Source organism: Sorex fumeus, unplaced genomic scaffold (assembly GCF_029834395.1).
Source record: "Sorex fumeus unplaced genomic scaffold, SorFum_2.1 ptg000026l, whole genome shotgun sequence".
Taxonomy (NCBI): domain Eukaryota; kingdom Metazoa; phylum Chordata; class Mammalia; order Eulipotyphla; family Soricidae; genus Sorex; species Sorex fumeus.
In genome coordinates, this window is record NW_026606083.1 from 12522222 (window position 1) to 12663898 (window position 141677).

At 52.6% G+C, this 141677-nt stretch overlaps 4 protein-coding genes across 4 annotated transcripts; 1 reads left to right on the top strand and 3 right to left on the bottom strand.

Annotated features, from left to right (window-relative positions):
* Positions 1 to 381: 381 nt before the first annotated feature.
* ACBD7 (acyl-CoA binding domain containing 7) lies at positions 382 to 4728 on the bottom strand. Its single transcript, XM_056114586.1, has 4 exons — positions 4717 to 4728; positions 918 to 1035; positions 574 to 636; positions 382 to 482 (listed from the first exon to the last, which is right to left on the bottom strand). Exons 1-4 carry the CDS (start codon positions 4726 to 4728, stop codon positions 409 to 411), a joined length of 267 nt encoding a protein of 88 aa, XP_055970561.1. The 3' UTR covers positions 382 to 408.
* An 8171-nt stretch (positions 4729 to 12899) lies between these two features.
* On the top strand, positions 12900 to 13717 carry RPP38 (ribonuclease P/MRP subunit p38). The gene has a single exon (XM_056114688.1). It carries the CDS (start codon positions 12910 to 12912, stop codon positions 13711 to 13713), a length of 804 nt encoding a protein of 267 aa, XP_055970663.1. The 5' UTR covers positions 12900 to 12909; the 3' UTR covers positions 13714 to 13717.
* A 2113-nt stretch (positions 13718 to 15830) lies between these two features.
* Positions 15831 to 34619, bottom strand: NMT2 (N-myristoyltransferase 2). Its single transcript, XM_056114587.1, is given in 11 exon segments — positions 15831 to 15851; positions 15980 to 16117; positions 17778 to 17945; positions 20315 to 20423; positions 21125 to 21295; positions 22077 to 22175; positions 22243 to 22376; positions 22465 to 22577; positions 25315 to 25459; positions 28095 to 28230; positions 34418 to 34619. Coding segments are annotated over 11 exon segments (1344 nt in total). The 5' UTR covers positions 34528 to 34619.
* Positions 34620 to 51099: 16480 nt separating this feature from the next.
* Positions 51100 to 116836, bottom strand: FAM171A1 (family with sequence similarity 171 member A1). Its single transcript, XM_056114522.1, has 9 exons — positions 116655 to 116836; positions 76054 to 76281; positions 74318 to 74410; positions 70118 to 70276; positions 66059 to 66235; positions 59213 to 59329; positions 54469 to 54583; positions 52211 to 53908; positions 51100 to 51768 (listed from the first exon to the last, which is right to left on the bottom strand). The coding sequence occupies exons 1-8, from the start codon at positions 116734 to 116736 to the stop codon at positions 52246 to 52248; spliced, it is 2634 nt and encodes an 877-aa protein (XP_055970497.1). The 5' UTR covers positions 116737 to 116836; the 3' UTR covers positions 51100 to 51768; positions 52211 to 52245.
* Between the last annotated feature and the right edge of the window lie 24841 nt (positions 116837 to 141677).

The window sequence follows — 141677 nt, forward strand, 5'->3', positions numbered from 1 at the left end:
GTGACGCCTTGTAATTAGCTTGGAGAGTTTTCGACCCTTAGAGGGAGGGAAGAGCATCACTCCACAGTCTTTCCTGCTTTGCACACGACCTCACTGTGCCAGGTGGCTGAGTAGCTTTTGAGAATTCTCTTTACTTTCTGTAGTTTTCTAGATCACAAATCAAGTCAGATTTCTTAAAGATTCAACGCAGAGAAAAACAGGGTGACCCTGCATATATATTTCCCAAAGCACTCTTAACATCACCTGGTTAAATTTCATTAACTAAGGAGCATCGATATAGCTATAACTAAACATCATAATTGATGTTACTAGCAAAAATTAAAAAAAAAAAACAAAAAACGACCTGTCTCTTCTCTCCAGTTGACAGGATTACAGAGCCTGCAAGAGGCAAGCGCCTTAGTCTGGATGCTAAATCCCATATTTTTCTATCAGTTCTTCCGCCTTAGACACATAGGCCCGCATGGCGTCTTCCCTCGACATCCCTGCAAAGAGACAAACAGATCATTGCTCTGAGAGACGCGTGGGACAGAGTGGGGTGGGGTGTCCCAAATGCTGGACTTAAGAGTCAAAAACCTTTCTTGAGGTTCCACGCCTCCCATTTTGCTTTGCTTTTGATATCCAACAGGACCGGACACCCTGCGGAGGGAAAGGAGATGTTCACGCTTGCTTTGCCACTCTCTTCTTCTGGAAGCATGGCTCACACCCCAGGCTGGGCTCACGTTCAATCCCCAGCACCGAGCCGAGTGTGGTCCCCCAAACAAAACATACGAGCTAGAGCACCAGGCCTGCAGAGATAGTACAGTGGGGAGCATATCTGCCTGGCACACAGCTCAGATGGTCCCCTGAGCCCCACCAGGAATGATCCCTGAGCACCACCAGATAGAGCAAAAAGAGAGGAAAAAAAAAATCTAGAATACCGAGATTAATGTCTCCGATGATTGACTGCTTATAAAGCCCGTACAACTCCTTCAGCTCCTCATCATTGGGTCTCGTTTTCAGCTTCCTGACGTCTGCCGAGACCCGATCGAAATCAGCCTAAAACAAGAGGGGGAAAGATACGAGTTATTTGCTGACCTCCTGGGAGTGCTGACGTGGAGGAGTTTCAGGGTGGGACTCTCCAACAGGAGGAGGAGGCTCAGGCAAAAACCAGCCAGGGCCACACTGCTTTCTCCACACGGATGCTCACTCACCTGTGTCTTTGCTTTTTGATTTTGGCCCCTTCTGTGGGGCTGGGGTGGGGGGGTGGGCACAGGGTCATATCATGGAGGTGCACGGCAGGCTATGAGGTGCTGAGATTGAATCCAGGGCACTGTGTGGAGGGCACTTGTCTTGCATGAAGCAGACCCAGGTTCAATCCCTGCTATCCCCTAGGGTCCCTGGAGCCAGGAGTGACCCCTGAGCAGAGCCTGGAGCAAGCCCTGAGCATGGCTGGGTGCGACCCAAACAAGAATAAAAAACAAAGCAGAGAAATAGCAACATATTTTTTTCTTGTTGTTTAAAAGCATATATGTACATCATGGACTGGAGCGATAGTGCAGTGGGCAGTGCACTGCCCTTGTACACACGGGACCCAATTCAATCCTCAGTACCCTATTTGGTCCCTCGAACCCTGCCAGGAGTGATCCCTCGGCACAGATCCAGGAGTAAGCCTGAGCACTGCTGGCTGTGGGTCCCAAAACAAAACAAACCAGAAAACAAAGCACACATGTAGCTATGAGTTTGCTCCTGGCACGGCTTTCTTGGTTACCCTTAGGAGTACCTTCTCCTCTTCTCCTAAATTCCATACGAGAAAGATAATTAACACAAATGAACTGCAACCCCCTCAAAACAAAAATCCACAACCTGCAAAAACTAACTTTGGAGTTGGTCATTGGGGAACAGTGTTCCCCCAGTGTGCCCAGACATGTTGTGCAACGGATCCAGGCAGATGTGAGGTGAAGGATGACAGGCACAATGGAGAAACACCCTCCGGGAACAGCCAATAACTGTTCACCTTATTGCCAAATGCACACAGTTTTATAGAGGGTCTCGGCTTACAAGAAGGTCCAATCACATGAAGTTCAGCATTATTGGGCCTATCACCTCTTCAACTCTGTTTTGCCCCAGTCCAATCCCAATCAAGGCTAGATGTTGCGGTTAGATGACTTGCTAAGCATACGTGACAGTTTCTGTGTCTTGGGTGTATGTAACTAAGAGGTCGAGGGATGCTCAAGGCTGAATGCCCAGTGCTGACACCCTGTTCTTGCCAACTTTGCTCCCTTTTGCGCAAGGCTTCATTTCTGGGCCACTTTGCCATGTCAGGTCTTATCTGCTCCAGTGTCCATTGCCATGCTCTACAGTTGGTGAAAACAGGCAGTTACTAGAGAGAAAGAGGAGGTGGTGATGGGCAGGTAGGGGAAATGAGCAGAGAGGTGTTTTATTTTGCTTTGGGGGCCACACCTAGTAGTGATCAAGGGTTACTTAAAAATTACTCCTGGCTAGCTCAAGGGGCCATAAGGGATGCCAGGGATCAAACCCGGGCTGGTCAGCCGTGTGCCAGGCAAGTGCCCTCCCTACTGTACTATCCCTCTGGCTCTGGGATCAATCTCTTTAAAGTCAGGAGGAAAAATACAAGCCTTGGATGTCTTCACTGTGTGTGCGGTGCAGGGGGTTAAAAAAAAAATGAACGGACAAAATAAACAGACAAACCAGATCCAGCCCAGGCTCGGCTGGCCCGGCAGTTGGGGCTCCCGCAGCTCAGCGAGTTTGGATGCACAGTACTTACTTTCCGAATACCATTCTCTCATTCTTTTACCTTGTTTCCTTTCTTTTAAAGCAGAAATTGTCAGCAGCATCTGGTCAACCAAGAGAGGTTGCATACTTTCCCTCCCACCCGCAGCCCCGCCCACCCCCAGTCTCCTTTTCACGCCTGTGCTCCTTTTATCCAAACATCCAAAGATGGGAGGATGGTGGAGAGGAACAGAGTGCAGACAGTTTGCACGTGGAGCGTCAGGGCCACAGTTCCACTGGGTGACGCAGCACAGAAGCCGGGGGACCAGGGACCAAGATCTCCACTGAAATCACCTTGACAACGGCCCGCCTCCTCAGGGCGCCTGTGCAGGTCTGAGAGGCTCAGGCACAGGTCCTGACACAGCCCTGCTGACTTCTCTGAGTATCTCCTAGGGCACAGCTTTAGACACAGAACACAGGCTTGAATCGTGGCCTCATCTGCTGTGTGATGTTGGGCAAGTTATTTCACCTCTCCGTGCCCATTTTGGGCTGGAGCCATAGCACAGCGGGTACGGTGTTTGCCTTGCATATGGCTGACACTGCCGACCAGTGTTCGATTCCTCCACCCCTCTCGAAGAGCCTGGCAAGCTACCGAGAGTATCTCACCCACACAGCAAAGCCTGGCAAGTTACCCCTGACGTATTCGATATGCCAAAAACAGTAACAACAAGTCTCACAATGGAGACGGTACTGGGCCTGCTCGAGCAAATCGATGAACAACGGGAGGACAGTGTGCCCATTTTGGTCATCCAGAAAATGATATTTATTGGACACCATATGTCAGGCACTATTTTTAAATACCTGATCCACCCAACTCCTTTCTCCTCCTCCTCCTCCTCCTCTTCCTCCTCCTCGTTCTCCTCCTCCTCCTCCTCCGCCTCCTCCTTCTCCTCTCCTTCTTCCCAGGGGAAGGAAGGGGAGGAGTTGATTCACACCCAGTGCTTGCTCTGTGCTCTGGAGTCCATGTGGAACCTGGGTCTCCAGTTCACTGAACTATCCAACCCAATTCCCTTCTCCTTAAGCATCCTTCACTACTGCATAAGGAGATGGAGGCATGGAGAGGTTAAGTCACTGTCACAGGCTAAGCATGCGGACCTTGCGTTGGATCTGGGCTGACGCTGGAGTAGGAGTCCAACTCCAAAAGCACATCACTTCGGTTCAAGGGAGCCAGGCACAGACAGTAAGATTCTCTGCAGACAATTCCTTTTTTGTTCTTTTTTCCTGTTTGGATCACACCCATAGATGCTCAGGAGTTCCTCCTGGCTCTGCACTCAGGAATTACTCTCAGTGATGCTTGGGGGGCCTTATGGGATGCCCGGGATCGAACCTGGACAGCCGTGTGGAAGGCAAACTCCCTCACCACTATCCCTCCGGCCCCGACAATTCCTTTCTTTAAAAAAGATAGTTTAGAATAATGTTTAACAAGAAAATGCTCAAAAGAACAACGTTAAGCGCAGGAATAAAACTGCGCACGCAGCGCGCGGCTGGTGCCTGGGGGTGCGTATATATGCACACTTGTACTTAATAATTGTGTGCATATGCCCCCACCACGTGCACACACACACATACACACACACACGCGTTCCTAGTGCGTGTTTATTTGCACCGTTCTCTCTTGCCCCTACTTTCCACCCTGAACAGACACCACCCTGCCTCTCGCGGCCAGGTGGAAAGTGCATCCTCCCCTGGGGCCCGGGCCTGCACCGCGCCGTAGCTGGCAATCCCCGGGGGGGGGGGGGGGGGGGGGAGTGTCACAAGAGTTGCCATGGGGACCCGGGCTGGCAGTCAAAGGCCCACAAGCACCGCTCTGAGAGGGCGCGGGGACGGGGACCCGGACGCTCTCCGAGGCGGCGGTCCCAGGAGCCGACTCCCAGCATCACCGGCTCTCACGGGTCACGGTCGCCCGGGCACTGCCCTCCCCAGCGGCCGCCCCACCCTCGGACTCACCTGCAGGGACATAGCTGCCACAAGCCGCTGCTCCGGGTTCCCGCGGGGGCTCTGGAGCCCCTGCACGCCCCGAGTTTAAAGGGAAACGCCGCCCCGCCCGCCGGTTCCCCATTGGACGCGTGCCCGGGACAGCCCTGCTCTCATTGGACCCCGGCACTGGGCGGGGCGGCCCCGAGTGGTGATTGGCACCCGCCCGTCCAAGCACGGCCTCCTGGGGCCCCGCGCGCAGCTCAGTAGACTCTTTAGGCGGTGCGCGGAGTTGGCAAAACCAAGGGCGCGGGATTGCAAGGAGCTCCTCTGAGCTCTTGGCTCGCTCTTCGATTCTTTCTCTAGAGAGAATTTGCAGGAAGCCCTGAGAGGGCTCCCATGGCACGGAACTCACGGGGGATTCCTTTTTCTTGTAAGCCTCTCGTTTTTTAATTCCTAGAATCCTGCAGGCCAGAGCGTTTATTTAGGTCACAGCGCATCCGGGCACAGCCCATCACGACCGGGAGAAAGGGCGCTGGCAGCTGGTGCTCTCTCTTTACAGGACACACACCCTGCAGCCCCGCTGCCTGAGACTACCGCCATGGCCCGGGGCTGTTCAGTTTGACCCGTTTTTTCCAGGGGAGCGAGCCCAATCACCCCCAAGTCTGGATTCCCCAACCTTGAATGGGGTTGTGATTCCCAGAGACGCCAAGAACTGGCAGGGCAGTTTCCGGGTGTAGGAATAATTGGTTTCTACCTTTTCATTCAAGAAAGAAGCCACTGGGGCCAGAACAGTAGAACAGAGGGCAAGGCGTCTGCCTAGCACATGACCAACCTGGGTTCAATCCCTGGCATCCCATATAGTCCCCCGAGCACCAGCCTTAAACTTAAACTTTGAAAGGGGAGTGCGGGGTGGGGGATGAGGGGGTTGCACAGAGGCAGAGAGACAGAGAGGGTTTTCTTCCTTTTCTCCATGCAGCTAATGTTTTCTATTAACCATTTAGAATCAGATGTCAAATAGCAGCTTCAGGCACTGAGAGTTCTGGCTGGAACAGTTCCTTGTTTCTGCAGAAGCCAAGATACAACTGAAACGTTTTGTGCTTCTTGTCCTTGGAGGCTATGGGGAGTTGGAGGGAGGTAGGCTGTGTTCAGATTATTTTCTAAGCCTAGAATGTTGTCTCAGCATGTGGGTTCTTCCCCCTCCTCTGCCTGAGCCCTGGGTGTCCTGTTTCAAGGTGACAATGGAAATGCAGTGTCCTCTGTCCTGCTAGAATAGCATACGGGTTCACTTTCTGAAGCCCTGAGGGATTGACGCCATTTAAATGGGCAATGAAGGGTTCTTGATTTTTGCTTGTTTGACAAATTTCTGCCTCTTGTACAGGTTTATAACAGTTTGCTTTCGGCTTTAGCTTAAGACTTAGAAGCCTTCCCATTGCTCTGGCGTTTCAATGTGCAGGACTGTCTCATGGCCAAGAGTGGATGTGGTGCAAGCCTGCAGTTATGATTTTGTTATTTATTTCACAAAATGCCCCTTGGCCCAAACCTGCTGTTGTATATCTTCTTTGTAATCTAATTGTGATAATGTCGCATAATCTCTTACTTGGCAAAATTTGTCTGAGGTTCCCCCAGGTGCCAGGTGTGCACCGAGTTACTCTGTGTATCGAGCTTTGATCAAAACAAGTGTTACTTTTGGATTACTTCATGACTACTTCAGTACTATGTAGTTGTTAAGGTCTGAATACTCAGACACTAGAGTAATATCAACAGGAGAGGCCAGAGTGATAGCACAGTCAGTAAGATACTTGCCTTAAAGAGGATAGCTGGGTTTGATTACCAGCACACCCCAGGGTGACCTGAGTACCACTGGAAGTGATCTCTGAGCACAGAGACAGCAGTAAGTCCTGAGCACTGCTAGGTATGGCCCCAAACCAAAAAATCATGAAAATAAAATCAAGCAGGAAGGAGACTGAGAAAAAAAGGGAGACAGAAGAGGAAAAGGAAAGCATGCTAAATTCCATGAAAATGGAGGGCCTGTCACCTGCTACCAGTTCCTCCCTGTGGAGAAATCCTCATGAGGCGCTTCGGAGCACCCAGGGTCCAGCCCAGGTGGTGGCTTCCAGGTTCCCAGCACTGGTCTTGCAGGCCTCTTGTGAAGTTTTGGTTCTCAGGAGACTGTGTGTGAATGGGCCCCACAGCACAGAGGCACAACTCTAGGAGAGACACATGGAGGTGTGCAATGAGAGAAAAAAAGGGAAAATGACAAGGATAAATCTTTTATTTATTTTTTTATGTTCAATATTTATATATTTTTTTAAATTTTTATTAGTGAAACACCATGAGGTACAGTTGTAGATTTACAAATTTTTGTGCTTGGGTTTCAATTGTACAATGATTAAACACCCATCCCTCCACCAGTGCCCATTTCCACCAACACGGGTCCCAGTATCCCTCCCACTCCCCATCCCCCCATCCCACCCTGCCTCTGTGGCAGGGTATTCCCTTTTGTTCTCTCTCTCCTTTTGGGTGTTGTGGTTTGCAAAAGAGGCATTGAGTGGCAATCATGTTTGGTCTGTAGTCTACTTTCAGCATGCTTCTCCCATCCTGGGAGAATCCTTCCAACACACTTTATTTGGTGCTCCTTTCTCTATCTGAGCTCCCTTTTCCCCTAGAATGTGTGGCTGGCCTCCAAGCCATGGAGCAAAACTCCTGGTACTAATCTCGACCACTCTTGGGTGTTAGTCTCCTATTTTGTTACTTTATGTTCCCCAGATGAATGCAATCTTTCTATGTCTATCCCTCTCTTTCTGACTCATTTCACTTAACATGATGCTTTCCATGTAGTACCACTTGTATGTAAATTTCATGACTTCATCTTTTCTAATAGCTACATAGTACTCCATTGTGTAGATGTACCAAAATTTCTTTAACCAGTCATCTGTTCTCAGGCACTCAGGTTTTTTCCAGATTCTGGCTATTGTAAAGAGTGCTGCAATGAACAAACAAGTGCAGATGTCACTTCGACCATACTTTTTTGCCTCTTTGAGATATATTTCCAGGAGTGGTATTGCTGGGTCAAATAGGAGCTCTATTTATAATTTTTTGAGAATCATCCATACTGTTTTCCAGAAGGGCTGAACCAGTCGGCATTCCCACCAGCAGTGAAGGAGGGTCCCTTTCTCGCCACATCTGTGCCAGCACTGGTTGCTTTTGTTTTTTTGGATGTGGGCCAGTCTGAGGTGGTGTGAAATGATATCTCATTGTTGTTTTGATCTGCATCTCCTCGATGATTAATGATGTAGAGCATTTTCTCATGTGCCTTTTAGTCATTCGGATTTCTTCTTTGAGAAAGTTTCTGTTCATTTTGTCGCCCCATTTTTTATGGGGTTTGATGTTTTCTTCTTGTGGAGTTCAACCAGTACTTTGTATATCCTTGATATCAACCCCTTGTCGGATGTGTATTTGGCAAATATCCTTTCCCATTCTATAGACTGTCCTTGTATTTTGGTCACTGTTTCTTTTGAGGTGCAGAAGCGTCTTAGTTTAAGATAGTCCCATTTATCTATCTCTGTTTTCACTTGCTTGGCCAGTGGCATGACATCCTTGAAAATAGCATTAGCTTCAATATCATGGAGGGTTTTGCCAACTTTGTCTTCAATGTACCTTATGGATTCCAGTCTGATGTGGAGGTCTTTAATCCATTTTGATCTTACTTTTGTACATGGCGTCAGGCAGAGATCTGAGCCCACTTTTTTTGCATGTAGCCGTCCAGTTTTGCCAGCACAATTTGTTAAAGAGGCTTTCCTTGCTCCACTTCACTTTTCTTGCCCCCTTATTGAAGATTAGATGATCATATGCTTGAGGGGAGATGTCAAGAATATATTCAACCCTGTTCCATTGGTCTACAGCTCTGCCTTTGTTCCAGTACCATGCTATATTAATACTGCTTCGTAGTAGAGTTTGAAGTTAGGGAGGCTGATTCCTCCCATTTTCTTTTTCCCAAGGATTGCTCTAGCTATTCGTGGTGGCTTATTTTTCCATATAAATTTCAGGAGTATTTGCTCTGTTTCTTTGAAGAATGTCATGGGTATCATAATAGGGATCACATTGAATTTGTACAGTGCTTTGGGAAGTATTGCCATTTTGACAATGTTAATTCTCCTGATCCATGAACAGGGGATATTTTTCCATTTCCTTGTGTCCTCTTTTATTTCCTGAAGTAGTGTTTTGTAATTTTCTTTGTACAGGTCCTTTACTTTCTTAGTTAAGTTGATTCCTAGATACTTGATTTTCTGGGGCATAATTGTGAACAGGATTGTTTTCTTCATGTCACTTTCTTCTCTATCACTATTTGCGTATAGGAAAGCCATGGACTTTTGGGTATTGATTTTATAGCCTGCAACTTTGCTATAAAAGTCTATTGTTTCTAGGAGTTTCTTGGTAGAGGTTTTAGGGTTCTCTAAGTATAGTATCAAATCATCTGCGAATAGTGAGAGTTTGATTTCTTCCTTTCCTACCTGGATGCCCTTAATATCTTTTTCTTACCTAATTGCTATTGCAAGTACTTCCAGTACTATATTGAACAGTAGTGGAGAGAGTGGGCATCCTTGTCTCCTTCCTGATCTTAGGGGGAAGGCTCTCAGTTTTTCCCCACTGTGGATGATGCTTGCTGTAGGCTTGTGGTAGATAGCTTTAACTATATTGAGGAAAGTCCCCTCTATCCCCATTTGGACAAATCTTTTAATCAGCAGTTATAGATGTTGATTAGCACCCAACTGAGGCTGAATTTCTTTCTATCCTACAGAACGCTCTGGCAGAGCAAAATCCAGTTTCTATACTTTCTCCCTTTCTCCCTGGTTCCTTCAGCAACTACAAAATGACAAAGGGGCGAGAGAGAGAGAGAGAGAGAGAGAGAGAGAGAGAGAGAGAGAGCGCACTAACCTTGGTGCAGCCCATCTTTCGAGCTAAATTTTTTGTTGCTCCTTGCTGACGTCAAGGCCTCTGCACCCCTGAGCTCCTGGCCATCCCCCAGCAGGGCCTCTCCAAGGAGGGCGGGGCAGTCGCCCTTCCTGCAGCCTGTCTCCTAGAGGGCCTAACCTCAGATCCTGATCCCTGCCTTAGGAACTAGGTTTCATGCTGTCAGGCTCTGTTCCTGGTCGTTGGAGGAACCCACAGCTGGCATTTGGAGTATTCAGAACCGCTGTGGCAACTCAAAGCAGGCTTCATTCTCACATCACCCACCCTGCCTTTTCACTGATTCATTCTTTCGCTGGTGCTGGCGGGGGCTGGGGCGCTTCCCCAGGTCTGGGTTTGCACGCTGTGGGCAGAGGGACTGGGAGTCGCCGTGATGGGGGCCTGGGCCAGCGCTGGGTCCCTCAGCCAGGTTACCAGACCCGGGCGGGAAGAGGTCGAGACCTGCAGGAGCAGCAGCACCACGCCCCCGCCCCGTCCCCGCCGCTGCAGACCGGTGCGCGCAAGCGGTACACCACCTTTCCCCCGGCGCGACGCGTCGCCCTGGCAACCGCAGGTCTCGCGAGACGGGCCTGGCGCATGCGCAGAGCCGCTCTCTCCGCTTCCGGTTTCCCGCCGCCCGCCTGGCGGGTTGAAGTTTATCCGCGGCCGGGCGCGGGGCTCCGGGGAGCTGACGGCGTGCGCGGGGCAGCGCGGGACGCGTGAGTAGGCGGGGCGGGGCGGAGCGGGGTCGGGGTGTGGGGTGTCGGGGCTGGGTCTGGTGCGGGGTCGGGGAGTCGGGACTGGGTTCTGGTAGGGTGTCGGAGCTGGGGCTTGGGGTGTCTACAGGTCGGGGGTGGGTCCTGGTCAGGGTCGGGGGGTCGGGGCCGGGCTTGGGTGGGGTCGGGGCTGGGTCCTGGTAGGGGGTTTTGGGGGGAGGGAATCGGGGTTGGGATCTGGTGGGGGATCGGGGGTCCGGGCTGGGATCTGGTGGGGAGTTGGGGAATTGGGGCTGGGCCCCGGTCGGGGGGTCAGGGAGTCGGGGGGTCAGGGAGTCGGGGCTGGGCTCTGGTAGGGGAATTGAGGCTGGGGTGGGGGTCGGTACTGGGCCGGGAGTCGGGGCTGGGCCGTTGGGATGGGGAGGCGGGGTTGGGTCCTGTTAGGAGGTTGGGGGCGGTTGAGGCTGGGACTGGGCTCTGGTAAGGCGATTGAGCCTGGGCTTCGGTAGGGGGGTTGAGGCTGGGATGGGGAGGCGGGGATGGACTACGAGAGCTGGAGGGCCGGGCTGGGCCCCTGTTGCATCCCCTCCTTGCGGTGGTGGGGCATGCGCTGGCTTGCAGGGGTCGTGATGCCTAGCCCAGCCCCCTTGCATGTGCCGCAGTCTGTGACTTGGGGCGACCCCCAATCAATCCCCTTCAGTTTGCCTAAATAGTAACGTCCGAGTGCCCCACAGATGAGGCTCAAAGAGGACAGGGTGAGCCCCGGGTGGGGCGTTTCGCTCACCTCGGTGTGTCGGGGGCTGTCTATGCCCAAAGTCTTGGATCAGCCCCTTATCCCCCCCTCTGTCCTCCCTGGTGACCTCCACCAAGGGGAGCGTTTTCTTTGTTAGCCCCCTTAGTGCCCTGTCGCCCTCCCCACATATTTCTGTCCATCCCCTCTGCAGAGACTGAAGCATCACTGACTGGGCCCCCTGCGTGTTCCCTCAGTTGCCTTCCTTAGTGCTGCACTTTATACCGATTTTCCAATCATGTATCTGCTTTCAGCCCAGTGGTGCTGCAAGGCCTCTGCCAGGGAGCTTGTTGGTCTCACCCAAGACCTTGAACTTGACCCCTTACCTTTATGAAGTGTGGCTCCCTGGGTGCTTGCTCTTTCCTCCTTGGCTCACCTTCATCAAATGTAATTTCCACTCACTTCTTCCTGGAGGCCCACCCTGATGCACTCTTCTCAGGAAGACGGGTGGGGGGGAGGCTTCCTGACGCTGTGATTCTCGTGTCAGTGACTTTCTCAGCCAGGGGCTGTGTTTTACATGTGACTTTGTGGTCTTGGGAGTTGTGGGTATTCCACAAACTTTTTTTTGGTCTGCACATGTGTGAATGTATGTGTGTGCGTGCGCCACACCCAGCTATGCTCAGGATTTATTCCTGGCTTCACTTAAGCATCACTCGTAGCTGTGTTTGCTGGCCACTCGGTGGTGACAGAGGTCCAACTGGGCTTGGCCGCCAGAACAGCCTGGGCAACACGACTGTGCTACCTTTCGGGCCCCTCATCTCAGATGTTTCTAAGCACCGCGTGTTGTTTTGGAGGTACTGCCAGGATGGGAAGAGCAGATGGTTGGAAAACCACCAGCGCTTTGGTGTCTAACCCAAGTCTTTGCCCCTTTCACGCAGTTCGCACTTTGGTGCTTGCTGAGACGCGACTGACTCCTGGACCAAACGCCTGGCACGCAGACGTGTGCTGGTGGGTGCCAGCGGTGAGTGTGAGTGGATGGCCTTTCGGGGAGGGCAGGCAGGCTGGGGGAAAGGGAGTGGAATTGGGGGGGGAGTGTGCCTGACTGGTCTCCCGAAATCCGGATGCACCAGACTTGCCCCCATCGGTGTGGGAGCTGCGTCTGGTTTTGCCCCCTGGCCCCTGAGTCTTAGAATGTGAGCGGAGTGGGGAGGCAGGTAGGTGGGCATCCCTGAGACACCCCCCCCCCCCCACTCCACGGACAAGTACCTTTCGGCCCCACTGCAGCTGCCCCTGATCTATCACCAGATGCATCCACTTGCATACAGGCGGGAGCACACCCGGGTCTCCAGGCCTGGGGGAGGGTGGATGGTTGGGCTCAGGAGGAGTGGACAGCACCGGGCACACAGTATCAGTAACCCTGCGGTTCTTTCACTCCATCCCTCGCACTATCGGGGTCATCCATATGGCTCAGGGCGTCCACTTGCCTGTGTGTCAGGCTCTGAGCTTGCGGTTCTGATGGAGGCAGGTTTCCAGGGCCACCACAGACCTGCTCCCAGAACTTTGCCTGTAAGGGGGCGGGCGTGTGGAAGCGGGGTGGAAATCCCAGCAGGTCCTCAAGAGGACCAGGAGTTAGCAGCAATCAGAGGGAGGCGACAACTATGCTCCGTGGCTAAATGCCTGATCCCACCCACCGTGGCCCTGTAAAATCTCCACTGTTGCTTGAATGGCCCTGCCCCCGCCCTCCCGAGCTGTGGGCAGAGCGAGGTCTGCTCCCCAGCAGGGCTCAGTGACCCCGAACCCCGCCTTCCCCATCTCCATAGGCTCTGCAGCATGGCCGCGGCGCCACAGGCCCCTGCCCGGGGCTCCGTGCGGAAGTCGAGGCCTGTGATGGTGAAGACGTCGCTGAACAACCCCTATGTGATGTGCTGGGGCACCCTGGAGCGGGAGGACGCACAATTCATCCTCCAGAGCCTGGAGGACCGGCTGCGGACCCTGGGCCTGCGCAAGGTAGAGGATAAGCGGAGGAAGAGGAAGCAGCCTGGCGCTGCCAGACCCGGCCCGGAGCCCAGTGGCCCAGAAGAGGTGGCCTCAGGGTGGACCCCGGCCCACGTGCGGAAGCAGCTGGCCTTAGGCATCAATGAGGTGACGCGGGCACTGGAGCGGGCCGAGCTGCGGTTGGCACTGGTGTGCAGGTCGGCGCAGCCCGCGCGCATCACCGCGCACCTCATCCAGCTGAGTGCCAGCCGGGCTGTCCCTGCTGGCCAGGTCCCCCGGCTCAGCCAGCGGCTTGCCCCCGTCCTCAGCCTCAAGTGTGTCCTCGCCCTGGGCTTCAGGACGCACAGCCCCGACTTCGAGGAGCAGGTGAAGGCCATCACCCCCAGGCTGCCCCCTGTGACCGTCCCCTGGCTTCCCGGCACACTGGAGGGTGACCAGGAAAACGTGGACATGGCGTCTTCAGAGAGCAAGGACAAAGAGGGTGGGGACAGGGCCCAGGAGGACGCCTTGGGACCCAAGCGAAAGCTCCCAGAAGGCCCGCAGGCCATAGTGCTGCAGCCCCTCCGGATCAAGAAGGTCATCCCCAACCCCAACAAGATCAGGAAGCCCCCCAAAAGTAAGAAAACCACTTCCAAGTAAACATGTGCGGACTGCCCTGTCTCCCTGCTGTCTCATGGCAGGAAAAGCACAAGCAGCCCCAGACGAATGGAAGGAGCCGCCTGCCCCGGTCTGAGCCTTGTTTGGTACTGGCAGGGGCAGGCCCCCTGGAGCTGAGCGGCGTGCAGATAGGATGGTGCTCAAGCGCCTCGTGCAGAAGTCGGAGTTAAAGGCAAAACCAGTTCCCTGGCTGAAGCGTGTGTGTGTGTGTGTGTGTGTGTGTGTGTGTGTGTGTGTGTGTGTGTGTGTGTGTGTCCTGGGGGTTGGGAGTGGGGGGCCTGCTGCCTAACTAGTGCTACAGATTTTGTTCAAGTCGGTGATCTGCTTCAGTTCTGGAGTCAGTGTGCTACCATGCATCAGTAACTTTTAAAATTAAAGAAGTAAGAAGCATAGGAATCTTGTGAGAACTGGCATCCTGTGAACACTGGGTACCAATTCTTCGGAAACCGCAAACTGTGGTTGCCTTTCAAGGTGAGCTGGTGCCCTGTTCCACACAGCTATTTGAGAACCTACTTTTTAAAGACTGTGCCATTGAGAAGCTGGAATCTAATTCCCAGCCACCCTCCACTCCACATGGGGTTAGAGTCTAGCTTACTGCTGGCCTGTCTGGGAAATGCTTGCTAGCATCTGCCCTTGGGCTTCTCCATGGGACCTCCTGGGCCAACCTCGGGTCTCCTGTGCCCTCTAGTGGCAGCTCCGGGTGGTAGCCAGCAGCCAGATGGCACACAGGGATGATCCAATCCTAGGTGCCTTCCCGAAACTCAGCTTTCCTCCCTTTGTGGAGTGGAAGGAGCCACTGGCAATCAGAAATGAATGGATACGGTTATGCCTCAATAAAACTTTATTTGTTGACTCTGAAACTGAGCTGCGAACAATTTTTTTTCCACGTCACAAAACGTTTTCTGTTGAATCCACCACCACCACATGAACATGTAAAAATCATCCTTAGCTCATGGGCTATACAAAAAACAGGAGATGTGCTGGCTTTACCTCTTGGGCCATTGGTTTATTCCTGCCGAGTATGAGACAGGACTAGTGTCCGTTGGCTACTTCCAACGTGAAGGACAGGTCATCAGATTTTCTAAAATAATTTTCTGGACGTTCCTGGCCTAAGCAACTGAGGCACTGGTCCAGGAAAGGCAGAAGCGTCGACTGTGGACTGAAGTTCAGGCCACATTCTGTGGCCACGCTTACAGACTCCTGACCACGGGCAGCTTGTATATACATGTACATACAGACTAGGCCTTCGTATTCCCGGTAAAAACACTCAGTAACAAAACTATGAATACTATTTACAAATAAGGTATTTGCCATTACTGTGACAGTTTTCACAATAAATTAAAGTCAGCGTAAAGGAAAGTGTGCAATTCTGCATAATAAAAACATTCAAACTCTGCAGGTCCTGGCAATTCAAGGGTTGGTTTCCCTGGGCCTTCCCTTGGCTGGGAGAGATTTGCTTTTTCTCACATCTCCTGGCTGTGGCCGAGAAGCAAGTGAAGTTCGGAGGGAGTTCGGGGGCTCTGAGCTTCCTGAGCACACAGCACTGGACTGGGGCTTTGCCTCCAAACTGGCCCATCGATCTACTGGAAGAACAAAACACAGATTTTTGTGTTTGCTGATCTGGCAGCTTTGCTGTGCAAGACATCCAGGTGCAAGTGTCCTGTGCGAGAGTTTCTGGCTGGCCACTGGACACCCACGCTGGTCACTAAGTACAAGTGCAGCCTCCACCGTGTTCCTGAGGGTGACTGGTATGAAGGTTCCACCCAGCCCCATGGCTCAGCTGTTTATCTGCACATCCTAGCAGAGACCTTATATGGGTCCTGCTACTTCCTCTTTGGTGCAGAGTGAGCCTTCAGCTCCCAGAGGACAGTCCACGGTTTGATGGCGATGAGAGGAATGTGTGCTTTGATCCCTGCAGCCCTCCTACAAATGCGTCAAGGGTGGAAAGGCTGAGCGCAGGCAAGCCTCCGGTGACTGCGGGGACGTCCTTGGTGACTCCCGGCCACGGGGATTCCAAACAAGTTGTGCTTCTGCTCTTTGGCAGTCCAGGTGTCGCCATGGAGAGTGATGATGCCAGAGTTCCATCCAGGTAGAGCTGACTACTGTAACACAAGTCCGACCTAAGGGGATGGGGAGAAACGAAGAGTTGTAATGGGGCCCAGGGGAGCTGCCAATCCTGGCTGGGCCTGCTGTGGGACTCAGGGAAGCGCAGGGAGTTTACTAGGGGTATGTCAAGATGCTCACTTGCCTTTCCCGACTCAGTTCCTGGACACCCCCAGTTGTACAAGTCATACTGTAAACTGCCATCTCCAATACCAAACTTCAGTTTCTCCAAGAAAGTCTTATCTTCCATCAAGTCTAGCGTGCTGAACACATCAACTCCTTTCTGTCAAAATATAAGAAAGGATCAAAACTTTAAGATGCCACCAGAGGGGCTAAAGTGACAGTACAGCGAGGGGTGCTTACATTACACTCGACTGCCCTGGATTTGACCCCAGCCCTCTCATCTGGTCCCCTGAGCCCCCCCCCCCCCCTGCCTTAGGAGTTATTCCTGAACACCACCAGGTGTGGCCCCCAAACAAAGTCCAAAGACAACAAAAGAACATCAGTGGAGCACAGTGCTTTCTCGGATGGATCTCAGCAGACACATCCCTTCCCCGACAAGGGGCCTGAATGCCTTTGTAATCAGGTTCAAATGCTGTGACAGACATCAGAGGCTCAAAACTCAGTCGAGGATAGCAGATGATGGGAGTGGGACCAATAGAGTAAAATTATCCAGCACGTGGATAAAACACTACTCTGGTGGCTGACACGGACATAAATTCATAGAAAACCTCCCAAAAGCCCCCAGTGCCTACTACAGAACAGGTTGGCATGGACCTGACTCCCTAGAGCCACAGCCATGCGCTATGACCTGAGAAATGAAGGGAGGGACTTTGGGATTTGATAGAATTTCTTAGATGCCAATCTTTTGCTTTATGCATAGGGAGATGAGGTGCCTACTTTTCTATTTATGGGGGATTTGGAGTCTTAAATAACACTGGGGGAAGGAGTGCAGAACGAACAGCAGGATCAAAGAATTTGGGTTGTTTGATTTTGGGGGCTTAGAGAGTTTTGTGCTTTGGGGGACACAGGAGCTTCTGGGGGGTTGCCCCCCTCAGTGGCTCGGGCTGACGCCTCCCCATTCCCACATGCAAAGCCTGCACGCCAGCCCTCCAAGCATTCTGTCCTGTCCCTACAGTTTCCATGGCTTCAGCCAACTGTATTTATTAGACAAATGCAAGAAAGGCACTTTTAATGTCTCGCTCCCAATTTCTCATAAACAAGATTTTTCTTTCTCAGTTTTGCATTATATGAAAATGCTTCAGTCAGTCGACTTCAATTCCTTTGTAAAACACTTATTTGCAGCAAGAATTCAGCAATTATCCTAGTTTAGAAAATTAAAAAAAAAACCCTATAGTTAGGCACATTTTAAAATTCCTTTATATTTAAATTCCTTTAAGCTTTAACAGTTTCCTTGTAGCTGACAAAAATCTTTCATTTAAAAAATTCAGACTAGGGGCTGGAGCGATAGCACAGTGGTTGGGCGTTAGCCTTGCACAGGGTCGACCCAGGTTCAATCCTCGGCATCCTATATGGTCCCCCAAGCACCGCCAGCAGTAATGCCTGAGTGCAGAGCCAGGAGTATCCCCTGAGCATCGCCGGGTGTGGCCCAAAAAGCAAAAAAGAGAAAAAAAAATTCAGACTAAATAAAATGTGCAACTGCTGTTTTTTCTCTACATTATAAACTCTTTTGCATTTCCCTTATATCACAGAACTCATTCATTTTTCTCTTCCCGGTCTTCTTGTAGGAGGATTTAAAGTTCTAAATGGTCTTTCTGGCTAAGTGCCACAGTACAAGCATCACAGGCACGGATGTGAATGTAACTGTCCACAACCTTCCTGTGCGGGAAGGACAGCAGTGAGAGCTGTCTTCAAGGACACAGCTGGGGGAGACGCGGGTGGAGGGGAGGTGAGCCAAGAGATGGAGTGCAGGGCTGATGCACCGACTTGGCAATGCTGAGTGTGTGGCTCACGAAGGCCAGCAGGGACGTCTCCGTGTGGATGATGAAGGAACAGGCCACCTGGAGGCTCCTGGGGGCCAGGTGGCGCAGGACCGTCATCAAGGGGAGCATGTAGAAGCTCAGGAAGTCTGTCAATTTGCCACTGGTGCTCTAGAGGGCAGAGGCGAAGTCGGTTCAAGCCTGCAATGAGCCGCTATGCTGCTCTGACTGAGAGCCCTTGATCTAAGCGCCGGGGAGAAGGCAACAGGATTGAGCTGGCAACCCACACGCTGCATTGTTCTGGTGCCAGAACTAGGCTGGGGGTCGCATCTCGGGGTTGCCCATCCATGCTTGGGGGAGGTAGGAGCAGTCCTGAGGCCCGGGCAGGAAAGGGAATCCTTGTGACTCGGGTGCCTGGCCCGCTGTTTAGAAGGCAAGGACCCGGCCGACAGGATCCTCCACATGAGTCAGCCGACAGTGTTTCCCCACCGCGGGTGGTGAGGCGGCTGCATGGGAGGCTTTGCTGTTCTGTCATGACACCCTCAATATTTGGAGGCTCTCCGCCGTTCAGTGAACCTCTATTCCTCAAAGGATCAATAATCAGTCTCCAATTCTGCAAACTCACAGGAGCGGAGGCTATGTCCAAAGATGCGGCCAGCAAATGGGCTTAAGCAGAATGTGAAGGGATCCAACGTGATCTCAGATGGGAAGAGCCACAGTCAACACGCCCCCCTTCTCCATAGCGTCTTGGGCCCCCACCATGCCCGTCAAAAGCATGTCCCGAGAAATGGGCAGCAGAAGCATGAGTGGAGCCCCCAGTCCCCCACTACATCAGACGTGGAAGAGATTTGCAAACACATGAAAACTTGGATCACTGTCCCTGTCACTAACCACGTTATATTGGGAAAGAGCAAGTTTTCCAAAGGAATCTGCAATGGAATGAGCATGGGATGGGCCTTTATTTTGTTACTAAATAGAAAAAAGTAAAGTAAAGTAAAGGCCCTCCCGTTGATCATCAATTTGCTCGAGCGGGCCCAGTAACGTCTCCATTGGAGACTTTGTTGTTACTGTGTCTGGCATATCGAATACTCTCGGTAGCTTGCCGGGCTCTCCGAGAGGGGCGGAGGAATCGAACTCGGGTCGGCCATGTTGGCTGCATGCAAGGCAAATGCCCTACTGTTGTGCTATCGCTTTATTTTAATTTTGAATACAGTAAATATCTATACAGTTAAGCCACAAAAATAAAAATGCTTGGGAGTGGCCAAGAGTTCTTTTAAAAAAATGGAGGGGGGAGGAGATGGAGCGATAGCATAGTGGGGAAGGTACGTGCTTTGCATATGGCCAACCCGGGTTCGATCCCTGAAACCCTATATGGTCCCCTGAGCACAGCCAGGAGTTATTCCTGAGTACAGAGCCTGGAGGAACCCCTGAACATCACCCCCAAAAAGCAAAAAAAAATTTAATTTAAAATGGGGCGGGGGGCTCCCAAGAGGTGCTCAAGGGTCCGAGCACCCATCCTTGCCAGCCGGACTAGTGGTTTAATCCAAGGGCCTGAGGATGCGGTGCTGGTGGTACAAAGAGAGCCAAGGTGTGGGTGGCTGGACTGGGCCCGGCAATCACCCTAACCACTGTACTACCTCCTGGCCCTCCAGCAGTTCTTAAAAGAGTGAAGAGTAAAGGAGTCCAAAGACCCCAGATCCCCAAAGCTGAGGCCCACAGGGGCACACGTACACAGACTGCCCACGCCATCGAGAACTGTCTAATGATGGAGACAGCTCAGCTGAGCCACAGGAACACTTGAGACTTCTGGCCGCCCTAAATGACCATACCAAGCTGCCTAAAGGCCTCCTTGCCCTAATCATTTCTCAGTCCAACCACAACCACGTGTAAGGGAAATGGGCTCTGAGCCCCACATCCCAAGCTTGGACACAGAGAAGATGTTGAATCCTTCCAACCAACAAGCAGAGCACCAGAGCAGGCCATCGCGACTGAGGCCGGTACTGCCCGCAACCCGAAACGCCCAGGCCAGGGCTGCCCCAGGGTGCCCTCGACGTGGCAGCAGGACACGGCAGCAGCCACTGCCAGATGTCAGGAAGAACTGGAAAACCGAGTGTCTTCAGAGCCCGGGAAATGGAGACAGCGACTCTGATCTGGTGAGCCACCAACCTGAAGTGAGGGTGAATCCCGGTGCTGGCTCGGGTGGGGGCCCAACCCACCGGGAAGTCTCCCCATGGGCTCTCCGGGCCGTCCTATTGTATAAAGGGGACCGGACTCGCCCAGGAATCCACCATTCTGCGGCGTCAACGATGTTTTATCGTAAGCACGGGGATGGGAAACAAAACACAAGCTCCCCCGAAGTTAGGGGCCCTTGGGAGGGGCTGGGGGCTTCCGGGGTGCACCCTTGGAGAACTGTTCTCTCAGGTATCCGATGCCCGGGTGCTGAGAAGGCCCCGAATTCTACCCAGACCCCCGAGCTCCTTTTCTGCGCGAGAAGCTTCTGCTGCCACAGAGTCCAAACCCCATGAATCCTCCTGACTTACAGCTGGAAGCCTGCAAGGCTTCAGCGCTCTCTGCAAAGTCGTATTTCTGCTCACGTGGGAAAATCGCACTTCCACCAGTTCCCTGGGGTTCAGGGAGTGGTGCCAGCATCTGAAATAGAACAAAGGATTTTAAAATCTGGTGGGCTTTGACCCCTGCCCATTTCCACACCGTGACCCGGCTCTGGGGTTAATGGTGGCGATACTGGGACGGTGGGGTGGCGCCACGCCTGGCCACGTTCTGTGGCCACATCTGTGTGGGTGTCACCAGCCCTGACCTCCGGCGTCTGACCTGCATTCCTAGTTTCGGGTCCTATGTAGCTTGTGGCCTGTTGTGCCCTGATCCATCAAAAGGAATCTGAAGACGGCCCAAGAAAGGTCCCTAATGCCCACTCGGCATGACCTTGACCCTGGCTAACCCTGTAGAAGGCAGGCCACAGAGTTGAAAAACATTAACACCCATGACCCCCTGGCTCGACCCTCAAAGACACCGAATCCGGGAGGGCCCTGAGCAGAGCTAGTGGTAGTGGGCGTGACCACACTCAGCAACAGATCAGACCCTGGCCTTCCCAAAGGGAAACGCTGACCAGGATCCTTAGGAAAGGTGAAACCCAACCCACCCCTTTTTAAAAAAATAAATCACCAAGTGGCTGGAGGCTGGAGGGCAAACAGGTACCTTCTGGGGGGTTCTCGTTTCCGTTTCTGCAGCCCATGCCCCATGCCGCGCCAGTATGGCCCGTGGTCCCTCTCAGACCCCACGAGAGGCCTGGGCGGACAGTTCCGGCCGTGCACCTGGGAAGGGGCTGCCCTCACCTGAGTGTGGCCATGGGCTTCGGGAGAACCACTCCAGCGGCACAGATGGCCTGAAGGATCCCTTCCAGCTTCCCTCCTCTGGTGATTTCTCGAATCCTGACTGGGATGACCCATCTGCGTGTCAGTTTCTGACGAGCGCAGAGGAAGTTGCTCTCCACCACCCTCTTCACACTGAGGTGAGAAGAACGTCGCCCGAGAGCCAGCAGGGGACGAGGACCCAGAAAAATCCCACAGTGGTACCCCCTACCGCTGGCAAAGGTCACGAAACAGATGCTGGGCCTGCCAGGGTTACCAGTCAGATCACATCTGAGCAGGAGCCATCAGGGGTCCACACGGGCACCAACACGTTTCAGAGGCCCTCCTGGAGCCAGAGTGGTCATGCAGAAAGCAGGGCACTGGTAGTGCCTGCGGCTGACCCAGGTTTGATCCCCAGCATCCCTGAGCACCGTGAGGAGTGAGCCCTGAGTGCAGAGCCAGGAATAAGCCCAAAGCATTGCCGGGTGTGATCCCGAAACACAAAAAATTGAAACAACTGAGAGCAGAGGGTTAGACAGAGCGTGCAGGGGTGAGGCCCTGACCCAGCGCCATTCCCGCACACCTGGGGTCACTCCTGAGCACAGAGCCAGGAACAGCCCCTGCACACTGCCCGGTGTGACCCAGAAAACAACACAAACCCCAAACCAAGGACGATGACAAAAAAATACAGAGCAGAAAGTCACGTTCTCAGGTCGGGGTGGGGGAATCATGCAGCCGGAGCACCTTTTGCATGGGGAGCCCCGGGTCTGGTGGTGAGCGCCCAAGGGTCCCCCGAGCACTGCCGGAAGTGACCAGTGCTCCACAGAAGCCCCCAACACCCCGGGCTGCACCTGAAGCACCCCTGATGCACAGACGCCTTCACTGGCAACAACCTGGTCAGCGGGGCCACTTCTCCGAGGCTGTCAGGGGGGCGAACCTGCCACAGGTGCCAACGTGGGCCAGGTGGGCACCCATGAAGCCCACCAGCTTTTTGCTGGAAGTCATGCAACCCCCACAGGGCCCCTGGAGGGGTCAGCTGGGAAGGCGCGGAGCCCCACAGTGGACACGCGGGCAGTGAGCGTGTGTTCCCTCCCTCCCCCCACCCAACGGGCGCCCCCCTCACCCTGCCCGCGGGCCAGGCTCACCTGAGCAGGAACTGGGGCGAGCAGTCAAAGCGAATCGGGCAATCCTCGGCCGCCGCGTGTTTCCCGCTGAGCAGTCTGTACAGCGCCCTGAGCTGCGGGAGCAGAAGGCCCGTGAATGGCGCTCGGGGCCCACCCAGAGCCCGCACAGGCCGGCAGCGAGGGGTACGGGGACCCACTCACCATGTTGGCGTCTCCCAGATCCGGGGTGTCCGTGAGCCCCTGCGGCAAGGAGGGCCCCTGGCGCACGCTGTCCCTGTCAGCCTCGATGGTCCCACGGCAGGCGATGAGCTCACCTGGGGGCCGGGATGGAGAGTTTTCAGTCATGTGCCAGGGTGGGACCCGGGATGAGAATGGCATCTAATCAGAGGTGCCCGGGGGCCAGGCGGGAGCGGGCATGGGGACTGACCTGGGGCTGGACACAGAGTATGCATGTTGGAGGCCCTGGAGGGACCCAGCTGGGCACGCATGGCCCCCAGCATCACCTGGTGTGTGTATGTGTGTATGTGTGTGTGTGTGTGTGTGTGAGAGAGAGAGAGAGAGAGAGAGAGAGAGATGTTTGGGCACCCAGTGACCAAGTCTACACCCTACTGCAGGCATCACCCAGGTTCCTAGGATAGCCCGGCAGGTACTTTCTAAACTGCCTTTTCCTAACAGGGGGTTGGGGGCAGTGACCTTTGACCCCTCACCCCTTCCTGAGGAATCCCCACCATCTGGCCGCATGCCAAGGCTCTGAGGTTCCCTGCGAGTCCTCCACAGCCCTGGGGTTGTGGCGATACTCCCTGACCCTGAGTGACCTGTCCATGCCCTCCCCCCTCCCCCTCCCCAACACGCATGACAGTGTTATGGAAAGGGGGGACCCCAAGAGCATTCGGGGGAAGAACTGCAAGGAGGTCTCTTCCTAAAGAGGGGCGGGGCTTCTTGCTCCCCAGTAGTGATCTCTATGAGCCCCCAATATAGACACACTTGCTTCTGCTCCCCCAATGTTGACCTCAGACACAGACACAGACACACACACACACACACACACACATACACGCTCCTGCTGCCCCAATGTTGACCTCAGACCCCCCCCCACACACATATCTACAGCTCCTGCTGCCCCAATGTTGACTTCAGACAGACAGACAGACACACACACACACACACACACACACACACACACACACACTCCTGCTGCCCCGATGTTGATCTCAGACACAGACACAGACACACACAGACACAGACACACACACTCCTGCTTCCTCAATGTTGACCTCAGACACAGACACACACATACAAACACTCTTCCCAAATATTGACTATACAAACTCACACACACATACACACATACACACACACGCTCCTGCTTTCCCAATGTTGACCTCAGACACAGACACAGACATAAACACATACACACACACACATACACACACACACTCCTGCTTCTCCAATACTGACCACACATACACACACTCCTGCTCCCCCAATGTTGACCTCAGACACACAAACACACATTCCTGCTTCCCCAATGTTGAGCTCAGACACAACACATACACCCATACAAACACACATACATAGCTCCTGCTCCCCCAATGTTGACCTCAGACACACACACACACACACACACACACACACACACACACACACATACAGCTCCTGCTTCCCCAATGTTGGGCTCAGACAGACAGACAGACAGACACACACACACATACACATGCTCCTTCTTCCTCAATATTGACCACACACACACACACACACACACACACACACACACACAGAGTCCGCAGAGCAACTCTGCAATGAGCCCAACCCCTTCAGCATCAATACAGCCCACCAGTCGGCTCAGCCTTTCAGGTCCTGCCACAGCCCTGGGCAGCCTCCTCTCGCCCGCACAGGCCTGAGGTGGGAAGGGAGCAGCCTGCTCACTTCTTCCTTCTCTGCCACACTCGGAAGCTCACACATTTCCCGCTGATGGGAATGCTGTGTCAAACTGACACCTAGGAGGCCCAGATAACAGTGGGCCCCTGATTTACAGGGGATAAGGCCGATAATCTTGGTCTTATGCAATCTGAATGGGCAATTAATTCTTTATATTAAACAGATTCTCTGGAAACAGCGATCAAGAAAATGGAAATCATTATGAGATAATCTCTCTTCATACAAATGTAAGATAAATGCACAGGTTTAGTCAGTAATGCAGTTTAAAATAATTTGTTTTGGCATGATGGTATTTATAACATCTTTTTTTTTTTTTTTGCTCATCACAAAAGAGGAACAACTTGATGTTTATGGAAAGACACTTACACTACCAACAACCGACTTCAGTGACAATTTAGAATCCCGTGGCCTCACAGAATTGTCCGTTCCAGTAAGATTAAAGAGGACCAAGTTTCTGTGTCTTGGAATAAGAGATGAAAAATTGCTAAAAGCATATGCACAGGAAGACCCCAAGCCATTTAGTTTAAGAAAAATGGGTAGACGTGGTCTCTTTCACATCTATTTTAAATATATATTACTGGTCCAAGAATGAGAAAATTGTTTATTTTCCTGGGCTAGAAATTAGGCTAAAATTGTTCTTTCTGGAAGGCACAATAAACTCTAAGAGAAAAATGGGGGGGGGGGTTGGGGATGTACCCCATGGCAGAGCTCTTGCTGTGCAGGTAAGAGACCTTGGGAAGAAGCCACAAGACAGTAAAGAAATAAGTTGTTGTTGGTTTTGTATTTTGATTAGGCGGAGGAGGTAGCTCAATGGGCAGGCATGCAGGGTTTGTCACAGGAGCCCCAGGTTTGATCCCAACCGAGTCCTCCAAGTACCATAGGGAGTGACCCCTGAGCACCAGGCTGGGAGCACTGCAGGGGTGGCCCCCGCACCAGAACCTGACATGTGGATGATATGTATGTATGTGTAAATTTCCCAATCATACAGATGATGTATAAAGCCATTCTCTGTATTTTCTTTTGCGGGGGTGGAGGTGGGAGTGGGGTGGGGCAGGGGGGTGGGCATCTATTGTTAATCCGGTTTGGGGCGGGTATCAAGGCAGAATGACTTACTCAGCGTGGGAGCCGGCTGCGTGTGCCAGAACTGGTCTCCATGCCAGGCCGCCTCATCGATGTTCCTGGCGGGGCTCGGGCACGCGGGCAGCAGCCCCATTGCTCTCGGGGAGTCCTGAGGCTTCTGCCGGGGGACGGCGGGATTCTGCGGCAGCAGAGACACAAGAACACGACCAGGGAGACGCTGGGGTCGGCCCCACAGCTGGGCGGGGGGGTGGTCAGGAAGGACCACCACCACCCCCCTCAGAGCCTGGCTGGGGCCTTGGGCGTGTGTGTGTGTGTGTGTGTGTGTGTGTGTGTGTGAGAGAGAGAGAGAGAGAGAGAGAGAGAGAGAGAGAGAGAGAGAGTGTGTATATGTGTGTTTGTGTGTGTGAGACTTCACAAAAACAGAAGCAACTATGGCAAAAGGAACAACGGTTTCCCCCTCCCCCGCACCCCCCCCCCCCCCATGCTCAGGGATCTGGGCTTGGGGAGGCAGGAGTCAATGGAACCATCCTGTTCCAGAGCCCTCTCCTGCCCCGTCCCCTGCTAAGGACCTTCCCACCACTGGGGAAGGCAGGACGGACACCATGACACACAGCAGCCAGCTGGCCACTAGCTGCGGGCTCGCTGTCAGGGGCCAGTATCGGAAATCTCCTCCAGGATGGAAACTCAGGCAACCACGGGACATTTCAGTGAAGTTTTTAAAAGGAAGGAAGAAAAGGTGAAGGGAAAAAAGAAAGCTGAACTTAGCACTGAACAGGGCAGGTCACATGGTGAGAGAGGAAGTTTGAGGAGCCTGGCCGGACCCTGGCCAGCCCTAGACCTGTGCCTCTCCAGAGAGAGACCAGCGAGAAGTTTCTCCAAATTTCCTCTGTCAACCACAGTCTGTTCTACCCAGCTCATGCAGGAATGAACCTCCTCTTACAGACACAGAGCCAGTCTATAAAGTGAACAATTTCTTTAAATTCTCAAGCTCCTTCCCCAAAGCCAATATTCCTGGCACCTCTCAGTTAAAAAAAGAAATCCAGTTTGTCCTGCAAGCCCGTGTTCTCCCTTGAGTTCTCGCTTGTGTGTCCACAAGTCTCTTGACTTTCTCCTCGCTGGAACAGCTGTGTTCTCTCTGGAACTCACACTTCCTCTTTCTCTCCAAGCATGTCTACCTAAGTTTCGATCACTAAAAACGAACTTGCATGAGGCTAGAGTGATGGAACAGCAGGAAGAGCACTTGCCTTGCAGAGGGTTCGATCCCTGGCACCCCAGGAGGTCCCCCGAGACCCACCAGGAGTGATCTCTGAGCACAGAGCCAGGAGTAAGCTCTGAGCACCACCAGGTTTGATCAACAAACAAAAACCAAGTAACTGTCTTGCTTCACTGAAAAAAAAAATCCCTCAAATACCAAACTAATACACGGAACACGAAACTCTCTTTAGAAGGGGAGGGAAGATGAGTTGAATATAGAAGTCAATGAGTTTCATCCACAAAATACTGGATTTAGAGAAATCTTTTATGGTTGCTAAATTTTCACAACCTCCCTCCGTCCTTCCGTTACACCACCCTGGGTAGGATTCTTTCAAGTGGTTGGAGGGACAGAGAGGCTCAGAGTCACGGGGAAGATGAACTGATGGCCACGGAAGCAGCTGCAGGAAAGGGTGGCCAATGCACCAAGGGCACGTGTGGAGGGGACGGGACCCAGGAGTTGATGGTGGCTTCGGACTAGCAGCAAACTGGACATTCACCATGAAACAGGGTGCAAGGCCAGGGAAGGGAACTCCGTCTCCTGTCGCCCCATACTGAAAGCAGGACGGAAGGGGACACACGCTTTCCCCTCTCAGGTCCTGGTCCCCCTAGCAGCTGCCCCACAATTCTCCTGGTGGCGTCGTGTCAAGCGTCAGTGCCCACGTGATGGCACCCACAGTAACAAAGGTACCCAGGGACATGGACCAGAAAAGCCAGTTCTAGAAGCTGCCTGAGATTTGGGCCTGCCCCTGTGAGTCAGGGCGGATACCAGCCCCCTCCCCAGCCCTGAACAACAGGAGTGGGTGCCCAGATGCCCCCTCACTAGTCCCCCACCCCTGTCCCCTCCAGAGTAACTTCTCTGGGGTCAGGACCTTCCCAAATTATCTCCTGTTGCCCAGACCATGTGATTTCCTCACCCCACCAGGCTTCTGTGTGCCCGAGGGCCAGCACCCAAGGGCTGTGGGGTTCTGCCGAGACAGGCGCCTGCTCCCCGTGCCCCCAGAGACACCCAGCCATCTGCCGTCCCCGCATGCCCGCCCTCTCGGCAGAGGAAGAAAGAAAGGCCCGGAAGGTGGTGGCGGGCAGAGTCAAGGTCAGACTTACCCGAGGCGGCTCCTGCGGAAATCGGCTGCCAGAAGGCATGGCGCTGTTTGGGGAATTAGACAAGACACCCAGAGAAATCAAAACGTGAGTATCTTCCTGACAATATATCCTATGCTGAGCACAGCTTTAACAAAACCAAATAGCAGCACCCTCCCAGGCTCGAGGACAGAGGCTTTTTGCCTTCTAAGGTGATCAACTGAGATGCGTTTGCTGAGCGGGGAGAAAGCCCCTGCGCCCAAAGGCACATCATCGTGTGCATCTTACTTCGGGTGGGGGTGGGGAAGGATGACGGAGGAGCGCCCCCCAGGTCCTGTGATCACAGCAAAGCACAGTGACCACACCTGGGACATGCAGCTGGGCTGAGCTCGCACATCTGAGCTCATTCATGCAAGCGTGGAATTGGCAGGGGGATGGGGGTGTGGGTAGGAGGGCAGGGGAACAAAAACCCGGGCGCTCACTTTGGAGGGCGGCTGGATTCTGATCTCCTGGGAATCGGATGCCGAGTCGGACTTGGTGCCTCCGGAACTCGGCTTCTCCTTTTTCCTCTTCTGTTTCTTCTTTTTCTTTTTGGCACCCAAATCACCGCAGGGACTTCTGTGAGGTTATTTGTCAAGGGTTAAAAAAAAAAAAAGAAAAGAAGACAAAGAAAAAAATCCAAAGTCATGATCTACAGTCAGAACTGCAGAGAGTGAATCATTTAGAAGCTGTGACGAGGCGGGTGGGGAAGTGTCCTGGACGCCGGTGGACATGCCTGGACCTTACTTGGCCACGGGCCAGCTGCTTACACGGCACTGAAGCAGGAAAACTTACCTCTATAGAAACCCTTTTGTCGGGGGGCTTCCTAGGCACTGCTTGGAGGCTGGAGGGTCTCTTTCAACCTTTCTTGGCTAACCAGGCCCGGTGCTCAATGTTAGAGCCAGCAGAGCTGGTGGGGGCTTCTAGGTGGCTCTTGGGGGTCATGCCAGGGACCAATTTGGGTCCTTGGGCATGCAAGGCATGTTCCTAGCTGGGTGATTTGCGGTCCCTTACTTAACCTCGCTGAGCATCCGTTTCTCACCCTGAGTTCTTTTTTGTTTTGCAATGGCATTCTAAAAATTAGGAGGATATGGTGAGTGAATACATCTAAGAATTCAGACTTATAGCTGGCACCGGAAATGGGTTTGTGGGGCTATTATTAGGATTGTCCTACATTACCTCTTTCCCCAGAACTCACCAGGGGCTAGAAGGGCCTTTATTATCTTGTCTCCCTCCCACGAGAACCTCAGATCCATAGAAGAGCATTTTCCCAACATATACTTGGCACTGAGCCTAGGACCTGGCATATAAGGGGGCCTCGATAAATATTTGCCAGTGAGAGAGAAATCAGTAAGAAAAACAATTAACAGGCAGGGGATGAGAGACTGACTGAGCGGCCCAGGGGGGCAGACCATGGCGTCAGCAGGGAGGCCACGGGGAGCCAGAGCACTGAGGAAAAGACACGTGGCCTCCGCCTAGGGAAGATGACTAAGGACCCAGAATAGGCGCTTTGCATGCGGGAGGCCTGGGTCCATCCCTAGCATCACTGAGCTGCCCCTGGCACTTTACAAGGAGTCCTTGAGCATGGCTAGATACAGTCTAGAAATTTCATTAGGGAAATAAAGGCTACGTTCATAAAAATTTTAAAGGAGATAACTCAGCCATGAATCTCACCCTATTGTCACAAAATATTGGAAGCAAACTTGTCATCTGGTGACATGGAACAGAGTAAATCAATAGAGGTACATCTATCTAGGATACAACAGGCAGAGGTTTTTAAAAAGTTGAATTTTGTATTTTGAGATATAAATATAAAATTATTCCAAGATATGCCTTTTAGTGAGAAATCAACATGTAATAGATGGGGGGGGGGGGGGGGGGAGACTTTCAACAGGATAGAAGAGCAAAAAAAGACAGATGTCCCAAGCCATTACAAAGGCAGGTTATTTCCATAAAACCGTAGCAGTAGAAAGGATGAGTTAAAACATCCTGCAGGCCTGCCTGTTTGGCGGGAGGACATTCTGAATAACAGTTCGGTTTTGAAACAGACAGGGAAATATAGCTGAAAAGCGTGAATGGTTCAAATGTACATCCCCAGAAGAACAAAATTAAGATATAGATAAAGCATGTAAGCCAAAATAGATGCAGGTGGGGAAAGGAGCAAAACTTACCATGATCCATAAAAAAGAGCCAAGGAAAAGAGAAAGAACAATGTCGAGAATCATGAAAGTTGCTGGGATTCAGCTCTCTACTCTGACTGCACCCCTACCACATCGAGCACGTATAACCCCCCCAGCAAAGCAGCACACACCTCTGGGAGCACACACTGCTGGGAGTACACACCTCTGGGAGCATACACTGCTGGGAGCACCACAGCTAAGCTTGCCAATCCCGCATATGTACAACATCAACAACAACACAATCAAAGGAAGAGAAAAGTGAGTGTGCCACCAAGAAAAGAAATTCAGGCCAGTTTCTGGTATTCCCCCTTCTCTCTCTCTCTCTCTCTCTCCCCTTAGAAATAGAATCATGAAATAGAATCACAGTGAATCACAGAGTTACAAAGTTCTTCATGCTTATGTCCCCTATATATCCCTTCACCAGTGCCCGCTTCCCTTCACCTAGACCTCCAGCTCCTCTCCTACTCCCCTAAATTTCTTTTCTTTTCTTTGTCTTGGGGTCACACCCAGCAGTGCTCAGGGCTTACTCCTGGCTCTGTGCTCAGGTGGTGCTGGGGATGGAACCCGGGTCAGCTACGAGCGAGGCCAGGGCCCAGCCCTCGCTGTCCTATCGTTTCTTCCCCACACGTCCTTCCTTCAGACTCCCCAGCTGATCACAGACATTTCCAAATCACCAGCCCACACATTCTGCACCCCAAGGCTAGAGAGTGACAGAATGTCTTGCTCCTCCCCCATCGTTCCCGACAGCCAAGAAGGTCCCACGGCCCAGCTTGGGAACACACAGATCAACACAGGAAAGGGAAAGAAAAGTGAATACACCACCAAGGAAACCAGGCAAGTTTCCTGCATTTCTCCTTCTTTATTTTATAAAAAAAAATTGAATCACAGTGAATTAGAGAGTTATAAAGTTATAAAGTTATTTATGATTGAATCTCTTGTATACAATGTTTCAACATTGCTGGAACAACACACCTCAGGAATAGGGATCAGAGAGGTGAAAAAAATTCTCAAGTTTTTTTTTTCTTTTTGGGTCTTAAGCCTCCCCCCTCCAAAAAACAAAAAAACACTCTCCACACATTCGAATGAGCCGCATGCATGAAGGAACCAGCAGAGGACCCCAGGCATGCGGGACCTGGGGCTGAGATCTCCAAGCCTGCTCAGATTGGAACTGGGCCTCCTCCATCCAGATCCCCCATCTTCCAGTAGGTAGGCGTTACACCCACCAACTGCCTCTGGCGCAGTGTTATCCCATCAATGGCCAGAGACTATAAAACCCAGCTCCCAAAAGCATGCGGCCGCAAACACGGCCACAAGACATCTTATTATCTAGTTCTTACTCTTGGAGAACCTGGCTGGCTATCAAGAGTATCCAGCCCACACGGCAGAGTCTGGCAAACTCCCCGTGGCATATTCGAAATGCCAAAACTCAGTAACAGTGATGGGTCTCATTCCCCTGACTCTGAAAGAGCCTCGAATATGGCACTTTCTAAAATCTCAGGGCTAGGACAAAGGGGACATTACTGGTGCCTGCTCAAGGAAATCGATGAACAATGGGATGACAGCTTTTTGGGTCACTCCCGGCTTTACACTCAGGAATTACTCCTGGCGATGTTCGTGGGGCCATATGTGATGGCGGAAATTGAACCCGGGTGGGCCTTGTGCAAAGCAAACGCCCTGCCTGCTGTACTATCGCTCCAGCCCCAGAATTCCCAAGTTTTCATCATTGCCAAATACCTAATCTTTAGGGTTTGTTCGTTTGTTTTTAAAGCTGGGAATTAGCCTCAAGCACCATTTCCTCCCTTTCCAGGGAATTTGGGTACTACTCCCAAGAAGGGCAAAGGAATCCATCCTTAACTTCATTTCCAGAGAAAAACAGGGGTGAAGCTGTTTCAGAAGGAGCCAGAAAATGTGATAGGGACCTGGGTGTTGGGAAGCAGGATGGGAAGTTTGGTGGTTCTGATGTGGGGCCAAAGTGATCCTGTTTCCACTCTGGACAATCTCCCTGCCAAGCTGGAACTGGGGGCAAGAAGGAGACCGGGGGGAGGGTAGGTGGGAATCACCATCTCTTACCTGTACCCTTCCTGGTGTATTTCACCCCCAGAAATGGGAGGAGAAGGCAGCCAGTCTAGTCTAACTAATCTTGGATAATCTGCACCATTCTCAAGGGCCTCCCCAGATCTCTGCATTAGAAAGTACCAGAAGCATGCAAAAGGGTTCAAAGATGGACTTTTGATCCCTGAGTACCAACCTACACCTGAACACCTCTCACACCTGTCCCCTCCTGTCTTCTACTAATGTAACTTACAAGACAGAATTCCAGAGAGACACCTGAACTCCTTTATATGCATACAGAATTCACCGTACTTCACCCCCCAAAAATCTGGCCACCACCAAAAACAGCACTTTGCTAGTGCCACCCAAACCCTTCTTTTCCTTGGGTGACCACCAGTTTCCAAACTCGAGGGATTATTTTTTGGGTTTTTCTGCCACAAAGTTCCTTCGCCTTAGTAACTTACATTCCACAGATAAGACATTGCTTTTAATTAAACATTAAAAAAATGCACTGCTTTTAATTGAACATAAAGTATATTTTGTTCATGGACTTCCAGTATGACCCATAAAAGAGGAAAGAATTCTTTGAGTTCATAAAGAAGTCTGTAAAAGTGAGAGGAAAGCATACGTCATCTTTACATGTTGGTGCACAAGAACCCAATCTGGCATTTCCCTTTTATCCCAGGCTCTAGTTTCAACTTAATAAATCTAAGGCAAAGAGTAAACACATTATCCTCCACTTTGGGGGGGATCGTTCATTCTCTCTGGCCTCCTGGGAACTATGTAGGAAATTACTGCTTTGCGCGCAGAAGGCAGTTCCCTCAAAGCGATAATTCACCTTTAAAAGGTAAGTTTATCTCCTCATTCCAAAGGTTCTTTGTCACTTAAAGTAGTCAAGAAAGGGTCAGTGTTCAGGCTTTGCAGCCGGTCCCCAGCGTCACATGGCCCCCGAGTAAACACTGGGTACAGGACCCAAACAAAACCAAACCCTCCAACAAACAAAAGAACAGTGAAGACCAACCAAAGCGAAGAGGAGTCTTTCAAAACCAAGAGACAAACCCAGCATCCCTACCCACAGGGTTGGACCATGTGTGCTCTGCCCAGAGCTAGACTCCCCGCCGGGACCTGTAGTCCCCCTCCTCTCCCACGCACCAATGGGCAGCCCCCAGGACCACTGGGGAGGCTCCCAGAAAATAAACAAAAGGAAGGAAATCGGGAAACGAAAGCCGTCACCTTCAGCTTCGACTGAGTCATACCATGAGCACGCAAACCACGAAAACACAATCACTGCCTGCACAGGGGGCACCCAGCTGCCAAGTCCCAATCTGAAACAGCCGGCTAACAAGAGCGCCAACTTGGGCTTCTGACTCATCTCCTCGCCTTTCAAGCAAGGGACCCCGACAAAGCACCATCTTCATCACTTCCTCTGCTAGCCGCTTCCTGCTCCTGGGCAGGGGAAACCGGGCAGTGATGACAGTGGAAGGTGAAAACCGCGGCGGAGGCGGAGAGACGCAGTGGGGCGCTCCTGCCCAGCACCTGCCCGGCTCTCCGGCGAGGTTCTGAGGGCAGGCCCAATGACCCGCACACAGCCCACTCGCGGCTCTGCCCAGGGTCGCGCTGGCCAGTGGAAAGCAGAGACCCACCCAGGGACTCTGCAGCAGAATGAGCAACCCGTGAGAGGGGGGAGGGAAGTCTAGGGTCTCTTCAAACAAGGTAACAAGCACGTAAGTGGTCGGCGTTTGGGGGGTGATTCCCACACGTCACATTTTGCCTCTGCGCCCAATTCTAGTATGCCTGCTACGGCTTCAAAAACAGCTATATTTAGCGACCCGCCACCGGCACATTTCTACTCCAGCATCCACAGAACTAGGGCTCAGACTCCTATCCATTTCCTTTCCTTTCCTTGAGGGGGTAGAAAAAAAAAGCAAAACATCCTCGACTAGAATTTTAACAGGCTACTTGCCGCTGACTCCTGGCAGAGATGCATTCACTGAAATCAAAAACAAACAAACAACCCTCCCCCCCCCACCCCCGCTGCGAATAGGAAATGCATTTAGCCTTTTCCCCACCCCTGGGTCCCTTCATATTTTCCAACCCCCCCCCCCCCCCCGCACATCAAAGTTCCTTTCTGAAAGCTGCCAGCACACACTCAGCGGGTAAGCCGGGCACCCTGGATCATCTCAAGCGGCCTGTCCGTGAGCTGTCAGCTGACCCGCTCCAGCGGTCAACCCCGGGCTGCACAGGCTCGGGCCCGCCCGGGCGCGGGGGTAACCGAGGGATGCAAACCCGAGCGGGCAGGGCGCCCCCCGCCCCGCGCCCTCCCGGCGTCGGCCCGCGCGGCCCTGCAGCCCCGGGCGGGGCGGCCCCCCAGGCGGACCCCAACAGCGGCGCTCGTCCTTCGAGGGTCCTGTCCGCGGGACTTGAGCGCGGGGCCGGGGAGCGCCGTGGGGGGGGGGGCGGTCCACAAAGGCCAGGGCGCCGGAGCCCCGTCCCCGAGCAGCCGAGTCCGCGGCCCCGCGCGCGCGCAGCCTTACCCGCGGCTGTGCTCGGCCTCCTCCTCATTGTCCCCGTCTATGCCGCACGTGTCCTGGTCGTCCAGCTCCAGGCTCTGCTGGCTGGCCGCCGACTCGCTGTCCTCCGCCATCGCGGCGGCGCCAGCTCGGGGGGCGGCGCTGGGCGCCGCGGGCGTGGGGGGCCGGCGCGGCGGCGGCGGCGGCGGCGGCGGCGGCGGCGCGAGCAGCTCCCTCTAGTGCCTCCCGCCGTCTCCGCGGAGCTGCGGGCCCCGGGGTGCCACCCGCCGCCGGCCCCCGCCGCGCCCGCGCCGGCCCCGCCCCGCGCCCGCCGGGCCCCGCCCCGCAGCCCAGGCCGCGCCCCCGCAGGACCAGGCCACGCCCCCGCGCGCCTCGACACGCCTGCCCGCTTAGTCACTCACCACCCGCCTCAGGCCACGCCCCGCATCTCTGGACACGCCCCCCTACTGCCCGAGCTCCGCCGCCTAGTGTCTCTCACCTCCGACTGGGATCCGCCCACGCAGGCGAGGCCACGCCCCCGGACCTTTGGACCCGCCCACCGACTACCCGAGCTCTGTCCGCTATGTAGCTCACCACCAGCCTGGGCCCCGCCCCCTTTGCCCCAGGCCACGCCCCACATCTCTATACACGCCCACGGACTATGCGAGCTCAGCCGCCTAGTGTCTCTCACCGCCGACCGGGCTCCGCCCCCTCAGGTCAGACACGCCCCTGAATCTCTGGACACGCCCACCGACTACCCGACCCCCCCCCCCGCCCGCCTCGGTCTCTCATCCCCCGCCCGGTCCCCTCACCCCCCCACAGGCCTGGGCCCGCCCGTCGCCCACTATGGTCACGCCCCTGCACGCTTGGCCACGCCCATCGACAGAGCTAGCTCGGCCCACCTAGGTTCCTCACCGCCCTCCGGACCCCGCCCCCGCAGGCTTTGGTCACGCCCCCGCCCTTAGACACGCCCACTGGCGACCTGACCTCTGCTCTCACCTGACTGGGCCCGTATACCACCAGGTGCCCGCCTGGCAAGGGTAAGCAAAGGGGTTGGAGAGAGTTCAACAGACTGAGCACTTGCTATGTGTGCAGGAAGTCTGACCCAGAGCACAGAGCTGGGAGTAGCTCTTGAGCCCAGCTACAAATCAAAAAGATCAAATAAGAAGAACCAACCATTCTGGAGAAATAAGGGCAACTAAGAACTTGTTAAACCCTAGAGAACACTGAAAAACAGGGAACATCTGTGCCCAGAACCGAAGGTTTGGTCCAGAACATCTGATTGGTATGGGAAGGAGGTGTTAATTCAACTGTTTGTCTTCCTTAGTTTTTGAAAGGAGAACCAGATTTGCAGAGGATGCTGGAGAATTCTGAATTCCTCCGCCCCTCTCGGAGAGCCGGGCAAGCTACCGAGAGTATTTTGTCCACATGGCAAAGCCTGGCAAGCTACCTGTGATGTATACAATATGCCAAAACACAGTAACAAGTGTCACAATAGAGACGTTACTGGACCCGCTCGAGCAAATCGATGAACAATGGGAGGACAGTGACAGTGACAGTGACAGTGATGTCATCTCTAGAAGCTCACAGTGGGGCTTCTTTTCTGGGTTTAATCCTAGATTTTGAGACACTGGAACCAGGTGGCATCTTCTAGAACCTTGTGTCCAAAATTGTTCAGTGAGAGAAGATACCTGTTAGCAGAGGCCCTTGGGCTTACCCAGCCTGCTGGGCTCCCTCCTATTTCAGACTTTAAACTACAGATCCATAATTATTCTGGTTTCATTTAAATGACCGCATCTCTCTGTTTCATTTTAGGGTGCACCCAGTGGTGCTCAGGGGCTGCTTACTGTGGTGGTCAGGGGACCATGTGGTGCTAGGGATTGAACCGAGATCTCAGGATACTAATTCTGATGCCTCAAAATCTGGGATTAAACCAGGAAAAGAAGCTTAGAGTTTACTCCTGGCTCTGCACTCAGGGATCCCGGCTGGTGGGCTTGGAACTCTATCCTCTGTACTCTCTCCACGTGCAACCACTTTGTGCTTTAAAAAAAAATACATGTGGTAGAATCCACATAACAAAGTTCATCATCTTCACATTGCTAAATATTTAGTTTGGAGTATCAACTACATTCACATTGTTATGTATACAATCTCCAGGTATTATTTCCCTCCAATGTTTTCTTTTTCATCTTGTGTATCTGAAACTCTAATCATTAGGTAATTCCCCATGTTCCCTCTCTGCAACCCCCCTACCAGCCCTCCCCCCTCCAATCACCCACCACACACACACACACACACACACACACACACACACACTTCTGCTTACTGATTTGGCATTCTACTTATGAATCCTACCCTGTGGATTTGACTTCTCTTGGTACCTCATAGAAATGGAATCGTTGGTATGTGTCGATTTGTGACTGGCTTATTTCAATTAACACAATGCTCTCAGCTGCATTCTTGCGGCCAGGGTCAGAATTCCCTTATGACTTAAGGCTGAACATTATTCTACTGTGCCTCTGAACCACACTTGGCTCATCTAGTCATCTATATGTACAGGGAGATTTGTTTCTACTACTTGGTTACTGTATAATCCATCTGGATGCAAAATTCTGTGTCCTGTCTCCAGTTTATTGGTTCTATTTTTCATGGGTTTTGGTGAGACTCCACACTATTTTCCATAATGACTGCTCCATTTACCTTCCTACCCATTCTTAACTGTATGCAGGTTTTAATTTCCCCTATCCTCACCAATTTCTTTTCCTTCCTTCCTTCTTTCTTTCTCTCTCTCTTTCTCTTCCTTCCTTCCTTCCTTCCTTCCTTCCTTCCTTCCTTCCTTCCTTCCTTTCTTTCTTCCTTATAGTTGACACCTTTCTGGATCAAATAAGAATATAACTTCTTAACTAGGGATTTATACAAAATTCTTCTTTTTTCGTTTTATGTCATACTTTTGTGTTATATCCAGTTCCCCATGGCTACTCCTGGCATGGTGCTCAGGGATCATTCCCTGACATCCTGGGGGGAGCATGAGGTAAAGGATTAAACTCAGTACTTCTACATCAAACTCCAGCTCTCTGAGTCATCTTTCTTGCCCTAACATACTTCTTTTACCCTCTAAAGCCAGAACAATGATAAAAATTTTAAACCGCAAAAAACACAGGGATAGACTAAAAGTGTTTATTGTTCTCCATTAGTAAAGACTTAATGACAAGTCAGAAATGCTTCAATTGCAATGAAATTTCTTTTTCACTTGAGCATCATTGGAAAAGTATGATGCATTAGATGTAAGGTAATACTACATAGTACTTAGACACTGAGCCAGCTGATGTTCTTATTTCACCTGGGAACTGTAATGTGAAGAGGAGGAGACGAGATGGAGGATTACAGAAAGAAGCAATAAAAGGAATTTGACAATAAAACAATAGGACCCGATGAAGAAGTCAAAGAATCTCATACTATTCACACTACGAATTTAAAGGTTCATTGTGAACTAGTATGAGAAGGATCCAATCCACTGTTCTACATTTTTAAAGAGGGTAATTAATTATTGATACAGCTGGAAAGAGATTTCATAAACGGGGAGAAGGACTTGAGAAATAACCCAGGAAACAGTTCAGAGAGATGAAAAAGTGGATTGTCAAGAAGAGCTACAGTCGATAGAATGGAAAGGTCCCACCCAAAGGAATCCCAGGAGGATTAAAAACAGTCTAGGAGGAGTGAAAGGGAAGGAAAAAATAGTTGAGAAGTTAATAGTGGATTTTCCACAATCAAGGAAGACGGTAAAATTGAGGAGCAGTGAGTCCTGAGCAAAAGGAGTTCCCTTGTTTTTAAATTTAGGCACATCGTGTTTCATTGGTTCTGGAAATGGTCTAGATTTCCCAAGCCTTGGGCACCCATGCCCTTTGCAGTCTCACTTTGCATCTCTTTCCAACAAGAGTCTGTGAACTGGTGTTTTGCTTTTTACATTTTTGGCCATTTGAATGCCCTGGAAATGCTGATGTGCCACTTGCAAGCCTGGCCTCAAAAAAGAGGACTGGTTTGGTTCCTCCCTTTCATTCTCTTGTCGCTGCTTGCCGGCAGAGCCTCCTGGAAGAGAGAGAGACTATTTGAACAAGAGCTGGGTCTTTTAGACTAGGTCTTCATGGCTTGGCTGACGTTTAGGCAGCCTGCTGTCTGACTGTTAGACATACCCATGAATCTGGCAAGGTTTGCTGGCAAGATCGGCTCCAGGAATCACCCAGAGGATCTCTAGATTTATGAGACTCACAGACTGAAAAATTGCCGTAGGGGCCTGAGTTTGCCTTGCTAACCTGGGTTCGATCCCCAGCATCCTCATATGGTCCCCCAAGCACAGACAGGAGTGATTCCTGAGTGCAGAGCCTGGAATAACTCCTGAGCATTGCTGGGTGTGACCCAAAAAGAAAATTAAAGGGGGGGAGTAATCTTTTTTTTTTTTTTTTTGCTTTTCACACCCGGCAATGTACAGGGGTTACTCCTGGATTTTCACCCAGAAATTACTCCTTGGGGGGCTCAGGGGACCATATGGGATGCTGGGAATCGAACCCGGGTTGGCTGCGTGCAAGACAAACACCTTTCCTGCTGTGCTATTACTCCAGCCCCGGAGGGCGTGATCTTAAGAGGTTGGATTTGGTGATGTTTTGTCACATAGCATTTGATAACTGACCTGGAATTTGTATGGACACTATCCTAAATGTGTGATGTGGACACAGATGAAAGTATGGTAAAGACACAGTGAAGTGTTGAAGAACCAGGCTTCCTGTGTTCTGTAGCATGAAAGCATTGGAGCAAATGCTTCTCTTTAGCAAGTGTGATATAGGAAATAAATCCAAGTGACTTGTAGCATCCAGAAAGATGATTTGTTGTTTTTTCTAAAATTTTTAAAAAATTGTTTAATTTTTAAAATTGTTTTAATGAATCATGAGGAATCACAGTTGCGAACTGACAAGCTTTCATGCTTACGTTTCAGTCATACAATGGTCGAGTACCCATCCCTCCACCAGTGCCCATTCTCTACCACCAATGTTCCCAGTGTCCCGTTCCTCCCTCCCCCACCCCTGCCTCTGTGGTAGGCACATTCCCTTTTACTCTCTCTCTCCTTCAGGGTGTTGTGGTTTGCCAGAAAGATGATTTCTAAACTGAATACTGAATAGGCCATTGATAGATCATATCTGTGTGTGACTTCGGTCGACCAGAGAGGAAAGCAATGAAGAAAGCAGCAGACATTGGTGGGCCATTCACTTACTGAGCACAGCCATCTGGGGGCTTTGAGCTCAGCAGATGTGGAGTCGAATCCAGGACTCCTGTCTGCAAAACACGCTCTCCATCCCCTCTCCCCAGTGCCCGGCTCCAGTGATCTTCAAGCTGTTATAATGTCAAGATAGGGAGAACCCCGAAGACCGAAGACCGCAGCGTCACGACAAAGGCTGTGGGTTCACCCAGTTGGTTTTTCCAGCTTTGCCAAAGACAAAACATTCCAATGGCCTGTCTGGAACCGGAGGTCTGACAGATCACTGGAGTTTCCTGTGGGAAGGTGAGCTTGGTGATGTAGAAAATAAAGTCAAATTAAGAAAATCAGATGAATTTTAAAAAAGGAAGAAATCTTGAGACCTGGGTGGAGAACGGGGCTGGGCTTCCTCCCTATCCAGGGTGGACCGGCTGCTTCCTCTTCTGCATAATTGGCAGGGAAAGGGTGGCAAGGGGCGGGGAGGGCAGATAATTAGGATAATTTGATAAAGCGCCTGGAAATCAATTCCGAACCAACTGAACGCACTGCAGAAGCAGCCGCCGATTATGCTGTCAAAGCTGCAGGTGGCGAAAGGGGGTGAGCTGCAGTGCTTTGAACTTGAAAGGAACAGAAAGGGAGGAGACCAAAGCAGCAACGAGCGAGATTTATTTTATTTCAGATGAGAAATGACCCCTGCCTGTCCCCGAGGCTCTGCAGGGGAGGGATAAACAAACAAATAAACAACACTGTCTTTTTTTTTTTTCAATCTACCATAACAATATCCCTGTACAGAAGCACTGAGCAGCTTGCTGGAAGGAAGAGGAAGATTATTCAGAGGCTGTAGGCTGAAAGAGACGAACAATGAGTGATCAGATGGTCTCCGGAAATGGGCTTGATGCTTCCATGTCGTTACTGAGCTTCTTGCAGATACAATAAAGCCTGATTGCCTTTGAAATTAATTCCCAGCATGCCAGCCTTTGAATTTTGATGTTTTCACTTTCACTTGGCATGTCATGGTGACCTAAACTCTATGTGTTTGTGTATGTGTGTGTGTGCATAAGATATGCATGCATATATAGAGATATAGATACAGCATTGAGGAGGCCATTGTGTGACGTAAGCCCCGTTTTGTTTGGTTACTGAGTATTTCTGTCTTGGCGGCATGGGACTGATGTGATTGTTCATGCACACATAGAAACAGCCTCGACCCGCTGTTTCGGATACGTCTCTCATCCTCTCTGTGACAAAGGTATTCCTGTCATTCCAAGCAGGACACCGGCTGTGGCTTTCTGACTTGCTGTCATGCAGTGTCCTCCTGCCTGCTGGCAGTGCTCACGGCTGGGGCGCAGCTGCCAGTCTTCCTGTGCCAGGGACCCCCCTCCACGTGCTGCCCCCACCCCCGTTCCGACACTCCTTCTCTGTCATCAGGATCCACGTGCCCCCCGTTGCACCTTCCCAAGGCCCTGCCATTCACCCTTGCTGTCCCTCCTGGTAAGGGAGGTGGCCTGGCACCACCCCAGGAGCCCTTAGGGGTGGTAACAGCACAGAGAAGGCAGAGGGAAGCTGGATGGTGGCGCCTGGGGGGCTCCTTGGGAGGACCATGGCCTCCTCATGTGGGATGCTCTGTCCCCTCAGTGGGAAGCTGGCCATGCGTGGGCCTCCCACAGTGGCCCCAGGCGGGCAGTGACAGGGCCTCAGGGTCTCTCTGACATGGTAACCTCAGCGGCTCTGCTTGGGGAGTTTGGAGCTAGAGACAGATGGTTTCTTGTTTTGCAGAGGTGGGAGATGTGGAAAAAAGACATGACCGAAGGGGCTGGACCGTGGCTCGGCGCACGGGGGCACATGCCTGGCCTGGGCGGGGCCCTCGGGCCCATCCATGGCACACACGGACAAAACATCTGGAGCAGGCCCTGAGCCTGTGGCCCCTGGACCAACGGTGTGTGTGTGTGTGTGTGTGTGTGTGTGTGTGTTTGTGTGTGTGTGTACTCCTGGTGGTACTTAGGGGGGGGGAACATATGAGATGCCGGGGACTGAACCCCAAGTCAGCCTTGTGCAAGGCAAGTGCTCTACCCACTGCACTATCTCTCCAGCCCTTGCCTTGGACTTTGGGGTCATACCCTACGGTACTCAGGGTTCACTCCTGGCGGGACTCGGGGAACTCTAGGCAGTGCTGGGGATGAAACATGGGTCAGCCTCATGCAAGGCAAGTGCTTTACTCACTGTGTGATCCCTCAAGCCCTCAAGTATAATTTTGATTGATTATGTTTTAGAGAATCCGTAGCCAGTGATGCTGAGAGGAGGGGTAGGCCACTCCTGGCAATGTGGGCCTGATGGTTTGGTGCTCCTGAACCACAAAAGCCGCACCTCTGGAATTTGGGGGGTCACTTGTGGGGGGAGGAGGAAAGCACTACCTCACAGTGAAAAATCTAGAGACTGAGGAGTTGGACTCGGGTCTCAGTCTTGCTGGGTCTGTGCTCCCCAACTAAGCTCACCCCCAGTCTCTGAGGATGCCCCTGCCCGCCCCTTCCCCCTCCAATCTAATGCTACTTTTGCAATCAGAACGGTGCTTCTGACCAAGTTCCTGGAAAGTGAAACCTTCTCTCTGGACAGAGCACTATTTGGTGACCAGGAGAGTAAAGATGATGTTCCCCATGTGCTGAAGGTACAGAACATGCAGCCATTAGAGAAGTAAAAAAAATGTGCCATAATTTGGACAAAACTAAGTGGCAGCTTCTGTTATTATTTAAATTTTTCTATTTTATTTCTTTTTCCACTTAAAAATTTTAATTTTAAAATTAAAACAAGAATTTTCCCATACACATTATATAAACAAAGTTGTTCAAGCTTTGTTACAAGTGTTCAATATCCCATCACCAATCCCACCACCTCTACATCTTCCCTCCACCATTCTCTCCAATTTTCCCAACCATCACTTAAGTTTTCCCTTATAGCAGACCCTCAATAGTTTATTTCATATTACTTATTATCGGGCTGGAGAGATAGCACAGTGGTAGGGCGTTTGCCTTGCATGCAGCCAACATGGCTGACCCGAGTTCGATTCCTCCGCCCCTCTCGGAGAGCCCGGCAAGCTACCGAGAGTATTCGATATGCCAGACACAGAAACAACAAAGTCTCCAATGGAGACGTTACTGGGCCCGCTCGAGCAAATCGACGAACAACGGGAGGGCCTTTACCTTTTACCTTTACTTATTATCAATATTTTGCTGACACAATGATCAAAAAATGTTTCCTTAGAAGAAAGTTAGTGAAGATTGTTGTGTTTCACCACAGAGTCACTAAGTCCTTGTATAAGAGATTACTAAAATGTTGTTGCACGTCAAGGCTTCTGTGTTTATATTTTGTTGACGGAGGTCGGTTGCATTCTACATTACATTCGATACAATCTCGTCTGCTACTCCAGGTTATTCAGTGTTGTAGAGTATGAGACGTTTTGTAGCCGCAAATGTGGCTGTGTGCTCCTGGAAGTTCAATTTTTTTAATGGGGTGATTCAGCTGGAGTTAAATTTTTGACTGGGTGGCAGTTTTGGGGCATGTGTGTGTGACTGCCATGGTTTCCAGAAGTACAGGAAGATGTGGGAGGTAGCCCATCCCCAACTCTGTGACAGTCTGGAGATTTCAGTCACAAACCCACATGCCTGAGTCTTTCTGCAGATTAACTTCTGGATGCTATGTGGCTTCTTGATCAAACTTAAATATATTTTCAAATATTTTTCCAATCAAGTATATCAGGTAGCATTATATCTACTTTATGTTTCTTTTCTTCCTTTTTTTGTTTTTGAGGGGGGGTACCACATCTGGCAGCACTTGTGAAGTACTCCCAGCTCAGTGCTTAGAGGTAACTCCTGGTAATGCTCAGAGAAGGAGATCTCCTGCAAGCAAACTTTACACTCTGCCCTTTGAATCAACTTCATAAAACAACTTTTTTGTTTGTTTGTTTGTTTGTTTGTTTGTTTTGAGACCACAGCTGGCATTGCCCAGGGCTTATCCCTGCTTCTGAACTCAGGGATTACTCCTGGCTATGCTCGGGGGACCACAGGAGTGTTGGGGATCAAGCCCAGGTTAGCTTCATGCAAGTCAAATACCCTACCTGCTGTACAATTATTGATCCAGCTCTCTACCTTAAGTTTTAACTTGAACTTTATTTCTCTGGATTTTTTTTTTCTTTTTGGGTCACACCTGGCGATACACAGGGGTTACTCTTGGCTTATGCACTCAGGGATCACTCCTGAAAGTGCTTGGGGGGCCATATGGGATACCAGGAATCAAACCTACATCAGCTGTGTGCAAGGCAAACGCCCCACCCGCTGTGCTATTGTTCCAGCCCCTGGGTCTAAATGTTAAGAAATGCAAAGCTTGAAGGCCATTGTCTTCCATCCTTGCTCACCCTACCATGTGGCAAATTCAGGAGACAGTGACATTTGGAAATCATGGCTGAGACATTTAGCATCTTTAATATACATTCAAGCAAGCCAGAAGTCTGGACTCTCCGTGGCTTCTGAGAAAGCTTGCTGTATCCCCCTCTCAGTCTCCTGCTCACCTTTTGAAAGGTAGAAAATCAGGAAAAGTCAGTTATTAATTTTTGCACGATTTAAGATAATCATTTTGGGGGCAAGAGCTATCATACAGTGGATAAGACATTTGCTTTGCATGCAGCCGTCCCAGGTTTGATCCCTGGCACCCCATATGGTCCCCCTGAGCCTTCCAGGATTGGTCCCTGAGCACAGATCCAGGAGTACGCCCTGAGCAAGGCTGGATGTGGCACCCAAACAAACACAAAAAAAGAACAAACAAACAACCACTTTGAATGGTGTTATATAGTTTCTGGATTTGGTACGCTGTTTGGTACATTTGTTCTTCTTATTCTTTCCCTGTTTGAATGTGTACCATAACCCTAACTTTATTTAGGATAACAAATAAAAACAATTGGAACACTTATCTCAGGAAGGCAAAGAATACCAATAGACACTCTGAAACAGAGACAAAAACATACAAACAAACAAACAAACACCCCATCCTCCTATGTCTTCAGGGAAATGCAGGTCATTATGAACTATCTATCCCTGAGAGAACAGTGAGAAAGAACACATGGACAGAATGACCTGTGTCCAAAACTATCAATTTTCCTGAAGTTCATGATCATTCCATACTTATCTTCATTCTGTGAGAATGAGCACCAAAAAATCTGACATGTCAAAGCACCACAAATGGGACATTAATCCTGGGTTGAGGCTGATCCTATCAATAAACTAGGCTTGACCCACCCAGAGGTGGAGACCAACAATTAGACCAAATTTAACAATTGCCCAATACTACTCTTCCCTTTTCATCTTGAAACACAGCAATAGTTAACACCTAAGCCACACAAAATCCCTAACTCTGGCCTAATCCTGACCCCAACCCATACCACGCCTGACTTTTGCTGGTGCCCCAAACTACCAATTTTCCTAAATGTAAATAATCTTTCCATGCTTAACATTAATTTTTGAGACTGAAAAAGAAACAAAAAGCTAGTACCTAAAACCTCCAAGTATTGACCACTAACCCTAGCATAAAGTTAATCTTATCAAGATACTAGGCCTGATCCAAGCAGAGGCATAAATTCACCAATTAGACCAAACTTAACAATTGCACAATACTTCACTTCCCTTTTGTCTTGATACACAATAGTTAACACCTAAATCCTACACATCCCTACCCCTACCCCTAATCCTAATCTTAACCCTAACCCATAGGAAGACTGACCTTTACTGGTGCCCAAACCCAAAATTTTTCCTAAATTTGAGGTTGGAGCGATAGTACAGTGGGGAGGGTGTTCGTCTTATATGCAGCCGACCTGGGTTCAATCCCTGGCATCCCATATGGTCCCCCGAGCACCATCAGGAGTAATTCCTGAGTGCAGAGCCAGGAGTAACCCCTGAGCATCACTGGTGTGACCAAAAAGAAAAACAAATCTTAAATTTAATGATCACTCCATACTTAATTTTCATTTCTGAGAATGAACACTGAAAAATCTGATGCCCACCAGCTAGCTCCACAAACAGAGCACTGAGTCTGGGGCTGACCCTGGCAACAGACGAAGCCTGACCTTGCAGAGGAGGGTCGCCTCTGAATTTCTTTCAAAGATGCTCTGAACCTCACGGTGGGACCCCAGGTAGGAGAAGCGACGTTGATGGCACTGATCATCCCTCGCATGATCTCGGGGTCCCGGCTTCCATTCTGGGTCTTTGTTCTTTCCTTTAGGCTGGAGACGGACAGGGGTAGAGAGCCTGGTCTGCATCCTGTCTGCTCGCGCTGCTCATTTCTCAATCATGTGCCCATCTCCTTGGCAAACTTGTTCACTTACTGGGAGAAAACGATGGGGAGTCTCATTTCAGGGAGTCCGCTCCTTGGAATGGGCAAAGTCGGGGCGCTCCTCCTCTGGGACTATGGGAATCGAGGGTGCCCTAAACGGTCGGGTTGTGAATAGAAAGCTCTTGGGGTTAGATTCTCCTCTTAGCTTCCATTTTAAGTAAGTGGCGGTCCCTGGCACCATCGATGGTGCTCCCTGCCCTGCCAGGAGTGATCCTTGAGTACAGAGCCAGGAGGAAGCCCTGAAAATGGCTGGGTGTGACCCCCAAGCCAAAACCAAACCCATAATAATAAGCAACTTGAACGGTTCTGGGGAGTCCGGAGGAAGGAGCCGGACGCTGCTCTCACTCCGCTGCTGTGCCAGTCCACAGTTCCGGGGTATCCTCTGCGGCTTGGCACCTCAGAAAAATCAGTGACACCTTCAGCAGAGAAAACAGGCAATGGGGAAGGCTGTGGTGAAGGGGCCAACTGGAGAATGTGGTGACTTAATAATCCGTGATGGGATTCCGGAATCTGAATTCTGAGGACAGGTCTGGATGGTGTGAGAGCAGGGAATCCTACTCAGATGTTTTTCTAACAATGTTGAAGCTTCTTCCTGATGGGAACAGAGTCCTGGTAACTGTAGCATTCCTGAAAATCAGGAGATTCTGATCATCTGGATGCCAGCATCAGAGCTCTGTGGGCTATAGAGAGAAATGTGCTGCGGGACCATTGCAGCTGCGTTTTCTAGGGTCACCTTTCTGGAGTCTCAGGCAAGAAGGTGGCACTCCCAAGCTCTAGAGTATCTAAAATCTTGGAAAAAAGGGATTATGTGTGTGGGTTTTTTTTCCCACTTTTTGGGTCACACCTAGGTGACGAAGCTCAGGGGTCACTCCTGGCTCTGCACTCAGGAATCAGTCCTGGCAATGCTCAGGAGACCATATGGGATTCTGGATCGAACCTGGGTTGGCCACATGCGAGGCAAACACCCTCTCCGCTGTGCTATCGCTCAGGCCCCAGATCTGTGATTCTCTAGTCATGGCAATTTACAACTCCTATCCAGGTGACCTACGGGAATCAGTATTTAGCAGTGTGAAATACCTAGGACTTTAGGATGAACTGTTTCATACACTCCCCTAGAAGTCAGGTTAACATTTCTAGAGAGGCTATATGCCTGATCATTTACCCTTTCAGCCACACACATATTTAAATACCTAAATTGTAAGGTGCATTTGCGTACCTGAATGCCCCCCCCCCCCACCCTACATACATACACACACACCCTGCCCCTATTGTCATGGACTAGTTTATTTCTGGAGCTAAGCTGCTAGGAGTGTTTAACTGAGACAAACACTGAAGGTAAAAGTGGCGGGTCAAGCACCAGCTCCCACACAGCTCCATTTACCCTGTGCCAGCACAGATGCCCCAAGGAGGCCAGAATAGGGCTCAGGGTTGGAAGTCCCCACACTGGCCATGACAAGTCCTGCCTATGTAGGGGGGCGGGGGTGCTCGCCAGCTTCGTAACTCCCGTGGCCTTGGTCGCAACCAGGGGTGGGGTTGAGCTCACTGATGTGAGGCCAGTGAGAGCTTCAGATCTGGGTGCTGCTAGGTGCTAGTGCCAACTGAACCAGCAGAAATCAAAGGATGGCAGGGAGGAGAGGCAAAGGAGCACTGCAGGGATGATCAGAGGCAGGGGAGGGATCCTGGAGCACTGGCCGGAGCTGGTCCTTTGCCCTCCGCTGTATGTGCCATTCATTTTTTCTCACTGGGGGCTGACGACCTGAGGCCAAACAGGCAAAGTTTCTGGGATGGTTCAGATAATTATAATTATTTACCTCTGGAGGTTGGATGGGGCTTTGTCTCAGCAGGAAGGTGACAGCCGTGATTGATGTTGACAAAGAGGTTTGTTTCAGATGAATCATTATGATTATAAAGAACTCTAGAGCTTTATATTGTGAAGCTACACACTAACTGTACCATATCAAGAGATAGAGACAGACACAGACAGAAACACACACACACAGACAGACAGACAGACAGACAAACTGATTTGCCACAATCTGGATCAATCACGTGGATGTGTGCCAATGGCGGTGAACTACTGTGGACCAATCACACATCTCCCTTAGCAGATGCTTGGCCATGGGCTCTGCCCTGTCTATTGGTGTCAATCCAAGAGCAGAAGGAGTTATGAGCCAGAAAGAGGCATGAACATTTTCTCTAAACACGAGGAGAAATGTCATGTTGGTACTCTATGACTATAAAGAAAAGATTACTGAAAAGACTTAGCAAATAGCTTTTCATCTGCCAAGTGACATATTCTATAAATGGAGAAAATATCAAAACTCACTCCATGGTTCATTAACTTTGTTTTTATAACAGTTCAGTACATTCATTTATCAATCAGTGGTTGCTTTTGGAGCTCTTACATTACATACACTGTCTCTGCCTTTACATGTACACACACACACACACACACACACACACACACTTTCTCAGTCTCAGGATAAAACAAATGAGAGAAAGATGAGGCTTCTCTTTTGAGAAAGGATTCTACTTCCCTCTTGGATTTTATCTTTAGTACAACTACATTTTTTCAGATGAATAGCCCATACTATTAGCTCAGTAAATGTTTAAAGTAAAGGTGCTTTTTTCTAAGCATAAGATTTTGTGGAAAGTTCAAGTCTGTTAGGAAAAAAATGATGCTTAAAATAATGTGCAGTGTTTAACAGAGGACCTACAGTTGTCCAAGAGACATATGAAGAGCTGCTCAGCACCGATGATCAGAGAAAAGCGAACCCAAAGGGCAATGATGTGCTCATTGCAATGAGGCCCTCCACCCGTGAGAACGGATGCTCAGAAGGGCTGCGGCCGATCAGTGCTGGTGAGGCAGTGGAAGGAAGCCCTCATCTCTGCTGGTGGGAAAGCAAATGGTTTCACCTCTGGAAAAACAGATGTTTTTCAAAATGTTAAAAACAAAACTCCCATAGGATCCGGTCATGGCACAAACACAAATACTCAGAAGGAGACCCACATACACACCACAGTTTGCATGTGGTGCTGCGACAGCCAACATCTGGAGGCGAACCAAGTGTTCCAGGATGGAGCAGTGGCCAAGGGGGTCATGGCAGAGACAGACAATGGCAGATGCCCAGCTGGAAGGAAAGACACCACGAGGGCAGGAGATAGAGGACAGGGAAGGGACAGAAGCAAATGAGGTGGACCCTCAGACTTTGATACCAGAACGCAGGTCACCATGAGACAGGGTGGGGGTTGGAAGGAGCCGATCTGTGGTGCTCGGGGGGTCCTGGCCCTTTAGTGGGGGTGTGTTGTGGTAACATGGGGCCCCCTGGGCATGTGGTGTAGACAGTTGCACTCTTGTAAACCCTGTACCCCTTGGTGAGAATTAAAATTAAAACCAGAGTGTGGGAGCAGAGCTTAACATTCTACTGGGTTGGTGTTCCCCACATGTCTGAGCTGTAGTGAAAACACAGGGGGCCCAGGAACTTCCTTGTATGTGGCCAACCGCTGGTTTGATCACTGGCTTCCCTAACCCCAACAGGACTGACCAATGAACACGAAGCCAGAAGTAAGCCGTGAGCACTGCCCGGTGTGGACCAGATCCCAAGGCCCTCAAAAAATCCTCAGCACTTGTTATTTTCTACAATTGGTTCTCATTCTTCATAATAGTTTTCTACATTCTCGAGAGTTCCACAAATACCCCATCAGTGAACGCAATGCGAACAGCACTGCTCTTAGGAAGCCAGGGTCAGGTGACCCTGAGACTCACATTGGCGTGAACTGATCAACAAGTCATCTGGGATGGGATTCAGTCACAGTGTTCCAACATCCGATCCTTCACCCGTGCACGTTTCCCACCATCAATGACCCAGTTTTCCTCCCGCAACCCGCTCTAGCCTGTCTCTATACCTCTCTCTCTCTCTCCCACACACACACACACACACACACACACACACACACACACACATGCGTGCGCGCGCGCACACACTCACACACACACACACACTCACACTCCACTTTCCTTTTGGGCATTATGGTTTGCAATCCAGGTACTAAGAGATGATCATGTACATTCCTTTTCCCCCTTTCAGCTCTCCATTCTTGCCCAGAGTGATCATTTCCAACTATCGTTGTCATAATGGTCCCTTCTCTGTCCTGACTCCCCTTTCCTCACCCACTAGTGGCAAGTGTCCAACAATGGGCCACTCCACCTGTCTCTCATTTCTACTGTCCTTGGTTAGTCTCATACAATTGTTAACACTTTTGCTAATGTCTGCTACTATTGGTAAAATCTGCAAGATGTACCCCCTGCCTCACTTGTCAAACCATCCACTCTCATTCACCTCAACTCATGCAGGAGCCACGGTCCCCTTAAGAGCAGAAACACTGAACATCAAAGTCTGGAACTCAGGACAATGAAGCAGCTTGATGCATTTCCTGCCTGCATGAAACTGACAAATACTTTGTAGAGGAGGCAATTCTGCCAAGTCTGATGACTTGATTTCCCGCAGACCAATCCGTGTTCAAACACAGACTTTCAGGATGGTGGGGGTGGGGTGGGGTGGGTCATACTTGCACAAGCACTGGGAGGGTGTTGATCCTCCGAATAAAATGGGGTTGAAGCTGGCCCCAGGTGCCTCGACACAGAACACAGAAGAAAACAATCTTCTTCTAAGAAAGCAGCCATTCCTCCCTCTCAAACCCCACGGGAGTCTGTGGAAATAAATCAAAAAAGGTGCATGGGAAGGATTTTAACAGCGTGTAAGTTCCCAGGTAACTGTCTGGGAGACTCAAATCTGAGTCCAACAACCGGCCTCTCAGACCACCCAGGAGTGAGCAAGCAACATCCAGGAATGACCGTGCAAGGGAGAAGAGCTCAGAAGGAAGGGGGAGGGTATGAGAGATGGTCCAGGGGTTCAGGTGTGCCCTGCATGTGGTTGATCTGAGTTCGATTCCCAGCACGACACAGGGTGCATCCTGATCACTCCCCCTCTCCCCCCGCAGTGCTGGGGTGGCCTGGATAATCCCTGGACAAAAAAAAAAAAAAAAAAGAAAAAAAGAAAAAGAAATAAAATGGGCCACACTGCAGAGGTTTTTTTTTTTTTAAATTTTCCTTTGAAGTTTATTTTGACTTTTCATTTTTGGATCACCAAGCAGCTGTTTAAGGAGGATGCACAGAGAGTGATTCCGGCACTTTCGGAGAGTACATGAGATTTGTTTGTCACATTTGGTCCCCTCGCCCAGCCCATCACTCAGGCTGGGTGAGCAAGAGCTGCCCGGAGGATTGGAGGATTCCCGGGCGGGGGGTGGGGGTGGGGGAATACATAACCGTCTACACAAACAGGCAAAAAACCGTAAGGTGGCTGGTAGCCACGGGGCGGGGAAACGGCAGAGTCCCTGTGAAGTGTCCTCTCGTCTACCTGGGCGCATCAGAAGCCTCCAGGAAGCACACACGCTGAAATGAGAATCCTGCCCTCTCGAAAGAGCTCCGTGGCCGCATGCAGTCAAAAACAGAAAGGACAGCATTTCATCACTTGATAAAATCCAGGCAGTTCACTTAAAGGGGTTAAGGGGAAAAAATACAAAAGCAAAATTTCTGTTTTTCCTTCTTTTTTTTTTCTTTTCTTTTGAGGGACTGTCTGTTATCACTGTAAAAAAGGCACTTGGAGTTACTGGGACCGGAATTGAAGGACTCTTGGCGGAGAGAAATTTCATTCAAAGGCTGGGATGTAGCAGAGATGTCACTGAGTGAAAGGAGACCCTGAAATGAAACACCGAGAGACGCAGAACCCATGAAAACGAAGGGGTGACACCTGTACAAATGCACCGCCCAGCGCTGGAGGGTGCCCTTACAACTGCGCCCGGCCACTGGGCTCGGGGCTCACTCCCACCCCCCAGGCACAGAGCCAAAAAAGGGGGCACCGCTGTTTGCACAAGGGGCAGACAAGGCGGCCAGCCCCTGCCCATATCATGGGGGGGCTGCTCTTCAGCGTCCTTGGGTCAGGGGTTGGGGCAGACGACATTCAGATCCTTGTCCCAGCCCTCTCTGGAGTTGAGACCTGTGGGGGACATATGGAGAGGGTCCCCGACTCCACTTCTGCGGCCCAGAGCAAAGCAGGGAGAGTTCCTGCCCACACTGGCTGCCTCCACCGCTTCAGCGCAGGGGAGAAATTTTTGGCAATTGGGGGGGGGGGGTGTCCCACCCTTGGGGGTGGGGGGCGCCAGACCCTGCTCGGGCTCATTTGATATTGAACGCCATCAGGGGCCTCTCCTCCCGCCGCTGCCAGGGGCTCTTCTTGTCCTCGCCTTGGTCATCGTCGTCGTCGTCGTCCTCATCATCCTCTTCCTCTTCCTCCCGGGCAGGTCTGGGCGCTTGGGGGGCGCCCCCGGGCTCGGCCGCGGGGACGTCGGCAGTTCGTCTGGTGGTTTCCTCCTGCAGGCTGGGCAGCTGCCCGCCGCTCCGCCGGCCCCCGCTGTCCAGCAGGCACCGCAGCGCGCTGTCCTCGGGGGCGCACGCCGCGGCGCCCCCCTCGCCGCCTCCCGGGTCCAGCGCGCGCTCCCGGTGCACCAGCTGCGCGTAGGCGGCGCCGTCGGCCGCCCGGGACTCCTTGGCAGCGTGCTCCTGGAGCGGGGGGTGGCTCTGCGGCAGGGCCAGGGCGTCCCCTCGCCCCTTGCGGGCCGCCTTGGGCTCGTTCATGTCCACGCCCGAGTCCAGGCTGGCGTCGTTGCTGCCGTTCCTGCCGGCTCTTTGGAGGTCGATGTAGGAGTGTCGCACGTGCGCGTTGGAGCGGCCGTCCAGGGAGACGAACCAGGCGCGGGGGTGCGGCAGCGGCTTGCCGCCCCCCAGCTCCATCAGCGCCTTCTCGGTCAGCAGCTGGACCTCACTGTTCATCTGCGCCAGCGCCGCCTCGTTCAGGGACGCGGGGATGGACAGGGACTCGGACACGCGCGCGCCTGCCTCCTGCAGGTGCTGCTGCGACACGGCCTGGCACGACAGGGGCTGCCCGGGGATTGGGCCGGCGGGGTGCGGGTAGAGCTCCGCCTGCAGCCTCTCGATGTCCAGCTGCTGGTCGGCGGGCACCACCAGGGGCTGGCCCACGTAGGAGTGGTCGCCAGGGAGCTTCATGTAGTGCGCCGGGATGACTAAGGCGGGCAGGACCTTCCGGTACACGCTGTCGTTGACCTGGTCCACGGAACTGCAGCAGATGAGCTGGCCGGGCCGCGGGAAAGAAGAGGGTCTTTCCAGGTGGTCCACGGAACGTGACATCAGACACTCCGTGGCCGGCCGGCGGTCCAGTAGCTGCTCCTTCTCGGGCGAGGAGGGCGTGGGGTAGAGGTGCTCCTGGATGGTCAGCTTGCTGCCCACCGCCAGGGACGCCTGGCTGTCCCGCTCGGGCCTGTCAAAGAGTGGCTGTGAGAGCATGGCGTTGTAGCTGCGCCGGTAGTCGCCGTGGCTGGGCGACTCGTAGCTGTCCCTCTCCAGGGACCGCCGGGACTTGAGCGGGAAAAGCTCCACCGATTTGCCCAGCGTCCCGCTGGGCGTCAGGTTGTCAAAGGAGCCCTGGCTCTTGTCGTGGTCCTGATGCGACAGCAGCTCCTCCCGGGAGCTGAAGTCCTGTGAGGTGCTGTAGGCCAGCTTCAGCACAGGCGCGTGCAGGTCCCCCTCGCCACCTGGTGAAAGCAGCTCCCGGGGGACGCCTCCCAGCAGCTCCTTGGAGCCCGGCGCGTCTGGCCGGCCGTGGCCGCTGACTGAGAGCGGCCCCGGGAACTCGGACTCCCCCCGGCGGGAGAAGAGCAAGTTGATGTGCGACATGGACGTGGATTGATCCCTCTTGGAGCTCTCCAGCGTGGCCGGGAGGTGCAGCTTCCGGTGATGCTGGCGAGGCTTCAAGCATTTCCGCCTGCGGGTCCAAGACACAACGGACACCCCAGAGTGAGAGTGATGCGGGGCGGAGGGGCTTCCCTGCACCTCTGGGGCCCTGCAGAAGACCACTCCTCAGCCCACTCCTTGGTCCCGTGGTGCTGACTGAGCCCCGGTCCCATCCAGAGATCTCAACCCTCCATCAGAGCACTGTCCCCTGAGTCTAGAAGCAGTCTGCCCACCAACCGAACAGATGAGAGAGAAAACGAAGAGCAGTTCTACTCCATCCTTGAAAATACCCTTGGTCAGCCTTTGGAATATTCTGGAAAGGCACCTATGACTCCTGGCCAGCTTTCCTGACTCTCCACCTCAGCCATATTATGACACAGACTAATGCCTCGCACACCTGTCATTCACCCCTTAGATGACAAGGTTCAGATCTTAGGTCTGTTATCAAGAGCACTTTGATATAGTAACAACAACAACGACAACAATAATAGTAATAGCTGTCACCTCAACATCAACACTGGCAAAAGAGCTTTCCAGATTAAAAAATAAATGGCAGTGCCCCTGCCTCTGGCCCCCCAACTAGAACATTACCTGCAGTAATACAAAAGGAGGCACAGCAGAACCAGGAGGATGAAAGCCATCCCGCCTAAGATGGCCAGGAGGAAGAGCGTGTGATACGCCGTGATGTCTTGGGTGACAATGGGACCTAGAAGGGCAGAAAAGGGCGTATTAGGTGGACAGAAGTCAAGGAGCGCATCGACTCTGTCTCCCTCCTCCTCCTCCTCCTCCCAGAGAAAGGCTTTGACTGCATTTTAGAGGATGCGGCTGGATCAAAGTGCTCCTCCTGGCAGAGCTGTGGGTGGGATCTGGCTGCAAACACACACACACACACACACACACACACACACACACACACACACACTAGGGCAATGCCCAGGGACGCTCCTTTGCTAAATGATTTCCAGTGAAGGTGTGACACTGCTGTGGTGTGAGTCCTGCCTCGGGAGCTGGTCTGAAAGGCAGGTGCACTTATAAGAAGCAACTAAGTTGTAGTGTCTTATTGGGACCAACCCTGAGAGCCAATTACTCCTGCGGGAGGGGCCTTGGACTGCTGGGAATGGCCTCACAGGTATGAGATAAATCGATTAACTTGACAAACACCCCCAGGGCCAGAGAGACAACTTAGTGGGCTGGCACACGACTTCATGCAGGTGTCCTGGGCCACATTTCTGGCACCACATGGTTCCCTGCCTAGAGTGACTCCTGAGCACAGCTGGGGAGGGGGACTCCTGAGCATTGCCAAGAGTGGCTCCTAAACCCTTAAACAAGACAAAATCCACCAGCAACATCTGTACAGGGTTGTCACATGATCCTAAAAGGTCTCAGGGTTTCAAAAGGAAACTCCCCCACGCCCATTTTCTTTCCCAAAGGGTCTGTGCCCCCAGAGCTCTGCAGAAGGCCAACACAAAGGCTCACGGAGCTGCACAGACTCTCTTCCCTCCATGCTTGCTGTCAGGAATCCCTAGAGGCCTGTGCCTTGGCCTCTTCCGGTCAGTGCTGGTAAGCATTGATGCTAAGGCCACTGACTAGAGTGACAGAAATAGGAGAAGCTTCCAAATTACAGACGGTAGGCAACTTCTGGCTTGGGAATCCCAGACATAATCTCTAGATATGAAGGTGTGTGCTAGGGTCATTTGACATGAAAAACACCCATTTAATGTCATGAGTTGTTGTGATTTTGGTTTGGGGCCACATCTGGAAGTGCTCAGGGCTGACTCCTGGCTCTGCACTCAGGTATCACTTCTGGCAGGGCTCAGGGACACCATGTGGGGTGCCAAGGATTGAACCTGGGTTAGCTTTGTGTGCCAGACAAGTGCCCTAACCACTGCTCGCTCTCTCTCTCTCTCTCTCTCTCTCTCTCTCTCTCTCTCTCTCTCTCTCTCTCTCCCCCTTCGTGATTTTCTAAAGGGAGAGGCTTCCTCAAAAGTCTTTTGAAAGAGGGCTGGAGTGATAGTACAGTGGGTAGGGCATTTTCCTTGCATGTGGCCAACCTGGGTTTGATTCCCAGCATCCCATATGGTCCCCCGAGCATCACCAGGAGTAATTCCTGAGTGCAGAGCAAGGAGTAACCCCTGTGCACCATTGGGTGTGACCCTTGCAAAAAAAAGCCCCCCAAAAAATCTTTTGAAAGAGATGAATCTTCAATTAGGTGAGCCAGGGAAATGCATGAGATTTTGGAAACGGGGTCATCATTATTCTCAAAAGCTCACGCCCTCTGAACGGCAGAAGGGTGGGGCTCCCATTTCTCCAAGTTGGAAAATGAACTGAAAAACATATTGCCTGAATAATCCAAGGACACATTTTTTCACACAAAGATAATCCATCCCCACAGGCCCAGGGAAGGCGTTGGTCAGAGTTACTAAGACATGTGCAATATATCCAAGAAAATCACGTCCACATAACCAAAAGCTCCACTGATTAAGGACTTAAGATTCCACTAGACTAACTTCTGCCAATGCAGATCATTTTTTAAATAAATTTTTATGAGTGAAACACCATGAGGTACAGTTGTAGACTTATATAAATAAATTTTTGTGCTTGGGTTTCAATTATACAATGATTGAGTACCCATCCCTCCACCAGTGCCCATTTTCCACCACCATGGATAATATCCCTCCCACTCCCATCCCTCCATCCCACCCTGCCTCTGTGGCAGGGAATTCCCTTTTGTTCTCTCTCTCCTTTTGGGTGCTGTGGTTTGCAAAAGAGGTATTGAATGGCAATCATGTTCGGTCTATAGTCTGCTTTCAGCATGCACCTCCCATCCTTGGAGGATCCTTCCATCACTCTTTATTCAGTGCTCCCTTCTCTGTCTGAGCTGCCTTTTCCCCTAGCATGTGCGACTGGCCTCCAAGCCATGGAGTGAACCTCCTGGTACTTATCTCCGCTATTCTTGGGTGTTAGTCTCCTACTTTGTTACTTTATATCCCCCAGATGAATGCAATCTTTCTATGTCTGTCCCTCTCTTTCTGACTCATTTCGCTTAGCATGATACTTTCCATGTTGTACCACTTGTATGTAAATTTCATGACTTCATCTTTTCTAACAGCTCCATTGTGTTGATGTACCAAAGTTTCTTTAACCAGTCATCTGTTCTCTGGCACTCAGGTTTTTTCCAGATTCTGGCTATTGTAAAGAGTGCTGCAATGAGCAAACAAGTAATGCAGATCATTTTAATCCTTTCAGATTCTTTCAGATTCACAAACATGCTTCGCTTACTGTTTCCCTGGAACATTAAAGAGGAATCCTAGTTGGCGGGCAGTGTAGGAATAGACATCAATCATTTAGCCAATGTGAAGGATGAGAGACTACCTGCCTCTTCAGGCTTTTCCTCCAGACAGGGGCCGTGTTTGGGGCTGTGGCTGCTTCCTGGTCTTGTCCCTCACTGCTAAGAAAGTGATGGTAGGATTACCTCAGCCTTTCTCTCTCCCCTCAATTGAGGAGCCTCAATTGAGGCATAAAGGGGAAACTGGCAGCCACAATTATCAAAAATACATCTAAGAGGGGGGCAGAGAAATAGTACTGCAAGCAGGACACTTGCCTTGTATAAGGCAGACCTGGGTTTGATCTCTTAAGCTGATCTCCAGATGTGGCAACCAAACCAAACCAAACCAAACCAGAAATGTATATCAAACTTCACTTTCACAGTATAAGGGATAAGGGCTTGCCTTGTATGTGACTGACCTTAGTGATTCCTGGCACCATGGAGGATCCCCTAAGCATCGCCAGGAGTGACCGCTGAGCCAGAAGTGGCCCTGCGCACTATTGGGTGCCTGGTACCCCCTCAAACTTTCACACATAGTCTCTGTGGCATCTGCCTTGATACCGAAGGCTTTCCTTTCCTTCCTTCCTCCCTTCTTTTTCTTCCTTCTGCCCATCCTGTCTTATTTTAACTAGTCCAGTTATGGAGATTTGGGCATTTTCTTACTGAAAATTGACCGTCATTTTGTTGTTGTTGTTCTGTTATTGTTTTGGCCATACCCACTGATGCTCAGGGCTTACTCCTGGTGGTGCTTGGGGGACCTTATAGGATGCCACTGTATGCAAAGTAAGTGTTGACCTACTGTACTGTACAGCTCCAGTCCTGAAACTGATATTCATTAAGAGAATAAACAAAGCACCTCCCAAATTGCACCCAAGGACCAGTGTCCCAGATCATTCCTGTGCCTTGGGGGTGCAGTGGGGAAGGAGAGCATGTGGGGGGCAATATTACTCACTGGAAATAAATATGATAATTTTCAAGGTTCACCCCACTGAGGACTGGCTGATTCTGTGATCCTGGAAGCGTATGTGTTTCCTGCCTGGGATGAGTCTATTGCTAAAGCACCACCAGCGCCCACTGTGAACCTGTGCTCCTGGCCACGGGACGAGACCCCTTTAATCATGGTCATTTGGGCCCCATGCATCGTGGGCTTTGTTCACTAACCTTGAGTGTGAGACCTTCTGAGAAAAGCCACAGGGACTGAGCAGAAGAACTTCCCTGGGTGATGGTGGCACAGGGGACATTCCCTCAGGAACAGAACCTGGGGGTGCTCCCAGCCACGCGAACATCACTGGGATGTGTCAGGGCATGGGAGTTGAAACACTAAACTTGGGTGGGTGGGTTCTTTTGGGGCCACACCCAGCAGTGCTCAGGGGACCATAGGGGGTGCCAGGGATCCAAACTGGCCCTGACAGGTGCAAGACAAGCATCTTTCCCTCTGAACTCTCTCTCTCTTTCCAGCCTCCAAACACCCAACTTTTCATTATGCTTTGCAAAAATATCAATTAGTTCATATTTCTTACCTGGACATGAATATTCATTTAGACATGAAGGAACTGTGCTTTTCTAAATCTTTCCAACCTGGAGATTTTTTAAAAGCCACATCAAGCCTTTTTCATCCCTCTCAGGCCTGCAGAGGGGAGTCACTACTACACCTTGTCCTTTCTGCCTTGGGGAGCTGGCCTTGGCTTGCTCCCTGACCCCCACAGCTGTTTCTAGCATCAGGGATGCAGTCTGGGCTCACCCAGCGGGCTTTGGAGAAAGGATTCCCCAAGGCAGTTGGCAAAGGCATGAGACAAGAACTGTTTCCTATTTTTTAATGTTCTTTTCTCCCGTGGGGAACTTTCAGCTGGAACTGTGTGACGCCCCAGACGTCTAATACCTCAGCTCCATCTGTGGGTCTGCAGATGGACCACCATGCTCGAGGCGGACCCTGCCCAGGCTCTTCACAAGATCAACTCAAGCGGGGGCTCCTGGAGGCCCCTCGAATGCTGTAGCCTGGTGTCACGGTACCTGGATTGGGAGGTGACATGGCGGCAGCCCAGTAGCCCAGCTGTGGGGCGATGTATGTCCACGTCAGCTGGCTGCCCTCCTGGTGCACGAGACCCAGACCGCTCTTCAGCCACGTTCCTGCAGACAAAGCAGAAAACACCTCAGCTCAGGTCCGGCCAGCACCCCCTCAAGGGCATTTGAGTGTGAGCCACTGGTGGTACATGCTGATATATGTTCAGTGAACAGCTCCTAAATGTGGTCGGTTTTTATCCTTTTTTTTTGTTTGTTTTGTTGGTTTTTGGATATTAGGGTGTTTGTCAAGTCTCCTAAGATGGGGGTCGCTGGACTCATTCCCTAAACTCAGAACACAGGATGAATGGGTCTGGGCAGAGGTGAAATTCTCGGTTCCAAATGAGAGCCGGAGCACGGAATTGCTGTTTCCTCCCCAGGAATTGTTTTCCCATGAAATCAGTGAGCAAGAAACACATTGCTAATTAATCAGCAGTCACAGTGTTTGCATGCTGGTCAGTGACCTAACCCTCCTCGCTCGGCAGAGCCAAAGTGAGCTGTCCTCTCCGAATGGATTCTTCTAGCTTATGGCAAGCTCTGTTCAGAACTGGTCGAGACAACAATCTGTCAAGGGAAACTCACTGCAACCAGCCACCTTCTATTGGAAGCATCAGATCACAGATATGTTAAATTATTAAAACTCAAAGCAAGCAGTCGCTCGGCATTTGGCAGTGATATGTTCCCTGGGTATTTTCAGGATGATTTTGAAAAAGTCTTAAAAAAACGTGATCTAAGTGGCCGATTGTTTTTCCCCCACTCCAAGCTCGCTGTACCTGAACTCTCAAAGACTTACTGAAACAAGTTCCATGGAAGAGCAGAGATGGGAAGCATCGAGATTCTGGCCGAGCTGTAGAAAGCAGTTTGCCATGAACGGCTGGAAGTGTTATGATGACAGAGGGCAGCGTTAGTGACATTTAGTGAGACAGAGCGCTCTGAATTTACAGTAGGTATTGATACATTTCCAGAATTTAGTTATGAGACCCTAGTCCCCGACATTAGGAATCTCACCTAAATGAAGGTTCGCGTAACACAGAAGTTTGCAAACATGTGGACTGAAGTGGCAAGGCGCCCTATGCCAGAGCTTGTTAAAGAGCTTGTTAAGTAGAACTGTGGCGAAGAGGTGGGTTGTGCACTCAGTGGGTCTGGAGGCAAAATACCAGAACCCACAGTTCTCGTAAGACACTCATCGGCCATTTGGGTAGTGAAGCTCTAAACTATTTGCATTCTTCAGTGTGTGTGTGAATGTGTGGTGTGTGTGTGTGTATGTGTGAGTGTGTGTGTGTGTGTGTGTGTGTGTCTGTGATTCTTTTAGAAAATCCAGTTGGCCACGGGTGACAAGTTGGGGGCCGGAGTGAATGGGTGCTGGACCCGTCCTGGAGACTAGGGGGACAGTGGTTGGACAGGGTGGGAGGTTGGGTCCACAGGAAGGAAATAAGGTGGGAAGGGGTCAAAATCAGAGAACAGTTAAAAAATGCAGCATAGAGTGACAGACTTGCAGGACAAAGTCAAGTCACTAAGTGGGGGCTTCAAATTCAACAGAGTGGGTGGGAGATGCAATCTTGTCTCTGAAAATTCCCGTGGGGTGGGAGGCACAGGCTGCACTCACGAAAGACTGAGCGGGCTTTAGGGATGGCTGGCCCAGTGGAGATTATTTCTGCGTTGCTAGGCAACAGGGCCAACAAATGTCCGCTGTGATATGAGGTCACTGCGTTCTGCTTGTCCTCCCTGCGGGCGGCACCTCCACCCTGCCCCGCTCCCCCGCACTGGGTTGCGTGGCCACACAGGTGACTGGCATCTAGCTGCCTGCTCTGCCCCCTGGCTCTCTGGCCCGGGCATCCCCACTGCATTCTGCTCGGGGATCACATCCATCAGGGCTTGACCTGACCCCCTCCTACACGCTCATGAACGCTCACTCGGCTTATGTCTCTGTGCCGTGCAAACATCCCCACCTCTGTCTCTGCAGTGGTCCTGGGGAGCTGTCCCCCCCCTCAACCCCTCACCCCTGCCCCAGCTTTCTGAAGGCCGATTTAAAGCATGCTCAGACAGCAAGCTCTGCTTCCTTTCACGCTCACATTCCTAACACATAGCCCCATCTTCCTGCAGAGACACACGGCCAGGTGCGCAACCCAAACACCAGTGCCAGGGGTCGCGGAGATAGCTGAAAGGGCTGGAGCACTGACTTCCGTGCAGACCCCTGATTCTCAACCCCTCCAAGGCCCCAGCCAGGTGTGGCCCAGGTGGAGCACTGCTGGGAAGCGCCCCCTGCCCCCCAAGCCCACATCCAGATAAAAATGATCCAATCAAATGAACTGACCACCTCAGGTGTAAGGGGACCCCTCACGGCTAGAGCTGCTGGTTCTGATTCTTCCCCCAGACACAACACCTGTCACAGTGACTCAGTTACCCCCTCCAGGTTGCTATCCGTTGCCCTCTCTCTTGGCAGCCACCTTGGGACAGAGAGGAAAAGAGCAGCTGTTTTCATTTTCTTTTTTTCGAGGGGGGGGGTGGTCCACGTGCTCTGAGGCGACTCCCCAGCTCCATGCTTGGGGATGCGCCAAGCAGTGCTGGGGTGGGCAAGACAAGTACCTGGAGGACTGTGAGAGTCCCGGGATTGAACCCGGGTCTCCCGCATGCAAAGTGAGTGCCCAGCCCCTTGAGCTGCCTCTGTAGCCCCCTTTTTGTTTGCTTGACTCTGTGCACCTCATTCTGCACCTGCCTCGCGGAGGACAGTGGGGGAGGGGAGAGATCTCAAGTCTTTGTCCTGTGGGAGGTCCCTCGGATGAGGGGGGGGTAGGTCAGCGGCCATGGCCCTGCAGTCCCATCTGTCTTGGGACACAGCAGCAGAGCTCAATATGGCTCCTTCGGGGTGGGCTGGCACCGGCTCTGCCCTGGATGGGAAGCCATGACGGTTCCCTCATTTCTACAGTGATGCCCGGAGCCGGGATTGACTAGGGCACTGCGTTTGGGTGGTGCATCTGTTCCTGCAGCTCCATGAGTATGAAAGAACACAGGATCTAGGAATCTCGGCTCCAGGTCAGGGGCCGACGGGGATTCCAAGCGGCATCCGTGGCTCTGGCCAGCCGGTCAACTTTCTATTCCAACCACAGACTAGCTTGGCTTGTTGGAGACTGCCCGGGCCCCAGGGCTGCCAGCAGAGTCCAGACTGACCACCTGGCATAGAGCGGGGAGCCGTCTGCTGCCCCACTTACAGGTTAAGGGCAGGGAAGGTCAGGGATGCAGCCGGCTAGCCGTTGCCGAGTGGTCTTGATCTGGCCAGCGGGTGCTCACTAGCCAGGACTGTGGAAGTGAGAGGCCCCGGGACCCACCTGGGGTGAGTGTAAAGGAGCACGCATCCACTCGAGCCCGTCTCGCCGAGTCTCTGGGACAGAGGCTGCAACTTCCTTCGTCCCAGAGGATGAGGCTGCAAAGGCTGCCACCGGTCTCTCTGGGAACGGTCCCAGCCGCCCTGTCGAGTTCTGTCCATACCCAGCCACATGCAGCGCACTGGCTCCGCCCGGCTGTGGACCTGCACTTGAGGCTATGCTTGTGGGGAGCCCTGGGCTGGAGGGGCAGTGCAGGGGCCAGGGCGCTTGCCGTGCACGTGGCTAACCCCTGTTCAGGCCCCGGCAGGAGTGATCTCTGAGCGCAGTGAAGATAAAGCCCTGAGCACAACCGGGTGTGGGACCCCAGTCTCAGCTGTCCGTGTGGGGGAGCCACACCGTGGGCCCCCAGTCTCTGTGGTCAGGCGGGGAAGCAGGACCGCAGGTCCTCTAGTCTCTGCTGGATGTGTGGGGAAGCCGGATCGCAGGCAGATGGCTGGTGGGTTCTTGCGCCAGCATCCTGGCCCCAGGGAGCTTCTGTCATAGCGGGTGATGACTGATGGGCCTCATTTCTCACGTGAGGAAGAGCGGCCAGTCACACAGCGCTGTGGGAGTCTGAGAGATAGCACAGGGCCTGGGGCTGACCCGGGTTCAAGCCCCAGCACCACATTCCGTCCCCGGAGCCTTCCCAGGAGTGACCTCTGAGTGCAGAGCCAGGAGGAAGCTCTGAGCATCACTGGGTGTGGCCTCCAAACCAACCCAAACCAGACTGAAGTGTGGTGAGTGGTAGTGTCCTTCTCATGGGGACTCGTAGGTCAAAGGGGCACCCCCGGAGTCCCTTTGGAAGGGCACTAACCCCTCCCTGGGCACTGTCCTCACTACAGAGCCTCTCCTTGTCCCAGCAGAGTGGGGACAACACAAGACACATTTATTGATTTTTTTTTTTGGGGGGGGAATTCACATTTGAATTTCTTATAATTGCAGGGGTCAGGAAATACTTTTTTTTTTAAAAAAAATTCTTTCACTTTTTCTGTTTGGTCAATTCTTTCTCTTGGGTTTTGGGGCCACACCTGACTGTGCTCTCCATGCTCAGGGATCACTCCTGGAGGTGCTCAGGGGGACTGAATGTGGTGTCAGAGGGTGGAGGGGGATAGAACTAGGTCGGTTGTGTGCAAAGTAAGTGCCCCACCCACGTTCCGGCCCCGTCTCCCATATTTCAAAGTGTAAAAAGTCACTCTCAGCTTTCAGGCCAGTTTGCCACCCCACAGATGGAAGATTCTTCATGGGTGTCTGCGTAATTTCTGGCAGGTAACTCCTTGAGCACTGCAATTACTTTAATCTGCTTCATCAGTAGATCATTTGAAGTCTTAAACTAGCTTGACATGATGATCACCTTCAAATTAATCATAACTGGCAGCTAATTAGGAAATAGTGTTATATGTCAAAGAAGTAGTCCTATTTTTTTCTCTCTAATCTGATAAGATGGACTCAGAACTTTTCATTTAATTGAAATAATGTAATTTATACTGAAAGCAAAAGCATTACTATTTAAATATAATGATAGTTAAAAAAAAAACACCTTTAAAACTATGCGCTTAAAGAACAGAGTGTTTCTCTGGAACATCTCTTCAATCTTAAAGTTTCCATATCTTCTAATTCATTTGGTTATTTTGGATGCCCAACATTTCCTCTGCACTCAGACAATCTGTTGCTGGCGGGGATTTGGTAGTTTGCCCACCGGAGAAGTTGAGTTACAAAGACTGTTGGAATCACACAGTGACTTCCCAGCAGCAAGCGGCTCAAAGTCCCAGGGATTTTTTCCAGAGATGACAGAACTTGATGACATTTCAGAGACCCATTGGGAACATTTTGATACCTATGACATTCACTTCCTAGTGCTCCAGCCATAAATCGCTCTGAGTTTTAGGGACTTAAAACAGTTTTGCATTTTTGCTCCCCTCGGGCTGAGGTTTTGCTGGGCCAAAGTCGAGGGCTCACTCTGAGAGACCCCCTTTCCCTGCTTTCTTCACCTCCTGGCCCTCGCTCAGGACCCCCCAACCCTTCTCAAGGTGCCTCTCCAGTTCCGCCTCTGCCTGCATCTCCTCCTGGACACCACGGCTGGGGCGGTGCAGAGGAAGCAGCAGCCTCAGACGGCAGGACCCAGTGACACCTGCAAGGTTCCATGCCGGGTCAGACTCCCTGGGCCCGGGGGTAAGGCCGGGTGAGACATGATCCATCAACTGTACATGTCTGAAAGGGTATTGCAGGGATTCTGCTGGGAATTAGACACAAAATAAACCAACGGGAGCTGGCAAGTAGCATTCACTGGTGACTGTCATCTCTCTGCGTCACATGTCACATGCACAGTCCTTGAGGAGACTGGATCTAAATTCTCCTCATCTATCCTCAAAGCTCCACTCAGGTGCTGAGAAATGGGTCAGTCTTTCCCTTAACCACAGCCCTGGGCCATCCCAGGACACCCATCCTGGGGTGCTGGGGCCAACGGGGGGTGCTGCGGAGATGCAGAACACATGGCACAAGCATCTTCCCGCCCCCCGCCCCCCAACCATGAGGCTAAGCTTTGTGCCCAGGGCGGTAAGCTCTGAAGAGCAGTGCAGGGGGCTGGAGCCGCATGTGAGTCCCTACACTGTCCCCCACGGCACCACTGCAGGGACCCTTGGGCACAGAGCCAGGAGTAGGCCCTGAACAACTGCCGGATGTGACTCACAAATGTTGAATGAAAAAATAAAAAGACTTCAAAAGAGTAGAGCTGGGCCCTTACCAGTATGCGTGAGCCATGCGTGACAGAGCTCTGATTAGAAATACGGTCAAATACTGTGGGTGGTGTACCCTGTTCTTTGCTTTGATAATTTTTGGGGGCAGTACTCAGGGGCTACTTCCTGCTCAGGGTTGGGGTTATTCTCAGTGTTGCTCAGGGGACCAGGCCTTGGCTCCAGGGAGGGAATCTGGGCCTCTTAACTGCTGACCTGTCCCTCCGGCCCATCTCTCTATCGATCCAGGGGTCCCCCCCAGCTGTGTTCAGGGGCCACCAGAGTCACACTTGCGGCTGTGGGAAGTAGACATGAACGTGGGTCTCTACGTGCTAAGGCTGTATTCTGGCTCTTCAAGTCAACTCCCCAGCTTCTAAGCACTCCCCTCCCCCATCTCCCTCCCTCCCCCCTCCCCACTCCCTCCCTCTCTTTCTCTCCTGCTGGCCTTGTCTTCCTGTTTTCCTAAAGCCAACAAAGAGGTAAGACCAAGAGGGTTCTCTGACCTTCTCAAGAAGAAGAGGATAAAGATAGAAGAGCCTATTTTAGTTTTAATAGCCTCTGACCATTCTTGGCAGAGAAATGAGCAGAAAGTACAATAGAAGTCCAAGGAGTGTGCCTGAAGGTGCCTGGGGTCTGCCCCCTCTGTCCCCTCCTCCCCACCCCCACTGTGGTCAGGGGATGTACCCGCAGCCATGGGCCTTGCTTACCCAGTTTCTGATCAAACCGCCATGCGGCCACGTAGCCATTGTGTCTCAGGCTGCTGTGCGTGGACAGTGGCACGGTGACGTACATGGGCCCATCCACCAGCACTGGCGTCCCATCGCTGCCCAGCAGGTGCACACTGACGGCTGTGACAGGCGTGAGGTCATGCCGGGTGCCATTCCCTGGAAGGAAGAGGCATCTCGGTCACACTTGTCACAGACCCGGGCAGCAGGCGGGATGGGCTGTCTGTGAGCGGACAGGCCGCTGGGCCCCGGGCTATGCCAGCACGCCCCAATCTCACCCCCACGGGGGTCTTCGAAGGGACCCTCAGGGATCAGAGGATCTGTGCAGTCAGTGCTGGGCTGGCTCTGAGCATCTGTGAAGGGAACCAGAACCCGGGGAAAGGTCTCCCGTGCAGGGCGGGTCCCCAGACCCACTGGGGTCTGTGGCCAACCACTACTCAGAGACCGGATGCTGTGAACGAGACTATCTGAGGGCCAGAAGAAGAGGCTGGGGCTGTCTCAAGCGGGGCTTCCAGAGATGAACTCAGGCCTCCTAAAAGTCAATAACCAAAAATTCGGACTTGAAATATTTATGCTCTTTCCGTGGCCACTGTTTCTCGGATGGGTTTAGAGGGAACTTAATACATCGATCATTCCACATTAGAGGCCTTTTATCCGAGCTAAAGCTTAAATGACTGTCTCCTTTCCAGATAACTTTGGGGGTGCTTACGAGTGTGATATTATATTTATACACTTAAGCAATCCGCTTTAGAAAAAATTCCCTCTCTGGGGAAATCTAATATCACACAAACTCGATTCTGTCATGATTTAAAATCTTTTCTTAACCCCGACAAGGAAAACACAGTGACAAACCATGAATGCTAAGCTACCTTTGCCCACAGAGTTTCTTAGGATGCCACGGGTGTACTGACCTGCCCATCTAATTAGCCCAGCTAATGCAGACCCCCCTGGGGATGAAGGAGAACTGGAAGCGTCCAAAGGAAACCCGGCAAACTGAGAGCTTCAGTTCTCTGCAGAGCAATTCCTGACAGCTGATGCCAGCCCAACTGCTGACACATTCATTCCCGCCTCCGTTTCTCAGCGTGAGGAGAGGCACGGGGCGGAGGGCGCAGTCACCTACACGTGGCCACCACCAGTTCAAGTCCAAAGCCCGGACACTCCATTTCAGGGGAAGGAAACCGCGACGCGGCATCTGCCAGGATTCAAGGGGACCCGGCTCTGGGGACCCGGGCAGCACAGGGCAGAGCCAGGCTCTCAGCTCTGCCCCTGCTCCTGTTAAGCTGCTCCCCGAGGGCACGGATGGGAGCTGGGACAGGAGGTACCCGAGCTGCCCTGGCATCCACCACCCAGAGCCCGGGGTTCCCAGTCGGCAGCGCTGTGCCCCAGGCAGTTGCGTGAGCCAGAGCACAGCGGGGATGGTGCCGAACGCTCTGAAAACTCCACGTCCACCTCTTCCTCCCATGTCACTCTGCTCGGAGACCCCGAGCTGGCGTCCCGGAACCCCCCACCTGGTTCCAGGGCTCAGCTCCCACACCCCTGGCCCCGGCATTTGGCAAGTTTCTCCCGGGATTTTTCTGACCTGGGATGCTGGGGAGGCAGGACTGGCTGCTTCCTGTGAGTCGGCTGGGCTTGGGGGAGCAGGCGGACACGCTGGGATGGTCCAGCAAAGCCGTGTGCTAGGCCCACGCGGCGGAGGGGACTGTGCAGAGTGCTCGCCAACGCTCGGAGCCACCGCGGGCTCACGCCAGCTCTCTGGGGACTCTTTTCCTCGCTGGGTACGCCCCTGAGTCAGACTTCTGCTCCCCCGCCCCCTCCTGCCGTCCCTCCCCCGGAATGAGTCACGCTCGGAAGGGTCCCGGCTCAGCTTCCAGTCTTTGTGGACAGGCTGTCGCTGGTTGCAGAATGTGGAGTCCTCTGTATGTCCTTCCGTGACATAAAGTCACTGAACACAACCCCCCACCCCCACCCCCCAGCCCCAGGGTCGCAATCAAAGAGGCAGCAGCCAGGGCAGTGGGCAGGGGCAGCTCGGAGCTCTGAGGGTCTCCTCCGGCTCTGCCTTCCGGCACCAGCTCTTCCGGCTGCGGCCATGGCCAGCCCAGCTGCCGTGCAGGGTCCCCTTCATCTTCCTGGAGTCACGAGCAGTAGGAACAGCCCGAAGCCCTCGGGGAAAGCCCCAGGGCAGATACGAGGTGGGAGGGGGGTGTGGAGTTATGAAGGGGTGGGGGTTCGACAGGGGCTGCGAGTATATAGTCAGAGGGGTGGGCACACAGGGGCTGCCGGGGAGCTCAGACTGTGTGTTTACTGGGTCACACCCACTGATGTTCAGTGGTCACTCCTGGCTCTGCACTCAGGAATCACTCCTGGCGGTGCTCAGGGGACCATATGGGATGCTGGGGATGGAACTTGGGTCCGCCGCCTGCAAGGCAAAAGCCCTCCCTGCTGTGCTATGCTCTGGACCTGGCCCAAACTCTTTTCTAAACCGAAGCCTTGATTTATTTTTCTGCAGTGGGGTCCCCTTGGCAGTGCTCAGGGCTTACTCCTGGCTTTGCACACAGGGATCATCCTGGCAGTGCTCAGGGGACCATATGGGAAGCCAGGGATCGAACCCGGGTCTGCTGCCTGTAAGGCCTGTGCCCTCCCTGCTGTCCCGTGGCTCTGGCCCCGCTGCTGCAGCCACTCCTACCCCCGGAGGCAGCTGGGTGCAGGGTCAGCCCCATGCCCTGCTTCCATCGGCTGGGCCCCCTTTCCCGGCCCACTCCGGGTGGGTCTGTCTCTAGGCCAAGGAAGACGAAGTTATTTCAGGAGAGGAGTTTCCTGTCCTCCCCCAAACACCCCTTCGGTCGGCTGGAATAACAGAGAGATCACAAAAGAAGGCAAATGCCCCTCGGATCAATAGTCCTGTCCTCTTCCCCCCATTGTCTTCAATTTCATCATTTATTCAGGAGCCCCTGGGAGTGGGGTACAGGAAGCAGCGTGAACTGCAGAGGGCGGAGGGTGTCCAGCTGGGCCGGCGTGTTGCACCACTGTTCCATGGCAGGCTGCTGGGGTGACGACAGCTTTGGGCACCCAGGACAGGGCTCTCCTCTCCTGAGGAGGACACTGAGGCCTCAGCTGCCACACTGCCAGGCAGAGCTGAGAGGGGAGGAGAAAGGTTTGGGGACCCAGGGCTCCAGGAAGGTGAAAGCAATCACTGCTCTGGAACGAAGGGGAGGGAGGTTCAGGTTTCAGGAGTTTCCAAACAGCTCATTCAGGAGGAGCCTCAGTGAGGTGAACATCAGTGAGTCTCCCCCAGAAACTGCTGCCACCTCCAGGCTGAGCCCAACCTCTGGGTTAGTGCTGGGGTGGGGGGGCGGTGGGGACGGGGAACACCAGCCGGGAGGGTCATGCCGGCAGACCCTGGCTCCATGTGGAGGGCTCTGAGAGCCGCCTCGGAGGCTCTGTGTGCAGGGGTGCGGATGCCCGAGCCCCACTTTCCAAGAAGGGTTTCGGGCACCCCCTCCAGACCATGCCTTTGCGTCTCCCTGATACCTGATCATGGTGAACCAAGGTGGGGTCCAGCAACCAGCCGGGCTTAGGGGTGCCAGGAAAGAATCAAACTCAACTTCAGAGCGTCTTAGGTGGAAGCCGAGGGGCAGGCAGGGCCCCTCGGACCCCCCCTCCCACCCCATGCTGTGTGCATTCTGAGTCCCCTCTGGCTCCCACTGGCCGGCGGATAGGGCTAGGCAGGCCCCTGCTCCCGGCCAGACAGGGTGGAAGGGTAGGTGCACGCTGTCCGGGGTGGATGGAGGCTGTGAAGAAGGCTGCAAACCTCTACTGCGAGGCTCCCAGGGCACAGGAAACCCCACCCCAAGGCAAAGAACAGGCTCTGAGCTTCTGCCCTTTGCAAGGAGGGTTCAGGCAGCCAGCACGCAGCACCGCAGAGCCCACCAGCACGCACGCACGCACGCACACACACTGGCAGCCCTCGGCGCTGACCCCGGGTCCCTTATCTCTTCCTCTCTGGGGGGCACCCCTTCCCAGCCCCAGCCGCGGCAGCGGTACCTGTGCTGTTGCCATCCAGCCCGCGCAGGTAGGGGAAGCTGTCCACCTCGGCGGGGCTGCTGGCGGCCGTGAGGAAGGCGGTCAGGTCGCTGTAGCTGGTATTGTCAGGCAGGTGCAGGGCGCGCCGCTGGAAGTGCACACGGGGCTGCGGCCGGGCGCCTGCGGGAGGATGGGAGCACCCCAGCCGTGAGCGCCCCGCCAGAGGGTGGGAGCCACCCTCTCCCCACGCCCCCACCCCTCCCCCCCCGCCCAAGCAGGACACAGAGATGTGACAACACGCTATTATGGGGACAGAAATAATAGCCCATTGTCACAGGAGTTTTGACACGGGATGTGATTTTTTTTTTAAAGAAACACTTTGGGGAGTGCTATTTGCGACTCCTACTTCCACTGCAGGGGGGGTCTTGCCTCTAAATGGGGGGGAGGGAAGAAGGTCAGAGAGCCAGGCAAAGGGGGGTGAACAGTTTCCTTAGTCAGATGAGGCCAGGGGTGCTTTTTTTTTTTTAACTTTTTGGGTCACACCCGGCAATGCACAGGATTATTCCTGGCTCTGCACTCAGGAATTACTCTTGGTGGTGCTCGGGGGACCATATGGGGTGCTGGGAATTGAACCCGGGTCGGCCGCGTGCAAGGCAAACGCCCCACCCGCTGTGCTATTGCTCCAGCCCCCAGGGATGCCCTTTGCATCTTCCATGTTCCTGGTAAAATCCAGTTGAAGGGACTGTTGTGACAGCATGGGGGGAGTTGCAGGAGGCCAGCCTAGGTTCGATTCCCGGCAACCCATATGATCCCTTGAGCCCACCCCGGAGGGAATCACTGAACGCAGAGCCAGGAGTGCGTTATGAGCACCAGTGGGCACAGACCCCAAATAAACAGCAACAAAAAGATCCCGCTGAGAATCACCCCCTCCCCGCCCCCAGCAGCCCAGGCCAGGGGTGGACGCCACAGCCTGACCGAGAAACTCCCCCAGCACAAACCCCAGTTTTCCTTTGGCCTCTTCAGAAGAGACCCTCACATGCACCCCGTGTGGAATGAGGGTCCCCTGAGCAGCCTGGAGTCTTTCCATGGGGCGGGAGGGCACCTTCCAACCCCTTTGCCCCCTTCGAGGCTTCAGCTAGATTGTAAAAAAACCTCACCTTGCTTTTTGAGCCTAGTGCTGCGGTGTCAGTAACAAGATGCCAAGCTGCAACGCCCGTGTGCTGTCCCAGCACGCACACCGCAAAGTGAGCAGAAACGGGAGGAAGACCGCTAATGGGCCATCGGCCCTGACAGTCCGGCTATCTCAGACCCTCCACTCCAAGGCTTGAGGGAGACCAGGTGCCTTGGCGGCCACCTGGGGGCGCCTTCTCCTCACCCACATCTGACCAGGGCGATGATCCCTAATTGGGCCCCGATTCCTATAACCTCTAATAAGGAACTTCCAGATGGTGACTGAGCCAATGCAGTGTTCTAGAACCCAGGGACCGACCTGCCCATTCTTTGTCCTTGTGGATGAGCTCACAGAAGCCCTGTGGCTTAGAGAGTCTGGGGGCGGGGGGCGGGGAGGGAGGCCCAGGGCTGGGCTGGGAGCCATCTCGGGTCCCTGAAACAACACTTGCCTTCTGCATGGACTGGCCCTGTGCTCCACGGCCCATGGGCGGAGGGGAGCCTGGGCCGGAGGTCACCATCGAACTGTGACCACCTCTACTGGGACTCGCTGGCCGGGGTCCTCCCGGGCCTCCCCGTCGCTGCTCTCAACCCTCTGGCACTGTGATCTGCCTCCAGAGCGTCCCCACTGGCTCCCGGGGTGCTACCCGCCCTCCGGTTGGCCCCTGCTGTCCGCCCACGTCGTCAACCCCTGACAACAGTCACCGACTGTCTCCAAGGTATGGGGTTTGCTGAGGCTTTTCTCTCCCACCTCCTCCCCCGTCTCCCATCTTGGGGGGTCGGGGGGGTCTGAGAGCGGGAAAATCAGCGCCCGTATCCTCACATCAGGGGCCAGGACAGGGGGTGCTGAAGTGGGTCCAATCCGGTTAAAAGGGTGCAGTGTCTGGAGCCTCCCGGGGATTCTACCTCACGGAAAGTTAGGACCGGATGTCAGTGACTTTTTAAAGAATTAAAGTCAGGGGCTGCAGTGATAGTACAGCAGGGAGGACGTTTGACTTGCATGCAGCCGACCCAGGTTTTAACCCCAGCATCCCATAGGCTCCCCCAAGCACCTCCAGGAGTAATTCCTGAGTGCAGAGCCAGGAGCAAAACCCCTGAGCATCGCTGCGTGGGACCCAAAAAGCCAAAACAAAACAAAAATAAAGAATGAAAGTCAATTGGCCATAGAGAGAGAAAAGGGGAAAGGAACAGTGTGTGCCCAGAGAATAAAGGGGGGGCTGGACTCTTGTGGGCCGAGGCTGGGGACCCCAGACCGCGGATCCCAGGTAGGCAGGTAGGATTCCTGGGAGGGGCTCATCCTTATGGGCACCCCATTACTGCAGGCCACGGGGTGTCTCCTCCCCACCTGGGCCCGGCTCTGCCCCTCCCGGGCCTTCCCCCACCTCTGTCATATCCCATGCATCAGTGGGCTGAGACCTCCAAATGCGGGGGAGGGGTCGCCTGAGGGCTGGGTGAGCCCCCCGTTGGCAGCTGGAAGCCCAGACACGCTGTCCATGGAGCACAGGCAGGACAGCCGCGGTGGGAGTGACCACGGGTTCGATCAGCGACCTGCACCAGCCTACTGCGTGTCCACACACAGGCCAGTGACGGGTAGCGAGGGCAGGGGAGAGTGACCACCTGCAGCTTGTTTGGATGTCGCTCGACCCCCACTCCCCATGGCACCGGCTTCGACTTCCTCTTTCCTCCCGTGACTTGGGCTCAGGCCCACCCACCTGGAGCTGCCCCCATCCCCCATCCTCTCTCCACACGTGCAGCTCTCCCCCTTCCCTCTCTTACGTCTTCCTGGCTGAACCCAAGTCCCTGCAGGCGGCTGCCTGAGCCTCAAGACTTAGCCGTGAATGCAGCTCAGCGGCAAAGCACCAGCTGTGCATGCTCAAGACCTGGGTTTGATCCCCAGCACCGCCACACACCAAAATGGGCAGCAGGGTTTGGCCCCACGGGCTCTTCCTGCCCGGTCGAGGGCCTCTTCCTCCCCACCAGCACGCACCCCGTCTCCTGCCTCAGGGATCTGAGCCATCAAACGTTGCCTGGGGGTGCTAGAGAGATGGTGGGGGAGGGACTCGTGCCACGCACCCAGCGCCTCCAGTCCCACCTCCATCACCAAAGAGGGTTCTTGAGCCCCATGAGGAAACCCCTGAGCACAGAGCCAGGAGTCAGTCCTGAGCACAGAGCGAGGAGGAATCGGCCCTGAGCACAGAGCCGGGAGTGAGCCCTGAGCACAGAGCCAGGAGTCAGTCCTGTGAGCACTGCCGTGTGGGACCCACCCTTATCCCTAAAGAAAACCAGGATAGGGCTCAGGAATCCCCACACACAAATGCCTATTCTCTCTCTCTCCACCCCCACCGTGCTGTGACGTGGCTGGTCCTTGGCCACGTGCCACCTTGAAATGTCAACTGACGGTGGTCAACGTCCAGCCCCGTGACCCACTCTCTGACCTGTGTCGGTGACCTCACCACAATGGGCCACTCTGTTCCCACCCCCGCTGGGGAGTGCCCTCCTCCCCAGGCATGTACCCGCGCCCCGGCCCCCACCTCTGGATCAAACGCTTCCCACAGGGCTTCTGGACTCTCTCCCCAGGGGATGCCCCAGCTGCCCCCTTCACCTCCAGCCAGGACCCTCATCCCAGCTCCTCATCTGCTAGACCACCTGCCTCAGGGTGCCCAGCGAACACTGCAGGGTCACCCCACCTTCTCCCTCGCTCAGCGTCTTCATTTCCCCTATAGCCCGCTGGGCTTGCACCCCCTGCTGCTCCCCGCCCCCCCCCCCCCCCCCCCCCGGGCAGGTAGGACACGGCAGTCTTGGAGCCCAGCCCTTCTCCCCTCTCCTTTCCCAGTGTCACACAGGTTACCTCTGCCCGGGGGCCAGGGCTGCCCCCACCCTGACCACCTTTCACCCTCCAGTAACTCAGGGAGTGTGGAGGCATGGGGGTCTGCCATGGCCCGGGGCCGGAGTCGGGGGCAGCTCCAGGCTTTCGGGCTGGACTCCCGCCAGCCAGGTCCTTCCTCTGGAGGCCTGGAGAGATGGTCAGTGCCCCACCCTCCAGCCCCCACCTACCTTGGAAGCCTGAGACGATCTGGACAACGTCTTCATAGACCATGAGGGTGGCGGGCCGCTCAGGCAGCAGGCCGAGGCTCAGCGATGAGAACACTATGGGCAGAGAGGGCATCAGGGAGCCTGCACTGGACCCAGAGAGACCCATGGGTGCATCCTTTGGGTGCCGCAGAGATGGAGACCCTGGGGTCTCCACGCTGGGCCTGAAGCAGAGCTCAGAAAGCCCTCATCCCCCCACATGACAGAGTGACCCCACATGACAGAGTGACCCCGTATGACAGAGTGACCCCACATGACAGTGACCTCGTATGACAGAGTGACCCCTATGACCAGAGTGACCCCTATGACCAGAGTGACCCCGCATGACAGAGTGACCCTATGAGCAGAGCAGCAGTGGCTCCCTCTGTGTGCGCGGTGCAGAGAGAAGGGCGGAGTTTGCCCCTCCCCACCCGTGGTGCGTGCTCCATGAGACTAGCGTGCAGAGGGGCCTACCTGTTACCCCCATGACCTCGCGATGCATCTCGGAGAGCCTGTGGGTAGGCACGTCCCCCTCTGTGTGCCCTGGGGACACTACACTGCCCACTCCATGGGGACACAGGCTCCCAGCTCTGGGCCTCACCCCAAGCATCTCTTCACTTGGGCATCATCTGTACCCTTAAAGCAGCCTTTGGAACTGAGCCACAAAGCACGGAAGGGGACTTAGAGCCCCGAATGCCAGTCAGGGGACAGCCTGGGCGTTGGGCCAAAGCAGAGGGTAGTTTGCGGCACTGTGATGACTTCCACGGGGAGCCTTGGAACTGAGTCGTTTGTTCTGGGGACACGCCCAGTGGTGCTCAGGCATATCCCGGGTTCTGTGCTCTGGGGTCACTCCTGGCAGTGCTTGGGGGACAGTATGAGTATACATATTTGAGTATGCCGGGATTGGACCTGGGATGGTGCATTCAAGGCAAGTACTCGAACCCCTGTGTTGTCTCTCTGGCCCTGAAGCTTGCAACTTCTAATTACGTGAGTGTGTGACTGTGTGTGAGTTGTTTGTGTGCATGTGTGGGTATATGACTCTCTGTGAGTGTGTAGGAGTCTGTGCATGTGTGTGGTGCCTGCATGTATGAGTGCGTGCATGTGTGTTTGTGAGAGAGTATCTGAGTGTGTTTTGAATATGTATATGAGTGTGTATTTGAGCATATGACTGTGAGAGTGTGTATTTTGAGTATGTGTGTTTGTATACATGAGTGTGTGTATTTGAGTGTGTGACTATGTGAGTTTGTGTGTATTTGAGTATGTGTGTGTTTGAGTGTGTAATTGAGTGTGAGAGTGGGTATCTGTGTATGCATGTGTGAGTGTATGCATGTGTGTATGAGTGTATATGTGTGTATATGTGAATGTAAGTAATGTTTGACTGTGTGTGTACTTGAGTGTGTGAATGCGAGTGTCTGCGTGTGAATGTGTGTGTGTATATTTCAGAGTGTGTGTCTGTATGTATGTGTGTGTGTCTGTGTGTAAGTGTGTGTATATTTTGAGTGCGTGAGTATGTCTGTGTGCCTTTGTGAGTGTATCTGTGTGTGAGTATGTATATTTGAGTGTGTCTGTGTGAGTGTGTATATTTGAGTGTGTCTGTATGTGAGTGTGTGCATGCGAGTGTGTTTGCCACACGAGTGCCTCACTGGGCTTCCCTGCCCACTCTTCTTCCCGGGGCTCCCGGGTGGTCAGTGGTGTCCTTGGCTGCTCCTGCCCCGCCTTACCGGGCAAGCGCACGGGCTTCCATGGGGCCGAGTTGGGGACGTAGGCGTGCTTCGAGGCGGTGACCATTAGTGGAGTGCCCAGCCTGTACTGGAACTTGATGAAGGCGACGCCATCTGTCCCTGAGGTGCCCGAGGCGACGGGCACCTGGTTGTTGAACACCTCGATGAGGGCCTCCGGAATGGGCTGGTGGGTGCTGGCGTCGCTGACGTGGACCTTCAGGGTGACGGCTGCAGGGGAGCAAGTGAGTCAGTGAGCTGTGCGGGGGTGCAGGGCGGGGAAGGGAGGAAACCCCCATGGACCTGCGAGCCTAGAACATGCCCCTGGCGACCACTGGACCAGGTGGGGTTTCCTTCAAACAGCCCTGTCTTGCACTGCCTTCCCCGCCGACAGTCAGGGGAAATGCACCCCCTCTGGGCCCCGGCAGCCAATAATGAGCCCTGGGTCTTTCCGACCAGCAGGAGGGCCGCACGATGGCCCCTCAAGCGGCCCACAAGCCTGTAAGTGAGCAGGCGGGGGCCCCAGTGCTGAGAAGCCATCAGGCCAGTGGGCAGAGCGCTCTCCGTGCATGTGGTGTGACTGACTCTGGCATCCTACACGGGCCTCGAGAACTACTAGGAGGAAGCCCTGCACACCCTGAGTGTGGCCACAAACAAAATCCAAACAAAAAAGCCAGACCAGAAGGGAATTCCCCAGCGCTCTGAGGGGAGGAATGCGTGGGTGTGAAGATGAAAATCCTACAAAGTCAGGGCCAGGGACGTGGCTTAGTGGTGGGGCACATGTGCAACCCTGCCCGGCCAGGGTCCGTCGGAGAGATGACAGACACGGCTCCTTCATAGTGAGGGAGGCACCCCCCCCCCCCCACTTCCTGAAGCCCCCACAGTCACGCCCACGAACATCTTCATCGCCAGGTAAGCTCATCTACCGGCCTTGTTCCAGAAACTCATGAATGAGCCTGCCAAGAGACGAACTAGCTGCTGAAATGTCTCAGACGCTCCCAGCTGAGGCCTCTGGGGTGACTTCAGGAGGGCGCAGGCAACTCCCACCCTACCAAGGCCCCGGCAGCAGCCCCCACACCCCAAAGTCACTCTGGCCAGACTCCATGGCCTCGGAGCTGAGTCTTACAAACTGCCCGGTGAAATATTCTGGATTTTCTCGAGTGTGCGATTGCAAACATCTCCAAACTCTCCAACACTCACATGCCAGGAGGGGCAGATCGGATGGAATGGAACAGAAGCCAAGCAGTCTCGACTAGCCAAAGCAGTCACACAGAAGGCTTCACTTGCAGCAACAGCTTAGCAAACCCTCAGACAGGGCCTTAATGTCCCCATGGTGAGATGCAACAACTTCCAAATTTCCTTCGACGAAAATATATTTTTGATCCATTAACCAGTTAGTGATAACAAGCAATATGAAATACATTACTGTGGGCCTGTTACAGGGGGCGTGCAAGGCCCTCTCCGCACACATGAAGGTACTGGCAGAGGGACAAAGCCACGCGGGTTCCGGGGCCGAGATCTCCAAGCCTACTCGGATTGGAGTCGAGCATCCTCCACCCAGATCCTCCAAATTCCAGTAGGCGGGGGTCACACCCACCACCTGGCCCCCTGGCGCCGTGTAATCCCATCAACGGCCAAGACTAAGAGACTATAAAATCCAGCTCCCGGAACCGCGGGTCAGGACATCTTTTTATGACATCTTATTATCTCATTCCTACTTTGGACAAACTTGCAGGCTATCGAATGTAGCCTGCCCTCAGGGCAGAGTCTGGCAAACTCCCCGTGGCATACCCAATATGCCAAATACCAGTAACAATGATGGGTCTCATTCTCCTAAAGAACCTTGAATATAATCTCAGGGCTAGGATGAAAGAGACGTTACTGGGGCCTGCTCGAGGCAATCGACGAATAACAGGATGATGAATGAATGAATGAATGTTACAGGGGGCAGGCTTGGGGGAAACGGGGACAATGGTGGAGGGAAGGTGACAGTGGTGGTGGGACTGGGGTTGGAGTGCTGAATGCCTGGCACAGTCAATCATGAGCAACTTTGTAAATCATGGTGTTTAAATAAGGTGGTGGAAAAAATTTTTTAAAAAGCCGTATATTGGGAGTCAACTATTAATGCTGGCTCTGTGCTTGCTCTGTATCTCACCCGCACGGCAAAGCCTGGCAAGCTCCCTGTGACGTATTCAAGATGCCAAAAACAGTATCAACAAGTCTCACAATTTGTTGTGAGACATTACTGGTGCCCACTCGAGCAATTCGAAGAACAATGGGAGGAGAGTGCTACAGTGCTACAGTGCTGTGCTTGCTCAGGGGTCGTTCCTGCGGGTTGAGAGGACCACGGGGTGTGAGAGATCGATCTGGGGTCGGCTGCATGCAAGGCAAGGGCCGCAGGAATATGTGATCCCTGTAAAGCAACCCCGATCAGAAACTGCTCCCAGGGGCTGCTGTTCTGTAGGAGTTATAAGATTTTCGCAAGGACAGCGTCCCCTTAAGAGATTCTGGAAGGCTCGGGGAACTGTGAAGCTAATGAGTGCTATTCAGCACATCTATAAAATTAACAGGCACACCTTCGCCAAGCTTTAAGCACCCGCTGGAAGGGGCGAGTGGAACGGTTGCCAGGGAAACTGCTGGCGGGAAGATTCTGTGTGTACACATGGGTGGGCGCGCCTGTGGGAAGACTTGCAGACCTCCCTGCACGTGTGTTTTAAATGGTTCTTTTTTTTTTTCTAGGTGAGGTCAGAGCAAACCTAAATGCCATTTATTCTGAATAAAGCAGGCCTTGGCGGATGATTCTTGAGATGCCCCTTCTCCCTCCAGTAAGAGCTGGTTAGGATGTGCAAAGTGGGAGCATGCAGGGAGGAAAGGGCTCGCTCCTGGCCTGCTGAGGAAAGCGAGGGCCAGAAGTATGAGCACCTCCAGGGTGGCAGCAGAAGGACCAAGGTCCTCACCACAGTAGCGGCTCCCTGGGTACAAAGTGGCAAGATATACACGCACTTCTCTTCCAACAAATGGGAACATTCGAGAAAGGACAGTGAACCGATCAGAGATGTTTCCTGCTGTGGCGGTAGACGTCTGGACATCTCAGGGCACCCAAGGGTCGAGGATGGGGGGTCTGTGTCCAGGCAGGACAGAACCCATGCTTCCTAGTCAGAGGGTCTGGCCTTCGGGATCCTCCAGGAAACAGAGGTGCCCCATGTCTCAGGAGCACTGTCGGGGTGTGAGTGGAGAGCGACGTGTGGTCATGCCAGGCCGTTCCTTCCTGCCTCCCTGCCTGGGTGCCAGGAACCTGACCAGGTGAAGCAGCTCTGGAAGGTGCCATCGTCACCCCGGGCACCCCCTTTGGGGAAACAGGTGACACAGGAAGAGGGCACCAGGCACTGGACTCCACATCGCCCCTCACGTCCTCGCTCGGGTCTGGGAAATGGCAGCTTTCCGGCCGACAGCCTCATGATAGCTGGCCTTCCAAAGGCGTTTCCGTTCCAAAGATGCTCCTGAGAAGCCCCATATGCCCGAGCCTCTTCCCGATGCTAGTGGCTGCCCCCAGCCTTTCCCCGTCTTTGAGAAAGAAGGAGTGCATGGAGAAGAGAAAGAAGAGGCACATGGAGAAGAGCACTGGGTAACGTCAAGGCACGTGCCTGGTGGGGCCTCATCTCTCTGACACCAGGGGGCGCTCTTCCCAGACAGTGCTTGCACCCCAACCTTATCCATGCGCCCCAGTGGGGGTCTGTTGGGCTGGGGGAACCAACCAAGCAGGAGGAGATCTGTGTGCCTAGGGGAGGGGCCAGGGCGCCCCCACAGGTCCTGATCCCTGGCTGTGGCCATGACCTGACCCTGACCCCTGGTCATGACCTCTGATCTCTGGCCAGAAGGTCTTTGTCTTCCCCACTGGGTCGTTCATGCTTTCCCGCCCTTTGTCTCAGGGATGACCCCACCTGACCTTTTCTCTTGGAAGCTCCGGCCCCTCCCGCCCCTCATGCCAGCCTGCTCCCACCCACCAGCCACCAGGCTCTGGTTTAAAGGGGCCATTGTCTAGAATGTTCCACAAGAACGGGGCGGGGGGAAGGAAATCTGAGGGTTGCTGGGTTCAGGCTTTAGATGTGGTCTTGCTGCGGGCAAGCTCGGATGTGGTCAGGCTCCATGGGGATCACTTTCACTTTTAAACCTCCAGGGGAGGAAAACCATATCTAGGTCAGTGACTGGTGGGCAGAAGGGAAATTATACTTGTGACCCGTGGCTTCGTGGCTATTCATGCGACATTTAAGAACATACGGGTGCTTGGTGAAATGCCATTCCTATACGTCATATGAACCTTTATTCTACGCGTTTATATGTGCGGTACATTTATGACATGAAAAATGATGGTGCACTTGATAGGGAACATATGTAAAATGACATAGATGTACTTTTAAAAATGTATCCTGTGTGAGGGAGACAGCACCACAAGCCTGATCACTGCTCTCGGTAATCAAAACCTCATCAGGATCCAATACACACCCGCAGTCGCGCATTCCAGCGTGATGGGGTTTTCTAAGAAACTTAACGCTTTTCACAGCCTTTGCTAATTCCCCTGCTTCATCTGCAGAGAGAGAGAGTGGACTGTTGTGAGCAACAGTGCCGAATGGAGTGATTTTCCTTTTCTGAGCATGAACAGTAATGCATGGTTGTTTTCCCCATGGTTTAAGTCGACAGAATAACAGAATTCTTAGTTTGTGCCAAACAGATGAACAGTTCACTTCCATCTTTTTTTTTTTTTTTTTTTGCTTTTTGGGCCACACCCGGCGATGCACAGGAGTTACTCCTGGTCCATGCACTCAGGAATTACTCATGTGCGGTGCTCGGGGGACCATATGGGATGCTGGGAATCGAACCTAGGTTGGTTGCGTGCAAGGCAAATGCCCTACCCTCTGTGCTATTGCTCCAGCCCCTCACGTCCATCTTTTAGAGCTCGCATATAGGAATCTATGCCAACAGAGGGACTGATTAATCAAACGAAGGGACCTGCTGAAAACACGAGCACCACACTCCTTGCCCACTGACTCCAGAAGGGCACTCCAGAACATTCCCTTTGCCAAGATACAGCAGTGAAGCCGGGGAGCGGACACTTTCTCTCGGAAACAGAGGCTGTGTTGAGTGCTTCTTTCCAAAGCATCACTAGGCGTCACCTGGTAAAGGAGCCGTGGGTTTAGATTCTACACAGAGCCATTAACTGGGTCACGCCCGGAACACGCACGTCACTACAGCAATATGGGAACATGCTACTCAGTGACGGGAGTCAGGAATCCACGGGAAGGAGGGAAAGCACAGGGAGAGAGGAAGGTGCTCAGAGCACTGAGCAGGGATGCTGGGAAGTTCACGCTGAGTCAGGCACGTGCCCAGCCGAGTTGCGGTTGCCAACCCAGAGATGGAACAGGAACAGGACACACAGGCCCCGCGGATGGAGGCACCGGGCACATGGCTTCTGTGCAGATATACCCTTCTGCCAGAGAAAACCCTGTCTTCATACACAAAAGCACCTTTCTCTGAATCTCCTCGTCACTGTGTATGTGAGTTCAAGGGTTTGGGTGGGGCTGCCAGAGGAGAAATATTTCTGGGTCTTCTTTGAAAAAGTCCCTTTGGAATCTCACAGCATGCACAGAAAGGGTCCACTTAAGGCCTGCTGACTGCCTCGGTGGACTGAGATGACTCTGTGTGGATGATGAGATCTCTTGATGATCCAATTTAGGGCGGAGATGCACAAGGATGACCACCCCCCAAAAAAAGAATATCACAAGTGAGGACCAGGCAGAGTATGACAGCCTACAGAGAGCACTCCAGAGAGAGTACCAACCTATAGGGAGCACTCCAGAGAGAGTATCAGCCTACAGGAAGCTCTCCAGAAAGAGTACCAGCTTATAGAGAGCATTCCACACAGAGCACCAGCCTATAAAGAGCACTCCAGAGAGAGCACCAACCTACAAAGAGCACTCCAGAAAGAGTACCAGCTTACAAAGAGCATTCCACACAGAGCACCAGCTTACAGAGAACACTCCACACAGAGTACCATCCTACAGCAAGCACTCCAGAGAGAGTACCAGCTTACAAAGAGCACTCCACACAGAGCATCAGCTACAGAGAGGACTCCAGAGAGAGCACCAACCTATAGGGAGCACTCCAGAAAGAGTACCAGCTACAGAGAGCACGCCACACAGGACACCAGAAATCACTGTCAGCATCTCATTCTGCCCTTATCTGTGAGGTTTTATCTGCTGCCCCCAGAACGCAATCTGGCAAACATCCCTCATGGAGAACATGTCTGTCAGATCAGGGCGTTTAGAACATGGCTCTGGCATGCCACATCCTGCAGGACTGAGCCTCCAGATCCTTCCTGGGTGGGGGCCACAGCACCCCGCAGTGCAGAGGCAGGGTTGGTCTTGTACTTCCTGCCTCAATGCACCCCCCCCCCCATGAGCAGAAGGGGCCCCACCCACACACTCTCCTCCCAGCAATACTTGAACCTGTTTTTGCAGGAAGCTGTGACTCAGCACAAATCCTGCCACTTCCCACTCATTTGCCTGGTGTCGGGGGCGCCATGGCCACTGCCATATGGGGGCTCAACTCGTGACCTGAATGGCACCCACTGGGGGGAGGGTTCAAAAAGGCTTGAGCTAAAGTGCCGGAAGTGGCCTTGTGGGGTTTGCAGGTCGCTGTTAGATCGGTAGGGTTTGAGGAAGACCCTCGTCCCATCAAACAATAATGTCCATTGCCACACTGTGTGACTAGATGTCCTCCTAGGATGGGGTCTTTCCTGCTCAGTCACCCCGCCACTCACTAGAGCTTGTTCTGGACCACGGTGGCGGGAGGAGGGGGAGATGGAAACTCCTCACCTGCAGAAAGGTGTCTGCATTTCTGGCCACCGCTGAGCTGCCCACAGTTGTGTATTCATCTTCCCACGCCCACGGCTGCTCTGGCGACCCACCCAAGCCCACCCATGACACCCCACAGTTGTGCACTGCAGTGCCAGGGCTTACTGAGAAAGGGTCCATGTCTTAACTCACCAGAAAGCAAAACTGTCATCTCAGCTGGGCGGTGAATCAGGGCTGGAGGAAGATGCAGTCTCAGAAAGACAAACATCTGCTAACATTTAGGGTTGGGTTTGGTTTTGGGGTCACACCCAGCATTGCTCAGAAATCACTCCCGGGGGGTGGGGCTGGGGGGACCATATGGTAGCCAGCGATCAATCCTGGTGGGCTGCATGCAAGGCAAGTGCCTTGCCGCTGTCTTGTTACTCTGGCCCTGACATTTCCTTAAAAATGAAAGTCTGAGAAGATGTGAAACAATTTAGATACGTTATCAATGGGGGTGGGGAAAAGTGACTGAAGATACATTCAGTTCCAAGTGAATTTCAATCCAGAAAGACAGAACAGGAAAGAACACAAAGAACCTAACATCAAACACTTTCGCTTTGGGAAGCATTTCCCATCCCTCTGCTGACACTTGAACACTGTAACGTTTGCACTTTCTGCTTAAAAACATGGTGAAAAGGGGTGGGGTGGGGGTGATGGGAGGGAACTTGGGGACACTGGTGCTGGGGAATGTGCACTGGGGGAGGGAGGGGGCTTGGAACACTGTATGACTGAAACCCAATCATGAACAGCTTTGTAATGGTCTATCTCGCAGTGATTCAATTAAAAGAAAATGGTGAAAAGCTGCTAATACTCCAATACAGAAAATGTTGTGATGAAATATTTCCGCTTGATGATGGGATGGACCCTTGATTTGGAGGAAAGAACAGTACAAACAGCACGATTCCCATTTACACTGGTATCTCCAGTGGCAGGAGGGCTGGGGGGTTGGTGTTGTCACGCAACAGGAATCTTCTGGTTTTTGGGAGCTGGGCCTGGTCTGCAGACCGGACGTGACAGCTACGTTCTCTCCCTTCCCTGGCTAGTTTCTAGTTTCTGCTGGGTTCAGGCATGAGCCTTGGGTGGGTGAGGGGGGGGAAGGCGGCTTCCACTTCTTGCTTCTACACAGAAGTTCTGAAGGATGGAGCTTAGTGTCCAAGCTAAGCTGGGGGGAGTGTGTGAGCTGAGGGACAGAAGGTAGGGAGCACCGGACCAGGACAGCCCCTCTGTGCACCAAAGGCAGGAGATACGCCCCCTGTACCCTATCCCCATCCCCTACCCCTTATGGTGTGGAAAGAGGGAGCCAGTATTTGATGCAACTTGCTTGGGGTCTACCAGTGGGCTCGGGGTGACAGGCAGTGAGCTTGGGCTTCTTGCAGGAAACCACCAAATCCTTCTTGGGGGGATGCTATCCCCCAACACACTCCCTTGGATCCTGAGTGGCAGGAATTTGTGGCTACAAATTCCCTCTTCGGGGGCTCTGTTTCTGGGGGGCCTTTGTGTGCCGCTGCCCTTTTCCTTAGCTACAGGTTGCTTTATTTTTCATCCCATGCCACCTAACTGGGCTGGATCTTCTAAGTGTCCTTGAAGACAATGGGGATGGAGCAGAGCCCTGGATGGCTGTGGGCACATGCAGCTCAGGCTGCCTCTGGCATTGCCAAGGGTCCCAGAAGAACCGACATCCTGATTTTTGACAGTCGTGAGAAGAAACTCCAGAAGTGTTTTGGAGGTTCCCCAAGAACTGAAAGGCGTTGAAAGGCATGGAAGGGAGAAAAGAACGAGAACCACATCGTCAGCCATGGGGCAGATGTGCCCACCCCACTCCCGGCTAGAGGAGACCCACCCTAAGAGTCACACTCTCATGCAGCAGTCCTAGACACCACATGATCTACTGAGCACTGCTGGGTGTGGCCCCAAATGAATCAATGGACGGGGGTCCCAGCACAATGGGGACTCATAGGGGAATCCTGGTGGGCGAGGGCAGCAGGCAGATGCCAGCCGTCTGGGTCAGCACATAGCCCGGGTAGCATCAGCATGGTTGGGTGCCACCAAAGTGCCCATTGCTTCATGCACAGCAAGAAGAAATACCCAGAATTCTGAGTCTGGGAAAGACTTTGGCACAAAGTAGAGGAGGGGGGGATCCTCAGAATGACAAGTCAACCCCAGAAATCTGGAAACACCCGGCCAGGACGCCTGCCTGTTGCTCTCTTAATTCAAGACACAAGAACTGTAAGTAGGGGCCAGAGCAACAGAACAGCGGGTAGGGCGTTTGCGTTGCGTGTGGCCGCGCTGGATTTGATCCCCAGCAGTCCATCTGCTCCCCCGAGAACTGCCAGGAATAATTTCAGAGTGCAGAGTCAGGGGTAATCCTTGAACATTGCTAGGTGTGGCCCAAAAAGCCAAAAAACAAACAACCCCCCCCCCCAAAACCAACCAACCAACCAAACAAACAAACAAAAAAACCCAAACAAACCCTGTAAGTATAAATACTTAAATTTCTGGGGCAGGGGGTGGTGGTGGCAGATCCTTGGCATGGGGAGACCTTGGCGGGATCCTGAGAGCCACATCGCTCCCTGAGCAGTGTCAGGTGTTTGCCACCACAAGATTTTTTTTTTTTTAAATAACTTTTTATATTGGAAAGGCTAGTCGTACCCAAATCAAGCCAGGCTACGAAGTGCCTGTATTGAAGCTAAGCAGGGAAGGTATGGAAAAATACAGGAAATTCAGCCTCACTTGACTTCATCTAAACCGAGGGACCTCGCCATGGTATTGTTAAGTTTAGGGGCCTGGGATGGGACCTGCCTGTGGGAGTTTCACCCAAGTCCTCCTTCACTGCTCTCTCCGCCCGGAGGTGGACTCCCCTCCCCCGCCAGACCATCCCACAAGAGCGTGAGGGCTGACGTCTCTGCTGACTCCAGCCAAGTCCACGACACTGAAAGGGCTGGGGGCTCCTTCCACCTTCCAGAATTCTGTGGAAAACCCCAGAACTCCCCAGAATACCTCCACACAGAGGATGGTGCTTCTGAGTCTGAGGGCGCCCCTGGGAAAGGAGTCGAGAATGTGGGGGGTGCTCCTTGGCACGTGGTTGATGAACCCCAAATAAGCCGGCTAACGGGGCCACCCCGTGGGTCAGCTCAGGCCACCGAGGAGCAGAAACACAGCCGTGTGGTGTGTGGGGACAACCACAGAGACAGCCGCAGCCCAGCCCAGTGGCCACCAACCAGGCACATTTTCTTGGGGACAGGAGGAGGATGGCTTCCCCCCCCCTCACTTAGAGGAGCACTTGTTTTCATGTTCCAAATGCTGATTTACAAATTTTCTAAGAGTTTCATTCAAGTAAAAACTTTGGGGGGGGGCAGATATTACAGCACCAAAAAAAAAAAAAAATAAAAAGCCAAATCACATACACTGTTATGCGTCCATACAGCCAGACCAGACTCCCGAGGGAAGAATCAAATCCATACAGAAAAACAGCATAACCGACTCTGCTCCAGAGACACCTCCAAAGAGATCAACAAGCCACAAACATTTCTTAGATACTCAGTCTCGGCTAAGACCTCCAGGGTGATCTTGGGAGTTGGGTGGGCCAAGTTCCCACCCTCCAAAGCCCTGGCAGCTGGACTCACACTAACAGCTGCCACCAGGCCTCCGGCTGGACAGCCCAGTTGTTCTGGATATTCTGGAGCCCACGGCCATATTTGTGGCCACCCATTTCCAAATTTTGTTACACTGACATCCCAGCACACCAGATTCGATGGGAATAGAACGTAGAGGCCAACTGACCCAGACTAACAAAATCATTTACACAGAAGGCTCAATTTGCAACAAGAGCTTAGTAAACCCTCAGACAAAAACATAAAGTCCCCATGGTGAGGTACAATTATTTTCACAGATTTTCTTTACTGGAGCATTTTTTTAAAAATTATTATTCCATTAGGTTTTTAGTGGTAATAAGCACTGTCCTCCGGTTGTTCATTGATTTTCTCGAGTGTCCCAGTAACACTTCCATTGTGAGACTTGTTGTTACTGTGTTTGGCATATCGAATACGTCACCGGTAGCTTGCCAGGCTTTGAATGATTGTGAGCCTGCTACAGGGGCAGGCTTTATGGGTGGTTGGGAAAATGGAGACAATGGTGGAGGGAAGGCAACGGTGGTGGTGGGATTGGGGTTGGAATATTGAATGTAACAGATCAGCGTTACAACTCTAAAGAAAAAGGTGTTTAAATAAAGTGCGGGGGGGGGAGTAAGAAAAATATGTGATGTCTCAACATCAAAATTAGGGCTGGAGAGATAGTGAAGGAGGGCAAAGTTAAGGCACTTGCCTTGTATGCACCCAACCAGGCCAGGGTTCAGTCCCCAGCACTGCACAGGGTTCCCTGAGAACTGCCAGGAGTGAGTCCTGAATGCAGAACTGGGAGTAAGTCCTGGACACAGAGTTGGGAGTAAGCCCAGAGCACAAAGCCAGGAGTAAGCCCTGAACAGAGCTGGTAGTGAGCCCTGAGCACAGAGACAGGAGTAAGCCCTGAGCACAGAGTCAGGAGTAAATTCTGAGCAGAGTTTGGAGTAAGCCTTGTGCACAGAGCCAGGAGTGATTCCTGAGCACAGAGCCAGAAGTAAGTCCTGAACCCAGAGCTGGGAGAAAGCCCTGTACAGAGCTAGTAATGAGCCCTGAGCACAGAACCAGGAGTAAGGCTCTGACCACAGAGCCAGGAGTAAGCTCTGAGCAGTCAGATGTGGCTCAAAAAACGAAAGACTCAAAAAGATTTGTGCCTCATGTTGACATGGAGACAGTATTTAAGATCAACACAAGCTCATGTCTAGAAACTCAGAAACTCCACCCCTTTATGAGGAATGAGAAATTTCTAAAGAAACTTCTATTTCTTTAGACTAGAAATTGGTGGTGTTTTGAGCTGTGCAGTTTTGCAAAGACTATAAAGTCACTCTGACTGGGGTGGGGGGCACACTCAGCAGTGCTCAGGGCCTACTCCTGGCTTAGTGGAGGGGCTCCCCGAGGGCAGTGTTGGGGGTCCAACCCCAGCCTCAGGCTAGCAGAGCAAGTGGAAACCCACAGCGCCAATCTCTGTCTTACATTATTTATCACAGAGTCGAGAAACAAATGGTGTAAACACAGTCACTGCCAGCCACAGAACTCATGAGCCACAGACCATGGTGCAAACTTTCGCAGAAGAGGAAATTCTATGGGGTTTGAGATCCTTCCCTCGGCGCCTGGTGTTGTGTCCCAGGGGTAACCTGGGGCCTGCAACCGCCAGGGGTTACTGGAACTTTTACAGCCTTCGTCAAGATTAGAAAGCGGCAGCAAAGTACTTCCGGGGGTTAAAAGCAGCCTTCTGAAGCGGTTCTGATGGGATGAATCATGCTTTGCTTTCCTTGACAGCTGTTCAGTAACTGAGTACAGCTGGGGTGCGGCTGCTGCCAACGGCAACCTCGATTTGGTTTGCTCCCAGGTCCTCTTTTCCAGGACGCTTTCCAAGGCGCAGCCTGGTCACTCTTCACTGCAGGGCACCGACGGGCTAGTCTGAACGCTTCGTCCTCCCGCTGCACCCTCGTTAGGAAGCTAGATTTTAGCTGAAGGCTCTGCCATGTGCCGACCTGGACGGGGACAAGCCCAGGGCCACGACCCTGATGTGACCTCCCTGGGGACCCAGTTCTCACAGAAGAACCACGAAGAACCTTGGTGGTGGACATGCTCAGGTGGCCCCTTGTGGAAACCGCCGGCCGGGAAACAATTTGCTGTTTTGATGAGTAGGGAGGGCGTGTGCTGTGTTGGGGTGCTTGTCTGCTGCTGGGGTGCTCCCTGCACGCTCGGCTTGTGGTGTCTGTGCTCCCAGGGGTCAGACTCCTTCAGTCGTGCTCAGACACCTTCCGGGGCACTGCCTGCCTCTCTGTACCTCTAGCACAGAGCTGGGCTGGCCCAGGCTGACACAGTTTTAGTGGTGGTGCTGGCATGCATGGGGCCGTGCCCCCTGGTGCTGGGGGCCAGTGCGGGGTACACACGGATGTGCAAACTCACAGCCTCACCCCTGCAGGGGCAGGCAGGGGTGGGTGGAGGCGGGGGCGGGGGAGCATGTCTCCACAGGGCCACCCCCTAGGCTTCCCCAAATGACCAGTCCTAATTTGCAATGAAAAAGACATCTGTCCTTAGGAGGCCAAGCAGCCAAGCGGGTTGCAGCCAAGCGGGTTGAACTCAGCGGGCCCAGCCTGTAATCAGAACTTTACTGGGGCTGCAGAGAATTAGGTGGAGGAGGGATAATGACAGGCTTCTGCTGCTCCAGGGCCTCAGGCTCCCAGGGCCCCTGGCAGAGGTTCTCTGTGACCTGAGCAGGGAGCGAAGCCGCCTGGGAAAGAGAACCTGTCCCCTGGGGTCCAGCGTGTTCCAACAGGACAGGCCAAGGCCCAGAGCCAGCTACCTGCCTGCCAACTGCTGAAAATGCGGTGGTGGGCCAAGATGAGGGGTAGAGCTTGTGTCCGTGCGGATGAAGCCCTGGGTTTGGTTCCTGGCACCAACCAAACGGGACAAAGCCACAAATGCCTTAAAAACAGAGTGACCAAGTGCTTAGGGAGCCCAAACCCTTTTCGAGGGTGGGCACCAGAGGCCAGGCTGTCCTGTCTGGGCTCTCCCGCTCACAGCCCTGGAATCTAGGGTAGGAAGGCAGGTGGCTGAGGAGTGGGTCAAGGCCAGCCTTCGTCTCCTCCACCCCAAACACAAGGGCCAGGCCACAAGGGCGTGAGCATCTAGGCATCAAGCTCCACATCTGGGCATCTCTGCTGCATTTGCATGGGTGCAGGGAGGGGAGCGGGGACTCCCTCTGCAGTGCCCGCACCGGGCCCAACCTGTCTTCCGAGCTCCAAAGGACGTTTCCCTTTGCCCACAGTGGGCTTGGCTTCGTGTCTATCAAACCACGTTCAGGTGGGTGGGAGATACCGGTGATCCCTGCCGACGCTGAGGTGCCAAGTGGAGAGCCAGGGCCTGGGGCAGTGGAGGCCGGTCAGGGTGCGGGTGAGCTGGGTGAGTCCATCAGAGAAGCTGCTTGTTTGTGAACTAAGCCCACCCTGGACTCCTGCCGTAAGCCACATCACCGGGATTTAAGATGCTCTGAGGGCAGATTTCAGGCACCACCCTCTCCGGATGCTCAGGATTAGGACACGCGTGAGGAAACGTTTAGTGAAAGAATCAGCTAATCACCCTCTAATTTATCTGTTGGGCAAGTTTAGAGTCCTCTATTGTATGTTCTATAAATAACTCGCGGGAGTCAACGGACTCGATAATCTCCACCGCCTCCCAGCCAGCCCGCTGCTCTGTGGCTGCTCCTGTGGCAGGAGTCCCGGCCAGGAGTCAATCATCCGTCTCCCAGGCTGCTCTGGGCAGAGCGGGCATCTCTGCTCTTCTGCCCTGGACCAGCTGTGGTGTGGGCAGGGGGACACTTCCACCTCCAAATGGGGGCATGGGTGATGTGTGTGTGTTTCCACCTCTAGTAGCATGGGGTGTGTGTGTGTCCCCACATTTAAATGGTGGCACGAGTGTGTGTGTATGCATGTGTGTGTTGTTTTCACTACTAAATGTTTCATGTGTATGTGTGTGTGTGTGATTCCACCTCTAATGGCACGAGTGCATGTTTGTGTGTATATGTGATTCTACCTCTACTGGTACAGCTATGTGTGTGTGTGTGTGTGTGTGTGTGTGTGTATGTGTATGTGTGTGATTCCACCTCGACTGGCACAGCTGTGTGTGTATGTGTGTGATTCCACCTCTAGTGGCCCGATGCACGTATGTATGTGTTTCCACCACCGGTGGTGCCAACGTGCACAGGACGGTTCACCGCATCTCACTTGCCTCCAGTACCGATCCTAAATCAATGTGAACGTAAACGTGAACGTCCCTCTGGAAGCACCTTTGCTGGGGCCCGGGATGGCTCCCTGACATGGGCAGGTGTGGGATAGGAGGTCCCTGGGCTCCATTCCTGGCCTTTGTGACCCTGGGGCCCCAGCAAGCCGGTGTGACCTCGGGGCAGGTGCAGCACCACAACTCCATGATGCCACATCGGGGCCCACTGGGACTGTGAGTTTTGTGTTTGGGGGAGGTTTCGGGCACACCCAGAGGTGCTGGAGGCTCCCAGGGCTGTGGGGGGCACACGGCAAGCCCTTCCCCCTGCAATCGCTCTCTGGCCCATGACCCCAGTCTTAAGGAGTGGCTTCACTGAGGGTCAGAACTTTCCAGTCTCCTTTTAATGAGGAACACAGTTCTAACCAGAGTGGAAAACATCCTTGCACCTTGAGACCCCCACACCCCCCTCCACCCCCATGTACTGTGGCCAACACCCCCAGCAGCAACATCCCCTGGAGCTTTTCCAAACTCACACAATTGCTTCACAATGAGCCCGAAGGGTTACCAGCAATGCCGTTAGCCTGAATCCTTGCCCACGGCGCCAGGAGCAACAGGTCTTTCCAGCACGGTTAAGGTGTGACTGGGGTGTGTATTCATAGGGGCCTCTCCAGCCCCTCTCACAGAGAGACCCAGGGTCATTTCTGATGACAGTGCAGCCACTGGCACTCAGGGGCCGATGGGCTCAAGGGGCTGGGGACCTAAGTCAGGCCTGCAGGGGATGCCCTGCAAGGCCCCCCGAGGTCCTTCTCTTGACTGTGCCTGATTTCAGCTTTGAATCAGTGAATCAGTATATTCAACTGTGAATCAGTGCTGTGAATACAGCAGCCCCAAAGTCTTTTCTTTCTTGGGGCAGTGATGCTGGGGGTTTAGACCACACTCGGGGTGAACTTCTGGTCCGGTGCTCAGGAGACCGTCTGGGGTGCTGGGGACCAAACCAGGGTCAACTACATGCAAGGCAAGTGCCTCCCCTGTACACCGGCTCTCGGGCCCTGCCACAGTTGGGACACATTTCAGGCTCGGCTCCAGAGTGACCCTGGACCATCCCTGCTCTTCCCCCCAAGGACTGTGCAACTCAGAGCCCACCGCAGAAGCCAGGCTTTCCAGTGTCTTCCGAGGTACAATCAGACTTTGCAAAGCAGGATTTGTGATACACAAATACACTAGAATTGTTGACATGCAGGTAAGAGTCAGGCTACCACGGTACCTTTTGGGGGAACGGGGCAGGGACACTGCACCACATTTAGCTGTGCTTCTGGTTCTGTGCTCAGGGATCACTCCTGGCATGCTGGGGACGAGGGCAAAGGAGAGGGGATCAGATTCCACCAACGGTCCAACTTTTACAAGGGGTGTGTTCTGTTTGCCGTGATATGGGCGTCTCAGGTGTGCAGGCGGAAGCTGTGAGTCCCGGCCGAGAGCTCAGGGGCCTCTCCACCTTCCCTCCACTTGCTCTGCAGATAGCGGCAGATCTGCTGCCTGTTTGCATTTTGACAGAAGCAAACAGTGCGTATGATAGGCTTTATCTTTGTTTCCGCCAGCGGAGAGGCAGTGTGTACAGAGATATTGCTCCCCCGTACCCCTTTTAACCCCTTTTAATGAGGAACACAGCTCTAACCAGAGTGGAAAACATCCTCGCACCTTGAGACCCCCACAACCCCCTGTGCCCCCATGTACTGTGGCCAACACCCCCGGCAGCAACACCCCCTCCGTCTCTCTCGGAGATTTGCAAGTGAGGACGAAGGGAAACTTGTCCTGATGGGTAAGAAAGGTGGCGTCTGTTTCACCTGTACCACATCCTGCTTCGGACTTTAGGGCCCATGATTTACCCCCAGGGAGAGAACTAGCAAGAAACTCTTCCCACAGCTGCCTTAGACTGAAAATGAATTCAAGGGTTGGTCCAACACCTGATAAGGGGATAAGGGCTACTCTAGACTCTGCTTAGGGGCTGGAGGTGGGGGAGGTGGGAATGACCGTATGGTGCAGATGACCAGTGTATTTGGTTATTGCAAATGATTCAGTCTGTGCCTCCATGTAAAGCCTGCTCTGATACAGAGTGCGCGCTCTCTCTCTCCTTCCTCTCTCTCCCCCCTTCTCTCTTGCTCTCTCCTCCCCCTCCCTCTTTCCCTCCATCCATCTCTCTCTGTCTCTCTCTCTGTCTCTCTTCCCTTTCTCTCTCCCTCTTTCCTTCTCTCTCCTCCCCCCTCCCTCCCTCCCTCCCTCCCTCCCCCCATTATGTTTTGTTCTCATTTGAGCCAGTAGCTGGCACAGACCACGCTGTTCACTTTAAGGCCCCAGCTCTTTCCCTTAGATCCTTAACCCCAGGGGAGTCACGGTGTCTGGGGTCAGAGGGCCTTGAGTGACAGCTGTGAAATCTGTGATCCAGATGCCAGTCAACCACACAGGGCCAGGGGAGACAGCTCTGAGGGGGCTGGGCCTCAGCTCACGAGGGGGAACAGGCTGAGAGACAGATGGGATGTGGGGCCACACTTGGGGGCACCTGCGCCCCCGGGTAAAGCAGGGCTGTCGTTGGCGTGTCCCTCGTACAGCTGAGCTGGGCCGGAAGAGACCAGAGCCAGAGAGTCGGAAGGGCCTGGCGGGCACCTTCACCCCCAGAACACACGTGCACAGCACATGCCACAGGAAGCAGAGCAGGGGCGGGGGCTCTGAGATGGGGTGCGGGGGGCTGGCATGTGGCCAGGGGGACCTGCAGAGACACAGACGGTTCAGGCGGATGCGGGATCCTCCCGGAGACCGTTCCCCATGCCCGCCGCGGTTCCCCACGGGGTTGGCCCATGTCATGGCTGGTCTGGAGGGCACAGAGCAGAGCATTGCCCTGTGGCCTCGGATTCCGAGGGGCCCCTGGCAGAGAGGAAAGTGATGGCTCCTCGGCTGCTCCCAAGGGGGCAAGCCTTACTCAACACTTGCTGGTGCTTCATGAATCCAATTCTCACCCCGTCCCAGGCCCCCGGTTCTCCAATCAGCTTCCTGGGCTCCGGGGCGACCCCCAATGTCATCCGCAGGGCATGGAATTGAGGCAGGACGCAGTGAGGATGGAGCTCACAGGAGGCATGTGGGGTTTGAGTGTGCTAACGTCGGTCTTTAACATCCAGCTCATGTCCCATGACCCCTTTGGGTGGCTCCAACTGGACAGGGTAGCAAAGAGGGTCTTTAGTTGAAATCTAGCAAAGGAATGTGGAAAATGGGGCTTGAGGGTGGGAAGCATCACTTCCTAGATAGTGGGGGTATAGGGGGGAGAAACACCCTTATTGAGGCCACTAGCAGCTCCCTCGCTGCGTGTTGAACTACCTAAAAGACAAAGCACTCTGCCTTGGGATGGGGACACAGTCACTTAAGCATCCCCACTGAAATGTCCACCTTGGAATTAATCCTGAGGGCTGCTCTGATGGAGATGATCGGATGGTAAAAGTTTTGAATGACAGGAGCTCATACAGTCAAACCATAAACTCAGCGCAGGGAAAAAGGTGAATAATTCTGTCTTCTGGACGTTTTTATTTCTTGGGCTGGGGATATGGTCGAGTGGTGCAGCACATGCATGTACATATGTGAGGCTCTGAGTTCAATCCCCAACACTACAGGCTGTCCCCTGGGTAAGGACAGGGTGGTCTCCAAGTACCTCACTCTCAGTCCAGCAGACCTGGGGGTGTCCCGAACCCTGAGGACCCATGGGTGTGGCCGCTATACAGAACATTGTTCTCTCTTCCTCTCCTTCTCCCCCTTTCTCCCTCTCCCCCTCCCTCTCTCTCCCTCTTTCTCTCCTTCTCTCTCTTCCTCCCTTTCTCTCTCCTTCTCCCCCTTTCTCCCTCTCTCTCTCCCGTTTTCTCCCTCTCCTTCTCCCTCCTTTTCTCTCTCTCCCCTCTCTTTCTCCATCTCTCTTTGGGTCCACACTGATGCTCAGGGGTTATCCTGGCTCTGTACTGAGGAATGACTACTGGCAACGCTAAGTGGACCACATAGGATGCCAGGGAATAAGCCGGGTTGGCGGGTGCAAGGCCAGCGCCCTCCCCGCTGCCCTGTCTCTGCAGCCCTGGCATCTGGTCACGGCACTGGTACATGTGCATCTTGTTCTAACTCAGACCTGGAGGGGTTACAGAGAAAACTATTTTGCATGACCTTTCAGAAGAAATACAAAACTACTACGATGCCCTGTCAGACTGAAATATGAACATCCATTAATCAAGGAAACCGTGATTAGCAAGGTCATTAATTATGATACAGCTTTGGCTTCTGATAGCTTTGCCAAGATAAAACGCCTGTTGTGACATTTTCTGCCTTTATTAGACTTGTTCCCTTTGGGGGGAGGGCTGGGGACACACCTAGCGGCAGGGCTGAGGGCGGGCTCCTGTCTGCACTCAGGGAACACTCCTAACTGGGCCTGGGGGAGGGGGGGGGACCAGGCGTGGTGCCAGGGAGTGTGCAAGGCAAGTGCTCTACCCGCTGAGCTACCTCTTCAGTCCTGCCATTATTGGACTTATAAATTCCCATAAATAACAAAATAAATTCAGAACAGAGACCTTGTATTTCCCGGACACTTTACCTCAGAGACATGCATGAGAAACGTATTCCAACTACGAGCGCCCCCCCCACACCCTTCTGTGCCTCTTCCCCCCTACAAACCGGAACCTTCAGCATCACCCCCTCACATCTCTCTGCTTCTGTCCCAACCTGAGCAGGGACTCTCCTCCTCGGGGGTATCTTGTTTCATTGAAAAAGGTCAAACAAACAACATTTCAGAACAGTTTTAGATCTATGGAAACATCCAGTTCCCCAGCTGCCTACCCCCCACTGCGGCTAACATCTTCTCTGAGGAGGGCACACTTGCTGCAAGTCCTCTCCTCACGATTCTGAGTGGACAGCTCCTGCTCTAGTGCTCACAGCACACCCTGTCGTTCCATTGCCCCAGGAGACGCCATCAATGACTGCATTTTGTCTACAGCATTTCTCTTCAGTCTGTTTCTTAGGACCTCTCAGTCACATCAGGAGAGAAGTGACTAGATGCCTCTTTCCTTGCTTCCCCTCAAGGCCCTCTCTGCCCCTCACTCACCTCAGGAGGAGTGACTAGATGCCTATGTCCCCCTCAGTCCCTCTCTGCCCTTCATTCACTCAGGAGGAGTGACTAGATGCCTATGTCCCCCTCAGGTCCCTCTCTGCCTCTCATTCACCTCAGGGAGAACTGACTGGATGCCTCTTTCTCCCGTTGCTTTCCCCCTCAGTCCCTCTGCGCCTCTCATGTACCTCAGCAGAACTGACTAGATGCCTCTTTCCTAGCTTTCCCTTTCGGTCCCTCTGTGCTCCAGGGTCCCCACAAGAAAGCCCCTTCTGCCGAGGGCCACTGTTGGCTGGCACAGTTCCTCAGACCTTCCTTCTTCTTAACCTTGACATTTGAGGTGGCCTTTGCGTTTTCGCTCTTTTCCTCAGGACTGGGCAGTTTGTGGGTGACCACCAGAGAGACACAATCTTCTGGCATCACAGGATGTCACAGTGTTCAGGACCCATCACTGTGGACGCTGCCCCTGATGCCAGCCCATGGGTCCAAATGCTGCCCTCCTCAGAAGGAAGTGCTTGTGCCCAGTGAGCTCCCTGCTTGACGCATCTCATCACTGCCAGGCACCGATCAACAGAGATCCCAGAGGCTTCACGGCACAGTGTTCGGTCTCCCCGAGGAGCCTTTCCCGGCGACTCTCAGCCACCAGGGCTGGGGGTGGGGGTGGGGGTGGGGGTCTCTGTGAGGGCTGAGGGATTGGCTAGAGATGACCCTCTAGGCCTGCACCCAGCCATGCACACGGGCGCCGTGAGGGGGCAGGTTTCAGAGGAGGCAAGACGCCCCCTCCCCCCCCCGCTGCCCCGTCTCTCTGGCCCCTTCCTTCGGCAGGGTCCTTATTTTTAATCTTGCTGGCACAGGCCACAGTTTCTATTTTCAGCCCAGCCATGCCTTCGTGAAGATCGGTGATAAGATCCGTGGAATGACTCAGGAGTGAGCCGGGGAACGACTCTGGCTCAGGGTTTAAAAATAGGCCCATCTGCCTTTGGGAACACTCGAACAACGTACCCAGTGGGGGTTGGGAGAGTGGGCGGCGGTTGCAAGGGAGCACAGATCAGCACCCCACCCCCGGGTCTATGCCTTCAGCAGGCACACAAGCCCACTGACCGCCCCAGAGGCCCCCAGGGGTTGGCCAGAATGTCCTCAATTGCATCTGAGGGGCGAGGAGAGCCTCCTGCCAGAATGTCCGGTGTCACTGCTGCGTACGAGGGAGCCACAGAAATGATGAAGATGCTTACGAAAAGGACAGAGCCGGGCGGTACCAGCGCTCTCTCTCTCTCTGTATATTTTTAACCAACAAAACACTGTCAGGCTAAGCCTGCTGGTTCTGCGTTCGATCCGGGGGGTTACCGACCCAACTGGGGGGCTCATCCCCGCCCAGATCCTGATAGCCCACCTCACAGACAGGTCCTGGAAGAGCCAAGCACCCACAATCCAGGAGCAGAAGGTCCATGATGCCGCAGACCACCCGGGCCAGCGGCTCGGACCACAGGCACAGGATCTGCCAGCCCAGCCCACCTGGCACATCTGGGGGTCACCCTCTCCAGAAGTTAGCCCACAGGACAAACGTGTTCACCACTTTGGGTGACTAGAGGAGGGGCAGTTGACAGCCATGGCACAGCGGCCAATGCTCAACTCCAGCCAGAGTCCAGGCAGCACCGCTACCACGACACCAACTAACCACATGGCATCTGGGATCACGCGCGTGACTTCCGTGTCCAGGAGACCCACTCTGTGGTTGGCAGCACCCATCAGTGATGTTGCTCATGGCATCGACCTCACCTGACCATTTGGGCCACCCTGGAAAGAGACGGAAGCCTCCTGGCTTGAGTCACAGGACTGAGTTTAACTGACTGGGCATGAGCAAAGGTTCTAGAACTTTCCATTCCATTCTGTCTTCTACTTTCAGACAATGCTCAATGCTGAAAACTCTGCAGGTCTCAGCCAGGGAGACCCTCAGTCTTGGAGGAGCTTCAGAAAAAATGATCCCTCCCCTCTTCCCATCCCAGACTCAGAATCCAAGTGTTGTACCCTGGTCACAGTAGTTGTTTTCAAGTGCTCCCAGGTAACTGGAAAGCGCCTCCCTGCTCCAGGGGTCAGGCCCCATTGGGGATGCTTCAGAGGGTCTCCTGAAGGGCCGATCTGGCTCTCTCCATCTTGCCCCCCTCCCCCTGTGGAACCCCTAAGAAACAATGCCAAAGAAATCAGATCCTATAAGGCAACACGAGCTCCTAGAACAGGTCTTGGTGTGTGGTGGTAGTGGTGGTGGGGTGCTGGCCACCTCGTCCTCCTGACCCTGTCACGCTTCATCCCCACATCACGAGAGGTGGCGGGAAGGCATCCATGGGATTGGCCTGACCTCGCAGTTGGCCAACACAGCTGCTTCAGTCAACACCAGGGTGGCCCTTGGAAACACCGCAGGACAGAGAGGGAGAAACGGGGCTCCCTGCCTGTTGTCCCCTTTCCAGCAACAGTGGCAGGTGTCCACCCAAGCCGGATTTCTGATGGACCACTTGTGGTTTTCGGTGCAACCGAGTACAGGTTACCTTCGGGTGTCTGAATCCTACGCCCTGGCTCCAGGTGGTGGACGGAAGTGCAGGTAAGAGCAGCTGGCCTTAGACAGAAGGCTATAACCGGTCCAGCTCCCCTAATTGTCTAGCTCAGCTTCTCTGCTTCTCTGAAGAAAGGGCCGATGGCTTACGGGGTGGAAACATCTGAAGGGCCCGCGTTGGTGCCCCGGCCAGTCGGCTTGCTCTGGAGGTGCTGAATATTCCTCTGTGTCCGGGACTTCTCAAAGGACCGAGTCTCTGGCCCCGAACAAAGGACCCGGCAGCCGTGGAGTGTTGTCGGCTGCAGCTGAGCAAATGCATCCAACAAAAGAGGCTTTCAGCTCTCGCTTCCAACACACACACACACACACACACACACACACACACACACACACACACGGAAGCTTCCAGCAGCTCTGCGGGGACCCCGGGAACAGTGCAGAAATTTTATCTGGCTAATCTTGTGATTATGAGGTTCTCTTTCCTGCTTGACAGACATGGGGGGAGGCCAGGAGAGAGAGGGAAGAAGATAGGCATGTTCGCTTGTGCTAGCGAGAGCAGGCTGAGAGAGCCACGTGCCAGCCAGCCACTGCTGAGGATAATATTTTCTATTATTCAAAACAAAAAATAAAGGGAGGGGTCTGGGGCTTCAAGGCAGAGCACCTGGCTGGCGGGCAGGAAGCAGAGAGTTCAACGCCAGCACCGCCCCGTGAGGCCTGAGCTGGCAGGGATCTCTGACAGCAAATGTTCAGGCCCTGGATATGACAGCAGCAACAGGGGGTAGGAAATGGGGTATGTGTGGGGAAAGACAGGGGTGGGGAAAAGACGGGGGTGGGGACACTGGGGGCTCTGGTCTCTGCACAGAACAGTCAACTACTCTCTCTCTAAACTGACACCCCTGCAGGCAGCAGGTGACTTCTATGAGATGGTTCTTGCACAACACTAAATGCCACACTGGCACCAAACAGGTAGAAAGGCACCAGCACTTTGCCACTTGCCAGGGATGAGCCCCGCCTTTCCAGGTGACCTGGAACCGAGTTGCTCCCGGAAACTGCTGTCCCTAGGACACACACACACACACACGCATGCACGCACGCACGCACGCACGCAGGTCCAGACTGCGGGAGGCCACACGTGTGAGAGGGAACCAAGCCAGAGGCCGGCACAGGGGCGGCCGAGTGGACGGGCCGCTGTCCCTGTGCTCGCGCTCCGAGCCTGCTCAATATCTCAGCTGCACGAAGCAAGTGTGTGCAGTTTCCCTGGGACAGACTTGCCACCTCTCCCCTGGCCTCTGCCACCCCACCCTGGGCCCCCACGACACTGCTGTCTCTCACAGGAAGGCTCTTATGGGCTTCCAGGGAGCATGGGCGGACTCAGGAGGGAGAAGTCAGCCATTGATGGGAAAGCTGACAGAGTCACCTGCCCATAGGCAGGGATGCAGCCACACCGCCCCCCTCCCCCCGTGACCTACTGCCCTGGGCTTCAGGGGCCAAGGGTCAAGAGCCTAGAGCCCAAGGCCCATGGACAGCGAAGGGGGTATTTAGAGGGGCAGGCCTGGTGGGGTTCCTGCCTGGCCACTCCCGCCTCTGCCATCCCAGGGACACAGGCCAGCAGTTGGGAAGTCCCTGCAGAAGACCGACATTATCAGGGGTGATGTCCCGCCTGGCCTCGGTCCCCATTTCTCCTCATCCTGCATCAGAGGCTTCCGCTGGCTTCAGGCTGTGGTCACGCCATCATTGATTATGTTCACTAATACAAAGGACCAGAGAAAATGGAAAATACCTTCCCCGATCCCTGCCCCGAGACATGAGGATGACACTGTGGGGAGGACATGGGAACTATTCGTTGGCTCATCAGCCAGCCTGTGCTTTCACGGCTATGTGGGGAGTTGCTCAGACCGGCTGGCCAGAAGGGGCCACAGCTGGGGCCTCGAGGAGCAGAGGACAGCAGGACCGGCCCACCTGCACGAAGCAGAGAACAGCACCGCACAGGCCCACCTGCCCCGTCTACACAGAGCAGAGGACAGCAGGACCTGCCCTGACTCCGGAGAATCCCCCCGCCCACGCTTTGGCTGGCTGTCTCCATTGGGGAATGCAGCCCCAGCCGCTGGCCGATGAACTGCCACTGGGAACTTGGACTGTCTGAGAGAGAGGGGCTTGTGGCCTGCTTGGCACGGTTGGCAGAGGACAGAGGAAGCGTTATAAACAATATCGACGCATATTTGAGTGACGAAATGAGCGGCCCATAAAGCCAGGCTCTCCCAAGCGCCCTCTGCGCCTGCCTTCCTACTTCTTGCAAAGGCAAGAAACTTAAGGGGCAGCTCCGGCTCTATCCCCACTGTCAGGAACCCCTTCCCCCCACCCCATTTGCCCCCATCCTGCAAGGTCTCTCCACCCTGGCTCCTGCCAAGAGGAAGCCTGGCCCTCCTGATACTTTTGAAGGGAGCCCCTCCCACCCCACCCCTGCGACTGCACCCACAGCCTCCTCTGAACACTGCAGACCCCATCACCTTGGCAAGTTCCCATCTGAGTTTGTTTTTTTTTTAACCCACCACCTCCCCATCCCTGGGTTTCCGTTCCTGTTGCTGAAACTGAACTCCAGACAGGGGGAACTCCTTGCACCCTTTTGGTCCCTGGGTGGCAGAAGGGGGACCCAGTCCATGAAGGGGCGTGAGGAGAGGAACACTCAGGAGTGGGGAGCAGAAACAAATGCATGGCCCTCGGCTCGCAGACCCTTTGATGTTGGCGGCGCCAGTGGGAGATTGGCCAGGCCAGTGGCGGTGCAGCAGAACAAACCTCACCGGGAAAGGGTAAGGATGAACAGATGGACAGAGCACGAACTCCAGGACACCCACTCCGCCCGAGCCCCAGGGCGGGAGTCATGAGGCTCTCAGCTCAGCAATGCCGCTGAGCAGAGTACCCTGAGGGTACCTTCTCTGCTGCCTGGTAAATTCAGGGGAACTTGGTTGTGGTCAAGTCATTCTTCTCTTGTTTCCCTCCAGCCTGCACCAGTGGTGGTGTGACCCCCGTTCCCCACCTCCCTTTCTCCCCATGACTAGCTGCAGGAAGTGGGGTCTGGGAGCTGCCCCTGGCGTGACCCAACTGAGTCAGACAGTTTGGGGGCCGGTGATGCTCAGGCTTAGGGCGCTGCAGGCCTCCAGGGGCCTCACAGTCAGGTACCAAATGCAGATGCTGGAGCAGGCAAGGTATGCGCTCATCCCTGGTCGTGATGACCAGCTCTCAGAGGCTGCTAGAAACCGCTGCCCTCACCGCCCAGTGAGTCACTCTCTCCCCAGTCCCAAGGGGCCTTGCTGGCAGACACAGTTTCTCATTTCTCTGCTCCCCCACGGGGATAGAGTTCCTGGAGAGTCAGGGCCAGACTGAGCTCTGTCTTTCCAGGGCTCGGGGGTTCCATAGGCAGGGGCTGGTCATGCCCAATGCACAGCAAACAGGGCAGTAAAGGTGGCGAGCAGTGCATGCTGCCCAGGAGTGGTTGGAGAGACAGGAGCACTTCTGTGGAGCAGTCATACAGCAGCACAGCAGGTGCAGGGCTATGGAGAGAGACACACCGGGGAGGAGGCGTACGGGGCCCACCACTGCCCACGGCACCAGCCACAGAATCACAGTCTCTCTCCAGACCACTTCTCAGTGATCAGCGGGAGCAAACACAGAATGGATGTGAACATCTATAATGAACTGTACGAAGGAAAGAAAATAATAGTAACATTCAGTAGTGAAGGACAAGGGGAGCAGAGACTGAAGGATGGCCGTGAGTGGGAGTGGCTGAACAGGAGTAGCAGGAGGTGGGCGGGTGGGTGGTGGGATGGATGGACGGATGATGGGCGGGTGGGTGGCAGGCATGTGGATAGGTGGTGGATGGATGGGTAGGAAGAGAGATGGATGAGTGGGTGGTGGATGGTCGAATGGAAGGACGGATGGACAAGTGGATGGCTGGCTGGCTGGGCAGGTGAGTAGAAAGATGGACAGGACAGGCTGGAGTGATAGCACAGTGGGTAGGGCATTTGCCTTGCATGCGCCCGACCTGGGTTCGATGCCCAGAATCCTATATGGTCCCCTGAACACCACCAGGAGTATTTCCTGAGTGCCTGAGCCAGGAGTAACCCCTGTGCAATGCCAGGTGTGACCTAAAAAAAGCAAAAAAAAAAAAAAAGATGAATGGGCAAATGGAAGGTGGCTGGGTGGGTGAGTGGATGGCTGGGTGGATGGCTGGAAAGTGGGTGGATGGGGAGGTGGGTGACAGAATAGGTGGATGACACACCCATGGAGCAGGTGATAGGGAGGGAGGGTAGGAACCATGGTCCCTTGCTACCATCCCTTTCTCTTAAGGCAGGTGCCTTAAATTTAGAAATGGGAAGACAGAATCTGGGAACTTCTGCCTCAATGAACAAAACATTAGTAAGTACACATAGAAACGACACCCACGGTCTGAGAGCTTGCCACACTTTTCTCTGTTTACTTAGCACTTATGTAGAACTTTAACACACACCGATTTACAAAGCTTAAGTTTAACGACCTAATAGGATAGCTAATAGATTTCCACCAGGACACTGAAAGAAACATTATGGGCAGTGATTTAGTTTTGAAATTTGAAAAGGCTAATGAGGCTCAAGAGGATAAAAGAAAAGGTCCTCTCCCCAAGAGTGATAGGGAAATAGAGAGCCAAAACCTGTTTATCCACTTGAAAGCCGCCTTAGAACCCCAGTTAGCAGAGAAGCTTGGATTCCAGAGCAAACACAAGGTGTGCTTCGACAGCAGCTTCAGTTTCGGCACTGCCAAGGGACAAATGTGTGGGAAGAACCACTTTCAGCGTCTGATCTCACTGGCCGTGGCTGATTCACTGTAGAGGGAAAACGCTCATAACGGTGCCAGACGACGTCCTTGAGGAAGGCGCGGCTTCATTTGGCGGCGATTATTCTCGGGAACATTTGGCCACTCCGCTCTGTGTCCGAAGCCTGGGAGCAAAGCTGCCATTTCAAAGGGCTCCCTGTGTCCCGGCAGATGGGCCGTAAACTTGACCAGACTGTGCGCGCGCTCTCCGCCACCCTCACCAGCCGAACGCATTCACTTTCCCTCCCGTGGCCCATCTGCCTTTTCACACTTTCAAACACGTGCAACAGATGGTGGGTAACCAAGAGAGACGGATCAGCCGAGCAAGGAGCAAAAGGCCTGGTCAGAGGCCAGTCTGAAGGCGTCCACCTCCACCATCAGACCGGGGCAGGGCCTTCAATAATCCACTTGAGCCCCGCCATCTTGCCAGCAGAGCAATGGCCCAGGGCCAATCTCCAGAAGAACAGGATACCACCGGCCCTTCCTAGGGAGACTGGTCGGGGTTGCGAACTCAGGGGTCTTCTCAGAGTGGGGGCGCAGATCCCCCCTTTCGGCCTGAAAGCAGGGCAGCCCACAGACAGACCCCACGGCCACCAACATAGAACCAACGGCCCAACAACACAACTGAATTGTATCCAACTGCAAAGCCAATAACTTGCTCCAGGCTCATAGTTCCTGGACCACGTGGCTGCAACACCTTAAAATTTCCCAGAACTGTCAGCCCAGCTGAATCATGGTAAATCTGATGGGGAGGTTGCACAGAAGCAAATCGAGCTCACGAGGCCTGAACAGTTACACCGAAGGCTCAGCGGGCATGGACTAGCACAGCAGATCCGCAGACAGTAACTTCACTCACACCAGTGAGACAGAACAACCATCACCAACGGACTACAACTGATCAAAGGTTTGACCATCCCATGCGCTCCTTTGTTGTAACAAACAATAGTAAGTAGATCTATGTGTGCCTGCTAGTAGGCTGGCTGGGGTGGTGGATGGAAGCTGGGGATGGTTATGCTGGTGGTGGGGTGGGTGTTGGGGCATTTAAGGTCTGAAGCAACTGTATTACCAACAACTTGGTAAATAACTGTGCTATAATAAAAAAAGAGTTGAAAACAGACCTCCTTCCCCCAAAAATAGTCGCTATGAAACATGCATGGTTTTTTCCATTCTTCTTTATACAGGTAAATAATCACCTTGTGCATTACCATATCTGTAAAAACACATTTGCCTTTATCGAATGCTGCTCTGTTTCCAAATATGGAATTACCACAGGTTTCCTTACTATTTTGGAGGGGAGGGTTTTTGTTTTTGGTCTGGGGGCTACCCCAGTGGTGCTCAGGCCTCTCCTGGCTCTACGCTTAGGGAATCACTCCTAGCTGGCCTCAAGGGGACATATGTGATGCTGGGGATAGAACCAGAGTAGGTCACAGGAAGCGCCTGAGCACTTTCTCTCAGACCCCCATCAGAGATTTTCTTAATATCAGAAGGTGCTGGGCAGAGCTGTACCTCTGATGTGGAGTGCTACCTCACACTAATCCCTAGTACCTCATGGCCTCCCTACCACCACTGGCAAAAAAAAAAAAAAAAAAAAAAAGAGCAACCTGCAGTGCTCAGAGAATAGCTTCCTGCCATACCGGATGCCAAATAAAGTAGCTTCGGAGGGTCTGTGGTCAGGAGTCAGGAGTCAGACTGAACAGCTGGACCTCAGAAGCAAGCACATGTTCTCAGTGTGGGAAAAGCAAACAAACAAACAAACAAACAAAAAAACCCCCTACTTTTGGAGAAGTCTTTTCCTTTATTCTGAGCAAGGGAGGGGTTATTTGTGTCACCAATTGGATCTGTGTAGATGTCCCAGGAAGCCACACTTGGGACCTGGGAGCAATCCCCCTAAGAACGCCAGGCTGGCTGAGACCCCCAAATGGGCCAACCACAGTCTCCTTCGTTGGTACTCAGGGCCCTCTCCACTCTCCAGTCCTGGCAGCTCTGGCCTCTGGGACAACACATGGGGTATCCTGAAGAACGGGGTGGGGGGCACTGACAGGCAAGTTTTCTCCACCCGCAGCTCCCTTGGGGAGGAACAGAAGGGGCAGAAGTGCCCGAGGAAGCACGAGCGCACTCAGAACCACTTGGCCTCACCTTCCCACCCCAGCTACAGCTTCTGGACCTGTCCATTCCTACAACTGCCCATGGACCCGGTCTCCACCCCTTACAGCTGCCCACGGACCCACTCTCCATCTCCTACAGTCCTACAGCCACTCACGGACCCACTCTTCACCCACTACAGCCGCCCACGGACTGGCCCTCCATTCCCTAGAGTCCTACAGCCACCCACGAACCCGTCCTCCACCCCCTTCAGCGGCCAACAGACAACAGGGCAGCAGTGCGTGTAAGAACCTGTCAGAGTACAAGGCCTCCTGCACAGGAACACGTGCTCCCTCAGCCAGCTCCTACAAAGCCCACATGCCTAGCCCCTAATGGGACCCCCGATGTCTCAAGGACCCCTTTTCACAACAGACCATCTCAGGATAAACTCAGCACGAATTCAAATGTCCTGACTTCCTCACTCTGTTCAGAACTGTCTCTTTGCTTTTTAAAAAACTGGTCATTAAAATGTGTAAAGGGATTAAGACAATCACCAAGAAGGGTGAATAAAGACCTCCTGAGGGACTTCTAGCAGCAGCTCAATCATTAAGAGATCCTGGCATTAATAAGAGATCCTGGCATTAGGAGATCCCAGCATTGAGATCCAGGCATTAAAAGATCATTGTCATTAAAAGATCAACCCCAGTCCCTTCTGCCTGGCGCGTGCACTGGGGTTCCTCCGGAGAAGCGCAGCAGCAAAACAGTCTTCGCTTTGATTCAGCTGCGTGTAAATATTGGACTCCGGAAAGTTAGGTTTGTTTTTTTTTTTTTTTCCCAATCCTTTCCCACCGAAACACACACGCACACATCAGTCTTATCTGGGGACACACACACACACACACACTCTCTCTCTCTCTCTCTCTCTCTCTCTCTCTCTCTCTCTCTCTCTCATTTACAACCACACACCAGCTTATCTTGTAGGAACGTGATAAAGAGTATCTGCATAGCTGAACTCAATCGTTATTCACTGAGGAGATAATCAGGTCATGTGATGGACTTCCATAAGATATTTTTTACAAGTATGTACTAACACATTGTTGAAACAAAGTATGCACAGAAAGATCAAAACTCACTTTTGATTCCTAAAGTATTCCATGTTCTTCAAAAACGATGCCATTAATTTCTGGAAAATGAAGTGTATGAACTATGTGTCTAAGTATTTAATAACACAATTCTACCTAAGATATACAAATATGTGTGTATATATGTACAGATGTGTATATTTATGTATATATATGCACACACATATATAAATCTGTCCACCAAAATGGTTAAAATTTAAAGCACACCAAATGTTGTGAGACTATGAAGCAAAAGAAATTCTCACTGACTATTGACTGGATGGGAGTATAGAAAGATGCAACCGATTAAAAAAAAATGTCTAGCGGCTTCTTTGCTTACCTCATGGCCCAGCAATCCCACTCTTCAGCATTTCTCCCAAAGCAATAAAGACATGTTTTCAAACAACAACCTTCATTTTTAAAAGATGTTCAGAGGGACTCTATTTATAATAGTCAAAAAATCAGAAAGAATTTGTGTGTCTACCAAGGGGCAAATGAATAAACCAAGTGTAGGATGCATGAAATCAGTGGAATTGTATTCTGCAATGTGAAAAAATAAATCCATTAAGGAAAGACAATAATTATGGATGAGGCTCAAAAAAAAAGTATGGTGGATAAAATAGGGGGTAGAGTCCATACTTTCTGAGTCCATTTATATGAGATTCTAGAACATGTCCTGAACCCCGCTGGTGAGATTCGGACCACATTTGCAGGCTGGGTTTGGTGTGGGGAGTTGCTGAGAGTCCCGAACTGGCTTTCTGAAGCAATAGAAATATTCTGTATCTCAATGAGACGCGGGATGGCACAGGCGTGTGTTTTTGCTGACAGAGTCTTGTCTACTGCCTTGTATGCAAATTTTCCCGTGACAACAGAAACTGGAATAAATACTGAACTCTAGCGAATGACAGGCCTGCTGCAGAGAGCTGAGAAAAGGGCACTGATATCAAAGAAATTCTAAATGCTTTGAAAAATGATTGGTTGGTGAATGGAGACAAGGATGGCGGACTTGGTATGCACGTACTAGTGAACACGGGAAATGCTAAATGTAGGATCTCTGTGGTGAGTCTGAGCCCTCACTATAAAATCCTTTCACTAATTTTGTATGGTCAAACATTTTCGTGAAATAAGGATTAGGAAAAAATACAAGCCAACCAACAACCAAACCTATTCTAGTCTCATCACAACATCGCGTAAACATTAATTCCCAGGAGGCTGTTATATAAAGCATTTGCCATGTTTGTGAGACACTGGGTTTGATCTACAGCACCACAAAATGGAAAAATAATTTTTTTTTTTAATTCTCAAGCCTAGAGGAAGGAGAAAACTTGTTCTTCAGGATGAAAAAGACTAGCCTTTTGCCGGTAAGTTTCAAATACCAAGTACTGGCAGTTCACACTTTGGAGTGGATAAAACCCTTGCTGGTGCCTGGGGACCAAAGGGCATCTGGCTCTGCTTTTCAAATCCAAACACACCATAAAGACTCCCACCATCAGCCCTGCCTGCTACCCCGTCGCCCGCTCTGCCACTGCTGTGTTCAGACAGTTTCCCTCATGGGAGAGAGACAGTCTGCCAGATACCACTGGGCTTTGACTGCCAGTCAGAAGCTTCTCCCAGGCTCAGCAGGGTGGAACCCTAAATCCCACCCTGCTCGCCTGGACCCCTAGGGAACCCCTCAGGCTGTCCGTGTGGGCTCTGCATTGCTCACACACATCTGGATCCCACACCCCAGCAGCACCCAGTGTGGCTTGCCAAGGGCTGCGCAGGCCCCGTCCCCAGGGCCGCGCGGCACCTCAGAGAAGGCCTTGGCCATGAAGAGGCCCCAAGAATCAGCATGTCTCCAGCCTAAAGATCTAGTGCACAATGCCTAGGCCACACCATGGATTCAAACCCTTCCCTGTGGCTCTGGACAAGTGGCTTGGGCATCATGGGCAACTCACAGCCTTTTCCCACAGCCCGAGAAGGAGGTGGCAGCTCTGTAACAGCATCCGCCCAGGCATTGGGCACGTGTGCTCCTGATTCACCTCTGCCTGGCCTGGGGAGGGATGTGCTGACTGAGCTCTCGGGCTTCACGCTAGGGCTACAGAGATTTCCTGGCACTCCGGGTACTTGGGGGCATCGGAGTTCTTGAGATCGACTTGACTTTTCAGCGTCTGGGGGCGGGGAGTGGGGGAGAAACACAATGCTCTCAGGAGCCCTGGAACCAGCATCGCCGCCGAGAATGTGACATGTCTCGGGGAGAGGCTACAGGCAGCCTGCCGGTCACAGAGGCCCAGGGAATCCCAGCTCTGGCACTGGTCCATAATGGCCCAGACAGGGTGCCCCTTATCAGCTGCCTGTGGCCTATCTGCTGATGTGCTATAGCTATAAACGAGGTTGCAGACACCATGGGACGTTGGCAGAAACAAGGTGCCACGTCTGTTCTAAGAACTTGCTTAGAGAACACCTACAGGTCTCTTCCATCCCCAATACACAGATGGCAGGGAAATTGGCCTCTCAGCCCCTCCTGCACTGGACATGGGGCACCCAGGATATACACTATGGCTGCAGGAGGCAGGGTGAGTGTCCTCTCCCCTGCCCGCCCCCCCCCCCCCCCCAACACGCATGCACCACTATGTTAAAGTGAAGTGGCAAGAAGGAAAGCAACTTCTTCCCTTGGTGTTGAAACTGCTGACTTCTAGTTTCCCAAGATGGCACAGGGATTCCCAATCTAACCCCAGGAGTCATACAGGTGCCAGCCTGGGCTGGAAACAAGGGTCAAGGACTAGAGCAAGCACACGCTTTGCATGGCAGGAGGCTCCCCTGAGCAGTGCCTTGGTGGCCCGCTGAGCATGGCAGGGTGTGGTCCCCAAGAAAAACAGCAACCAGAAAAACCCTCTGACCCAGAAGACTCTGATGTTGGAGAGCTCAGAGGGCATGTGGAACCCCAGCACCTTCCAAGGGGAAAGTGATGGGTGTCGGGAGTCAGTCAGAGGAGAGTGTCCTCAGGAGTGGCCCGAGGAGAGACCAGGGTGAGCTCCATCCTGGCTTCTGATTCTGCCATATGAGCTCCTAGCAAAAGACCAGTGCCTACCTCCTCCCATCTTCCTGTGCTTCTGGGAGGCTAGCAGTCATGCCCACAAACTGCCTCTGGTGCCACATAAGCTCATGACCCAAAGACTTACAAATAAATCTCAGAAGAGAGTCACAAGCTGTAGAGATATCTCCAGACCCCAAAGTCACCAGTTAAAAATTTAACTCCAACTCTATCATCCTATTAAAAATTTTAGAATTCATGGAGCAGGCGGCCACATTTGTAGCCACACAACATCTCATTTCTAAGCCACTGATGTACCAAGAGTAGCACACCAAATTTGATGAGTGAGGTGTAAAGTAGAAGGCAACTAATCTCCACCAAAAAAAAAAATTAGCACACAAGGCCCAATCTGGAACGTGTTAGTAATCTCTTGTATAAGAGCTTAATGTCTCCAGGGTGAGATACAAAACTCTTCACACACTTTCCTCTAAGGAAACCTTTTAGGATTAATCTTAGAGGATTATTCATGATAAGAATACAAAATAAATTATTTAGGATATGTCTTTGGGGTAGGTTTGGGTGGTGGTGGGAAAATTCGAAATAATAGTGGAAGGTGTAATGGTGGTGGGGCTGGTGTTGGAATATTGAAAATAATAAATTATTATGAAAAAACTCTATTAAAAAATAGACCAGCGCCTGTGAGTCAGGGGCAGCTCTCCACCAGCCCCTGCATGCCTGTGTGGGAATTGGGCTTCCTGGACCCTAGACCCACAGGAAGTGAGCATCTATGGTCTGTGGACACGGGGCCAGAATCTTCTGTTCCAGGAGCCTAAATGGACTAGCAGTCCACCTTGTCCCTTCTTTTTTGTAGGATCTATCCCAGCAATGCACTCCTCCAAGTTATTAATAACATATTAATGGCTGGCTGTACATTACGTCAATAGTCAATGGTTTGATATTAATTTTTTAAATCATAGAATAGTCCATTAAAGTGCTTTGGTTATCTGTTAATAACAGTTTCCATTAGAAAATGCTTCTCACTGACCTTCTCTGAGGGAGGAAGGATGTAAGCCGGGCTATGGAGGAAGCAAACCACAACCACACACACCAGCGGAAGGAAGAAAGGAAGGAAGGACATCACTGACAGTGGGCTGATGCTGTCGTTACTAGAAATCAGAAGACTCGCCAGAGTACCTCTCTGCCCAGAGCACTGCCAGGAGTGAGGCCCTAGCACAGAGCCAGAAGTGACTCCTGAGCAATGCCAGCTGTGGCCCGAAACTACCCCTCACCCCCCAAAAAGGACCCAAACAAACCCCTTCCTCTATACAAATTCGATCTTTTTTTCTATTCAAATTTTGACCTCAAAAAGGTAAGCCTAAGCAAACGAAAGAACTATCGTCTGACCAGCTGTCTTTCCTCATTAAACCCACGCTTCTCTCTGGAGGGGGTAGAGCTTAAAGCAAAACAGCATAGGAGAATCTCTCACAGTTCTATTTCCAAGATGTCTTTTCCTAAGCCCCTTCCCCTATGCCAATGACTGCTTCCCACAATCCCAAGGGTCTTGCCAGCTCTAAAATGTATGTTTGTCTGTGACATACAAAATTCAGGGGTCAAGATATTTGATAAGCATATTAAATGCCTATGTAATCTCCCCCAGGAGAGTTTTCCTCAACCATTTCTGAAATTATTCAGAACTTTAACATTGGGAATCACCTGGAGACACCGATATTATTCAATTGATGCAATTGCTGCTAAAAATATTTAATGACCCTAAAATCCCCACTCATCTACCTGTATCTCCTGGAAATCCTGAGTGGTGCCTTGTTTCCACACTTCAAAACCAAGCTTTCTCTGCTCCTCTGTAGATAAATCTTTGAAAACTTAGAAATAAACATCAGAGGCAGCCAGTAAGGAGACTTTGACACAGAGTAGGCGCCCTTCCTTCAGAGACTCCTGGCCCTTGGCTTTCTCCCTGCAGACTCTTCCCGCCTCCCTCTGGGAGGATCTTTGCAGGTAGAACAGGAGCGTCTGGATCATCCCAGACTTTTCCCACAGGCAGAGCCTTAATTTGAGCAGCTCTGCAAAGTCTCTTTTTCCATGAGAAATAGGAGGGCTGCGGGTTCCAGACACTGGGCTCTGGGTGTCCTTGGGGGACGTCCTTGCACCTGCCTGGGCTGGCTAGAGAGAACCTGAGCTCTTATCCTGTCTCAGTCTAGGTTTTCTCTGCTCCTGAACAAGGAGAACTTGGTCTCCCGGTGCCTTCTGGTACCATGGGAAATGCCTCTATCTTGGGGCTGGAGTGATAGTACAGTGGTTAGAACCTTTGCCTTGCATGCAGTCTAACCCAGGTTCGATACTCTGCATCCCATATGGTCCTCCAAGCACCACCAGGAGTAATTCCTGAGTAAGGAGCCAGCAGTAACCCCTGAACATCTCCAGGTGTGGCCCCAAAAGCCAAAAAATTTGCCTCTATCTCAGGACACCTGCATAAATGCTTCTGTTGCACTGCTGACCAGACATGTGACAAACAAAGCAGAGCCAGCAGTTCAGGGGATGCGGGGGTCTGAGACTGGTCACTGGAGAACTAAGGAGGGCAGGCGGTTGGAAGGGGAGTGTGTGGGGACTGCACTGCCCCGAGCTGGCATGTCCATGAGCTCGCAGGAAATGCTCAGAACTAAAGCCCAGGCCCGAGGCAGAGAAAGGCAAGCTGGAGTCAGCTCCCTCAGTGGGATCACCAGCTGGAATCACACAGATGAAGGCATCCTGGAAGGGCACATGAAAGCGAGAAAGAACCAACGTTTGGGGTCAAACTTGGCTCTGAGAGAAACCGGAAGGGGCCGTTCATTTCACTTGAGGGTCAAGCTGAGAACAGCTTCCATGTCAAGGACCTGCTAAAAACACCGTTTCCTTCAGCATCTTCTCATCCCGGTCAGATGATTTGAGAGCCTTAGTCCCCTGTTTCTCTGGAGCCCGTCATTGACAGGAGCACTGGCTGGGTGCTGACTCAGCCGCTCACCCCAGGAAACCCACCGTGAAAAACCTTCTTAAAGTGGCTAATTGCCTCACATTTTGCAGACGCGCTGGTTCAATTTCCCAAGCGATGCTTTGCTTAAGGTAGGGCACGTGATTGGGCGCGACTTTAGAATTTCTTTTAAAGGACTGTTATTTTACAAAATAAATCCATCTATTCAGAGTGCCGAGGCGTCATTCGATAAATTCATCTAGGGCCACGCTTGCTGGAAAGTGGCGGATGGGGCACAAACCGTGTGTGGTCTTCGAAAGTCCAGAAGACATATTTGGTGAAATCAAGCAAAACTGACTTGTTTTTCCACAAATGAGACTCAAGTCACATTAGCAAGTAAATTTCCTGCAAACATGCTGTACCCAGGGCACCAGAGCAAGTGGCTATCGCAGGACAAATTCTTCTCGCTCTCTAACCCACTCCTATACCTCCCCTCCAACTATGCTCGTCTACCTGATTTCCACGTAGTGTCTTTCAGGAAGAGACAGTTACCAAGGCCACTAGGTTTATATCCACAATAATAAAATGAATGCATGGTTAAGGCTGACAGAGATAAGAGTCACTTGTTAAAAATGAAGAGTTTATTAAACCCTAGAAAGTCCTTTCATCTGTAAGCTATCGGTCTAAAGATCCCGTGATGCTTTCTTCCGTTGGGTGGGGATTTTGAAGCTAACATACGGTAAGCTTTACAAAGTACCTTAGGGCCTGCGCCAGAGCCATAATACAGAGGATAGGACAACTTGCTCTTTGTAAGTTGGGGTCAGACTTGGCTCCGAAAGAAACCGGAAGAGCCAGCCAGAAGCAATCCCTGAGTCTGGAGCCAGGGGTGATCCCTGAGCTGGCCAGGAGTGAGCTCTGAGCTCCAAACCAAAACCAAGTCCTGGTAGGATAGATACAAATAGGACATTAAAAAACAAAACAAAACAAAACAAAAAAAAAACATTTACTGCAATCATTTCCAAGATAGGGCCTGAAATTCCCTAGAAGGTTCAGTGGCTTCCTCTGAGCTGTTCTCACACCAGACTTCCAGGAATGTCCCTCTGTGGGTTCCCAGGGGATGAGACCTGAGCTTGGTTTCCATCACTGGGGCACTGTGACCTGAGAATGAAGTCAGCATGCGTCCTACTCCCTGTGCACTCCCTTCGCCCCTCCAGAGACTTCACATCCTGCATAGACTTCGCTCAGAGCACTGTGTCCTAACTGGCAAAGAACAGGGCTCTTGAGAGGCAAGAGTCAGCCAACATGCACCTCAAATGTAGGACAGATTGTATGTTGCTTTCGGAGGTGGGCAAAAAAGCCGGAACAGCCTTGCAAACCGCCTCGCCCTTGGATAAGACACAGCAAGATAAAGATCCTAAGCTCTGCAGTCAGCCTGCTGTGCCCGACCTGGCCCTGACCTTCCCTCTGGCACACAGGCCGGCCTGCACGGCCCAGCTCCCGCTCCGCAGAGCACATCTGTGTGGCTGGTCCCCTGCCAGGAAGGCCCCTCTCCTCTCTCCAGCGGGCCTCCACACACTGCCTTATAAGAGGTGGAAAAAAAGTGGGGGAAAAAAAAAATAAGTCCACTGCGTTTCCACACAATTCCAGGGAGGGGAAAAGCAGACGTTATAAACACTTCCTATGTTGCTGAGGACATTTATAGAGGAAAACACTTTCGTCTTCCAGGGCTGGTTCAGATTCATGTGGATCCTGGCAAAGCCTCCCACTGACAACGAGCACCGTGTTTGAAATCCCCTCCCCATGCCAAACCTTACACTTTGCAGCTGTTAGTTGGCTCTGTGTTATTAAAGAGCCATTTAATAAGGAAAGGATTTGGACCCGGTTATCTCACCGGAACAGTGTGTGGCTTTGCTCTGTCCCAGGCTCTTGAGCAGTTCTTAAAGCATTTCTAAAAGGCGGCAAACACCCTTCCCCTCCCCCTGCTTTCTAGTGACATTTCCTACAGTAAGAGCAACACTCTCAGCAATTGGGTCACTCTGCCTGAAGCAGGGTATGGAGTTCTCAGGATTCAGGCTAAGCCCCCAGGACACAGCATTGCACTAGCAGGCACGGGCACCCACTGGCACCTTCTCTCCACCCGCCCAGTACTAGGCAGAAAACAGCCTGCCGTGTCTCCACACCTGCATGTAACCCAGGAGAACAGAAAAGACAAGCCTTTAACATTCTGCTCCAAGAAACTAGTCGAGATGGTTTGAAGGATGAGGGGGAGTGACCTTGTGCAGTCAAAGGAAAACAAAACAAAACAGCAACCAACCAGGTCCATTCCCTTGCCATGGTGCTGAGAAGCAAGAAGTCGGGATATGATACCCTCCCTGCCTGCTGCCGGAGCTCCTCGCGGTGACCCTAAACCACCATTCCCACCCAAGGAAGGGCACCACGCCAGGGTGGGGAATATTCCCAGGAGGCTTCTATTCCAGCACGCTGCCTACCCATGATCCGCCAATCCCTGGCATGAACATCTTTCTGGAGGGGGCCAGTATCCACCCACTCCACTGAATGTTCCAGTTCTGTGACCTAATCTGAGATTTTAACAGCAAGAACTGTGGCCTTCACCCTACACTGATTCGGTCTTTTCATGGCCATTTCCCCCTCCCCCAATACAAGGCCAGCCTTCCTCTCCTAAGCATGCCTGAGCTCAAATGTTTCTCTCCTCTGGCCCATTTCAAGTGCAAAACCAAACTGCAACCCGGTTCTCCGGGACTAAGCGCCTGGCTGAGGCACAAATATCACATTCATTGAAACAGCTGACTCAAAGAGCACTCCAGTATTAATGAATGAGGCTCGGATTCAACGCCAGTGACCTAACCTCCCAAACACTCCTTTCCCAGCCTTAGAGAAATGCCATCTTTTTGGGAACCTCGTCAATGTCACCCCCTCTACCATAAACAGGACTAAATTGATACGAAATCCATAAGGGTCATATTATACTCTGGCTGCAGAAACGGCCAGCTTGCAAGATTCTAGCAAATGGTACTGCGGGGCAGGGCTGTGGAGAGGAAAACGTTCAGTTCAACGTGTAGGAAATAAACGGACCCCTGATGACACTGGGACCCTCTCTTTCCACGAGGTCTCACTATGGGGCATGAGGGGGGGGGTCCATCCAAGGGGTTCCTGCTCATACACCCCGGCTCTGAACATCTGCTGAAAGGTGAAAGGGGGATGGACCTGAGCAAGGGAGGCAAGGCAGGGTGCAAGCTAAAGGAAGCTGACTCCCGGAGCCCCCACCTCATTTTATCCGCATGGGCGCTCCACAGGGCACCCCCTTTCCGGAAAGGAAAGGACAGAGGCATAAAATCTGGGGTTATCTGCTGGGAAACCGCCCAGAAGGAGGCTCCGCCTGGGTGCCCGCCGCGGCCCAGCTCACGCCAGGAGGCAGCCAAGGCGCCCCCCGATTTCCACCCCGCACACGCGTGCCCCAAACGGCTTCGGGGGGCATCCCGCAGGAACGCTTCTTCTAAACACAAAAGCCAGCCCCGCGGGCCCACCCCCGCCCCCGCCGTCCTTCGCGGCCCGGGGCTGCGAGGCGCATTTGCAGAGGCCAACGAGGAGACAAAAGGCCGAGCCGGCGACACCCAGACCTGGCCAGGATGGATTTTTCTCTCTCTAAGTGATCGCGGGGGGCTCCCGGGGCCAGCGGCTGCCCCCTCGGCGGGGGTGACCCCGGGGCCGGGGGCAGCCCCCCTGCGGGCCTGGGAACAGACGTCGCCTGGGGAGGGGCGGTGGGGGGTGGAGGAGGAAGGAGACCCCGAAACTTTCCCGAACTGCGGCAGGCCGGCTGCTCGAGGGGCCCGGGGCGCCCACCCGGGGGGCATCCCCACCCCCACACCCGGGGTCGCGGCGGCCCCCCTCGGCCGCCACCACGAAAGGGCCGCGGGACCCCGGCGCCGGGGGACGGCGGGCGGCGGCGACCCCCGGGCCGGCTCCGAGGCCGCGGCCCTGCGGGGAGCGAGGACGGGCCCGCGCGCCCCCCGCCCGCGCCCCCCCGGCCCGGCCCCGCCGTCGCGCGCGGCCCGGAGCGGCGCCGCCCCCTCGGGACCGGGCGGGCTCGGGGCGCCACCGCCCCGCAACGCGGCCCACACAAAAGCCCGCGGGGCGCCCGCCCGGCCGCCCGCACACGCACCTGGGGCTCGCGGCGTCCTGCTCCGCGCCGTCCCGACGTGGCAGCCCAGCAGGCACAGCAGCAGCGCGGCCGCCCCGCGCATCTCCGCGCCGCGGGGGCTCCCCCGCGCCCGGGCTCGCGGGCCAGCGGCGCGTCACGGCCGGCCCCACGCCGCGCCCCGCTCCACGCGCCCGCCCGCCGCGCCCCGAAGCCGCCCCGAGAGCCGCGGCCGCCGCGCCGGGCCCCCGCCGCGCCCCGCGCCCCGCGCGCCCCCTGCCGGCCGCCGCCACACGCACACGCACACGCACACGCACCCCGGGCGGCCGCGCCGCGCGCCCCCGCCTCCGCCTCCGCGCGCCCCCGCCGCCCCGCGCGCGCCCCCCGCCGCCTGCCGCGCGCGCCTCAGGCTGCTGCGCGCCCCCGCCGCCCCAATCCCGCGCGCCCCCCGCCGCCCGCGCGCCCCCGCCGTCCCTCTCCCCCCCCGCGCGCGCGCGCGCGCGTCCCGAGCCCCGCCAGCCCGCAGTGGGGACGATGGACGCACCTGCCCGGCCCGCCCCCGGCCCCCCGCACCTGGCACGCGGGGAGGGTCTGGCGGGCGCGCCCGCGGCGGGGACACGCCTTCCTGCGGCGTTTCAGGACTCCGGCCCTCCTCCCTCGGTGGCGGCGACACGCGCCTTCCACGTCCAGGCCACAGACCAGCCGAGCCCGTAGTGGCGTGGGGGGCTTTGTGTGCGGTCCTGGAGGTCTCCAGGGGGAGCGGATGGTGTCTGGAAGGTTCTGGCAGGGTCCTGGGGAAGTCCGGGAATTTATAAACACGCACACACACCCTTCCAGGGACGTTTTCTTGGCAGGCTGACTCCACCCCTACCTCGCGCCTCCCCCACCCCCCAACCCCCCGGGGAGGTTTTGTTACCCAGTTATCCCCCCCCCCCCTTGCAGATGAGGAAATAGGGGCTCACTTGGGTTAGGGGCTTGGAATCAGCTGGCCCAAGGAGCCTTACAGGGGTTAGGGCGCTGGTCTTGCATCCAGCGGACCGAGGATCAGCCCCGCCACCCTAGAAGAGCCCCGAGCATCGCCAGGGAGTGATCAGAACCCAGAGCGTTACTGTGATCCAAAATGCAAAAAGGAAAAAACAAACCCACAACGGCCTTCAGGCTTCCCCCAAGCGGGGTACACGCAGGCCACACCCAGGCCAGCCACACGCTTCACCCCACGAAACCCTCATCCCTCCCAGCTTCTAGGCGCCCGGGCCTCCCACCTGCACCTTTGCGGCCCCAAATTTAGACCCAAGTTCTGAGAAAATCGGGCAGGACCGCCGTCTGCAGAGCGGGGAGGGCACTTTCTGTAATACTGTTCAGTCAGCAATAAGGTCTGCAGAGAAGCAAGGGTGATGCATACCCCCAGGGATAGTTTCAAGGGAACCAGCAGGTTCTCCTCATCCAGAACGGCTCATGAGAGGTTCCAATGTACTCACATCACCTCCCAAGAGTTGGGGGTGTGCAGCCCCTTCTGACACGTCTCATTCCACCTGACAAGGAGGTGCTGCTGTCAGGGGGTTTACAGACAGAGGCAGCCAAAGTAATGGCAATAGTCAAGACCCGGGTCATCCTTGGGAGGTGGCTTGGTGTTCCTGCAAAATCCTGGGAGTGGAAGGAATGAAGGAAAATAATTCAGGAAACTTCATTTAATGTAAACTGCTCTCCCTGGACTGGGAGGGTCCAGTTTTATCGAGAAAATGAAGCCAGTTTTGTTGAGAAAATATAATAGGCTCAGTGAGAATACATTGTCTGTCCACGATCCTCAGATCTGAAGAGAGAACAAGAACTCAAGATTCTCTCTCCCAGCTTCCCTCCAAGTATAAATTCCAGGGAACTGGACCCAACTTCCTGTGTCCAGATTGTTTGGAGAATCTAATCCAAGTAATGGCCTGCATCTGGCTAACAGTTCCTAGTGAATGACTATTGTGCCAGTATTGACGTTCTGGTTTGAAACCAGTACTATATCATTATAGAAGATGGTACGAGAGAGAGGGAAGTGGGGGTGGTGAAGAGGAGCTCCTACTAGAGAGTTCTGGAACTGTCAGAGCCCATCCACTTGGATGGGAGTCTGGACTATTAATGTTCAGCTCGGTGGTTATGGTTACTATGTCTAAACAAAATTTCTGTGGGTGAAGTTTATGTACATTGTAGCAAGATGCCAGAGTGCGGTTGTCCAGCTGTCTCAGGAAGCAGAATGGTTAAATACTTGCCATGCAGCACACTCAGACAGGACTTGCTCCAAGGCTGTAAAGAACTGGACTCCGGCTCCCAATCTGCCCTGCTCACTTGGGGGGTTGTTAATTTCTCAGGTGGGGGGCAAAGAAAGCACAGAGGCTGCTAAATCACACTTAGGAGCATTCTACCCAGAATTACGCAACAACCAAGCACCCGTCCTTCTCTACTGGAATGAAAGAATGGGGTTTACCTTGTTCCTGTTTCAATTCCTGCCTTCCCCCTTAGTTCCTGGGCGTTGGGAAGTCTCCACTAGGGAAGGAGCCATCCCAGAACCAGGGCAAGCCAGAGGATGCTTTCCTAAAACTTCTCCTGTGCTCTTCTTACTTCACATCTGTGGTCTTGGAAGAAGTCATGCTCATTTGAAATCAGAAGTTGCCTGACTCTGCAGCATGTGATTTCAATGTGCAAGTCCTTGTGCCTGAAGCAGAGAGACCAACATTTTTCCGCCTGAATTTTCCTGAGACCTTGGTCTCTGGAAAGACCTTGGTCTCTGTGTCAAGGTTTCTTAGTCCAAGTGTATTCGTTCTGCTGAAGTCTTTCCTGATGTCAAGGGCGGGAGGGGGGAAAGGAACATTATAATGGTTTGAATCAACTTCAAGGGGGTGCCGGTTCTTCCTACTCCCCTTTCTCTGGGTGCCTCCCCTCACCCCCACTGCTCCCTGATACTCCACCCCACCACCTAGAAGCCGCTGGAAACAACAGATTCAGGAGGCTGGTCCAAGTCAGGAAATGCCTCATGCACAGTCCCCGCTTCTGTTGGCCTTTGTCAGATAAACAGCAGCCATGGGTGGGAGTGATAAGAGCCCAGCATTTCCTCTCAACCTGTCTGCCATCCGTCTGATAAAAGGCAAAAGGGCTGGAGAGAGAGACTGCAGTTAAGGCACATGCCTTGCACTCGGTAGACCCCGGTTTGATCCCTGGCACTGCGTTGGGTCTCCCAAGGACTGCCAGTAATGCTCCCTGAGCACAGAGCCAGGAGTAAGCCCTGAGCACCGCCACGTAAGAATAAACTCCCCCTGAAACCCCTTCCCCCACCCCAGCCAAAAAAAGAAAAGAAAAAAAAAGAAATGGGCAGATGAAGAAATCACTGGTGATGTACTGCTGATAGAACATAAACACCCTTACTTTCCCTTCTTTGCTTTTTTGTTTGTTTTTTCTTGTGGTAAGGCACGGGGGTTACTCCTGGCTCTGAGTTCAGGGATCACTCCTGAAAATCAGTGCTCGGGGCACCTCTGGGATATCTAGGATGGAACCCAGGTCATCCTGTGCAAGGCTGTGCTCTCTCTGCCTCCCACTTTTCCCTCTTTAGTGTCTGCACCCCCACGTCAAACCGCATGGTTCTTAGTAAGATCTTTCAAGATATCCCTCCTTTCTCCTCTGGAAACCTCCTTTTCCTCCTTCGGGTTCTCAGAGAGGAGAGAAAGTGGCAGTTGACAGAGGGATCCTTCCCTCCCACCCCAGCGACCCAGTGCAGGTGGGAGAGAGAAGGGGAGCAGCCCCTAAGTTGCTTTGGGGAGATTAGAAGGATGCGAGTATCTTTCCTGGCCACCAGCCCTGGTCCATGTAGGCAGCATAGGTTGGTGCCTAACAGCGGGTCTCAGGCCATGATGGCAAAGGCCCTGTGTAATGTTTCGCTCCTGGGACCCATAGTGATGAGAGGGGCCAGGACACACAGCTGGTTCTTAGTGGTTGGAAGGGCTCCCCAGAGGCGGGCAGTTCTGTGAGAATCCAGTTGCTGGGTAATACATGGTGGGTCCCTATTTTTCTCTTTGGACAAGTCAGTTCTCTTGCCTCAAAAAGTGTTTATCTCATCCCATGTGCTGAGTGCTGATTCATTTATTGAACGACTGTTTTCAAGACCCGAAACCCTCAAGAGGAAGTGGAAGTCCACCTTCTAACCAGAAGAAACTTCTGTTTGTGATGATGATCAGATCTGTCTTCATACACCTGAGTTGTCATTTTTTTGGGGGGGAGGGCACAAGTGACAGTGCTCACTGGGAACATTCCCAGTGGTGTTCAGGGACCATGCAGTGCTGGGGGTTACAACCTGAGTCAGCCCCATGTGAGACAAACCCCTTCACCTCTGTCCTATTTCTCCCATCCCATCTTTGAAGACTTGGAACGGGTGTCAAGAGAGACAGGGGTTGGGGGTGGGGAACGAAAGATCTGTTTTCCCTTCATAGAAAATGTAAAGAGTAAGGGACAAGACAGGGTACTGTGACATCAATGTCGGTAACAAACTCTTTTTTAAAAAAATTTTTTTTAAATTTATTTATTGAATCACCATGAGAACAGTCACAAAGCCTTTCAGTTCAAGTCTCGGTTGGTCATACAATGATCAAACACCGTCCCTTCACCAGTGCACATTTTCCACCACCAAGAACCCCAGTATACCCCCCTCCAGGCCACCCCCTGCCTGTGTGGCAGATTTTCACTTTACTCTCTCTCTATGTTGATCACATCCAATATTACGACAAAAGACCCAACATTGTTATTTGGAATTTTCCCCAACATTCAGACCTGCCACAAAGACATCATTAGATAATTTGTTTTTTATTGCTGATTATGATCTCGTGTGGCCACAATAGCAGCCACGCAAATTTGGATTGCTGATATTTTAGTTCTTCCTGCATTAACATATGCCTCAGAGACCTGGACCCTACGAAAACAGGATGAGAACGCTATTCGGGTCTCTCAAAGAGGAATCGAAAGAGCTATGCTTGGAATATCACGATTCACTCAAATGAGAGATAGAATCTGGAGTTCTGATCTTCGTCAACGCTCAAGAATCAGGGACGCTGTCTCATTTGCCAAGACATCAAAAACCAGATGGGCTGGACACGTAATGAGGTTTACAGACAACCGCTGGACTAGAGCCATTACTGATTGGATTCCACGGGACATCAAAAGATCACGTGGACGCCCACCTACAAGATGGTCAGACTTCTTCGTCAAGACCCTGAATGATCGGTTTGAGGCTCTGCATGTTCCTAGAACGAACAGATACCATTGGGCTACGCTAGCATGCAACCGGGATGAATGGAGACGTTACTGGCACCCGCTCGAGTAAATCGATGAATAACGGGGATTAAGTGATTAAGTGATTATATTTTAGTAATAAACCTAGAGGGATTATTGCCAGAAGCCCCTGGGTTCTGAGATTGGTATGTGTGCCTCTGGGTTCATGGTCAGTCAGAAGCCGGAGGAGGCATTTGAGGATGGCAACCTGGACCATTGTCATGGCGGGGAGCAGGGCCGATTCCACGCCCCATCCCATGAATCCCCACATGTCTCGTCAATGCAGCCTCATACCTGACTGTTCATTAGGTTCTAAAAGATGCAGGCCACCATGCTGCCGCCACAGAGGGGGACAGACAGAGGGACAGACACCCTTCCCCTCCCAGGGTGGCAGAGCACCATAGTTAAATACATAGTCCAGATGCATTTCGGGTAGGCATTATATTTTGCTCAGATTTTCCGATCTCCATTCAAGCCTGTTTTTCAGGGACAAATGCTAAATCATTTACTTTCCATTTATCACTTTGCATATCAGGAAGTGTCATGTGGCCGCGTAAGTGGCCACACAGTTCGGAAAATAGTCCTGGTACCCACATGCCAGAGCCATGCTTATAGAAGCTCACAGTCACTGGGATTCCATCTGGAGAAGGCGGGGAGACAGCACCTACCCCATCTGGTTCCTCTCAGTGATATCGGCTCTGGATGGGGCCCAGAGAATTCTCCAGGAGTTGTGGAGCCCTCCAGCCAGTTTGTTTTTTGTTTTTTGTTTTTTTGCTGCTGTGTGCTGTAAGATGACGCTGGGGGCAGGTTGTGGGCATGACTTCCGGAATCAGAGGTTGCCTGGGAGCCGGGGTGGCCCTGTTGTGGTGTTGTGGTTCGGAAAATAGTCCTGGTACCCGCATGGCAGAGCCATGCTTGTAGAAGCATGGACACCGGGATTCCATTTGGAGAAGGTGGGTAGCAAAACTCTTGTCTCGTTTTGTAATTCGTCTTGCTTTTTCTTTTTTGATTTTGGATTTTGGGTACCAAGTGATGATCAGGGGTTTCTCCTGGTTCTAAACTCAGATATCACTGCTGGCAGAGCTCAGGAAACCATACAGGATGCTGGAGATGGAACCCGGGTTGGTGGTGTGCAAGGCAAATGCCCTCCCTGCTCTCCTATCATCCAGCCCCCTTGTTCTGTAACACTTGTGGCTTGCTCTGTAAAAGGTAGTGAGCTGAAATGTGCTCAGTGAACTCCATTCCCCTGAGCGTTGGTACATCTGTAGGTTTACTCTTTGGGGATATTCTCATTCGTTTCTTTTCCTCTCTCTTTACTTCCCCTTTGTCTAGTTTTGGGGCTCCTTGACCCAAAGGTTCCTGCTCTCAGAATATCCTCTCACTGCCCTTGGTCTGTTTAATGATTAAACCCAATGGCTCTCCCTCCAATAAACTCTCTACAGTAGGCCCCATCCACATGGAAATGGGTTGAAGACCAGATTTGTTTAAGCAAATAATGTGATAGGGTTCGGTACATGTATTTACTTAGTCCCCCAGCTCAGTGTAATCCCTTCCAGAAACACCTTCATAGACAAACCCGAGAGCAATAAAACTGGGCCCAGGCCATGTTAAATTGGTATTGGAAATGAGTGGTTCACTGAGAGAATTTCTAACGTCAATAAAAGCCTTGGATAGGCAGCTTGGCCCTAAACGCTTCCAGAAGTTTCTCCCCGACAAGTTGTAGCCCAGGGTCATTTGGTTGCTAGATTTTCTTCTATTTCCTCCTCCTAAAGAGAGATAGAGCTTTATTTTGGAAAAAAATATTATTTTAATTCTTCTTACCATCATAGCTTAGCTAAATTGCTTACAAGTGCTAACGTATATGATTTTTGTTTTGTTTGGGGGGCCACACCCCATGGTGCTCAGGGCTTATTCCTGGCTCTGTGCTTGGGGATTGCTCTTGGCAGTGCTTGGGGACTAACTGGGGTGCTAGGGATTGAACCTGGGTTGGCAGAGAACAAGATTTACTGCGTGCCATACCCACTGTCCTATTGCTCCAGCACCCTGTGTGGTTCTAGGAAAACAGTTGCCTCAATGCACCACTACCAAAGTGTCCCAACCCTCCACCACTGTCTTCTCCCACTTTGTCCTCTTCCCCCTTCACTCCCCAGCTGCTTGGTCCTCTCAGTTCTGTGACCCATGGCCAACAGCATGTCCTTTTTGAGATTGTCTGATCTATCCTCTTGTTTTATTTCTCCCTATACCACAGATAATATCTGACTTATTTATTTTGCTTAATACTATATCCAAGATATGGGGCCTTTTGTGGGTAAAAAAGAAATTCATGTATGGTTTTTTTCTTTTTGGGTCACACCCAGTGACTACTCAGGGGTTCCTCCTGGCTCTGCACTCTGGAACTACTCCTGGCAGTGTTCGGGGGACCCTATGGAATGCTGGAGATCCAACCCAGGTCGGCTGTGTGCAAGGCAAATGCCCTCCCTGCTGTACCCTCCCTTTGGTCCTAGAAATTCATTTATTTTTGAGTAGGGGGCATCTCCCACCTGCGCAGGATCCCTACTCCGTCCAATTATAGGCAAACAGAGTTCAATGTGAGGGTCCTGGGGTGCCAGGGAATCCCAGTATCCCACCTGGTGGTCAGGGGGACCTCTAAGACCACTGCCAGTAGTGTTGGGACCAGGTGGAAGGGAAGATTGAATGGGGGTCATATGTCTGCAAGGCAAGTGCCTTAACCCCTAGAATCCCTCTCCACCTCTGTCTGTATAGATTTTAAGATTGAGTAAACAGAAGAAAAATGCATAAACATTCTAGCAAATTCTTTCGAGTTGTTATTCTTCTGAAATCTTCAGAAAGTAAGCAAAAAGCAAGACACTCCTTTACATGAGATTGGTGGGGAGGGGAGGGGAGAGAGACGGGAGAGGGGCGGTAAAAGTCAGCCAAAAGTCTCCACGTTCCTGTTTGGAAGTACTGAGCAAAAACCAATGTCTTTCTCCAAGTCAGAGAAGCAGCGAGGAGGAGGGGGCGCCGTTGGACATTGGTTTTTGCGTTGTACCCTCTACACCACCACCAAATAAAACAAGGGAGAGGGAAAAGTCATTCATCCTGGGGATGTGACCCAAAGGCTGCAACGTGTGCAGCCCCCAAATATTCGCCCTTCCTCATGCGTGGGAGATCCAGTTTTCTGTCCAAATGTCAGAATCAAATCACAAAGCGTCTTGGTGTCTCCTATATTCATTGTAAGTCGGTGACGTTGCTCTTCCTGCTCTTGACTCTGGCTGGCAGACCTGCCCAGAAGGGCAGCTTCATACTCTTGACAGAGTAACGGGCTAGGCAGTGGGGAGACTGACCATAGGGAGCTGTGATTCTCCGTGAGAAGTTTCTCTTCTATGTGAGCTTGGCTGGGCTCAAGGTTGTCCAGAGAACTGGTGAATATTATTTCCGAGTGTCTCCGGGGGTGTTTCAAGAATGAGGTGTGTTGAGCTGGGGAGTTAGCAGAGCAGATGGCCCTGCCTGGTGTGGGCGGCATTGTGTCATTGCTCGTGGGCCAGAACGGAACCCAAAAAAGTGGAGAAAGGAGGAATTTGCAATCTGAGTTTGAGCTGGGGCATCTGTCTCCCTCTGCCCTTGGCTCTAAGTACTTTTGAGTCAGGGATATTTAGGTCATATTGGGGCTCATAGCATGGTGCTTTGCCCCACCCCCTGGTGGCCGGGCCTTAGGGTTTGGATCAAAGCACACCCCTAACTTTCCTGGGCACCCTCAACTTGCAAATGGCACATCAGGGAACTGCTTGGTCTCCAGTAGTGATTTAGCCCCCCCCCCTCTGTCACTGTGTCTTTGTGTCTCTCTGCATCTGTCACTGTCTCTCTGTGTCTCTGTCTCTCTTTCTCTGTCTGTCTGTCTGTCTGTCTGTCTGTCTCTCTCTCTCTCTCTCTCCTGCTTCTGTCCCCCTGGATCTCTGACTAAAACACTTGGGAGCATGAGCCACCTATGAATGTAGAAATAATAGGGGGATGGGACTGGAGCGATAGCACACAGGGAGGTCATTTGCCTTGCACGTGGCCAACCTGGGTTCGATTCCCAGCATCCCATATGGTCCCTTGAGCACTGTCTGCCAGGAGTAATTCCTGAGTGCATGAGCCAGGAGTAACTCTTCTGCATCACTGGGTGTGACCCAAAAAGAAAAAAAAAGAAAGAAATAATAGAGGGATGCAGGGTCTGGCTCAGTGGCTAAAGCACCTGCCTTTCAAGTGTGATGCCCTGAGTTGGATCCCTGGGACCACTCATATGTGCCAAGCATGGTCTTGGCAGCTCTGCTGCCTGGGAAATCTGACACACACTACAACTAAAGATACATGAGCACTTGTGCAGGAGTGCCACCCAACGAGCACTATGTGAACCCCGCTGAGAGCCCAGGGAGCACCACAATTGGAATGTGTGAGTGCCCTGCAGAGGCGTGACCCTGAGCCCCTTCTGTGGGCCGGCTCTCATGGAATCAGTGGTAATGCAGGGAAGGAGGAGAGAAGCCAGGAAAACGTGAATCAACCAAACAGAAAACTATGTCTGTGGAAGAGGCAGGCTGGGGGCAGAGGGAGACAGGCCCTGTAAATGCAGTTGGTGCTGGAACAGTCTATGCCTGAAATGCACCTTGGAATAACTGTGGCAATCATGGTGTGCTAACGAAAGAAAGGAGTAAAACAATTTTTCTTCTGTTTTGTTTTGGGGCCTCACCCAGCAGTGCTCAGCCTTTGGGACTGAGGCCCCAAAGCAGCAGCAACAAAAACTCATCGAATCCGAAAACAAAGCAAAACTCCAATAGCATGGCTGAAAGAGTGGTGTCCGCCGCTGGAATGTAGCCCCCAGTGCCCAGTCAGGGCTCTGTGGGTGGAAAGGGGCACTTGGGGCTCCCTGGGCAGAGACTGGAGGCAGTTCAGAGAAGGGGAGTCCCGTGGTGGCACTGGTGGGCTTTGCCTGCAGGCTCAGAACAGCAAGGCCCAGTGAGAGGAGAGAGTGACACAGCTCAGAGGACGGGCACTGGCAGTACAGGTTCCAGGGTCCATTTCAGGCACCTCGTAGGTCCCTGAGCACCCCCAGCCACTACCCCTAGAGAGCTGAGGATACGGAGAGGTGTCTGGTGCTGCTGTCCAGGATTGTTGGTGTAAACTCCCGGCCTCTGAGAGTCCATGTGACGGCAGCATGGAGGGCAAAGGATTAGCCTGCAGTCACTCCAGAATCTTCTCCTCAAGTCATTGAAAACATACTCAAGGACCCGAGAGAGACAGGCAGGGGTTGAGACCCTTGCTGGGCAGCTGGGCCTGGTTGGATCCCTGTCCCCAACACCTCCAGGAGTTCCCTCCCCCCGAGCACTGAGCCCTGAGCATCACTGGGGGTGTCCCCACCCCCTCCCCTGCAATGAGAGCTCAAGTAAAATATGCTCCAAAATGACCTCTTTGGGAATTAGAGTGTGGTGCTTGTGTTGGTTTTGGTTTGGGGGCCACGCCCAGTGGTACTCAGGGCTGACTCCCGACTCTACGCTCAGGGATCACTCCTGGTGGGTTTGGGGGACCCTATGGGGTGCTGGGGATAGAAACCGTGTTGACCGGATACAAGGCAAGCGCCCTCCTGCTGTCCTCCAGCCCTGAGGGTGGACACTCTTCCTGTAGCAACGTTTTCTCTTTCCACTTCCTAGGCCGGGAGACCTCTCTCTGCTCACCTCTCTGCTCCCTCCCCTTCTCCACCACACACATGATGGTTTGGAATCATCTGGATGCAACTGTGGTTGCCACATGGAATGCTACATTATGGAATATCACTGTATCACTGTCATCCTATTGTTCATTGATTTGCTTGAGTGGGCACCAGTAACATCTCCATTCATCCCAGTCCTGAGAATTTAGCAGCCTCTCCTTACTTGTCTTTCCCAATGGTGCCGTATTGAAGGCTCTTTCAGGGTCAGGGGAATGAGACTCGTTATTGTTACTGTTTTTTGCATATCGAATATGCCACGGGGAGCTTGTTAGGCTCTGCCAATGATGGAATATATGGCTTTATTTTAGAAATGGTTCTTTTGGGGTCAGGGAGATGACTAAGGGGTGGGAATGCACGCATCGTATGTGTGAGGCCCATGGTCACACCCTGGCATCACAAGGTCTCTCCCAAACAGCAAACTGGGAGTAACCCCCAACACCTCTGACTGTGGCCCCTACATAAAAACTAATCTTTCAATGTCTTTTGTTCTCTTTAATTAATTAATTAAGTTAGGCCTTTGGGGTTATACCTTGTGATGCTCAGGGGTTACCCCTGACTCTGTACTCAAGAATTACTCCTGGCATTGCTCGGGGGAAACTCTGGGATGCTGGGAGTTGAACTTGGGTTCACCAGGTGCAAGGCAGATGCCCTACTTACTGTACTATCACTCCAGCCTCTTATTTATTTTTCAAATGAGAAAAACGCCCTGTGGTGCTGAGGGGAGCAGGGACATTCTCAGGAATGGTTGGTTTGATGCTTTACTGATGGTGCTCGGGGACCCCCAGGACTACCCAGGGATGCTTGGGCCAGGGGATGCCATGGCCCGAATTAAACTCAGGGCCTTGTCCCCAGCCCACCAACTACATGTTTACAGTTGTTTGGTTTTCAGATGAAATATCTTTTGGAGTCCGTGATCTGCAGGACCAAGATGTTATTTCCCAGCTCCACCTGTCCAACCCTCCTCGTCCAAACGCTCAGCTGTGGCCATGGATCTCTCAGCAGACTACTGGGCATCTGGCCCCGGGAAGGTGGTTTGTGCAGTCTGGTGAGGACAGGACAGGGGGACCTGGAGAAACCCTTTCGCAAGCAGCCCGCTGGACCCCAGAGAGAGGCCACAAGTCACCCCCCTGCCCCAACTCCACCCTCATTGGCAGTCTCAGTTCCCAAAGACCAGTGGCACTGTTCCTGGCCCATATAAGCAGAAATCACTATGGAGGAGTTCATTAAGTCTAATAAGCAGTTCAGGCGGAACAGGAAGATGCTATTTTCCCTGTCGCCAAAGCCTCTATTAGAGAAACAGGAAGCGCTAATGAGCCAGGAAGAATAGGGGGCTCTGAGCAGGGACCCAGCCATAACCCCCGGATGGGGCTCATCCACACCTGTGGGAATAGGAGCTGGGGGCTAAAACCCGGTGCAGGGGGCTGGAGAGATGGTACACTGGGTAAGGCACTTGTCTGGCATGTGCCAGACGTGGGTTCTGGTCCTCCAAGTCTCGCCAGGAGCTGGTTCTGGGCACAGAGTCAAGAGTAAGCCCTGAGCACTACCGCGTGTGGCCCCCAAACAAAATAAAACCCAAACAATACTAAACCAAAGCAAACCTGTGTAGGTCAGTTATGCATGCAGTCCATCCCCTAGAGGGGCCTTGTTTGTTGTTGCTGCTGGCTATGGAGATTTGCAAGGGAGGTGTATCAGGGTGCTGCCCGGGTCAGGGAAAAACATCTCCAGGAGCCGCAGAGATGGGTAGGATACACGGAGAAGAAATTTCTGGGCACAAGGGGCGAGCAGTGGGAAGGGGTGAGGAAAAGAGGGAAGGGGTGAGCAGAGGGAATGGGAGAACAGTGAAGGGAAGGGGTGAGGAGAGGAGGAAAGGGGTGAGCAGTGGAGGGAAGGAGTGGAGAGAGGAGGGAAGGGGTGAGGAGAGGAGGGAGGAGGTGAGCAGAGGAGGAAAGGGGCAAAGAGAGGAGGGAAGGGGTGAGCAGAGGGAATGGGTGAACAGTGGAGGGAAGGGGTGGGCAGAGTGAATGGGTGAGCAGAGGAAAGTGGTGAGGAGAGGAGGGAAGGGGTGAGGAGAGGAGGGAAGGGGTGAGCAGTGGAGGGAAGGGGTGAGCAGAGGAGGGAAAGGGTGAGCAGAGAAGGGAAGGGGTGAGGAGAGGAGGGTAGGGGTGAACAGTGGAGGGAAGGGGTGAGTAGTGGAGGGAATGGGTGAGCAGAGGAGGGAAGGAAAGAGCAGAGAAGGGAAGGGGTGAGGAGAGGAGGGAAGGGGTGAGCAGTGGAGGCAAGGGGTGAGGAGAGAGGAAAGGGGTGAGAAAAGAAGGGAAGAGGTGAGCAGAGGAGGGAAGGGGAGGAGAGAGGAGGGAAGGGGTGAGGAGAGGAGGAAAGGGATAAACAGTGGAGGGAAGGTGTGAGCAGAGGGAAGGGGTAAGCAAAGGGAAGGGGTGAAAAGAGAAGGGAAGGGGTGAACAGAGGAGGGAAGGAGTGAGGAGAGGAGGGAAGGGGGAGCAGAGGGAAGGGGTGAGCAGCAGCTTGTGGAGGGGAACGCCCCTTCCTACCCCTCTGCAGAGCTGACCTCGTGCTCAGGGCCCAGACAGAGACTGTCCCAGAGACCGAAGGCTCCGCGTCGGGCCCTGGGATTCCCACAGACCCCGGCTCCACCCCGTGCTCAGGTGCTCCCAAGTCCTGGATGCCCCGTTCCTGGGGATGCAGGAGAAAACCCCACTCCCTGCCTTGTACGAGGAGGGTCCCCCACGTCACCGTGTTTGTCAGGTGTGGCCAGGGAGTGACAGGACAGTGGGAAGAACAGGTGCCTTGCTTCTGGCCAAACTTGGTGCCATCCTCATAATCCCATATGGTCCCCAGATCCCTGCCAGGAGTGACCCCTGAGCATCTCCGGGTGTGGCTGAACCTCTGTCCCACCCTCCAAAAACAACATAGAGTATGACTGTCCTGAGGACAGGCTCGCCCAGGGTGGCGTGGACAGTGGGTGCAGCCCCCTCCTGACCAAAGCAGCCCCTTCGTCTAGTGGTGCCACATCAGGAAGGAGAAGGGCGTCTGTGGCTGAGGATGCTGGTGGCAATGTAGGTAAAGACTCTGGAACATTCTGCACCCTGTGTGGATCAGCGTCAGAAGGAGGGTTGGGAGAGAACGAGGGATGCAAACAAAACTGATCCTACTCCAGAAGAGGGTTCTTGTGAGTGAAGAGGGGTTGTTACCAAGAGGAGGGACCAAGCTCAGAGCCTAGAGGGACAGCTCTTTGCAACCCAACAGACAAGGAAATCAGTTTTAGAAAAGAAATTTCCTAGTTTATTTATTTATTCATTTAGCTTTTTTTTTTGTCATATCCAGCAATACTCAGGGGTTACTCCTGGCTCTGCAATCAGGAATCACACATTACACCTGGTGTGCTCAGGAGACTGTGTGGGATGTCAGGGATTGAACCCAGGTCAGCTGCATGTGAGGCAAACATCCCATCTGCTGTATTATCATTCGGTCCCAAAAATCTTATACGGAAAATAGGGCTGGAGCAATAGCACAGCGATAGGGCATTCGCCTTACAAGCAGCCAACATGGCCGACCCGAGTTTGATTCCTCCGCCCCTTAGAGAGCCTGGCAAGCTACCGAGAGTATTCGATATGCCAAACACAGTAACAACAAAGTCTCCAATGGAGACGTTACTGGGCCCGCTCGAGCAAATCGACGATCAACGGGAGGGCCTTTACCTTACCTTTACAGTTTTTGTATTAAAAATAAATGAAGGGGTTGGGGCTGAGAGTCCAGTGGGGAAGGCACTTGCCTTGCATGCATGACCCTGAACTTCCTATGGTCCCCAAGCACTGGGCCTGGAAGCCAGGAGTAAGCCCTGAGCACAGCTGGGCATGGCTCCCACAAAGAAAAGCAACAGAAAAAGACTAGAGGGAAATCTTGAGGAAAGTTCAAACCAGAATGGGATTTTTACCACTCTTGGTGTATTGAATTGTTGTTCTGGCAGAAGCAAGAACAGGGAGAGGGTCTGAAAGGTGTGAGGATTATTTAGGAAGCAAAAGAACATCAGTTTCCTCGGGCTGATCCCAAAGCAGTCCAAAGAATGTGTCGGAACGAGGAGAGTGAAACCAACACAAGAAAATGAAGAGTTTTTAAGCATACCCTCAAGACTGCAATGATGAAATTGCAATAATAATAATAATAATTCCAAGATTACACATGAAACTGAGTCTAGAAAGTTACATGTGAACCTCCTCCAGCTGCACCCAAATCAGAGCCAAAGCACAAAAGATGAGTCCTGTGCAATTCTCTTTCCAGGAAGTCATTCTGATGCACAATCAGGATTTTCTGCACCTTCCAGAAAATTGGAGACAGTGACCTTGATTATTTGCGTGACTTCTGCCAATTGGTCTTCTCTTTCTGACTCTGCATCCTGGTTTCTGAGAAATGGGATAAGAATGGCTGCTGGACTGGGTGGTTGGGTGACAAAAATGTAACGGTAGATGAGAACAGCACATTTTCACCAGCGATCTCTGAGCCTCCGCTGGACCCCTAATATTGCAAATGTCCTTTTTTCCCCCCTTCATCCACTTCTCTGTAACCCTGGAAAGGAAGTGGGAGTAGATGGCACCTATGAAGACATCTAAAGGGAATGCCTGTCCACCATGTGTCTCTACAACAGAATGACGCCTCTCACACCATCTCCCCACCATATTTCTACATAGGAAGAAGACTTGTTTGGAATTTTTTTTGGGGGGGTGGGACAGAAGTTGAGTTAGTTGTGCTCAGCGACTGTTCCTGGCTCTGTGCTCAGGAATAACCCCCAACAGTACTTGGGGAACCCAATGCGGTGCCCAGGCTTGAACCAGGGTCAGCTGCATGCAAGACAAGAGCTTTAGCCCTGATACTCCCTCTGGCCCGCTTGGAGAATCCCCATCCTTTTATTGGGATTCCTGAAGTTCATCAGTGGAGGGGGGTCGGGGGTGCTCCTACCCTGCCGCCCGCCTTCACTGCAACATAGAGGCACTGATTGGAAAGTGGCTGGCAGGTTTGGGAAGTCCTGGGAGTGGATTGAGGACCTTGGTTGGTCAGAAGTCATTTTCCCCATCCTGTGTTCATAGACAATAGACAAGGGGTAATGCAAGATTCTCTTCCTGGCGGGCCCCACGTCAAAAAGTCAAACAAACTCAAACATAGTAACTGCAGGCTGGGTAGCCAGCTTGGGGTTCTATCTGCCTGAGAATTTGCAGGCAGCTTTCTCAAATGGTATGCCAGGCGCCCAGGTTGATGTGGGTCACTAATTCTGGAATCTAGGGCTGGAGTGACAGCACAGCAGGTAGGGCGTTTGCCTTGCACGCGGCCGACCCAGGTTCGATTCCTCTGTCCCTCTCAGAGAGACCGGCAAGTGACTGAGAGTATCCCATCCGCACAGCAGAGCCTGTCAAGCTCCCCATTGGAGTATTCGATATGCCAAAAACAGTAACAACAAGTCTCACAATGGAGACGTTGCTGGTACCCGCTTGAGCAAATTAATGAACAATGGGAGGACAGTGCTACAGTGCTACAGGGAGCTCAGAAAATATCTTTGTGTTTCCTTTGTGTCCGCTAAAAAGCTGAAGTGAAGGCAGAGGACACTCCGGAGAGATCAGGAGGACTGGTCCTACAGGAGACTGTCCACGGAGCCACGAGGCCACAAAATCACTCGTTAATCACCTCCCCAGCAGTGAAGTTGGACTGGCAGTTCAAGGACAGTAAAACTCTGTGTGCCTCTGGTTTTTGTTTTAATTTGTTTATGCTTGGCCTCGTAATTCCACTCAGGAATTCTTCCTGCAAAAATAATCACTGAAGTCCAGGATGTTTTGTTTGGTTTTGTTCCTTTTTCTCCCCACAGTGTTGCTTAAAATAGGAAAGAAACAAAATGGACATCACTTAAATAGTGTCGCAATGAAACAAACTGTCATGTTCCTAAACAATGGATTGATATAAAGACATTTTAATTTAAATTAAAAAAAAGTTTTTTTGGCCACGCCCAGTGGTGCTCAGGGCTTACTCCTGGCACTGTGCTCACTGTTGCTGGTGTTCAGGGGACCATCTAGGGTGCCAGGGATGAAACCAGGGGCAGCTGCTTGCAAGGCAAGCATCTTAATCCCAGTACTCTCTCTCACTCTGGTCTTGAAGGCATTTTTAATAGAATGGTAGAAATCTCTAAGTGTGAAACAGGTATCAATGCTTCAAAGAAAGTATAAAAATTTTTACTCTCTTAGATACCTTTTTGCTTGTTTGTTTTTGGGCCACACCCCTCAGTATTCAAGGGTTACTCCTGTCTCATTTTCAGAGTTACTCCTGGTGGGGGTCAGGGACCCATAGGGGGTGCGGGGGATAAAGCTGGGTGTGCCACACGCGAGACAAGCTCTGTACCCACTGTGCTATTGCTCTGGCTCCAGAACCTGACCTTGAAACAGTTATACTGGCAATTCCAGATTTCAGGGCAGGCAGCACTGTTTGTGCATGATGGGTATTGCTACTGACATTTCTGTAACTCGAAACTCCATTAATAAATTGGCTAAATACATCATGATATAATCTCATCAGCTCAGATCATGTGCCATTGTAATTGTGGCCTAATTTATTTGGGTTGCATCGACAGCTAACTACCATATTAAGCAGGGGGAAACATTTAGACAGCAGTAATTATTGTGTAATTCTACGGAAGAGGACTTGAAAGTTTGTGGAGCCAGGCCTCGGTAAAGATGGTAATCTCCAAACTTCTAAGAGAACAACTCAACCAAAATCTTAGGGATCTTCCCCACGTTGCTGAAGATCGAGGAGCCTGGGATGGGGAGGTGGAGTGATCCCATAACCACCGTCCTTTTATAAATGGAGACTTAGCTTTGGTGAAAATCTCTTGATTGCAGGAACCAATCAAACAGACGCATCCTGAAGGCTCATATGAGTCTTGGTGCGGGGGATGAAATCAACATGTGTCCCCTTGCCAATGTCTGTGGAGGACCGATGGGGAGGATGGGCATGGGAAAGATCCTGGCTTTGTCGTTGGTCAACAGAGCTACTGTGAGGACAAAGCCTGAGGACTGCAGGTGGCACCCATGGGGTCATGAAGTTCTCTGGGTTTTATTGAGACATTTCTTGGGGCACTAAACACCCTCCCTGCATCCTTGGGGTTCATTTGATCAGAGGGCTGGACCCCACGGCAACTAGCTTTCTTGGGTCCTTAGTGGGATTTGGGGGACCTCTTTTATAAAACAGACTATTAAAGAGTTGCCTGATTCATGTGCTGCTGAGTAATCAACCAAGACGTTCCAAGACGCGCTTCTTGGGATGGAAAGTGTGCTTTATATTTCCTGCTGGAATGGCCTCCTCATTTCACTCTCTGTCCAAATTTGGCTGATTTCTCCTGAATGGGGTAGGGGTGTGTGTGGGTTTGGCTAGCTCTTCTTATGTAAACCATTTATTTTCTTTGGAGAACCCACTCTAAGCAAAATTACTTGTTAATATTACAAAAAAAATTCTTATTCCAGCTGGAAGGGAACTGAAGGATGATTGCTTCCATTTTTGGCATTGGAGGTTCAAGAAAAAAAATGCAGAATGTGGGGCTGGAGTGATAGTCCAGCTGGTAAGACCCTGCATGCAGATGACCTGGGTTTGATCCAGGGAACCCCATGTGGTCCCCGGAACACTGCCAGGAATGACCCCTGAGCAGAGAGCCAGGAGCAAGCCCTGAACACAGCTGGGTGTGACCCCAAAACCAAAACAAAGAAACAAATAAACAAAAAAGTAAAGAATATACCATGAGCTGCTGTGTTTCCTCTCAGAAAACCACAAAATATCGAAAACTCCTATTGCCTGTAGGGATTAGCAAGCTCCTCAAAACCTATTTTTTTTCCTTTTTGCTTTTTTGGGTTATACTTGGTGATGCTCAGGAATTACTCCTGGCAGTGCTCAGGGGACCATGTGGGATGTTGGGAATTGAACCTGAGTCAGCCTTGTGCAAGGCAAATGCCCTACCCGCCGTACTATCACTCCAGCCCCAAAACCTATTTTCATTACAGGGAATTTCCTATTCTTTTTCCAAATGAAAGCATGGTTTTCCCTTTGACATTGGTAACTGGGTCCTGTCTTCTTCAATGGACAGTTTAACTATGAAACAAACAAATAATTGCCTTGGTTTTGTGAGGAGTGTTTAGACATTTACAGGACATCAGAATAGTTCTGATTCTCTCACAGGGCACTTTGTGGAGAGAAGAGGCAAGTGGAAAATGTGGACCAAGGGCATCAGGAATGTTCTTTTTTAAAGTTGAAGTGGCCAGCACCTTGTTTGTTTGGGGGTCACTCTTGCGGGGCTCAGGGGCTATTCCTGGCTCAGTGCTCAGGGATCACTCCTAGTGATGCGGGGCTCATTTGTGGTGTCAAGGGTCATTCCAGCTGCGTGCTGGAACGTCTCCTTTGAAAAATTGGGGCCTGAACCATAGTACAGCTAGTAAGGCACTTCTCTTGGATCCTTAAAACCTGGGTCCGATCCCCGGCATCCCATAGGGTCCCCCGAGCACGGCCAGGAGTAATTTCTGAGTGCAGAGTCAGGAGAAACCCCTGAGCATCACCTGGTGGGGCCACAAAACAAAACAAAAATTAAAAAATAATAATAGCGAGATTTCCTAAATAGGAAAAATCCCATTGTTAGACAGGAAGTGAGGAGTGCTGAGTTTGACAGTTTACAAAACTTCTTACCTGGGACACAACTGGTCACTCTGAGGGAGGGAGAACTGTGTTGGTTCAGGCTGAGCCACAATTAAGTCTCTGCTGCCCCTGCTGGCCATTTGCTGTAATGCCAGCCCATTGAGTCCAGAACCCTGCCAGGAGTGGGTGCGTGGAAGGAAGGACCTGCCCCCTTGGCCCAATGGGGGACTGAGAACCATAGATTAGATTATCCCAAATATGTGCCGAAACTGGACGCTGGTCTGGCCAGTTAAAGCTGAAAGGAGAAAGAAGGCCAGAGTGGCAAAATAGCCAGCAGGGCATTGGCCTTGCCCACGCTGAGCTGGGTTTCATCCGAGGCATGAAATACGCTCCCTGGGCTAGGCCAGAGTGACCCCCGAGCACAGAGGCAGGAGTAAGACCTGAGTACTTGCCGCAGGGTGTGACCCAAAAAACTTCCCTCAAAAAGTTTTAGGGAGAACAAAAAGAAGAGAGAGAGAACAAGGGGGAATGCCCTGCCTCAGAGGCTTGGGGGGATGGGGGGATGGGGGGTGGGAGGGATACTGGGACCCGCGGTGGTGGAGGATGGGCGCTGGTGGAGGGATGGGTACTTGATCATTGTATAATTGAAACCCAAGCACAAAAATTCGTAAGTCTATAACTGTATCTCATGGTGTTTCACTAATAAAAAAATTTTAAAAAATAAGAATATTAAAAAAAAATTTTAGGGAGAGAAGTTCAGCTGGAGTGGGAGGGAGGGTGGGGTCTGTGGCAAACATTCTGTTTTGATTTGGGTTTTATAGTGTATTGCAAATCAAATGGAATTTTTTTTTAAAGTGTAACAATCTTCATGTTCAGAAATGCTGAAATGGTAAACTTTGGGTTCTTGTGCAAGAACATAATATAAATGACACAGCTGCTGTAAAAAAAATGAAGCTTATTTAAGTTTTGGGGTAAATCACACCCAGCGATGGTCAGGGCTTACTCCTGACTCTGCACTCAGGGATCTCTCCTGGCATTGCTTGGGGTTTCATATGTGATGCCAGGATTAAACCTGGTTGGCCATGTGCCAGGCAACCCTTCCTGCTGTACCACCATTCAGGTCCATATTAAAAATTTTTAAATAGGAGAAACACTGGGGTGAAGGGTCTTGCCTAGCAGGTGGCCAACCTGGTTTGATCCCTGACACCACCAATAAGCCCCGGCATCCCCTGAGCGGCGGCAGGGCTTATTTCCGAGCGCAAAGCCAGGAGTGTCTCCTGAGCACTGCCAGAAGTGGCTCAAAACCCCCTCTCTTCCTATTTTTTTTTTCTTTTCAGACAACACCCGGTGATGCTCAGGGCTTACTCCTGGCTCTGCACTCAGGAATCACTCCTGATGTTGCTCGGGGGACCTTACAGGATGCCAGGAATTGAACCCAGACCGGCCATGTGCAAGGCAAATGCCCTACCTGCTGTACTATCACTCTGACCCCCCAGTTTTTTGGCTTTTTGGGTCACACCCAGTGACGCTCAGGGGTTACTCCTGGCCCTGCAGTCAGGAATTACTCCTGAGGGTGCTCAGGGGATCATATGGGATGCTGGGAATCAAACCCGGGTTGGCCATGTGCAAGGCAAATGCCCTAACCACTGTACTAGAGCTCTAGTACAGCTCCAGCTTCTTCCTAATTTTTATTTTTTTAATTTATTTTGTTTTTTTATAATGTAGGAGTATTGCTATTTATTCAGCCATTGATTAAGCTGATTGAATTGGGAATAAACTCCACATTACTTTTTTTATCATTCTATTCTGAATGTTAATTTCATTATATTATTTTATTATTATTTCCACCCCCCCTTTTTTTCTTTTCCTTGATTCACCGTGAGATACAGTTACAAAGCTTTCATGTTTAAGCCTTGGTCATCCAATCATCAAACACCCATCCCTTCACAAGTACACATTTTCCATCACCAAAATCCCCAGTATTCTCTGCCTCCACCCCTCCCACCATCCAACCCTTCCCCTGCCTTCATGGCAGATAATTTCTCCCATACTCTCTCTCTACTTTGGTTACATTCTATATTTTCACATCCATCTCACCACCACTCAAACCTGCCGAAAAGGCAATGCTAGACAATTTGTTTTGTATTGCTTGTTATGGATAGAATATAATGTCCAGGAAACTCTGTGCCCATTCTCTTCCGGAAGCTTTAGTTTATAGTCTCTGGGTCTTGGCTTTTGATGAGATTACATGGTGCTGGGGGCAGTTTGTGGGTGTGACTGCCACTGTATCACTGTCACTGTCTTCCCAATTATTCATCAATTTCCTCGAGCAGGCACCAGTAATGTCTCCATTCATCCTAGACCTGATATTTTAGCAAGTACCACATTGGAGGTTCTTTCAGGGTCAGGGGAATGAGACCCATCATTGTTACTGGGTTTTGGCATATTGAATACGCCACGGGGAGCTTGCCAGACTCTGTCGTTCAGGTAGGATACTCTCAGTAGCCTGCCGGGTTCTATGAGAGCAAGAACTTGGCAATAAGAGGTCACTTCTGGGAGCTTGGTTTTATAGTAGTGACTGCCTAGCTACTGGAAAACTGGGGACCTGGGGGGAAGAGGCCCAGTCTCAATCCAAGTGGGTTTGGAGATCTCAGTCACGGGTTCCCAGATACCTGGGTTTTCCTGCTGGTCCACACTCTGGTGAGGTTCAGCCGTCTTGGGTAAGGCTCATTCCCTCTTGGGTGAGGCTCATCTGAGCGTGCGGAGAATGGCCTTGGGCATGTTGGCAGTTGGGTTCTGGAGATTTTTAGCTGCCAGGGTTCGGCTTGGGGCAGGGAGGGAAACTTAGCCTGCCCCCCTTCGAGGTGCCCTGGTGAAGACAGCCTGGCTCGGGGTCAGGATATTCTGTGGCGCTCTCTTCTGGGAGCTTTAGTTTATAGTTTCTGAATCTTGACCATTGATGAGATTGCATGGTGCCAGGGGCAGTTTGTGGGTGTGACTGCCAACCTACTGGAAAACTGGGGACCTGGGGGGAGGAGGCCGAGTCCCGATCCAAGAGTCTTCCTATTTTTTTTTCTTTTTGGGTCACACCTGGCGATGCACAGGGGTTACTCCTGGCTTTGCATTCAGAAATTACTCCTGGCAGTGCTCGGGGGACCATATGGGATGCTGGGAATGGAACCCAGGTCTGCTGTGTGCAAAGCAAATACCCTACCCACTGTACTACCACTACAGACCCCTCCCTAATTTTAAAAAATAATAATAACATGTTAGCCAGATCAGTGGAGTTACACCCCTGGTTTAGTTGTTATTGTTGTTGTTGTTATTATTATTATAAACCGTCCCTGCTGTCCTACCACTCTGGGCCCTAGTGCAGTTACCATTGAAATGTGTTGCCTGTAAAGTCCTGGGTTCCATCTCCAACGATCTCACCCACAAAGTTGCAGTATAATCCGGCTTTATCTATTAGGTATAAAACCAAAAGAATTAAAAACAGACACGTGGCGTGTTTGCCCGCCTGTGTCTGCAGCAGCAAGGCTCACACTGGCTCACCATGGAAACAGCCCAACCTGTCAACGAGAGGTGAAGTAGAAACCATGCACGGTTTGTACTTATTGTCAAGTGGCCACAATCTGAGCTCAGTCGCCTACGGAGACACACAGAGGCAGGACAGATATTTCAAGGTTTTATTCACACACCAAAACACACTCTTACTAGGGGCTCAGTGCTGAGGGTTTGCATGCTAGGACCTCTTCCTGAGCTTGGAACTCTGAGCTCTACAGACTCAGTCTGAGGGTTCACAAACCTAAGAGATTTCGGATCACCCTCTGGGAGAGGGTTTTAAGCCCTGTGCTCTCCTGGCTATGTGCCTGGGAACATGTCTGCATGTCTGGGTGTCCCCTGCCAGGGGCATTCTTACAGGCTTGAGCAAATAAGCAGAAGGCACAGAAACAAACTAGAGGGGCTGGAGTGATAGTACAGTGGGGAGGGCGTTTGCCTTGCACGGTGGCCAACCTGAGTTCGATCCCAAGCATCCTGTATGCCCCCCACAAGCACCGCCAGGAGTAATTCCTGAGTGCAGAGTAACCCCTGAGCAATGCTGGGTGTGACCTAAAAAGCAAAAAACCTCCCAAAACCAAAACAACAACAACAAAAAACAACAAAAAAGAAGCAAACCAGAGGGGCTGGAGAGATAGCACAGCCGGTAGGGTGTTTGTCATGCATGCGGCCAACCCGGGTTCGATTCCCAGCATCCCATATGGTCCCCTGAGCACCGCCAGGAGTAATTCCTGAGCGCATGAGTCAAGAGTAACCCCTGTGCATCACTGGATGTGACCCCCCCTACCAAAAAAAAAAAGACACGCAAATCAGAGTGGTTCACTCATCTTGTTCCATTGACTTGAATCATCCTGGTAATCTGTGGTCAGCTGTTTGGCATTTATGCCCATGCCCTTGGGGTCTGGCAGGTTTTTCTTACTAGGCTGTAACCTCATGACCCTGAGGCACAAACTGAACACTGGTTTTCCAAAATGGAGTTGCTTCTTTCACATACAAGCAAATATTGCTCAGCCTCTGAAAAAGGAAAGTTCCCTTTTCATTTGGGTTCATGCTACAACTTGGGTGGCTTGGAAAACATGCATTGGACATTTTAAGCAAAGAATCACTTAATCACTTAACTTCCCGTTAGTCGTCGATTTGCTCGAGCGGGTGCCAGTAACGTCTCCATTTGTCCCTGTCGCGTGCTAGTGTAGCCCAATGGCATCTCTTCGCTCCGGGAACATGGAGGGCCTCAAACCGATCGTTCATGATCTTGACAAAGAAGTCTGACCATCTGGTAGGTGGGCGGCCACACGGTCTCTTGACATCCCGTGGAATCCAATCAGTAACAGCTCTAGTCCAACGGTCGTCTTTAAATCTCATTACGTGACCAGCCCATCTGATTTTCGACACCTTGGCATATGAGACAGCGTCCCTGATCCTTGATCGTCGACGGATGTCAGAACTCCGGATTCGTTCTCTCATTTGAGTGAAACGTGATATTCCAAGCATAGCTCTTTCTATTCTTCTTTGGGAGACCTGAATGGCGTTCTCATCTTGTTTGCGTAGGGCCCAGGTCTCTGAGGCATATGTTAATGCAGGAAGAACAGTGGAATCAAAGAGATGTGCCCGGAGCCGGAGGTTCTTCGTCCTCTTAGCTATTTCTTCGACGTTCTTGAAGGCGTTCCAAGCCGCTCTCTTCCTCCTGCGCAGCTCGGGTGCCAGGTCATTTCTCATGTTGACCTCTCGACCTAGGTACACATAGCTGTTGCATTCGGAGATGGTCGTTCCATTGAGAGCGA

Excerpts from the sequence above, each read along its gene's own strand:
- FAM171A1 (XM_056114522.1), bottom strand. The coding sequence starts at position 116,736 with ATGCGCGGGGCGGCCGCGCTGCTGCTGTGCCTGCTGGGCTGCCACGTC. Across the intron at positions 76,282-116,654 it reads CAGGACGCCGCGAGCCCCAG|CCGTCACCCTGAAGGTCCAC; the intron begins GTGCGTGTGCGG and ends GCTCCCCTGCAG. Across the intron at positions 70,277-74,317 it reads GATCGTCTCAGGCTTCCAAG|GCGCCCGGCCGCAGCCCCGT; the intron begins GTAGGTGGGGGC and ends ATCCTCCCGCAG.
- RPP38 (XM_056114688.1), top strand. The coding sequence starts at position 12,910 with ATGGCCGCGGCGCCACAGGCCCCTGCCCGGGGCTCCGTGCGGAAGTCG.
- ACBD7 (XM_056114586.1), bottom strand. Across the intron at positions 637-917 it reads CATCGGAGACATTAATCTCG|GGTGTCCGGTCCTGTTGGAT; the intron begins GTATTCTAGATT and ends TTCCCTCCGCAG. Across the intron at positions 483-573 it reads GGCGTGGAACCTCAAGAAAG|GGATGTCGAGGGAAGACGCC; the intron begins GTTTTTGACTCT and ends GTCTCTTTGCAG.